This window comes from Pan paniscus, chromosome 18 (assembly GCF_029289425.2).
Source record: "Pan paniscus chromosome 18, NHGRI_mPanPan1-v2.0_pri, whole genome shotgun sequence".
NCBI lineage: Eukaryota > Metazoa > Chordata > Mammalia > Primates > Hominidae > Pan > Pan paniscus.
The window spans coordinates 79,776,950-79,920,426 of NC_073267.2; the positions used below are offsets into that span (position 1 = coordinate 79,776,950).

At 44.5% G+C, this 143,477-nt stretch overlaps 2 protein-coding genes across 14 annotated transcripts; one reads left to right on the forward strand and one right to left on the reverse strand.

Annotated features, from left to right (window-relative positions):
- The first annotated feature begins 314 nt into the window (after positions 1–314).
- LOC103783443 (pyruvate dehydrogenase phosphatase regulatory subunit, mitochondrial-like) lies at positions 315–63,163 on the forward strand. Of its 13 annotated transcripts, none has more exons than XM_063597713.1 (18): positions 318–510; positions 891–6,229; positions 7,682–7,940; positions 14,597–14,730; positions 16,121–16,202; positions 16,296–16,459; positions 17,761–17,882; positions 18,640–18,757; positions 19,492–19,641; positions 23,555–23,747; positions 26,264–26,388; positions 29,645–29,800; positions 29,963–30,096; positions 30,919–31,067; positions 31,824–31,936; positions 33,540–33,634; positions 35,864–35,953; positions 46,712–63,163. In XM_063597713.1, exons 3-18 carry the CDS (start codon positions 7,714–7,716, stop codon positions 46,724–46,726), a joined length of 2,067 nt encoding a protein of 688 aa, XP_063453783.1. In that variant the 5' UTR covers positions 318–510; positions 891–6,229; positions 7,682–7,713; the 3' UTR covers positions 46,727–63,163. The 13 variants fall into 13 exon arrangements, 10 of the variants coding, with proteins under 10 accessions (XP_063453787.1, XP_063453790.1, XP_063453788.1 ...); XM_063597712.1 differs by having other exon boundaries at positions 59,724–63,163; XM_063597711.1 differs by having other exon boundaries at positions 61,609–61,967.
- Positions 62,002–71,534, reverse strand: PSMD7 (proteasome 26S subunit, non-ATPase 7). The gene is made up of 7 exons (XM_003829512.5): positions 71,305–71,534; positions 68,083–68,174; positions 67,145–67,237; positions 66,637–66,734; positions 65,996–66,076; positions 63,897–63,988; positions 62,002–63,001 (listed from the first exon to the last, which is right to left on the reverse strand). Exons 1-7 carry the CDS (start codon positions 71,376–71,378, stop codon positions 62,557–62,559), a joined length of 975 nt encoding a protein of 324 aa, XP_003829560.1. The 5' UTR covers positions 71,379–71,534; the 3' UTR covers positions 62,002–62,556.
- Positions 71,535–143,477: the final 71,943 nt, after the last annotated feature.

Genomic DNA, 143,477 nt, shown 5'->3' on the forward strand with positions numbered 1-143,477 from the left:
CTGGGGACCCACTGGCTTTGGAGTAAGCCCTGGCACGGGCCTCGAGGGAAGAAAGAACTCCCGCGCTCCCCACACTCCACAGGGCCTGCGATCATCTCAGATGTTCCGGTTCCACGTGCAGAAACCCCGCCGGTCCGAGGCCCCGGTTCTAAAACGGCCCTAAGAGTCAAGGCTTCCACAGCTCGCCTCTGAGGGTGGCAAAGAGGCCCGGGGGGCGGTGCCTCGCGAGACCCAAACAAGCCCACGTGGCAGGGGCGGGGCTCCGCGAGGGCGTCACGGCGCGCTCGTGCGCGGCTGAGGTCACGCGCCAGCAGTACCCTTGCCCTGGGGCCGTAAAGCGCGGAAGGTCGCGGTCTCGGCTTCCCCGGAACTTTTTGCTCGCTTCGCCCCGCCCCCTTCCCATCCCCGAACCCCGCTTTCCGGCCCGCGGCGACCGCCGGCAACTGTTGTGGCTGCCGCATTGCTCCCGCCGGGCTGTAGCTGAGCGCGGAGCCCGTGGGGGCCGGTGAGGTAAGGAGATAGCTTCGGGGCAACTCTGGCCTCCCCGTCCGCGCGGGCCTAAGCACCCCGGGACCCCTGGGTTCCCCTCTTTCTCCTTTGGTTTCGCCCGGGGGTGGTCCCCGCTAGCTCACGCTTCCAGTGGGTTCCGCCTGGCCTCTCGCGAAGTCGCGTCCAGGCGCCAGTACTCGTCCCCGTAAGGTTGTCCGCTCGTGCCTTGGCTTGTGTCCTCGGCTACCCCTGGGCCTGCGCACCGCTCCTCCAGGAGCCTGCACCTCAGCCCCGATGCCAGGGCGGCCGGGGTGACCTCGGGCTCCCCCGTCTCGGGCTTGCACACCCCTGCGGCGCAGAGCCAACTCCAGCTTGTCTAGCCCGGTCCTCCCTCCCTGCAGATGGAACTGTTTTCCCGCGTTGAGACGTGCGGTCCGCTTGTGCTTTTAGAACTAGTAAGACTGCTGCAGAGTCCGGAGGAAGAAGTCACCTAGAAAAGTCTGGGACAGGGCAGTAAGCTTCCTTCTTAATGTTTGACCTTTGGGGGCCGATGTGTGATACCTCGGATTTGAATCAAGAATCTCCAAGCCCATTTTCCGCATGCATGTAAACGTGATGTACCGGGATGGGGGCTGGTGGTGGAGGAGGAGCCAGCCTGACGGATATGCTTTTCCAGTGGCAGGGACTTGTGTTAATTTCTTTTTTCTTTTTTTTTCTTTTTTCCGAGACGGAGTCTCACTCTGTCGCCCAGGCGGGAGTGCAGTGGCGCGATCTCGGCTCACTGCAACCTCTGCCTCCTGGGTTCAAGCAATTCTCCTGCCTCAGCCTCCCAAGTAGCTGGGAATACAGGTGTGCGCCACCACGCCCGGCTAATTTTTGCATTTTTAGTAGAGACGGGGTTTCACTGTGTTGGCCAGGCTGGTCTCGAACTCCTGACCTCATGATTCGCCCGTCTCAGCCTCCCAAAGTGCTGGGATTACAGGCGTGAGCCACTGCGCCCGGCCAACTTGTGTTAATTTCTTAAACTTGCGTGATCACCTGGTGTACTTGTTGAAAAATACAGCTCCCTGGCGTGGCAGGATCAGAATCTGCCGAGGTGGACCGTGGGAATCTGTTATTTTTAAACAAGTGTCCCAGGTGGTTCTTTTGCTGAGGCAAGTGTGGGAAATGTTGTGTGAACCCACGCTCATCCAGTCTTCCTTGTGACCGGCAGTCTTGTGCGCAACGCTGCAGCCATACAGAGGGACAACTCGAAGTTAGAACTAGCACCTTGGTCTTGTTGGAGTAAGCAGATCTGAGTAGAGCCAGCTGCAGTCTTATGGTTGTTTAGCAGAAGTTATTCTTCTTAGCAGAGAATATTATACGGTCATTTTCCAGAACTGTAAAAACTCTATCATTTGTTTTAAACCAGATGATGTGCTTCATTTCTGTCTTTGACGTCTTCGGTTTCTTCTCCCCTGGCTTTACCTCCTTTGTCATGAGTTTGTGCTTTGGTTTTGCTGCCAACCTTATAGGCTTAGGTTTGGCGGCAAAGGCACTAGACTCTGGTGCCTTCTTTTCCTTCGTTGTCTTAAGCCCTTCTTTTCCTCTGCCCTCATGCCCTCACCACTTCATTCTTTTGAAGGTCATAATGAACACAAGGTCAGAGATCCCTTTTTTGGCGCCAAGCACCTTGGGCTTTTTTGAGATGGAGTCTCACTGTGTCGCCCAGGCAGTGGCGCGACTCTGCCCACTGCAGCCTCCATCTCCCTGGTTGAAGCAATTTTCCTGTCTCAGCCTCCTGAGTAGCTGGGACTACAAGTGCAAGCCACGACACCTGGCTAATTTTTCTGTTTTTAGTAGAGACGGGGTTTCACCATGCTGATCAGGCTGGTCTCAAACTCCTGACCTCAAATGATCCACCCACCTTGGTCTCCCAAAGTGCTAGGATTACAGGTGTGAGCCCCTGGGCCTGGCCTTGTTTTGTTTTGTTTTGTTTTGTTTAAGACAGAGTCTCACTGTGTCACCCAGGCAGGAGTGCAGTAGCATAATCTCGGCTCACTGCAACCTCTGTCTCCCAGGCTCAAGCGATCCTCCTACCTCAGGAGTTCAGGACCAGCCTGGGCAACATAGTGAGCCCATCTCTACAAAAAAAAAATTTTTTTTAAATTAATAAAACGCAAGATTGGCCTGTGTGGTGAGACAGTATTGAATCCAACAAACGGGAACTGGTTAGTGAGGCCCAAGATGCAATGGTGGCCGCACCATGAGTACCTGGGACCACAGGTGCGTGCCACCACGCCCAGCTAATTTTTTGTATTTTTGGTAGAGACGGGGTTTCACCATGTTTGCCAGGCTGGTCTCCAACTTCCGACCTCAAATGATCTACCCGCCTCGGCCTCCCAAAGTGCTGAGATTACAGGCGTGAGACATGGCGCCCGGCCTAAAGTTTTTTTTTAATTCCACCTTAAAACTCATCTGTTACTGTGTTTGTTCTGCCACCTTTGCAATTCCCTTTTTCTGTTAGGGGAATGTGCTTAATGGTTCAGTCCTCACAGCTGTCCTTTCCTTACCATCTGCTTTTATTTGAAAGGTAGCGTGGAGTCATGATTAAATAGCAGGCCACTAATGCCAAATTGGCAGGGTTCTGCTACTCAACAGTTTGGTAGGACCTTGGGTGAGTCACTTCCACTTATCTGTGCCTGTTTCCTCAAGTGTGGAATAGAAATGCTAGTATCTACCTCATAAGGTTGTGAGGATTAAATTAGTTATATACATAGGCAGTATCTGGTGCATTGTAACTACTTATAAAAATATTAGCTTTAAAAATTATTGGCCGGTCACTGTGGCTCATGCCTGTAATCCCAGCACTTTGGGAGGCCAAGGTGGGTGGATCACCTGAGGTCAGGAGTTCGAGACCAGCCTGGCCAACATGGTGAAACTCCATCTCTACTAAAAATACAAAAAATTAGTCGGGCACAGTGGTGTGCGCCTGTAATCCCAGCTACTTGGGAGGCTGAGGCAGGAGAAACACTTGAACCTGGGAAGCAGAGGTTGCAGTGAGCTGAGATCACGCCTCTGCACTTCAGCCGGGGTGACAGAGTGAGACTCTGTTTCACAATAAATACAAATGAAAATAATTCTCTCAGGTATTTAGGTATCTCCTCAAATCTGGGGGGCCTACCTTTGATTCTTTCCCCCCATTTCTTTGTTCTCTGTTCTCATTCATGCATCAACATATATTTCCTAGGTACCTATGCTGAACGCTGGGAAAACTGAGCAATTTATAAGGTTTCTGCTCTTAGTTCCATTATAATAGGGAAATAATAGGCCGGGTGTGGTGGCTCAGCCTGTAATTCCAGCACTTTGGGAGGCCAAGGTGGGCAGATCACGAGGTCAGGAGCTTGAGACCATCCTGGGCAACGTAGTGAGACCTCACCTCTACAAATATTCATAATTTTAAAATTAGCTGAGTGTGATGGTACACATCTGTGGTCCCAGCTACTCTGGAGGCTGAGGTGGGAGGATCGCTTGAGTCTGGGTGGTTGAGACTGCAGTGAGCCATGATCATGCCGCTGTACTCCAGCCTGCGTGACAGACCTCGTCTCAAAAAATAATAAAAAATAACTACCACTTACTGAGTGCTTCTTAGGTGCTTGTACCATGTTCTTCCTGCCTTGTCTGATTTAGTCTTTGCAGCAACCATGTGAGGTAGGTGTTTCTAGCCCGTGTTACAGATGAGGAGCTCAAAGCCTAGAGATTTAGTAACTTGCTGATAGTCATACAGCTAGTGAGAGGTGGGGATATTTTCAAACCCAGAACTGTCCGCCCCCAAAGCCTGGATTCCCTGCCATGCTGGCGTGTTGCTTCTCTGATTGGCAAACAGACCATTGTGCAGTGTGGTAAGTTCTGTGCTGGGAGAAGTGTAGTGTGTTATAGGAGAACATAGAAGAGCCACCTAACCAAGTGTTGGAGAAGGAGGGGGAGAGTGTCAGATAAGATGTCAAAGAGGGGGCTGGGCACGGTGGCTCATACCTGTAATCCCAGCACTTCGGAAGGCCAAGGCAGGCGGATCACAAGGTCGGGAGATTGAGACCATCCTGGCTAACATGGTGAAACCCCGTCTCTCCTAAAAATTAAAAAAAAAAGTTAGCCAGGCATGGTGGTGGGTGCCTGTAGTCCCAGCTACTCAGCAGGCTGAGGCAGGAGAATGGCATCAATCCAGGAGGCAGAGCTTGCAGTGAGCTGAGATCGCACCACTGCACTCCAGCCTGGGCGACAGAGCGAGACTTCATCTCAAAAAAAATAAATAAATAAGATGTCAAAGAGGCTGTGACCTGAGGAGATTACCTGTATTTGGGGGAGGGGTGGCAGGAACCTGCCAGGAGGGAACAGCATGCACAGAACCTGGAGCCGAATAGAACATTCACGCCTCACCTGATATGTTTGACGAATTACAGGTTGTTCAGTCTGGCTTGGTCAGAGTGTGAGGAAAGGAGAAATGAGACCACAGATAAGAACCAGACTGTGAAGGATCTTGCACTTGATATGAAAAGACTTTTGCCTTTTTCCTAAGGGCATCAGAAAGTCATTAAGGTGGGTGTGGTGGCTTACGCCTGTAATCCCAGCACTTTGGGAGGCCAAGGCCAGTGGATCACCCGAGGTCAGGAGTTCAAAACCAGCCTAATCAACATGGCGAAACCCTGTCTCTACTAAAAATACAAAAAGTAGCTGGGCATGGTGGCGGTGCTTGTAGTGCCTGCTGTTCAGGAGGCCGAGGCAGGAGAATTGCTTGAATCTGGAATGTAGAGGTTGCAGTGAGCCGAGATCACACCGCTGCACTCCCAACTGGGCGACAGAGCGAGACTCCGTCTCAAAAAAAAAAAAAATTGCTGAGGAAAAGGAGCAAAAACGGAGGGAAACATTGCAGGTACATGAAAGAGAGACAGCAGTTGATGGAGCTAGGGTCAAGAGAAGAGAGGAGGAAGTGGGATCCAGGGCCCTTGGGGGAGATTAACTTTCCAGTGGATAAAAGAAGGAAGGAAGAGATGGTTGCAGATGCAAACGGGTCTACAGGAAGGGTTTCAGGGAATGAGATGAGCCAGGTTATCTGCTTAGAATGAGGGAAGAAAGGAGGTGAAGTTGAAGGTTGAGAGAGGAATAGCTGGGCTCTGAACCTGAATACAGACAGAGGTCTGCCTGTGGCTTAACATGTGCTAGCCTACGCCACCAAGGAGCAGGACAGTTTTCAAGTATAACCGAGTGGTCACGGGTCAGAAGCCAGGAGGTTGACAGTGAGGTCAATGGGACGGGGCTGGCCATTTGGCAGCAGCAGTTCCCCAGGAGAGCTGTGTTGCCATTGGGACAGAGGGTAGAGAGAATGTCAGCAAAGGGGTGGGTGTTTACCTTTGGGAAAGGTATTCTAGAGGGTGCAGTAGAGGGGCTTGAAGGAGAGGAAAACAAAGAGAGCTTGGGCCACGGGAAATAAATTGGTCACGTGGAGATGAGATTATGGAAAGACTAGCTGGGTAGAGAAGCTTCTGTTTTGAGATGGTGCTTAACAGGGACCAGGGATGAGAGGCATGGTGGCAACCACAAGGTGGCCAAGACAATTTGTCTCCAGTTGGATGGGATGTCTGCCTGGACACAGTCTGTGCTTGCATTGGTTGCAGTTCTGATGGATGGACATAGATACCTTGGCCTTGGACAACTTGGGCTGACTGTGGAGCATCTGTGGGTCCTGTGGCTGGCAGTGGAGGCGGTAAGGAGATGACTAGCAGTGAGCTGCCCTGAGGCCCCCTTGTCTACCGCCTCTCGTTTCAAAGTCCTCATCCTCCTGTACACATGACTGCATGGGCTGCTTTCTTCTTCAGTTTCTTGAAACTTGAACAGTCATCTGTTTTGCTGATAGATTAAGTTTGTTAAAACCCTGCCTTGTCCAAGGGCAGTGGTTCATGCCTGTAATCTCAGCACTTTGGGAGACCAAGGTGGGAGGATCACTTGAGCCCAGGAAGTCGACTCTGTTTTTATAATTCTACCATCCGCTCTCCACCATGGAGCCAGACTGACCTTTGGAAAACATCCCCCCACCCCCCACCACCAAAAAAAACAAAGAAAAGAAAAACATCCCAGATCATTTCATTCCCCTGCTAGTGATACTCCCGCATTAGTGATTTTCCTTTGTACTTTGAATAAAATTCCAACTCCTGCTGATGGCACCCAAGGGCTGTGTGTAACTGGCTTCCGCCTGCCTCTCCAGCATTGTCTTAGATCATCTCCCCACACTCCCCGTGTCGTGTACATGCCAGCCTCCTTTTTGTTCTTGGTCTGTCTTACCTCAGGGCTTTTGCACATGCTCGTCTCAGTGTCTGCCAAATGTATAGCTCGTTCCTTATCCTTCAGGTCTGTTTCCAAATGTCACTTCCTTGGAGGCTGTTTCTGACCATCCTGTTTTAAATATGCCCCTAGTTACTCTATCACATTAGCTTTATTTACTGTTTTATTTGTATGTTTATTTGTATATTGATTGGTGCTCTCCTCATTCACACACGCAAACTCTCAAATGTAAATTTCATAAAGACAGGGACTTCCCCATTCTTGTTCACTGCTAGCAGAATATCTGAAACTCAGAATGCCCTCAAATATTTCTTTTTTTGTTTTTGTTTTTTGTTTTTGTTTTTGTTTTTTGAGACGGAGTCTCGCTCTGTCGCCCAGGCTGGAGTGCGGTGGTGCGATCTCTGCTCACTGCAACCTCCACCTCCCGGCTTCAAGCAATTCTCCTGCCTCAGCCTCCTGAGTAGCTGGGATTACAGGCACCCGCCACCATGCCCAGCTAATTTTTGTATTTTTAGTAGAGACAGGTTTTCACCATGTTGGTCAGGCTGGTCTCGAACCCCTGACCTCGTTATCTACTCGCCGCGGCCTCCCAAAGTGCTGGGATTACAGATGTGAGCCACTGTGCCCAGCCTAATTTTTTGTGTTTTTAGTAGAGACGGGGTTTCACTGTGTTAGCCAGGATGGTCTCGATCTCCTGACCTCGTGATCCGCCCGCCTCGGCCTCCCAGAGTGCTGGGATTACAGGTGTGAGGCACCGCGCCCGGCCACCCTCAAATATTTGCTGAATGAATGGCTATCGTTCTTTGTCAAATCCCTTTCTCATTAATCCCATGCACTGAGTTGAATGGCATGAAATATGTTTGGTTTCTCTGTCTAGTTTGAGTTCCTGAGATCTAGCTGGTGAGAGACATGATGTTCTACCGGTTGCTGTCGATTGTTGGAAGACAAAGAGCCAGCCCAGGATGGCAGAACTGGTCCTCTGCAAGAAACAGCACGTCAGCTGCCGAGGCGCGTTCCATGGCCCTGCCCACCCAGGCACAGGTGGTCATCTGTGGAGGTGGAATCACGAGCACTTCTGTGGCCTATCACCTCTCCAAAATGGGGTGGAAGGATATTGTCCTTTTGGAGCAGGGCAGGTAAGGATCAGACTGCATTTGGCTCATGGCTGTGCTGCACTAATCGTATCAGATTCCCTCTCCTTTGAGAGATACTGCCCCACCAGTAGCTAATCTAAATGTTGCTAAGTAGCATGAGAAGAAGCAAGGTGGAATCTCCTGAATTTTGCTTAAGGATGGCTAATAATGCTCATGTTCTCTGGTTTTTAGAGAGTTGGCAAATTTCATTTTCCTTTTTTTTTTTTGGTGGTGGTGTTTTGGTAGACAGGATCTCGCTTTCTTACCCAGGCTGAGCTTGAATTCCTGGCCTCAAGCAGTCCTCCCACCTTGGCCTCCCAAAGTGCTGGGACTACGGACTACAGGCATGACCCACTGTACCCAGCAACATTTTAGACTTTGACAAAAATTTGTGTTTGTAAATAATGTGGATTGCATTTAAGCAAAGCAGACAACTGCTTGTGTTTGCTTAATTGCTAGGTTCTTAATATTGTTCTCATTCCCCAAGAGAAATATGCTCTATAGGCTTAGTTTCTCTGTGCTCGCCTTCTTTTAGGTCAAGTATTTTCTGCTCTATTGGCTTGTAAGCTAAGTCCCTTTATATTAATTTGTAATAGTTACAGAGATTACAGAATGGATTCTTATAATCCATCATTAATTAATATTATACCACTATACAAGTAATGTTAGATTCATACAACAATATTGGCCGGGCATGGTGGCTCACACCTGTAATCCCAGCACTCTGGGAGGCTGAGGTGGGCAGATCACCTCAGGTCAGGAGTTCGATACCAGCCTGGCCAACATGGTGAAACCCTGTCTCTACTAAAAATACAAAAATTAGCTGGGCGTGGTGGTGTGCACCTGTAATCCCAGCTACTCGGCAGGCTGAGGCAGGAGAATCGCTTGAATCTGTGAGGCGGAGGTGTCAGTGAGTGGAGATCATGCCACTGCACGCTAGCCTGGGTGACACAGCGAGACTGCCTCAAAAAAAAAAAAAAAAGAATACAGGTCTTTCACTCTGATAATTCTCAGCCTGTGTTTAGCTAATGTTTTCTTCTTCCCTTTTTTTTTTTTTTTTTAAGATGGGGTCTTGCTGTGTCACCCAAGCTGGAGTGCAGTCACACTATCACAGCTGACTGTAGCCTTGACCTCGTGGATTCAAGCAGTCCTTCTGCCATAGCCTCCCAAGTAGCTGGGACTACTGACATGCACCACCACATCTGGCTGATTGTTGTATTTTTCTGTAGAGATGGGATCTCCCTGTGTTGCCTAGGCTGTTTTCTTTTCTTTCTTTTTTTTTTTTTTTTTTGAAATGGAGTCTCTCTCTGTCACCCAGGCTGGAGTGCAGTGGTGCAATTTCCACTCACTGCAACCTCCACCATCTGGGTTCAAGCAATTCTCCTGCCTCAGCCTCAGCCTCCTGAGTAGCTGGGATTACAGGCACCCACCACCATGCGCGGCTAATTTCTGTTTTTTTAGTAGAGACAGGATTTCACCGTGTTAGCCAGGCTGGTCTTGGACTCCTGACCTCAGGTGATCCACCCACCTTGGCCTCCCAAAGTACTGGGATTACAGGCGTGAGCCACCACACCTGGCCTAGGCTGTTGTCTTATGATCAGACTTGGGTTAGAGACTTTTATAACCATCTCTGTATTGAGATACAATTTGCATACCATGCCACTCATCCTTGTTAAGTGCTGAAATCTGTTTACAGAGTTGTGCATCCATCATCATAACCAGATCATGCATTTTTGGCAGTAAGACCACAGAAATTAGGCTGGACTCTCAGCAGTGCACCACATCAGGAGGTGTATGGCTGTCCTGTCTCACTTCTGGTGGTGATAACCCTGGTCACCCAGTTACATTGGTGTCCTCCAAGCATCTCTAGCACAGAGACCCTGTTTTCTCCCCTTGTAATGGGCCGGTGCCCTTTGAGGAGAGATGGATTCTGAGATTATGCCAATATCCTGTTCATATCAGACCTCCACCTACCGGGCTTAGCATCCATTGACAACTGTTGCCTGAGTCAGCCACCACCATGATGGTTGACAAATGGTGATTTTTTGATCATACTTCTACATTTATTATAGTTGGCATATTACTGTCAGGAAGAGATTTCCTTCTCCCCCATTTATTTACTCAGTTATATATCTGTATACACACACACACACACACACACACACACACACACACACACCAGTTTAGACTCATGGATTTCTATTTTATGCAGTGGATAGTTTTTTTTTTTGAGACAGAGTCTTCCTTTGTCACCCAGGCTGGAGTGCAGTGACGTGATCTCAGCTCACTGCAACCTGTGCCTCCCGGATTCCAGTGATTCTCCTGCCCCAGGCTCCCAAGTAGCTGGGATTAATAGTTGCATGCCACCACACCTGGCTAATTCTTGTATTTTTAGTATAGATGGGGTTTCACCATGTTGGCCAGGCAGGTCTTGAACTCCTGACCTCAGCTGATCCACCCGCCTCAGCCTCCCAAAGTGCTGGGATTACAGGCATGAGCCACCGTGTCTGGCCTGCAGTGGATACTTTTAAGAGCAAAAGTGGGTTTTGTTTTTGTTAATGTTTTTGAGACAGGGTCTCACGCTGTCACTCAGACTGGAGTGCAGTGGTTCAATCTCAGCTCACTACAACCTCTGCCTCCTGGGCTCAAGTGATCCTCCCACCACAGCCTCCTGAGTAGCTGGGACTACAGGCATGCGCTACCATGCCTGGCTAATTTTTTGTTTTTTTGGTAGAGACGTGATTTCACCGTGTTGTCCAGGCTGACCTCAAACTCCTGGGCTCAAGTGATCCGCCCACCTCAACCTCCCAAAGTACTGGGGTTACAGGTGTGGGCCACCGCACTTGGCCTCATAATGCTTCCTTGATGTCAAAGTCGTTCTCCTATTTTTTGAAATCCTTTTAAATTTAATTATCAGGTATTTCCACAAAAAGTGATAAACTAATCTCAGTGTAAATGTTTCTAAGTGGGAGAACCTAGGGAGGTTCATTTTTGGTTTAATTTGTTGCTTCAAGATTATATAATACCTTAGAATTGATATAAGGCAGACTATTTAAACCTCACACTTAAAAATAATTATGCCAGCCAGGCACGATCGCTCACACCTGTAATCCCAGCACTTTGGGAGGCCAAGGCGAGTGGATCACCAGAGATCAGGAGTTCGAGACCAGCTTGGCCAACATGGTGAAACGCCGTCTCTACTAAAAATATAGAAATTAACCGGGAGTGGTTATGCGCATCTGTTAATCTCAGCTACTCGGGAGGCTGAGGTAGGAAAATTGCCTGAATCCAGGAGGCGGAGGATGCAGTGAGCCAAGATCGCGCCATTGCACCCCAGCCTGGGCGACAGAGCAAGACTCAGTCTCAAAAAAAAAAAAAAAATTATGGCTCGGCCAAGTGCAGTGGCTCATGCCTGTTATTCCACGACTTTGGGAGGCCAAGGTGGGTGGATCACCTGAGGTCAGGAGTTCAAGACCAGCCTGCCCAACATGGGGAAACCCCGTCTCTACTAAAAATGCAAAAATTAGCTGGGCATGGTGGTATGAGCCTGTAATTGTAGCTACTCAGGAGGCTGAGGCAGGAGAATTGCTTGAACCTGGGAGGCGGAGATTGCAGTGAGCCAAGTTTGTGCCACTGCCCTCCAGCCTGGGCAACAGAGTGAGACTGTCTCAAAAAATAATAGTTATTATTATGCCTTATCCGTGGCTTGTGAAATGGTTTTATACTGCCGTTTATCTATAATTGTTCCTCTTCTCCATCTTCACTATTGTTCTCATAGATCAATGGGTCTTAAATCTGTCTGCACATTAGAATCAGCTGGGGAGCTTTTAACAATTACCAGTGCCCAGACCTCTCCCCAGAACAAACCAGAATCTCTAGGGGTGAGGCCAGGCATCAATATTTTTAAAAGCTTCCCGGGGGACTCTAATGTACCTCCAAGGGCGAGAGCCACTGTCAAAGCTGCTCAAGGAGTGCTATCCCAGCAGAGACATCACCAGAGCTATAGGTGCTGACCGCCAGCCAGTTAATGGAACTCCCACCTGGGGTGGAGCTCCACACAGTTACAAAGATGATAGAAAAATCTCTTTAGGGCGCTGACAATCTTATGTGGAAAATATAATTATTAGAGTAAATACAGTAAACTCAAGTGACAGGCATGCTGACACAGATGTTAGTTTATTTACTGAGTGATAAATAATTTGGGGAAAATGACCTTAGAACCCCCCCACCTGCTTTCTTGACATATGGGTCCCTTGCAAAACTGGGTCTTTGGGCCCTAGCATTACTGTAGCCTTTATATTCTGTTGCTACCACAAATTAGAGAACATTTTTTTCAATGTAAAGTTTATGTACTTTTGAATAGGCAATGTATTTATATGATTCAAAATTGAAAATATGTAAAAGAAGCTGGGTGCAGTGGCTTATGCCTGTAATCCCAGCACTTTGGGAGGCTGAGGCGGGTGGATCATCTAAGGTCAGGAATTCGAAACCAGCCTGGCCAACATGGCAAAACCCCATCTCTACTAAAAATACAAATTTAGCCAGGCATGGTGGTGCACACCTGTAATCCTAGCTACTTGGGAGGTTGAGGCAAGAGAATTGCTTGAACCTGGGAGGTGGAGGTTGCGGTGAGCCGAGATTGTGCCATTGCACTCCAATCTGAGTGACGAGCAAAACTCTGTCTCTAAAAAAACAAACAAACAAAACCACAAAAATTAGCTGGGCATGGTGGCACACACCTGTAATCCCTGCTACTCGGGAGACTGAGGCAGGAGAATAGCTTGAACCCAGGAGGCAGAGGTTGCAGTAAGCCGAGATTGTGCCATTGCACTCCAGCCTGGGTGACGAGTGAAACTGCGTCTAAAAAAAAAAAAAATATATATATATATATATATATACACACACACACACATCTATATATACACACATATATATACACATATATATACACACATATATATACACACACATATATACACATACACATATATATGTAAAAGAGTATACACGAAAAAGACTCCTCAATGTTCTTTCCTTTTCTTTTTTTTTTTTTTTTTTAAGATGGAGTCTTGCTCTGTCACCCAGGCTGAAGTGCAGTGGTGCAGCCTCCACTCCTGCAACCTCTGCCTCCTGGGTTCAGGCGATCCTCCTGCCTCAGCCTTCTGAATAGCTGGGATTACAGACACCTGCCACCATGCCCAGCTGATTTTTGTATTTTTAGTAGAGATGGGGTTTTGCCATGTTGGCCAGGCTGGTCTCGAACGCCTGACCTCAAGTGATCTGCCTGCCTCAGCCTCCCAAAGTGCTGGGATTATAGATGTGAGCCACTGCACCCAGCCCTCAATCTTCACTTCTAACAAAAAGCTTTCCTCTCTGGAGGGAAGTTAAGTTCTAGTTATATTCTCTACTTCTATAAGCAATTATGTGTTGGTAGGTTTGTGTATATGTGTATGGATATTCATTTATTATATTTTTTCCCTTTTTTATATAAGTGGGAGCATACCTTACACACTGTTCTTCACCTTGCTTTTTCATTATGATTGTTCCATATTGGTACATAAAGACCTTTTCATTCTTTTTTATAGCTGCATAATATTCCATTGTATAGATGAATTCCAAAATTTTATTTTATTTTAGAGATGGGGTCTTGCTCTGTTGCTTAGTCTGAAGTGCAGTGGCACAATGCTAGCTCACTGCAGCTGCAAACTTTTGAGATCAAGGGATCTTCCTGCCTCAGCTTCCCAAGTAGCCTGGCTAACTTTTATCTTTATTTTTTTTACTTTTTTTTGAGGTGGAGTCTCGCTCTGTCACCCAGGCCGGAACGCAGTGGCACAATGTTGACTCACTGCAAGCTCCGCCTCCCGGGTTCACGCCATTCTCCTTCCTCAGCCTCCCGAGTAGCTGGGACTACAGGTGCCCGCCATGATGCCCGACTAATTTTTTGTATTTTTTGTAGAGACGGGGTTTCACTGTGTTAGCCAAGATGGTTTTGATCTCCTAACCTTGTGATCCACCCACCTCAGCCTCCCAAAGTGGTGGGATTACAGGCGTAAGCCACCGCACTCAGCCTTTATTTTTATTTATTTATTTATTTTTATTTTTTTTGGTAGAGACATGGTCTGGCTATGTTGCCCAGGCCAGTCTTGAACTCCTGGCCTCAAGTGAACCTCCTACCTCAGCCCGTCAAAGTGCTGGGATTACAGGCATGAGCCACTGTGCCTGGCCTAAACTATCCAAAATTTTAAATCTATCCCATGTAATTGAACATTTTTCTCACCCTGTTGCCCAAGCTGGAGTGCAGAGATGTGATCACAGCTCACTGCAGCCTCTACCTTTTGAACTCAAGGGCTCCTCTGGCCTTAGCCTCCCAAATAGCTGGGACTGCAGGCATGTGCTACCATGCCTGGCTAATTTTGTTGTTGTTGTTGGTAGAGATGGGTTCTCCCTGTGTTGACCAGGCTGGTCGTAAACCCCTGTCCTCAAGCAGTCCTCAGTCCTCCTACCTTGGCCTCCTAAAGTGCTGGGATTATAAGTGTGAGCCACTGGGCCCAGCTTGTTTCCATCTTTTGGTATTAGAAACAGTATTAAATGAGAAACCCTGACCTCGTATTCACAGATGACGTCAATCTACCTAATAGCATTTTGCATCCATCCTGCAGGCTGGCTGCTGGCTCTACCAGGTTCTGTGCTGGCATCCTGAGCACTGCCAGGCACTTGACCATTGAGCAGAAGATGGCAGACTACTCAAACAAACTCTACCATCAGTTAGAGCAAGAATCAGGGATCCAAACAGGTAAGCAAGTGTCTTCCATTTATTGCTTTGCCTGTCGCTGAGATTGTTATATTCATTTCTGTATTTGGTCCTCTGCCAGGTGTGCCTGCTGCTTTGGTAATTAAAACTTGGGTTGGCCGGGCATGGTGGTTCACGCCTGTAATCCCAGCACTTTGGGAGGCCGAGGCAGGTGGATCACGAGGTCAGGAGATAGAGACCATCCTGGCTAACATGGTGAAACCCCGTCTCTACTAAGAAATTAAGAAAATATGTAAATTATCCTTACTGTACTTCTTTTGAAAATAAGATACCAAATTGCTTCAACTCTTTCTTCATAAGAATTAAGAGTCATCGTATTTTAGGAGAATTGTCATTGGCCCAAGTGTAATTATGGTTCTATATCAGGTGTGTTGATTACAGACAACAGGAATTGACTCTGGCCAACTTGGAGCTTGTTGGGAGGAGCTTGGGCCTGTGGAGTTGGCAGGAGGCTGCCAGCTGGAGGCAGCCTGGAAGCCAGGATGTGGGGACTGCACCGCAGGCAGTCCCTCAGCCAGAACAGGAGCAGCCTGGCCTGGCTGATGCTGCCCTTGAGATGGTGACCTCTAGCCATTCACCTACGTGCTCAAGACCGACTGTTCCAGGAGGGTCTGATTGGATAAGCTTAGGTCACATGCCCACTGTTTGGCTATACTGGGGAAGAAGAAGGGAGAATCTGACCCTTGGTAGCTGATGTTATTGTGAGTGGCCTTTGCTAAGGATTACACTCCCCCAAGACTAGGAGGAGAAAGGGTGAAACTGCCTAAAAGGTGGGAAGAATAGGGATGGTCGAATCCCTGCCCAAAACTGTCTTTTTTTTTTCTTTTTTTTTTTAAAGACAAAGTCTCACTCTGTTGCCCAGGCTAGAGTGCAGTGGTGCAATTTTGACCCACTGCAACCTCCACCTCCTGGGTTCAAGCAATTCTCCTGCCTCAGCCTCCCCGGTAGCTGGAATTACATGTGCACACCACTGTACCTGGCTAATTTTGTATTTTTAGTAGAGACAGGGTTTCACCATGCTGGCCAGGCTGGTCTCAAACAACTGACCTCAGATGATCCGCCCCCCTCAGCCTCCCAAAGTGCTGCGATTACAAGCATGAGCCACTACACCTGGCCTAGAATCTCATTTGATCCTCACAACCTCACAAAACTGTGAGCTGAGAATGTTTGGTCAGGGCATGGAGCCTTAGTGCATCTGAAGTTCTTAAAATTTTGCAAAGAAGCTCAGAGAAGCTGATTTACCTGCCCAAGGATATTGAGTGGCAGTCCCAGGATTCATCACAGGTCTTCTAACCTATAATCTAGTGGATTTTCCACTCTCCTATCCTACATTTGGTCTGATCTGTCTCATTTGGGCTCATTTTTCTTACAGGTTACACAAGGACAGGCTCAATCTTTCTGGCCCAAACTCAGGACCGACTGATCTCCCTGAAGCGCATCAACGCAGGGCTGAAGTACGTAAGAGTCTAGAAGCGTGTCCTGACTTTACCACACTGGCCTCTGCCAAAGAGCCTGTGAATGTCATTGTCCCTTGTGTTCTGTGGCAGCGTTATAGGTATCCCTTCTGAGATCATCTCCCCCAAGAAAGTGGCCGAGCTTCACCATCTCCTCAACATGCACGACCTGGTGGGGGCCATGCATGTTCCCGAGGATGCAGTGGTGTCTTCCGCTGACGTGGCTCTTGCCCTGGCAAGTGCTGCCTCCCAAAATGGTGAGCAGGTTTTTGCATTTTCTTAAGATAGGTTAGCAGGGAAGACATTACCTAAGGAAGTGTCTCACAGTAGGAAGGGACACCAACTCAAGTTTGGAAAGATTATCCTCTTTGGGGTACTCAGCCTCCATTTTGAACACTTATAATTTTATTTATCTGTTAATGAGTGTTTTCCCTCAGGGCCACATTTTTAAAGTTCTAAAGAACTGCTTTTAGTGCTAATTAATGCCCGTTTTTTGGAGACGGAGCTTCACTCTTTTCGCCCAGGCTGGTGTGCAGTGGCACAATCTTGGCTCACTGCAACCTTCGCCTCCTGGGTTCATGTGATCCTCCTGCTTCAGCCTCCCGAGTAGGTGGGACTACAGGTGTGCGCCACTACACCCGGCTAATTTTTTTGTGTATTTTTAGTAGAGACGGGGTTTCGCCATATTGGCCAGGCTGGTCTTGAACTCCTGACCTCAGATGATCCACCTGCCTCGGCCTCCCTAAGTGCTGGGATTACAAGCGTGAGCCACTGTGCCCTGCCAATTAATGCCCTTTGGACTTAAGGTAATATTTTCCCCCACAGGACTTGAGAAGCTCAAGGTGAAAACACACCTTGGAAGTTTAATCCACACCTGAAATCATGAGCCCAGTTGCATTGAATGAGGGGAAGACTTAACTAGTGTCCAGGGTATCATATCCATGGTATGAGCAGGTTAGCACTTAAGGCGCACTATTTACATCCTCTCCTCTCTGCTCCATAGTTTATGATTCCAGGAATTTAATTATTGTGTTCCAAAGTCTGTTTTTAAACTGACTTGCTATTTTCAATCTTGAACAAGGCCCATTTACATAGTCTCAGGATGTGATTCTAGGGTTTTGTGTTTTTTTTTAAATGAAAGCATTGAGCTGGGCGTGGTGTCTCATGCCTGTAATCCCAGCACTTTGAGAGGCCAAGGCAGGCGGATCACCTGAGGCCAGGAGTTCAAGACCAGGCTGACCAACATGGTAAAACCCCATCTCTATTAAAAATACTAAAATTAGCCGGGCATGGTGGTGCATGCCTGTAATCCCAGCTACTTGAGAGGCTGAAGCAGGAGAATTGCTTGAACCCAGGAGGCAGAGAGCGAGCCAAGATCACACCACTACCCTCCACCCTTGGCGACAAAGCAAGACTCCGTCTCAAAAATAAAATAAAAAAATAAATTAAAGCATTGACTTGACTTTGTCAGTGTTTCTTCTGGGTGGAGAACCTGCTGCACATGCCTTCATTCTGGAACATCAGATGAAGCACCAACTCTTTCTTTACCTTGGAACAGGTGTTCAGATCTATGACCGGACATCTGTTCTTCATGTAATGGTCAAAAAAGGTCAAGTTACTGGAGTGGAGACTGATAAAGGACAGATTGAATGCCATTATTTTGTCAACTGTGCTGGCCAGGTAGATCAGCACCAACACTGCTTTTCTTATTTAACGTTTGTCTCCAAGATTTTTTTGGTGTAGAGAAGTAAGATTAGTATTGTGATTGGTTATACAGATATCAGTAACTATGCTGTTTCTTGTAGTGTATTCTAAATCAGAAACCTACACTTAGTCTGCAAATAGAAGCCTGTGTGACCTTGTCCTTCCTCCACACTGGGTTGATGGGTGCTATCCTGGTCAGGAAGGCCAGCAAATGGTCAGGCATTGACGTGAATCCTTGGCGCTGGGTCTTGGTGTTACATTTCATTCTACAACCTAGCAAATAACATATTAGGCTATTTTATTGTGTCAGGAATGTGGACACTAATTTCCAGGACACTGCTTCTTTTAAAGCAGATTGGCTCTTGCCTTCCATGCTATGATCCCGAAGTGAACTAAGAAATACTTTTGCCATGTGAAGTTCATTTAGTGATTGCTATTTGGGGTTTGTAGCTGAGCCCAGGCGTTTTATCAAAAGGACCTCCTTTGGTTCCCATGAGCTCCTTTGACTAGCTGGTAAATATCTCTTCCTTTGATCTCAAAGTAATTTTTATGTCTTAAAAAATGTAGTATTGCTCCCCATCCAAATAATTGAACTAAAGCAGGCTGACTTCCCACACCTGACACTGTAGCAAGAGCACACATAAGCCACTTGGAATTAATCTCAAGAGGCTGAACTTGCTCATTTTTATTTCTGTTCCTCTTCCCACCCACAAATCAACCTGTCCATTTGTAGTGGGCATACGAGCTGGGTCTGTCCAACGAGGAGCCGGTTAGTATCCCGCTACATGCCTGCGAACACTTCTACCTCCTGACTCGCCCCTTGGAGACCCCTCTGCAGAGCAGCACACCAAGTGAGGACTTGCACTTTTTAAAAAAATCTTGTTTCTTTGCCAGTGTCCTGTCCTCTGAAAAGGAAAACTTTCTGCTAAGGACAGACTGTGTCTGAAAGAGTCTTTCATTTCTAGAGCATGTTACAGGGAGGTGGACCCAATTCTGACTTTTCTTTATTAACTCTTTATGAAAGGATGGCCAAAATTTCCATTAATACATTTTTTTGTTTTTGTTTTTTGTTTTGCAAGCTAATTTTAGTTCTAAACAGAGGTCATTGAGAATATTTGGACTGTCTTGTTGACTTTTTAACTTGAATGCTATGGATAGTAGAAATGTCATAGGTAAACGATAGACTTAGATGGGTTCGTGGTTCCAAGCACTGTAGGAGAGGGTTCTCACATCCTTTTGACGGTCTTCATGCCTAGAATGGGCTCTGCAATCCCCCTTTCCGTTAAACTTTCGCTTGGCACAGTGGGAGTTACGTGGTTTGCTTGTGGGGACTAGTCAAAGCTTCTAGGTAAGGGATAATCAGAGAAACAGTCTCCACTGAAAGGCCAAATGGGAGGATCTTCCCCCGTGACCTCAAAAGGTATTTTAAAGCTAATGAATGCCTGTGTTCATTGAATGTTCTTTCATTAATAAAGCCATTAATGGGTGTTTTTGTTTGGTCGTTCTGTCCATTTAGAAAGCTAACTTGCCTCTAAACCCTTGTTTTTTCTTCCACTCCCCACTCCATGTCATTTCTCCACCTCAGCTATTGTGGATGCTGATGGAAGAATTTATATTCGGAACTGGCAGGGTGGCATCCTGTCTGGGGGCTTTGAGAAGAACCCGAAACCAGTTTTCACTGAGGGCAAGAACCAGCTGGAGATTCAGAATCTACAGGAAGACTGGGATCACTTTGGTATGTGAACTGCATCATAACCGTAGTGCCTTATATTTGTTTAAGATGTTATATTTTTCAAAGTATTTTGAAGAATAGTTCCTTGTTTAATGTTTATAACATCGCCATGAGGTACAACAGTGGTTACAGAGGGTGAGTTTGCCTGGTCTGAGGATGGAGTTACTAGGTAGCAGATTCAGGGGACTAAAATCTTAGTTAATGGACATTTGCCTTATTCTTTTTTAATTTTATTCTTAGTTTTACTTTTTTTTTTTATTTCTTGAGACGGAGCCTTGCTCTGTGTTCAGACTGGAGTGCAGTTGCACAATTATAGCTCACTGCAGCCCCGAACTCCTGGTCTCATAGCTTTTTTTTTTTTTTTTTTTGGTAGAGACATGGTCTTGCCATGTTGCCCAGGTTGATCTCGAACTCCGAGGCTCAAGTGATCCCTTTCACCTTGGCCTCCCAAAGTGCTAAGATTACAGACATGAGCCACTTTGCCTAGCCCTTTGTGTGTGTGTGTTTAGTCATCTCTATCATTTTGTGTGTGTGTGAGATGGCGTCTTGCCCTGTCACCTAGGCTGGAGTGCAGTGGCATGATCATAGCTCACTGTAGCCTCAAATTCGTGAGCTCAAGCGATCCTGCCACATCAGCCTCCCAAGTAGCTGGGACTACAGGTGCTTGCCACCATGCCTAGCTAATGTTTAAATTTTTTGTTGAGATGGGGTCTCGCTGTGTTGCCCAGGCTGGTCTCGAACTCTTGGGCTCAGTCAGTCCTCCTGCCTCAGCTTCCCAAAGTGCTGTGATTACGGGCATGAGCCATGATACCCAGCTGCTTTTTTTTTTTTTTTTTTTTTTTTTTGAGATGAAGTCTCGCTCTGTTGCCCAGGCTGGAGTGCAGTGGTGTGATCTCGGCTCACTGCAACCTCTGCCTCCCCGGTTCAAGTGATTCTCCTGCCTCAGCCTCCAGAGTAGGTGGTAGGTGGGATTACAAGCACCTGCCACCACCTCCGACTAATTTTTGTATTTTTAGTAGAGACAGGGTTTCACCATGTTGATCAGGCTGGTCTTGAACTCCTGACCTCAGGTGATCCGCCTGCCTCAGCCTCTCAAAGTGCTGGGATTACAAGCATGAGCCACTGCGTCTGGCCTTTTTTTTTTTTTTTTTTTTTGAGATAAGAGTCTTGCTCTGTCGCCCAGACTGGAGTGCAGTGGCACAATCTCGGCTCACTCCAACCTCCACCTCCTAGGTTCAAGTGATTCTCATGCCTCAGCCTCCTGAGTAGCTGGGATTACAGGCATGCATCAACATGTCCAGCTAGTTTATGTATTTTTAGTAGAGACAGGGTTTTACCACGTTGGCCAGGCTGGTCTTGAAATCCTGGCCTCAAGTGATCTGCCTGCCTTGGTCTCCCAAAGTGCTGGGAGTAAAGGTGTGAGCCACTGTGCCCAGCTCTGCTTCTTTTTTTTGTGTTTTTTTTTTTTTTGAGATGGAGTTTCACTCTTGTTGCCCAGGCTCGAGTGCAATGTTGCGATCTCGGCTCACCGCAACCTCTGCCTCCCGGGTTCAAGTGATTCTCCTGCCTCAGCCTCCTGAGTAGCTGGGATTACAGACATGCGCCACCACGCCTGGCTAATTTTGTATTTTTAGTAGAGACAGGGTTTCTCCATGTTGGTCAGGCTGGTCTTGAACTCCTGACCTCAGGAGATCTGCCCGCCTCGGCCTCCCAAAGTGCTGGGATTACAGACATGAGCCACCACGCCCGGCCCCTGCTTATTCTTTATTCACCTAAAATTATTGCTCAGATTTTATGTTTTAGGAGGAGACTTCTTTCAGTAGGACTTCATATAAAATTGAGGAGTTCTTTAGAAAACAGAATTGTTTTGTTTTGTTTTTCAGAATTGTTTTGTTAGTGTAGTATTTTATTAAATTTTAAAATAATTTTATTTGTTTATTTATGTATCCATTCATTCATTTTGAGATGGAGTCTTGCTCTGTTGCCCAGGCTGGAGTGCAGTGGTGTGATCTTAGCTCACTGCATCCTCTGCCTCCTGGATTCAAGCAATTCTCCTGCCTCAGCCTCCCAGGTAGCTGGAATTACAGGCGCCCACCACAATGCAGAGCCAATTTTTGTGTTTTTAGTAGAGATGGGGTTTCACTATTTGGCCAGGCTGGTCTTGAACTCCTGACCTCAAGCGATCCACCTGCCTCGGCCTCCCAAAGTGCTGGGATTACAGGCATGAGCCACCGCACCTGGCTTTTAAGGCCTGTAATCCCAGCACTTTGGGAAGCCGAGGCGGGCGGATCGCCTGAGGTCAGGAGTTCAAGACCAGCCTAGCCAACATGGCAAAAACCCGTCTCTACTAAAAGTATAAAAATTAGCTGGATGTGGTGGCGCGCACCTGTAATGCCAGCTACCTGGGAGGCTGAGGCAGGAGAATTGCTGGAACCCGGGAGGCAGAGGCTGCAGTGGGCTGAGATCGCACCACTGCACTCCAGCCTGGGTGACAGAGCGAGACTCCATCTCAAAAAATAATAATAATAATAATAATAATAATGTAGTTACCTCGTTCCAAATTTAAAAAGATGAAAGAGTCTCTAATGAAGAATTTCCCTCTGACCCTTGATGGGCTTTCTTTTTTTAATAAATTCTTATGGAAAATTTCAAACTTTTAAAAGTGGATAGAAGCTGGGCACAGTGGCTTACACCTGTAATTCCATCATTTTGGGAGGCCAAGATGGGAGGATCACTGGAGCCCAGGAAGTGAAGACCAGCCTGGGCAACATGGCGAGACTGGAGACTATGTGTCTACTAAACAAACCTGGCGAGAGTAGTGTGATGAGCCCCCATGTACCCATTATCCAGCTCTGGTCTGGTTTCATCTTTTTCTGCTGTCCACTGGATTATGCCCTGATGGTAGATTTCCTTTAAAGCAGGGTGAAAGTCTGTCTTTTGCAGCTATTCCAATGCAGAACATTGCCTTTTTTTTTTTTTTCCTGAGATGGAGTTTCACTCTATTGCCCAGGCTGGAGTGCAGTGTCACGATCTCTGCTCACTTCCACCTCCACCTCTCAGATTCAAGCGATTTTTCTGCCTCAGCTTCTCAAGTAGCTGGGATTACAGGCTTCCACCATCACGACTGGCTAATTTTTGTATTTTTAGTAGAGACGAGGCTTCGCCATTTTGGCCATAGTGCTCTTGAACTCCTGACCTCAGGTGATCTGCCCACCTTGGCCTCCCAAAGTGCTGGGGTTACAGACGCAAGCCACCATGCCCAGCTCAGAACATCACCTTTTATTAAAATCTCTGTGGCCGCCATTTAAGAGCTTTTCCACTCACACTGGTCCCTTCAAGATTATTATCTGTAGATAGGTTTTACTTGCTGTTCTCTGCTGCTTTCCTTTCTAACCAGTATCTTTTTTCTCAGTCTTTATACCAAGTATTTTGCAGCTATATGCTGTAATTCTACCAAGGTTTCTGCTTTGTAATAAATGGCCCAGTTGGCTCGTCTTTAAAAAAATCTCTTCCAGCCGGGCGCAGTGGTTCACACCTATAATCCTAGCACTTTGGGAGGCCAAGGCAGGCAGATCACTTGAGGTCAAGAGTTCGAAACTAGTGTGGCCATCATGGTGAAACCCCATCTCTACTAAAAATACAAAAAATTAGCTGGGCATGGTGGTGCGCGCCTGTAATCCGAGCTAATTGGCAGGCTGAGGCGAGAGGATCACTTGAACCTGGGAGGCAGAGTTTGCAGAGAGCTGAGATCGTGCCACCGCACTCCAGCCGGGGCGACAGAGTGAGAATCCATCTCAAAAAAAAAAAAAATTCAAGAGGTTTTCTGAAAGGGGAGAGTGTAAAAAAGTAGAGGGGTTGAAAGTGGTTTAATTCCTTAAAGGTGAGAACTCTATTTGGTTTTGTTGTCATTGCTCAGAGCCTCTGTTGAGTTCCCTTCTGAGGAGGATGCCAGAATTAGAGACTCTGGAGATCATGAAGTTGCTGAACTGCCCAGAGACCTTCGCACCAGACATGAGGTGCATCATGGGCGAGTCTCCTGCAGTGCAGGGCTACTTTGTCCTGGCAGGAATGAACTCTGCTGGCCTTTCATTTGGTGGAGGAGCCGGAAAGTAAGTCTTTCTCACTCAAAGTCAGCTGTGAACATAAGTCAACTTGCTGGGTCTCTTCCCTTCTAGAATTACTTGTTATTAACATGGCGTGTGGTATATTTAATCTAGTATGTTAAGACTAATAAGAAGATACATGTAATTTTGGAGTTGTCCCCTTCTAAGTATGAGAGGCTCCCCATGTTCCAGAAATGTCATCGGGCAAAATGTTTTTGCAACTCATCTTTTGGAGTTAGCCACAGATCCTGTGGGATATTCTTTTATATTTTCTCAATTGTAACAAATATTGGTCATTTGAGTGTGTATTTGAGTTTGGTAGCCAAGTATGTTGATTGAGGTAGGTATTTGAACTAGGTAATACACGGTTTGTTTGTTTTTTTAGACAGTCTTGCTCTGTCACCCAGGCTGGAATGCAGTGACATGATCTCAGCTCACTGCAACCTCCACCTCCTGGGTTCAGGCTATTCTCCTACCTCAGCCTCCTGAGTAGCTGGGATTAGAGGCATGTGCCAGCACACCTGGCTAATTTTTCTATTTTTAGTAGAGACAGGGTTTCACCATGTTAGCCAGGCTGGTCTTGAACTCCTGACTTCAAGTGATCCACCCACCTTGGCCTCCCAAAGTGCTAGGATTACAGGCATGAGCCACCGTGCTCGGCCACAAGTTTTTGTTTAAAAATTAGACACTAGGCCGGGCGCGGTGGCTCACGCTTGTAATCCCAGCACTTTGGGAGGCCGAGGTGGGCGGATCACAAGGTCACGAGATTGAGACCACTCTGGCTAACACAGTGAAACCCCATCTCTACTAAAAATACAATAACAAAATTAGCCGGGCGTGGTGGCGGGCACCTGTGGTCCCAGCTACTCGGGAGGCTGAGACAGGAGAATGGCGTGAACCTGGGAGGCAGAGCTTGCAGTGAGCCGAGATTGCGCCACTGCACTCCAGCCTGGGCGACAGAGCGAGACTCTATCTCAATAAAAATAATAATAATAAAATAAAATCAGACACTAATGAACATTAAATAAGCCAGTCACAAAAGGACAAATACTGTGTGGTTCCACTTATATGAAGTTGCTAGAGTTGTCAGATCACAGAGACAGAAAGTACAGTGGTGGTTGCCGGAGGCGGGGGAGGGGAGCTATTCTTGAATGAGCGCAGAGTTCCAGAAATGCAAGAGGAGAAGAGTTCTAGGATGGATGGTGGTGAAGGCTACACCGCGGTGTGAAGGTACCCACTGCCACTGAACTGATACTTACAAGTGGGTAAGATGGTAGCCGCGATGAAAAGTTTATTTTAAATTTATGAGACCAGTTCTCTTGAGTGATTTGTAGAATGGCTCTGAAAACAATTACAGAAGAGGAGTTACAAAAATGTCTGGAGCAGAGGAGATGTGGTCACGTAACTGTATAATCTTGAGGTGACAGAAAAAAACCCATTGGATATTTAGAGTATATTTATATGTGTTTTAGTCTTATTTCTTCATAGATGAGGCTTATAACTTTTTTTGAAACAAGATCTTACTCTCACCCAGGCTGGAGTGCAGTGGCACCATCATAGCTCACTGCAGCCGCAAGTTCCTGGGCTCAAGGGATCATCCCGCATCAGACTCCAGAAGAGCTAGAACTAACTACAGGCATGTGCCACCATACCCAGCTCTTTTTTTTTTTTTTTTTTTGAAACGAAGTTTTGCTCTTGTTGCCCAGGCTGGAGTGCAATGGCACAATCTCGGCTCACCGCAACCTCTGCCTCCTGGGTTCAAGTGATTCTCCTGCCTCAGCCTCCCGAGTAGCTGGGATTACAGGCATGTGCCACCACGCCGGCTAATTTTTTTTTGTTTGTTTGTTTGTTTTTGTTTTTTGAGATGGAGTTTCGCTCTTGTTGCCCAGGCTGGAGTGCAATGGCGTGATCTAGGCTTACTGCAACCTCTGCCTCCCAGGTTCAAGCAATTCTTCCTCAGCCTCCGTAGTAGCTGGGATTACAGGCGTGTGCCACCACACCGGCTAATTTTGTATTTTTAATAGAGACAGGGTTTCTCCACATTGGTCAGGCTTGTTTCGAACTCCTGACCTCAGGTGATCCGTCTGCCTCGGCCTCCCAAAGTGCTGGGATTACAGGTGTGAGCCACCTGGCTCACTTTGAAACTTTTCTTTTTTTGGTAGAGACGGGGTCTTACTATGTTGTCCAAGCTGGTCTCAAACTCCTGACTTCAAGCAATCCCCTGCCTCAGCCTCCCAAAGTTCTGGGATTACAGGCATCAGCCAATGTGTCTGGCTGGCTTCTATGTTAAATGCCTCCTAGGGAATCTTATCATCTGGGGTAAAATCCTCATAGTAGTCTTTTGAGAGCAGTACACAGACCCATGTTCGTTTCTTCCAGAAAAGTTAAGGAATGTGCCCAAAACTATTAAGCTGGTCTGTGGCAATTTAGGATCTTTTGATTCCGTTAGTTCTCGATTTGTAGAATATTAATTTTCTCAAATCTCACACCTGAGCCCCAACACGTGCCCTCTGTCTATATAGGTACCTTGCCGAATGGATGGTACATGGTTATCCCTCAGAAAATGTTTGGGAATTGGACCTGAAACGTTTTGTAGCCCTCCAGAGCAGCCGCACCTTTCTGCGCCACCGGGTCATGGAAGTCATGCGTAAGTGAAGCTTTATCGCAGTTGCTCCTAGTTGCAGGTATCTTCTTGGTGGCCCGTGTTGTCATTCAGAAGGAGCAAAGTTTTCCTCAGTTCTTTAACAAGTGCTTTGAGTTGGACATTTGATTTGACTGTTTCAGGCCTGAGTTAAGGGGCTTTATGCTCCTCATGATATATATGTAACATTTTCTTTAGTGCATCGGACCTTGTTTCCTTCTGAGAACAAGAAAGTAGAATAGGAGTTACAGTTGGTACATAGCAGCTTCATAAATATTCTAAGCAATGCCTTCTTCCCGGTCTGCCTTGAGAGACCGTATGTCGAAGTGCGTGCTTTCTGCAGTCTGCCTTGAGAGACCCTGTGTCGAAGTGCGTGCTTTCTGCAGTCTGCCTTGAGAGACCCTGTGTCGAAGTGAATGCTTTCTCACTCCCACTTAGTTTTTGAGAAAATGCTTTCTCACTCCCCACTTAGTGTTTTCTTTCCAAGTCAGAGAATTTGCCGAGTTATTCTGAGAGCTTCAGGCTTCCGTGAGTGACTTTGACCATTAATCCACCCTACGGCAGCAAGATTGGGAACCACTTCCCATATAAATACAAAACATACATTCCTGCTCTCACTCCCGTGTTCTCGCCCTGCTTCAACTTTGAAGGATTGGCCACTTCATCTTAATTTGTTATTCTACCTTGATCTCTGATTTATTTTCTAGGAAGCCCTTAGAAAGCTTTTGTATCAGGAATTGAACCAAACCACGTGGGTTCAAGTTGTAATTTCATTTTCCTGTACTGAGGAGCTGTTCTCAGACTTTGCCAAATGGTATCTAAATATTTTGGGCATACTTATGCTCAGGACTAAGTTTCTGTGTTGGCTGTGACCACCATTCTTGGTTACAAGTAAACTGTTAGTTTGGTAGTTGAACAACATTGTTGGTGAGGACTCTGGATGGCCTTTAATGCCTGAGTGCTCGCTTTTGGCCTGGGAAGAGGATGTACATCCATGGAGATGAAGGACCTAACAGCAATATGTTTAACCGCTAAGGTTCTTTAATTTTAGCAAATATTTTGGTTAAAATGTTGAACTTGGCTGGGTGTGGTGGCTCATGCCTGTAATCCCAGCACTTTGGGACGCTGAGGGAGGTAGGTCACTTGAGGTCAGGAGTTTGAGACCAGCCTAGGCAACGTAGTGAAACCCTGTCTCTACTAAAACCAAAACCAAAAAATTAGCCATGCCTAGTGGCACACACCTGAAGTCCCAGCTACTTGGGAGGCTGAGGTAGGCGAATCACCTGAGCTGGGGAAGTTGAGGTTGCAGTGAGCCATGATGGTGCCACTGTGTACTCCAGCCTGGGCAGTGGGACTGAGACCCTGTCTCAAAAAAATAAAATAAAAAATCAAAGTTTTTTGTTTTAAAGTTGAACGATTATAAGCCTAAATTTCCCCACCCATAGTTACTTTGGAACCTGTACAAATCATAATTGAGCTTGAGCTTCTCCTTGGTGATATGACACTTTTGGTAGCCAATTCTCATGAAATAGAATTGGCAGGCACGTAGAAAATGGGGAAGGTGCCAGGCGCAGTGGCTCACGCCTGTATTCCCAGCACGTTGGGAGGCTGAGGCAGGCGGATCACTTGAGGTCAGGAGGTCTGGCCTGACCAACATGGCGAAACCCTGTCTCTACTAAAAATACAAAAATTTAGCCACATGTGGTGGTATGTGCCTGTGATCCCAGCTACTTGGCAGGCTGAGGCAGGACAATCACTTGAACCCGGGAGACGGAGGTTGCAGTGAGCCAAGATCGCACCACTGCGCTCTAGCCTGGGTGATAGAGAGGGATTCCATCTCAACAAAAAATAAAAAAAAAAATAGAAAAGAAAATGGGGAAGGGGAAGATAGAACCTAAAGTACCAGGAGATGGAGAGATTGTCACCATGCAGAGAACCCCACCTGGCTTCCTTTTCCTGTCTCCCAGCCTCCCCAAGCCTTGATGTGCCTTTTGTTTGGGATGGTGTGAGATCAGGGACCACAGATCACACTCTTCTGGCTTTTTTAACTTATTGCTGTTGAAGATTAGACATTAAGGGAAATGAAATTTTTTTTTTTCCGAGACAGTCTTGCTCTATTGCCCAGGCTGGAGTGCCGTGGCGTGATTTCGGCTCACTGCAACCTCTGCCTCCTGGGTTCAAGCAATTCTCCTGCCTCAGCCTCCCGAGTAGCTGGGATTACAGGTGCCTGCCACCATGCCTGGCTAATTTATGTATTTTTAGTAGAGACGGGGTTTCACCACATTGGTCAGGCTGATCTCGAACTCCTGACCTCGTGATCCGCCCACCTCGACCTCTCAAAGTGCTGGGTTTACAGACGTGAGCCACCACATCCGGCCTAAGAGAAATGAATTCTGACCCTAGGTTTGTTGTGTGAATAATGTCATTGGTACAATGCAATGTAACTTCTCAGATTTCAGAGCCACCTAATCAAGCTACAATATGTACCCTTTCACTTCAGAAGTGACTTAATTATCAGGGAGGAAATGTCTGTAACAGGTCTGAGATCCTAACACAGGCACAATGAAGAATCGAATGCCATTTTTTCACGTTTTGTTACCACCTGTGTCCCACTTAGTAACCTTGTTCTCTGCTATGAAGCTTAGTAAGGTTTAGGACCCTGACCTTTCTGCCATCATTTCTACCTACTAATGTGGAATGCTGAATGTGAATACAGGCCGAGTCATGCCGTGACACGTAGCTCCAGGGAGGGACGATAGCAGCTTGGCAGGATTGTCTTTCCTTCTGGAGCATGCCTGATACACTGGGTAATTTTGAAAATTAGACTACATTAGCCTGGAAATTGGGCCGGGCAGAGTGGCTCACGCCTGTAATCCCAGCACTTCGGGAGGCCGGGGCGGGCAGATCACCTGAGGTCAGGAGTTTGAGACCAGCCTGACCAACATGGAGAAACCCTGTCTCTACTAAAAATACAAAAATTAGTGTGGCACGGTGGCACGTGCCTGTAATCCCAGCTACTCGGGAGGCTGAGGCAGGAGAATCGCTTAAACCCAGGAGGCGGAGGTTGCAATAAGCCAAGATTGTGCCACTGCACTCCAGCCTGGACAACAAGAGCAAAACTCCGTCTTAAAAAAAAAAAACAAACTACGTTAGCCTGGAAAGCTCTTTTGAATAGAAACAACTCCAGAGTCTAGTGGATATTGGCTACTCAGGTCTAGAATCTGTGTCTTGGGCTTTGATAGACTACTCGTGTCTTTTCTAGCTTTGATGTATGATCTGAAGGTTCCCCGCTGGGACTTCCAGACCGGTAGGCAGTTACGCACCTCTCCTCTCTACGACCGGCTGGATGCACAGGGAGCCAGGTGGATGGAGAAACATGGATTTGAGAGGCCAAAGTACTTTGTTCCCCCTGACAAGGGTAAGAAGTCACATTCTCATTTTTGCTCCTTTTTTTTTTTTTGTCCTGGGAATTAATAAAACGTATTTTCAAATGCATAGGCTAGAATGTGTTCACAGAAGAAAAAGAACCACGTGGACTACACTAAACTCTACAGGGCCTTGTGATTTTTCCATTCCGTAGACCTCCTGGCATTGGAGCAGAGCAAGACTTTCTATAAGCCAGATTGGTTTGACATCGTGGAGTCTGAAGTCAAGTGCTGTAAGGAAGCTGTGTGTGTCATTGACATGTCCTCTTTCACAAAGTTTGAGATAACAGTAAGTATTTGGGAACCAAAGTAATAGATTAGGAAACTTTGCATATTTATTGAATGCCTTTTGTTTTTCATCTTCAAAACTGATTCCTGACTGGGTGCAGTGGGTCATGCCTGTATTCCCAGCACTTTGGGAGGCCAAGGGGGCGTGGATCACCTGAGGTCAGGAGTTCCAGAGCAGCCTGGCCAAGATGGTGAAACCCCGTTTCTACTAAAAATACAAAAATTAAGGCCAGGAGTGGTGGCTCATGCCTGTAATCCCAGCAGTTTGGGAGGCCGAGACGGGTAGATCACCTGAGATCAGGAGTTCAAGACCAGCCTGGCCAACATGGCGAAACCATCTCTACCAAAAATACAAAAAATTAACCAGGCATGGTGGTGGGCACTTGTAATCCCAGCTACTCGGGAGGCAGGAGAATCGCATGAACTCATGAGGTGGAGGTTGCAGTGAGCTGAGATTGCGCCACTGCACTCAGCCTGGGCAACAGTGAGACTCCATCTCAAAAAAAAAAAAAAACAAAACAAAAACAAAACACTGATTTCTTAAGAATTCTGGTATATTTTAGTGTTTCATCTGTATTGTGACATTTTTCTGAAATTTTAGCTCCTTGTTTCAGGTTTTTAATTTGCTAGAGAGGCCTGTTTATCATAAGAATCAATAGCTAGCGTTCCCTGGAGCTTCTTGCAGTGGAGTAGGTCTGCAAATGTTGTCACATGGGAATTGGCTGATTGAATTTTCTCAATGAGGTTCATTGCTGGTGGGGCCATGTGGCCCAGCCAGGTGCTCTCACGCTCACTCTCTCTGTTTCATTCCCTAACCCTGCAGTCCACTGGGGATCAGGCATTAGAAGTTCTACAGTACCTCTTCTCCAATGACCTGGATGTGCCTGTGGGCCACATTGTGCATACTGGCATGCTCAACGAGGGTGGAGGATATGAAAATGACTGCAGCATAGCACGACTGAACAAGCGCAGGTGAGATGAGCTGCCGTCCCGCTCTGCTCCCTCCAACATGTTGATTCCTCAGGGGTACTGTAGCAGAGGCTCTCAGGCGCTTCTCCAGGAACCATAAATCCCAGGGACTAAGAATCATTACATGAAATCAAAGCCAGTTTATTAGCAGTCCTAAACAAAAGAAATCACCAGGAGGAAAAGAAAAAAAAGCCCACCAGATTATGTACCCTACTGGGAGAAGATGCCTTGTCTTTTTTCTTTTTTTTGAGACAGGGTCTCACTTTGTTACCCAGGCTGGAGTGCAGTGTTGCAATCATGGATCCCTGCAGCCTCGACCTCCTGGGCTCAAGTGATCCTCCCACCTCAGCTTTCCAGGTAGCTGGGACCACAGGTACACGCCACCACACCCAGCCAGTTTTTGTATATTTTGTAGAGATAGGGTTTTGCCACATTGCCCAGGCTGATCTTGAACACCTGAGCTCAAGCAATCTGCCCACCTTGGCCTCCAAAGTGCTGGGATTACAGGCGTGAGCCACTGTGCCCAGCCGATGTCTTAACGTTAGTAAATCTGTATAATTTCTTGGCATTAACAGGAAGCCAGAATTCTGTTTTGTTATTAGGTGGTGTATCCTAGAATGGTGCTACTGGCCTTCTGTGAAAGCTAAGAAATCGTTTCCTAGTATTTGCCTCATTGCTTTGAAACCAAATAAGATTTGATTGCTTCCTGATCCTTTTGCTGCTACCTGGTTTTGATTATTTTGGGGTCTCACTTTTCAGTTTCTTCATGATCTCTCCAACCGACCAGCAGGTCCACTGCTGGGCCTGGCTTAAGAAACACATGCCGAAAGACAGCAACCTGCTCCTGGAGGACGTCACCTGGAAGTACACAGGTACGGGGGTTCGGGCTCTGCCAGGTCGAAAAGGCCAGCAGATGCAGATGTGTCCACGTTTGCCTTCTTTACATTTGACTCTCAAAAATGAACGTTAGAGTTAGCATAAAAGAGGCTCTCTGGTCATAGAAAATTGATCTCTAGGGGATGCGGTGGCTGACACCTGAAATCCCAGCACTTTGGAGGCCGAGGTGGGAGGATCACTAGGTCAGGAGTTCGAGACCAACCTGGACTATATGGTGAAACCCCGTCTCTACTAGAAATACAAAAATTAGCTGGGCGTGGTGGCACACGCCTGTAATCCCAACTACTTGGGAGGCTAAGGCAGGAGAATCACTTGAACCCGGGAGGCAGAGGTTGCAGTGAGCCCAGATCGCACCACTGCACTCCAGCCTAGGCGAGTGAGACTCCATCTCAAAAAAAAAAAGAAAAGAAAATTGAGGGCTGGACACAGTGGCTTACACCTGTAATCCCAGCACTTTGGGAGGCTGAGGCGGGCGGATCATGAGGTCAGGAGTTCGAGACCAGCCTGGCCAACATGGTGAAACCCCATCTCTACTAAAAATACAAAAATTAGCTGGACATGGTGGTGCATGCCTGTAGTCCCAGCTACTCATGAGGCTGAAGCAGGAGAATCGCTTGAATCTGGGAGGCAGAGGTTGCAGTGAGCCAAGATCATGCCATTGCACCTCCACCTCCTGGGTTCAAGTGATTCTTCTGCCTCAGCCTACCAAGTAGCTGGGATTACAGGCGCCCGCCACCACGCCGGGCTAATTTCTGTATTTTTAGTAGAGATGGGGTTTCACCATGTTGGCCAGGCTGGTCTTGAACTCTTGACCTCGTGATCCACCTGCTTCGGCCTCCCAAAGTGCTGGGATTACAGGCATGAGCCACCACGCCCAGCCCCAGTGAGTACCTAATTTTTAAGGATGACTTGGTTGCCTGATTTTCTGAACCTCAGCAGTCTTGGCTTAACCCCTCCCACCTTCCCACCTAACTGATCTTGCCCCTTGGCCCCACCAGCGTTTGCTCTCCCAGGCTCTCATTCTCAATTCCTTGTAGTAGCAAATATGATATACGTCCTGCTCCTGGATTGGGATACTACAGAATGTTACTGAACAAAAGTCATGTTCTAGCTTGTCTTAGGATGGATGACATGTAATTAGCACAAGCTGATGTCACAAACACTGGTGTCCAGAATAATGCTTTCCTTATCTAGTAAGCATTAGGATATGTTTGAAGTGGATTTAGCTTCTCTGAATTTAAAGTCTGTATAGTTTTTGGTTGGGCAGATCTCCATCGGGTACTGATTTGGGGTTGGGGCTTCTTCCATCACATAGCCTTGCTGGGAAAAGGAGGAGTACAGGAATTGTGTGGGGTGGTTATGGCCAGCCCTGCTGCGTTCAGCAGGCCCTGTTGGCAGAGGTGTATTCGCCAGAATCGGGGTGCTTAGCATCCATCCTTGGAGTGTCTAAGCAAAGGGACATATTCCTGGTCTCTGCACCCAGGCCTGGCTATAGCTGAGCAAGTCTACAGTAGACCTTTCCCATTGGCTCAGCTGTTCAGAAGGAGAGCTGGACATCTCTTGTTCTTTTCCATTTAGCCCTCAATCTGATTGGCCCTCGAGCTGCGGATGTGCTGTCTGAGTTGTCCTATGCCCCTATGACTCCAGACCACTTCCCAAGCCTCTTTTGCAAGGTGAGTGCTGATAAAGTTCTGTTTCTTAAATGGGCAGAGAATGTGTCTTTCATAGCGGTGGCAGGTACATATCCTTACTATGGTGTTAACACCCACAAAGAGTGTCTTGGCTGGGTGAGGTGGCACATGCCTGTAATCCTAGCACTTTGGGAGGCCGAGGCAGGTGGATCACCCAAAGTCAGGAGTTTGAGACCAGCCTGGCCAACATGGTGAGACCCTGTCTCTGTTAAAAATACAAAAATTAGCTGGGTATGGTCTCACGCACCTATAATCCCAGCTACTTGGGAGGCTGAGGCACAGGAATCGCTTGAACTCTGGAGGCAGAGGTTGCAGTGAGCCGAGAACACGCCACTGCACTCCACCTGGGTGACACAGTGAGACTCTGTCTCAAATAAAAGAGTGTGCTGGCCAGGTGCAGTGGCTCACACCTGTAATCCCAGCACTTTGGGATTACATCTTATATTTATAAATAAATATAAAAATACGAAAATTAGCCGGGTGTGGTGGCGCATGCCTGTGGTCCCAGCTACTCGGGAGGCTGAGGCAGGAGAATGACTTGAACCTGGGAGGCAGATGTTGCAGTGAGCCGAGATTGCACCATTGCACTCCAGGCTGGTGACAGAGCAAGACTCTGTCTCAAAAAAAAAAAAAAAAAAAAAAGTGCTGCCCTTCATTAGGAAAGAAGGGACTGAGTATATTTATTTATTTATTTATTTATTTTGAGACAGAGTTTCACTCTTGTTGCACAGACTGGCGTGCAATGGTGCGATCTCGGCTCACTGCAACCTCCACTTCCCGGGTTCAGGCGATTCTCCTGTTTCAGCCTCCCGAGTAGCTGGGATTACAAGCGCCCGCCACCATGCCCAGCTAACTTTTTGTATTTTTAGTAGAGACAGGGTTTCACCATGTTGGCCAGGCTGGTCTTGAACTCCTGACCTCAGGTGAACCACCCACCTCAGCCTCCCAAAGTGCTGGGATTACAGGTGTGAGCCACTGCGCCCGGCCTTATTTGTTTATTTTTTACACTCCAAGCTTTCTTTATTTAATAAGCATTACGATATCTTTGAAGTGGATTTAGCTTCTCTAAATGTAAAGTCTGTATGCTTTTTGGTTTCTGTAGCACTGGATTAAAATTTGAAGTTACAGGATTATGACACAAAAATGCCTTTCGAAGTTAGGTCCCTTCTCTCCGTGCAGTGTGGCCTCTTTTCTGTACACAGAGTAACTTCTGTGTCTGTGGCATCTTCAGGGAAGAAATGGCGTAGGTGAATCTCTGAACTTCCTACATAATTTTCTTTCCTATAAGTGGCAACCACAGCTGAGTGAAACAAACTGTAACCGAATGAAAGCAATGACAACGGAATCCTCCCCAGGAAGCTGCTGATTAGAGAGGGCCAAATGGACAGACATCTTGGCCACCTGTAACGAGCAACTTCCAGGCGGTTACTGATGGAGACTCTTTGAAGTTCACCCAAAGTGGGATCCATGTACAAATTGTTTCACAGTTTTCCTCCTTCTCCGAGGCAAAGTGAAAGCAACAGAAAACTCTCCACTGTTAGCTATCAGTGGACCCCTCCCAGCGTTTGCTCTGCTGCTTGGAGGAGTGACCCATACACTCAACACCTGGCGAGTGCTGCATCCTGTCAGCCTCCTGTGGAAGCGGTTCACTTCGGTGCTGTCCAGGACTTTCCACTTTCCTTTATAGGAACAGTGATTGCGTCAGTGGCCGCCGTTAGGGAACTGAGCTGCTATGTAACATGTTCTGAGAATCAGAAGCCCATCTTTGACCCCAGGATAGCAGATTAATTATGTCTGTGGGCATCGGGCATCATCTTTTGTATGGCAGGTGGCCAGGGTTTGTCTGCCGATTCCCCCAGAGAAGACACTCGCCTTGTCATCATTGTGCCTGCTACCCTCGACTAACACAAGGACCTGGCAAAGAGGAATATTTTGTGCTTGTCAAGTACTTTCCTCCACTCTCTACCATCAGCTTGGCTAAAACTCCTGAGATGGTAACAGTAGCAAGCAGAGATGTCACATAGGCAGTTCTCCATTCTCGGTGCCTCAGGACCTGGAAGTTAACCACTTTCGGGATGAAATTCTTGCCTTGACATCTGTCTCCCTCAACAGTAAACAGAGGGTGCAGCGCTAATGAAAGGTTTCCCCAGGCGTCCCTCCCTTGACAAGCAACGTGAGTGCCCAGGCTGACTGCTGCCTTTGTCCCTGCAGGAGATGAGCGTGGGCTATGCAAATGGGATCTGGGTGATGAGCATGACGCACACAGGAGAGCCAGGATTCATGCTCTACATCCCCATAGAGGTGAGAGGGCCCCCTCCGCTCCCCTCCCCCACTGTGGGGTGCCAGTGCTCCCAGCAGTGCATTCACCAGCACTGGCAGGTTTGGAGAGCTGTATCTGATTGGGCCTTGGGAACTGAGGTAGGCTGTATTGAAGAGATTTGACCATTTTTAACTAAGTTATATGAGTTTTTTTGAATAGGTGATACATTTAAAAAGTATTTGGCACCATCTCATCTGTTCTCACCAACTGTCACCAATAATATTAGTATTACTTTTATATGTCATTTCAGATTTGTATGCATATTGCAAGCAAATTCATAATGAATTTTTTTTTTTTTGAGACAGGGTCTCACTCTTTAGTCCAGGGTGGAGTGCAATGGCATGACCGTGGCTCACTGCAGCCTCGACCTCTTGGGCTCAAGCCACCCTCCCACCTCCGCCTCCCGAGTAGCTGGGACTGTAGGCATGTGCCACCATGCCTGGCTAATTTTTGTATTTTTGTGTAGAGACAGGTTTTGCCATGTTGCTCAGGCTGGTGTCAAACTCCTGACCTCAGGTGATACACCCACCTTGTCCTCCCAAAGTGCTGGGATTATAGGTGTGAGCCATCATACCCAGCCAAGCCCCCTTTTTAAAAACAGAAATGGAATCATACTGCTATTCTTCATCCTGTTTTTTTTTTCACTTCACAATTTTTTTTTTAATTGAGACAGAGTCTCACTCTGTCACCTAGGGTGGAGTGTAGTGGCATAATCTCAGTTCACTGCAACCTTCGCCTCCCAGGTTCAAGTGATTGTCCTTCTTCAGCCTCCCAAGTAGCTGGGATTACAGGTGCACGCCACCACGCCTGGCTAATTTTTGTATTTTTAGTACAGATGGGGCTTCACCATGTTGCCCAGGCTTGTCTCCAACTCCTGACCTCAAGTGGTCCACACACCTCAGCCTCCCAAAGTGCTGGGATTACAGGCGTGTGCCACTGTGCCTGGCCCCAGGTAATTTTTGAGTAGTTTTTTTTTTTTTTTTTTAAGTATTTGTACTTTTGAGAATCTCATAGGTTAACATGTTTACAACAATCTCTTCATCTTGTCTTCTAAATCAGCCCCTTCTATTCCAGTTCCAGGAATAGTCAACCACGCCAGAAACCTGGGACTCACCTGGTCTCCCCACTCGCCTCTCCCTCCACCTCCTGCTCATTACCCAGCCTCACAGGGCTGTCTCCTCAGTGCCTCTCCTCTGTTCGGACCTCACTGTCCCCACCACTGCTGCTGTGGCAGAGAGGGTTGTCAGCCCTGACTTCGAGAACAATCTCTTACTGATTTTCCTGCTTCTCATGTCATCCCCCCTCCCTCTGCAGGGTTGTCTTTTTAAAACAGGGGAGGTCACTTTACTCACTGCCTTGAAACCCTCAAGGGACTCCCCTTTGTCGTGAGACAAAGCTCTCAGTCCATAGCCTGGCCAGCCAGGGTCTCCAGGGTGTGGCAGGCCACGCTGCCCCAGGGCTCCGGCCTGCACTGCGTGTGATGTGGGTCCTGCAGCCGAGTGCGTGCTCCCCATCCACAGCTGGATCTCACCTCGAATCCTGCTTTCCAGTCACACTGAGGTTTCCCACTCCCATATTTGCTCACTAAAATGCATCCTGGCAGCCTTCCCCTGTGCTTGTGGAAAGTCGCGAATTGAGGATCACATGAACCCCCACTCCCCCAAGTTGTCCTGACAGAGACCTCCTGTCTTTCATTTGATTGATTGATTGAGACGGAGTTTCGTTCTTCTTGCTTAGGCTGCTGGAGTGCAGTGGCAAGATCTCGGCTCACCACAACCTCCGCCTCCCAGGTTCAAGCAATTCTGCCTCAGCCTCCTGAGTAGCTGGGATAACAGGCATGCGCCACCATGCCTGGCTAATTTTGTATTTTTAGTAGAGACGAGGTTTCACTATGGTGGTCATTGGTCAGGCTGGTCTCGAACTCCTGACCTCAGGTGATCCACCCACCTCAGCCTCCCAAAGTGCTGGGATTACAGGCGTGAGCCACGGCGCCTGGCCCCTCCTGTGTTTCAAAAGCTCAGCCCAAGACCACCATCATCCCACAGTGGAGCCTTTCCTTCCCCAAGAGAATGGCCCCTTTGGGGTCCTCACACACCCGTTTCTGATGTGTCTTTATTTGGTTATCTGCCCTGCTCGTTCTGTAAGTCCCTCTGAGAAAGACTCGAATTCTCCCAAACTCCAACACCTCACGTGGTGTTTGGTGTTTAACAGATGATTAAATGAATGGGCAAAAAGTGGAGGGCAAAATCTTTAAAATTGTCTTTTAAGATTTAAGGATTTTAGGCCAGGTGCGGTGGCTCACACCTGTAATCCCAGCACTTTGGAATGCCGAGGCGGGTGGATCATCTGAGGTTGGGAATTCGAGACCAGCCTGAGCAACATGGAGAAACCTTGTCTCTACTAAAAATACAAAATTAGGCGTGATAGCGCATGCCTATAATCCCAGCTTCGCGGGAGGCTGAGGCAGGACAATCGCTTGAACTCGGGAGGTGGAGGTTGCAGTGAGCCGAGATCATGCCATTGCACTCCAGCCTGGGCAACAAGAGTGAAACTCTGTCTCAAAAAGAAAAAAAGATTTAAGGATTTTAAATGTTTGATTTTTTTTCTTTTTGAGATAGAGTCTTGCTTTGTCACCAGGCTGGAGTGTAGTGGCGTGATCTCGGCTCACTGCAACCTCTGACTCCCTGGTTCAAGGGATTCTCCCGCCTCAGCCTCCCGAATAGCTGGGATTACAGGCACACGCCACCACGCCCAGCTAATTTTTTGTATTTTTAGTAGATACGGGGTTTCACCATGTTGGCCAGGATGGTCTCGATCTCCTGACCTTATGATCTGCCCACCTCAGCCTCCCAAAGTGCTGGGATTACAGGCGTGAGCCACCGCGCCCAGCCTGAAAAATTTTAAGTGATTGTTTGCCGACTTTACAACAGGACGATGTTGTTGTTCACAGGCCAGTAGGTGGCGCTGTGGCACGTGATCTGAGCCTCCTGGATTCACACAACTGTTCATGTGGAGAACCCAGTGCTGGGACCCATTAGCACCCCAGTCAGGCTATGCGTCTCCCTCCCAAGGGTGCTCACCTGGTGTGGCCTCCATGGCACAGGGGGAGTGAGATGAGGCTCCTTTAGTACACCCTCCCTTGAGAAGAACGACGTGTGCTTACCCTCCAGTGGCTTGTTCTCATGAAAGGCTCCACAGTTAGGGACCTTCAGATGCTTAGATCTGGGGTGTCACCTGACTCAAGCCCCTCAGAATCCCAGATTGTTGTGGTGGGTCAAGGGCATGGGGCTTTGGGTTTACTGGCCTGGGTCTGAATGCCAGCATTGCCTCTTCTTGGTGTATATGACCTTGGGTGGTTACCTTTCCTAGGCCTCTGTTTACTTGTTTTAAAATGGACAGTGATGCCTACTTTATAGGGTTGTTATGAAACTCAAGTAATGAATATAAAATACTTGACCCAGACTGGCATGGTGGTTCATGCCTGTAATCCCAACACTGGGAGGCCAAGGTGGGAGGATCGCTTGAGCCCAGGAGTTCAAGACCAGCCTGGGCAACTTAGGGAGACCCCGTCTCTACCAAAAATCAAAAAATTAGCCAGGTAGAGTGGTATGTGCCTATAGTCCCAGTTTCCCGGGAGGCTGAGGTGAAAGGATCGCTTCAGCCTAGAAGTTCAAGACTGCAATGAGCCATGATCGTGCCACTGCACTCCAGCCTGGGTAACAGATCAAGGCCCTGTCTCAAAAAATAATTAATTAAATACTTGACCCATTGCACGATCTTTCCATGCACGACAGCTGCTCTTCTATTATTCTTCCAGGATGAACTGCACAGCCTGCCCCCTTGGGTTTCCAGGTTGTGGGAGATGAGCAAAACTGAATGACCTCAGTAGGCCAAGAGCAAAGGATGTGGGTCCAGACCTGGTGGCCAGTTGCTTGTGACAGGAGCTGGGCTGGAGTCCCCAAGTGCCACTAGTGCTGACATCTTTTAACTGTGTTCATCCTCAAGGTTCATCCATGGGTCAGAATTTCCTTTTTAAGGCTGAAGAATATTCTGTTGTATCTTTTTTTCTTCTCCATTCATCCCTCGGTGGACACTTGTGTTACTTCCATGTTTTAGCCATTGTGGATAGTGCTGCTGTGAACACAGATGGACAAATACCCCCGAGACCTTGCTTTCAGTTCTTTTGGGGATATACTCAGAAGTGAAATTTCTAGTCTGGGTGCATTGGCTCACGCCTCTAATCCCACCACTTTAGGAGGCCAAGGCGAGTGGATACCTGGGGCCAGGAGTTCGAGACCAGCCTGGCCAACATGGTGAAATCCCATCACTACTAAACATACAAAAATTAGCCGGGTGTGATGGCAGGTGCTTGTAATCCCAGCTACTCAGGAGGCTGAGGCAGGAGAATCGCTTTGAACCCAGAAGGCAGAGGAGCTAAGATCGTACCACTCCACTCCAGCCTGAGCAACAAGAGTGAAACTCTGTCTCAAAAAAAAAAAAGAAATGTCTGGATCATATGGTAATTCTATTTTTTTTTTGTTTTTTTAAGACGGAGTCTCACTCTTGTCACCAGGCTGGAGTGCAGTGGTGCGATATTGGCTCACTGCAACCTCTGCCTCCTGGGTTCAAGCAATTCTCCTGCCTCAGCCTCCCGAGTAGCTGGGACTACAGGTGCGCACCACCACACCCAGCTAATTTTTGTATTTTTAGTACAGATGGGGTTTCACCGTGTTGGCCCAGATGGTCTCGATCTCTTGACCTTGTGATCCGCCCACCTCAGCCTCCCAAAGTGCTGGGATTACAGGCATGAGCCACCAGGCCCGGCCGATAATTCTATTTTTTATGTTTATTTTTTAGAAACAGAGTTTCACACTGTCACTCAGGCTGGAGTGCAGTGGTATGATCATAACTCACTGCAGCCTTGAACTCCTGGGCTCAAGTGATCCTCCTTCCTCAGCCTCCTGAGTAGCTGGGACTACAGATGTGATGCTACCATGCCTGACTTTTTATTTTTTGTAGAGATGGGTTCTTGCTATGTTGCCTAGACTGGTCTCGAACTCCTGGTTTCAAGCGATCCTCCTGCCTCAGCCTCTCAAAGTGTTGGGATTACAGGTGTGAGCCACCACAGCCAGCGTCATTCTATTTGTAATTTTTTGAGGAACTTCCATAGTGTTTTCTACATTAGCGGTACCATTTTACATTCTCACCAACAATGCACAAGGATTTCAGTTTCTCCACATCCTCACCAACATTTGCTCTTTTCTTGTTTTTATTTTTAATAGGAGCTCTCCTAATGGGTGTGAGGTGATATCTCATTATGGTTTTGGCTCGCATTTCTCTAGCGACGTTGGGCATCTTTTCATGTACTCACTGGTCAAATGTTTATCTTGTTTGGAGAATTGTCTATTCAAGTCCTTTGTGATCATGGTTTTCTTTTTGATGCTTGCTATAATTTTGGTCTCTTTGGTTGGACTCCGGTGCTATTTTCCTCAGTATATTTGATGGTCTACCACAGGGGTCCCCAACCCCTGAGCCACAGACCAGTGTGGGTCCGTGGCCTGTTAGGAACTGGCCTGCACAGCAGGTGAGCAGCAGTTGAGTGAGCGAAACTCCATCTATGTTTACAGCTGCTCCCCGTTGCTCACATTACCACCTGAGCTCTGCCTCCTGTCAGATTAGCAGCCTTGTTAGATTCTCATATGGGAGCATGAACCCAATTGTGAATTGCGCGTGCGTGGGATCTAGGTTGCACACCCCTTATAAGAATCTAATGCCTGATGATCTGAGGTGGAACAGTTTCGTCCTGAAACCATACCCCCATCCCAGTCTGCGGAAAAATTGTCTTCCATGAAACCAACCGGTCCCTGGTGCCAAAAAGGTTGGGGACCACTGGCTTACAAGATACTCTATTCCCATCTTTAGTTCTCTTGCCCCAAACATAGAATTAACTACTCTACTAGCTGTGTTTGTTCTTTTGGTGTTAAAAAAATGATTTGAATTCAAAACATGGGGTTCTGTCAAAATAGCACAGTGAATTCGTGAATTGATCATGTCTCTGCTCCAAATAAAGAAACAAACTACAAGAAGAGAAAAAAACAAAAGAACTGGTTCAAAAACAAGATAAAGAATTCCACACGCCAGAAACACAGCAAAAGCGCAAAACGTGGGACGAGAATGAAGCTGTGGGCTTGTTGCATGTGGGGCCTGGCAATCGGGCTGAGAGTTCAGCTGCTGTGGGCTGAGAGTTCAGCTGCTGTGGGCTGAAGGGGTCTGAATAAACTCCAGCATAGAGGGGACAGGGCCAGCTCACTGCTTCCTCCCGTTTCATGCAAACCAGCAAACAGAGACAAAGGCAAACTGCCGCTGCTGTGCACCTGGGCTATGGCTTCGAGAACAAACGACTAAGGAGATGGAAACTCACCAAGCCAAACCCACTTCATGGGTTCTGAACAGGGTCTGTGTGATCTTCCTAGGTTACCCAGGCCAGAGTCCCAAACTGCCATTCGAAGATCAGACCGTAGAAGTGTGGATGCCCAGATGGACAGGAGCGGGTAGCTGCAGAAGCATTAGGCAGGAAAGAGCACAGGAGCACAGGAGAGCCGGTGAAAGAGCAGCTCCTTAGGCAACATCTTTGCCTCCTCCTGTTTCCATGGAAGACATCACAGGGGTGGGTCTCTCACCTGCTGGCCTTTGCTGTAAAGGGATCGGGTGGCAAGTGAGCCTCTTCACTGAGGCCCCAGATGTTACTGTTCGGGGCCGTCTATTCCAGTGTGGCTGGTTTCTCTAGAGATGACTCCTCCGGTCTCCTGCCTGGGGAGGAGGATGTGCCTGAGCCAGGGTACGCCTGCATGTAGATTTCCTGGGAACAGACAGCAGGAAGGAACCGAGCTTTCAGAGCCCAGGCCCCCAGCCTTACCTTTTCTCCTGCTTTCCTCCCCTGCTCCTTCTCCCAGCCTGCAGCTTTGACTCAGGTCCTCAGTCTTGGAGCTTGACTCCATCTCTCGTCTCCTGCAGCTGGGAGCGGGCAGGTAGCCAGGCTGTGTGGGGCTTGGAGAGGACCTGGGTGTTCCACCCTTTTGTAGAGAAACTTGTAGCTGCCCCAGTTTTCAGCTCTCTGCCTCACTCCTGCTTCCTGCTGCCCCCAAGTACTCAGTCTCTTGCAAGCTCTGCAGAGCTCATTTCTTTTTCTTTCTTTCTTTTTTTTTTTTTTTTTGAGACAGGGTATCACTCTGTCATCCAGGCTGGAGTGCAATGGCGCAATCATGGCTCACTGCAGCCTTGACATCCTGGGCTCAGGTGATCCTCCCAACTCAACCTACCAAGTGGCTGGGACTGCTCAGCTGATTTTTAAATTTTTTGTGGAGACGGGTTTTGCCATGTTGCCCAGGCTGGTCTCAAACTCCTGAGCTCAAGCGATGCTCCTGAGTTGGCCTCCCAAAGTTCTGGTATTATAGGTGCGAGACACCACACCCCGCCTTTTTTTTCTTTTGAGACAGGGTCTCCCTCATTTGCCCAGGCTGAGTGCAGTGCTGGTGCCATCACAGCTCACTGCAGCCTTAACATCCTGGGCTCAAGCGACCTTCCTGCCTCAGCCTCCTGAGTAGCTGGAACCACAGGCACACCCCACCGTGCCTGGCTATTTTTTGTATTTTTTGTAGAGACCAGGTCTCACTATGTTGCCCAGGCTGCTCTCAAACTCCTGGTCTCAAGTGATCTTCCTGCCTCAGCCTCCCAAAGTACTGGGATTATAGGCGTGAGCCTCTGTGCCTGGCCTATTTGGTTGTTTTTTAAAAAATAATTTTGGGCTGGGTGCAGTGGCTCATGCCTGTAATCCCACCACTTTGGGAGTCTGAGGCAGGCGGATCACGAGGTCAGGAGTTCGAGACTAGCCTGGCCAACATGGTGAAACCCCGTCTCTACTAAAAATACAAAAAATAGCCAGGCGTGGTGGCAGGTGCCTATAATCCCAGCTACTCAGGAGGCTGAGGCAGGAGAATTGCTTGAACCCAGGAGGCGGAGATTGCAGTAAGCCAAGATTGTGCCACTGCACTCCAGCCTGGGTGACAGAGCAAGACTCTGTCTCAAAAATAAATAAATAAATAAATAAATAAATAATTTTGGGGCTCTAGTAAGAAGAGATGGCTGATCTGCTCTCTGTTAACTTCCTCTCCTTTGATAGATGTGCCTGTGGGCAGAAGAGGGACAGCTTGCAGATGGCAGCCTGTGCATAGAGGCCCTGAAGGGGCTTGTCTGTTTTTATTATACTGACTTTCAACTAACCTGACTGCTGCTGCCTCTGCCTTTCTCAGTCCTGAGCCTTTCCGGGTTCTGCAGGGCTCACCAGAGCCCTCCTTGGCTAAGCTCTTTCTGCCTGAATTCTTGGCCAGGGCTTCCTCTGCCTGGCCACTCCACCTGCCTGACACCTCCTAGAAATGTGTTGAACTCTCTGGTCCACCTCTCAGATGCTACCCTTCAGATTGGGCCAACTGGATAGAGCAAAATGGAAAAATTTTAATATTCCTTCACTGCCATTCTGATGGAGTCTTGGGAGGAAGAAAATAGAAACACATTTCAGAATGGAGTTCTTGCTCATTATCTAAGATGTTTTTGTTTTTGTTTTTTTGAGACAGGGTCTCACTCTGTTACCCAGGCTGGAGTGCAGTAGTGCAATCTCAGTTCACTGCAACCTCCGCCTCCCAGGTTCAAGCGATCCTCCTGCCTTAGCCAAGTGGCAGTAACTACAGGCGCAGGCCACCACGCCCAGCTAATTTTTGTATGTTTAGTAGAGACGAGGTTTCACCATTGTGGCCAGGCTGGTCTTGAACTCCTGACCTCAGGTGATCAGCCTGCCTTGGCCTCCCAAAGTGCTGGGATTACAGGTATGAGCCACCGCATCCAGCTCATTAGCCAAGATGAACCTCATTGCGCCGACTTCCCTAAGAGCACTGACTGGCTTCCTTATGCTGGGAGAGGGTGGAAGATGAGGGGCATGGGATGGGGGTAGGTGGATGGAGTGGGGTAGGGGAAGGGGAATAGGTGGGATGGGTTAGCTTTGCTTTCTTATCTCCAAAGCCAATGGTGGCAATAGGTAGTTCTGTTTATAAACAAGAGGGTGGCCAGGCATGGTGGCTCATGCCTGTAATCCCAACACTTTGGGAGGTGGAGGCAGGTGGATCACCTGAGGTCAGGAGTTTGAGACCAGCCTGGCCAACATGGTGAAACCCCGTCTCTACTAAAAATACAAAAAATAGCCAGGCACGGTGGCGGGCACCTGTAATCCCAGCTACCTCGGAGGCAGAGGTTGCAGTGAGCCAAGATCGCACCACCACACTCCAGCCTGGGTGGCAGAGGGAGACCCTGTCAAAAAAAAAAAAAAGAGAGATATTTTACTTCTGCGTTTTCCACTAACAGTATGCTCATTCTCAGACATTAATTAGGCACCAAATTAAGAAAGAAAACCCCACTGTATCCTGTTCTTGATTACTCTAGTGAGTTCTTGTTCCTATCTGTGTTAGTGATTGCTGGAAAGGGTGTTCTGATCCAGACTCCAAGAGAGGGTTCTCGGATCTCACGCGAGAAAGAATTCAGGGCGGGTCCACAGAGTAAAGTGCAAGCAAGTTTATGAGAAAAGTAAAGAAACAAAAGAATGGCTATTCCACAGACAGAGCAGCACTGAGCGCTGCTGCTTGGCTATTTTTAGGGTTATTTCTTGATTAAATGCTAAATATGGGGTGGATTATTCATGAGTTTTCCAGGAAAGGGGTGGGGATTGCCCTTCTTTTCTATCATGTAAAGTCACTTCTGGACATTGTTACGGCCTTTGTAAGCTGTCACATGCTGGTAGAAGTGTCTTTTAGTATGCGAATGTAATACAATTGGCGTATAACGAGCAGTGGCGAATGTAATACAGTTGGCGTATAATGAGGTCACTTTGGTCGCCATCTTGGTTTTGGTGGGCTTTGGCTGGCTTCTTCACTGCAATCTGTTTTATCAGCACGGTCTTTATGACCTGTATTTTGTGATACCAGTCTTGCCAACCTCTGTCCTGTGACTGAGAATGCCTAACCTCCTGGGAATGCAGCTCAGCAGATCTCATCCTCATTTTATCCAGCCCCTGTTCAAGATGAAGTCACTCTGGTTCGCATGCCTCTGACAGTAGGTGGACTTTTTTTTTTTTTTTTTGAGACAGTTTTGCTCTTGTTGCCCAGGCTAGATAGAGTGCAATGGCGTGATCTCGGCTCACTGCAACCTCCGCCTCCTGGGTTCAAGTGGTTCTCCTGCCTCCACCTCCCAAGTAGCTGGGATTACAGGCACCCGCCACCATGCCCAGCTGATTTTTGTATTTTTAGTAGAGATGGGGTTTCACCATGTTGGCCAGGCTGGTCTCGAACTCCTGACCTCTGGTGATCCACCTGCCTCGGCCTCCCAAAGTGCTGGGATTACAGCTGTGAGCCACTGCTCCTGGCCTAGTAGGCGGACTTCTTAGGTGGCCTCCAGTGTTCCCCTCCTGGTATTCCCACCTTCATGGTGTAAACCCCTCCCCTTGAGAGTGAGCTGCCCTAGTGACTTGCTTCTACCCAGTGGCACATGGCCCAGGTGATGGGATGTCACTTCTGTGATTCAGTTGCAATCTGTCTCACTGACTCTCTCCCTTGCCTGCTGGCATGTGTGCTCTGATGGCGCAAGCTGCTGAGTTAGGCCCATGTGGCATGGGACTGAAGGCAGCCTTATGTCAACAGCTAGCAAGGAACTGAGGCCCTTAGGCCCACAGCCCATGAGGAACTGAATCCTGCCAACAGCCATGTGAGCTTGGAACTGGATCCTTCTGTTGCTGAGCTGGAGGTGACTACAGCCCAGCGGACACCCCACCTGCAGCCGGTGAGCAACTCAAAGCAGAGACCGAGGTGAGCCGGGCCTGGACCCCTGAGCCAAGGAAACTGTGAGATAACAAATGTGTGTTGTAAGCAGCTGACTGTTACGGTAATTTTCTAGGCAGCCATAGGTAACCAGTACACCATGCTAGGTCAGATTAAACATCCTCAGATTAGCATCCCTTCCATTCCCTGGTTCCTGAATGTGGCCATGATTTTTAATGCATGAAAGAGCCATGGCAGGGAGATTATCTGTAGATCAATAAAATCATACTAACCAGGAACACAGGCTGATTGCCCTTCTTCCTCTTCTTGGGGAAAGAGAATACTGGGAAGTGGGATTAATTTTAATCCCTCCCCAAGACCCCAGTTTCCAGCCTGATATCATTTGCCCAGCAGTGCCAGTGGTCCCAGGCCCTCAGGTCTGGCCCAGTCTGCGACTGCGGCTCTCTGCCTTGAGATGTCATTAGTTCTTGTCTGGGCCTTCAGCCAAACATAGTTGGCAAGAGTCATGTCCAGTCTCTCAAGGACAATTTTGGGGCCGTTTCCTGTGTAATTATAGGGTGAGCAGCAGGGTAGATGGTGCTATTACAGCAGCAAATTAGCCTGAAAGGTGGCCTCTGCAGCTCTAGGACTCCCACGGAGGCTGGCTTAGGACACAGCTCTCGCCTCTGTGATGGCCTCCCCATAAGTATCTGGGGTCTGGTGGGCTGTGGGTGCAGAAGCATTGTTTCTTCTGGGAGGGTATCCATTTCACCCCCAAACCTTTGGATTTTATTTTGTGTTATTTATTTATTTTTGAGACAGGGTCTTGCTCTGTTGCCCAGGCTGGAGTGCAGTGGTGCGATCTATCTAGGCTCACTGCAGCCTCAAACTCCTGGGCTCAAGCAGTCCTCCCACCTCAGCCTTCCGAGTAGCTGGGACTATACGCACATGCCACCATGCCTGGCAAATTTTGTCTTGTTTTTTTGAGACAGGGTCTCACTTTGTCACCCAGGCTGGAGTGTACACGGCTAATGAAATTTTTTTTTTTTTTTTTTTTTTTTTTTTTTGTTGAGACGGTCTCACTATGTTGCCCAGGTTGGTCTCAAACTCCTGGCCTCAAGGGATCCTCCCGCCTTGGCCTTCCAAAATGCTAGGATTACAGGTGTGAGCCACTGCGCCTGATCTGAACATTTGGATTTTATAGTCAAGGTCTGCTGACTCTCTGTCATTGGTCCACACTGGTTAAAATCTGGAATGTCTGTGTGTGGGGTACATGAGAAGTAGCCTGAGTGGTAAATGTTGACTGTTATCCTGTCCCTGCACTCCATATGTGGTACTCACCCCTAAGCATCAGCTTTCTGCCAAGGGCACAGGATGCCTCTTGATAAATATTATATGGCAGAGAAGAGTGCAGGAGAAAGGGTCTACTTTGGATAGGATTTTAGAGAAAGCAACTCAAAAGAGGTGTTTCAGCCTAATGACCTGAAAGGTAAGAAGGAGCCAGAAGGCCGGGTGCAGTGGCTCACGCCTGTCATCCCAGCACTTTGGGAGGCTGAGGTGGGTAGATCACCTGAGGTCAGGAGTTTGAGACCAGCCTGGCCAGCATGGTGAAACCTCGTCTCTACTAAAAATACAAAAATTAGCCAGGTGCGGTAGTGGGTGCCTGTAATCCCAGCTACTCAGGAGGCTGAGGCAGGAGAATCACTTGAACCTGGGAGGTGGAGGTTGCAGTGAGCCGAGATTGCGCCACTGTACTCTAGCCTGGGCGACAGAGTCTCGAAAAAAAAAAAAGAAGAAGGAGTAGGAGGAGGAGGAGAAGTAGAAGGAGAAGGAGGAGGAGGAGAAGAAGGAGAAGAAGAAGAAGGAGGAGGAGGAGGAGGAGGAGAAGGAGAAGAAAGAAGAAGAAAGAAGGAGAAGGAAAGAAAGAAAGAAAGAAGAATCAGCCAGCCAAGTAAAGAGCTGGAGGAGGAACGTCCAGGGTTAGAAGCATCCAGTGCAGCCATCTGAGTGGGAAGGAGGCTGGCCTGTTCTGAGAGTGGGTTGAGGCTGGGGTGGCTGAGCAGGGGCAGCATGAGAGGAGATCCATAGGTTGGTGCAGGTCCAGGTCATGCAGGGACCCGTGAGCCCCGATGAAGAGCTTGGGTTTTCATTCCAAGAGCAGTGGGAAGCCCCTGGAGGCTCAGGCACAGGAGAGGTGTGACCCGAGGTACACCTAAGAAGGATCACCGCAAAGGCAGCATGGAGCATGGGTCCCCTGGAGCTGGAGGGGATGCAGGGAGGGTGGTTAGGAGGCACCGTGGTCATCCAGGAGAGGCAATGGCTTTGGGTTAGGTGTTGACTTCATATGCAGTGGAAAATGGAAAGACTCGTGCTGTCTTCGGGGTGCAATTGATATGATTTTGCCAGTGGATTGGAAATGGTGCATGAGAGAAAGCAAAGTCAAGGATGACATCTTCATTTTTGGCTTAAGAAACTGGGAAGAGGATGGTACCATTTAATCTGATGCAAAAGACTGGAGCAGGGGAGCTGCAGAGGCCGGAGATGAAGACTGTCTGGAGGAAACAAAGGTGAATTCCTATCTCTTACCACAAACAAGGTGAAAGTTTTATAAAAGTCTTAACCTACAAGGGCAAAGAGAACATAGGAGGACTTGGTGGCAGACGAGGATGGCCAACATAGTTTTACAAGGCAGACAGCAGGTGGAGGATTGTAATTGATGAAGCAGAGCAGGAAGCTGCACTGCACGGGAGGCCGATGAGAAATGAGCCACTCTGTCTAGTAGACCACTTGAGAGACTCAGGGTTTGGGGGCAGCAAGAAGGCAAGAGCGATACTAGGGTCTAAAAACAAGTGGAGTAGGCTGGGCGCAGTGGCTCACACCTGTAATCCTAACACTTTTGGAAGCTGAGGTGGGCGGATCATGAAGTCAGGAGTTTGAGACCAGCCTGGCCAACACGGTGAAACCCCATCTCTACTAAAAATAATTAGCCGGGCATGGTGGTGTGCACCTGTAGTCCAAGCTACTCAGGAGGCTGAGGCAGGAGAATCACTTGAACCTGGGAGGGGGAGGTTGCAGTGAGCGGAGGTTGTGCCACTGTACTCCAGCCTGGGCAACAGAGTGAGACGCCGTCTCAAAACAAACAAAAACAAGTGGAGTAGTTAAGCAACCGCATACAGAGGAGTTGGACACCCACCTCCCCTCCCAGACCCCAGCTCCTGCCCATTCTCCGACTGCCGCAGACCAGAAGTGTATTCAGGCCCAAGGCTTGGGGACTTGAGGGACAACAGAAGGCTAGGGAGGTGCAGAGCTGAAAATTGGCAGATAGATAGAAGTCTTGAAACTTGAAGTGGAGGCTGAGTGCGGTGGCTCACACCTGTAATCCTAGCACTTGGGAGTCTAACGTGGGGAGACTAGCCTGGGTAACATAGCAAGACACTTGTCTCTACAAAAAATTAGCCAGGCGTGGTGGCGCACGTCTGTAGTTCCATCTACTTGAGAGGCTGAGGTGGGAGGATCGCTTGAGCCTGGGAGGTCAAGCTGCAGGGAGCTATGATCATACCACTGCACCCTCAGTGACAGAGTGAGACCCTGTCTCTCAAATAAAAATAAAAAACTTGAAGTGGATGAAAAGATCTAATATGAAAGGTGAAAATATAAAGCTAATGATGTGTAAGTATGAGAATAGATTTGGGACTTTAAGCTGGGGAAGGACTTCTTAAATATGATTCACAAAGCACTAACCATAGGGGAGAATGGATAGATTTGTCTACATCAAAATAGAGGATTTCTGTTCCACGAAGCTCCCCACAGATAAAGTACCAGACAGATGGGACTGACTGAAGAGAGTTGCCACACAAAACCGAAACAGGAGTTGTTTCCTGAATATTCAAGGGATGTCTGCAAATCAACAAGAAAAAGAAAAGAAAAGAAAATAGAAAAAAAGATGAGCAAAAGATAGAAGTAGCAATTCACAGAAGGGGCAATAAACATGGCCGTGGGGAGAAAGCTCTATCAAAATAACTTCAGAATACTATTGCAGTCCTAAGATCTATAAAAATTGGGAAGTTGGGTAATACGCAGTGTTAGGTTAGCAAGCATATTAATAAGGGACCATCACAATCATACTTACACAGGATATAATGTGTGCAGGCTCTGCTCCAAGCCCCTTATATGTAATATTTTGTGTAATTTTCCTGACAAATCTATGAAGCAGGTGGTTTTATTATTCCCATTTTGCAGATGAGAAAATGGAGATAGAGATTTGTCTTTTTCACTCTGTCGCCCAGGCTGGTGTGCTATAGTGCGATCTCGGCTCACTGGAACCTCTGCCTCCTGGGTTCAAGCAATTCTCCTGCCTCAGCCTTCCAAGTAGCTGGGATTACAAGCATGCATCCTGGCTAACTTTTTGTATTTTTAGTAGAGATGGGGTTTCACCATGTTGGCCAGTCTGGTCTCCAACTCCTAACCTCAGGTGATCCCCCTGCCTTGGCCTCCCCAAGTGCTGGGATTACAGGTATGAGCCACCGCGTCCGGCCAAATAGCCTTAACACCTACTAGTTTATACATCTTGGATTCCAAGTCAAGCCATCTGACTTGAGTCCATGCTTTAAGCTGCTAAAATATACTGTGGTTTCAGAAATGGTAACCTCATGAACTGTGAGTAGGAGCATAAAGGACTGCAGCCACTCTAGTGTGCAATCTGGCTGTACTTAGAGACATGAACTATGCCTATATTCTATGTTCCTGCAAACTCCTGGACATGGACTCCACAGAAACTTGCTCAGGTCCTTATGAGGACATGTGGTAGCTTTGTTTGTGGCGGTGGAGAGCTGGAAGTAACCCAAGTGTCCACCACTAGGAGGTAGGTAACTAAATCATGGCAGATGACTACAGTGGATCCCCACCTTAGTGGACTAGCAGCGTAGGCAGAGTTATGTCATGATGACAAACAGCCCTGAAATCTCAATGGCTGAACCCAAGTTTTATTCCAGCTAACATCAAATTGAATGCAAGGCAAGTGTTTCTCTAGGACATCTCTGCTCTCTAAAGGGACTCAGCAGTCAGGCTGCACCCTGTGTGACTTGCCATCTCAACATGTCCCTCCTCTATCGCCCAGGTGAGAGAGACAGGAGAGGCTTTTCACTGTCTCAGTCTCACTCTCTCATCAGGCTGGAGTGCAGTGGCCCGATCTCGGCTCACTGCAACCTCTAACTCCCTGGTTCAAGCAATTCTCCTGCCTCAGCCTCCCAAGGAGCTGGGATTCCAGGCATGCACCACCACTCCCAGCTAATTTTTGTATTTTTAGTAGAGACGGGGTTTCACCATGTTGGCCTGGATGGTCTCTCTCCTGACCTTGTGATCCACCCACCCTTGCCTCCCAGAGTGCTGGGATTACAGGCGTGAGGCACTGCGCCCGGCCTGCTTATATTTTTTCATTGTCCAGAACTCATCTCGTGGCCTTCTCTGGAGCAAAGGGGTGGCAAGTGTAGTCTGCAGTATGTCCAGGAAAGAGGAATGTGGAACAGGATTTGGGAACACATAGTACTGTTGCTGCCACCAGCAGTTACAAGCTATGAACTGAATGAATCTATACATACAGCCATGAAGACATGTCTTTAAAACATAGTTTTGAGTTTTAAAAAAAGGTAGGAAAGAATGAGATTAAAGGGAAACTTATAGAAATTAAAACACATGCACATAGAACATTATGCTGCATGGGCTGGCTGCGGTGGCTCACGCCTGTAATCCCAGCACTTTGGGAGGCCGAGGTGGGCGGATCACCTGAGGTCAGGAGTTCAAGGACATTATGCTGCATGTTCTTCGCGGATCCATCCATATCTAAGGACATTTATTAAACACATTGAAGTGGCTATAGCTTATGTGTGTGGGAAGGATGGGTGGTTAGAATGATAGAGGAAATCAGGTAAAAAAAATCAAAGAAAGGACACGTTTGATGATGGTGATGATGATGATGGCAGTCATGAACTGAGGAGTGAGATTCATGCCACTCTCTACATTTGAGGTTCTTCCTCCAGCCATGTAACTCTGGCAATGGAGTAGAATAAGGAGGAGGGGGAAGGTGAGAACATAGGTAGAAAGAGCTGTTGGGCAACTGTAGCAATAAAACAGAAAAGAGATGAACGTTTGCACATAGGCAGGGGCAGCAGGAATGCAGAAGGGCAGGTGTCAGAGAGCGTCCACGTGGTAGGACCCACAGGACCAGGTGGCTGAATGCAGAGGCTGAGGCTGAGCAGGGCGGCCAGTATGGCTCCTGTGTTCTGATGGCGTGTAGTGGCGTGACCAGCCAGGGTCTGGAAGAAAGAGGAGGAATGAGTATTGGAATCAGAGGCATCAGATAACGATGTGGGATTCTTTAAGATATCGGTTGAGTCAAATGAGTGTCTAGAGAAACTGGAGCCAAAGGGGCTCAGGAGGGTCCAAGAAGCAGTTAAGAGTACCATGATAGAAGTGCCAGGGATCAAGTCAGGGAGGTAAGGTAATATGGTTTCGCTGTGTCCCCATCCAAATCTCATCTTGAACTGTAGCTCTTGCAATTCCTACATGTCACTGGAGGGACCCAGTGGGAGGCAATTGAACAGTCTTTTCCATGCTGTTCTCATAATAGTGAATAAGTTTCACCAGATCTGATGGTTTTATAAAGAAGAGTTCCCAAGCACAAGTTCTCTCTTGTCTTCCGCCATGTAAGACGTGCCTTCTGCCATGATTGTGAGGCCTCCCCAGGCACTTAAACTGTGAGTCCATTAATCCTCTTTTTCTTTATAAATTACCCAGTCTTGGGTGTGTCTTTATCAGCAGTGTGAAAACGGACTAATACATAAGGGCTCAGAAGGGCCAACTGGATGGGCAAAGAAGCCATTGGTGACTTTAGTGAGAGCGACTTTAGTGGAATGGTGGGGGGGCAAAAGCCAGATTGCAGATGATTAAGGAAACAGCTGGAAGACAAGGAAGGCAACAGACATAGATTAGCCATTTGCTGAAGGTTAACTGGGAAAAGAAGGATGGAGGAAGGCTACAGCGGGGGCTGCAGAGTGCAGATGTGCATGTGTAATATGGGAGGGAGCTGAGGGTTTATATGCTGAGGGGTAAAAGGTGGGGATGGAGTCAGGATTGAAAATGAGGAAGAGAGGCCAGGTGCAGTAGCTCACGCCTGTAATCTCAGCACTTTGGGAGGCCGAGGCGGGCAGATGACAAGGTCAGGGGTTTGAGACCAGCCTGACCAACATGGTGAAACCCCATCTCTACTAAAAATACAAAAATTAGCCAGGTGTGGTGGCACACGCCTATAGTCCTAGCTACTCAGGAGGCTGAGGTGGGAGAATCACTTGAACCTGGGAGGTGGAGGTTGCAGTGAGCCAAGATCATGCCATTGCACTCCAGTCTGGGTGACAGAGCGAGACTCCGTCTCAAAAAAAAAAAAAAAAAAAAAAGAAAATGAGGAAGAGGCCAGACACGGGGGCTCACACCTGTAATCTCAGCACTTTGGGAGGCCGAGGCAGGCAGATCACTTGAAGTCAGGAGTTTGAGACCAGCCTGGCCAACATGGTGAAACCTTGTCTCTACTAAAAATACAAAAATTAGCTGGGCATGGTGGCAGGCACCTATAATCCCAGCTACTCGAGAGGCTGAGGCAGGAGAATCGCTTGAACCTAGGAGGCAAAGGTTTTAGTGAGCCGAGATCACGCCACTGCACTCCAGCCTGGGTGACAGAGCAAGACTTGGTCTAAAAAAAAAAAAAAAAAGAAAACAAAGAAAATGAGGAAGAGAGGGGCTCTACATGAACCAAGCAAGGATCCTAGCTGGTTATTTTGATTAAAAGATGACTCAAATGATGTTAACACTGATCAGACTTTAGCACGAGAGCTGCAGAGAATGAAGACACTATGATGAGAATATATTTGGGGTTTGAGCTGGGAAAAGACTTCTTAAATATGATCCAGAAAGTACTGGCCATAAGGAAAAAATGTTAACAGATTTGTCTGCACCAAAATCTACCAAGAGAGTCCTTTCAACTAGAACTGCCGTCACCACAATGATGAACATGGGGAAAGAGGAGAGGTACCTGCTGTATATTCTCAGGCCTTTTAGAACACATGGAGTTGTTCCTCTGGCCACATCCACACGAACCTACAAGAAAGGATATGTTATAGACGTCAAGAGATGCCCCACGGATGTTACCAAGGCAAAAGGAATGCCCCACAGATGTTACCAAGGCAAAAGAGGAAGAGACTACGTGTATCTAGTATGCTGTTGGCATGGTTGGAAACAAACAAGGGCATGATTCTTGCCAAGAGAATTCATGTGTGTGTATGGAGCATACCAAGCACTCCAAGAGCTGGGAAGGCCTTCAGAAACACGTGAGGGAAAATGATCAAAAGAGAAGGAAACGGCCAGGCACGGTGGCTCACGCCTGTAATCCCAGCACTTTGGGAGGCTGAGGCGGGCAGATCACCTGAGGTCAGGAGTTTGAGACCAGCCTAGCCCACATGGTGAAACCCCGTCTCTACTAAAAATATAAAACTTAGCCGGGCATGGTGGCGTGTGCCTGTAGTCCCAGCTACTTGGGAGGCTAAGGCAGGAGAATCTCTAGAACCTGGGAGGCGAAGGTTGCAGTGAGCCAAGACTGCACCACTGCACTCCAGCTTGGGCGACGGAGGGAGACTCCATCTCAGGAAAAAAAAAAAAAGAGAAGGAAGCCAGAGAGTACCTGGGTTCAACTGAAGTGCCAGCCTGCTCCAGCCAGAGAAGCACAATTTGTGAGAACAGGGAAAACGAACCCAAGCTGCTGGAACCCAATCCTCTTGAATTAATGGCTTCATAGGTATTAAAAAAAAAAAAAAAAAAAAAAAAGGCCAAGCATGGTGGCTCACACCTGTAATCCCAGCATTTTGGGAGGCCAAAGCAGGAGGATCACTTGAGCCCAGGAGTTCAAGACCAGCCTGGGCTGTAACATAGGGAGACTCATCTCTATGAAAAATAAATAAATAAATGATTTAAAAATGGCACAAAAAACAAACCAGACCCCTGGACTGTTAAAAAAAAATGATTGTTCTACATCAAAATAAATGTTCTCTAACTTTCATGTGGGCAGGAACCATATGGAGACCATCTTAAAAACACAGATCCCCAGAGATTGTAACACAGTAGGTCTGGGGTTGGGCCCAGAAACCTGAATTTTTATTATTTTTTTGAGACAGGGTCTCTGTCGCCCAGGCTGGAGTGCAGTGGTACAATCTCAGCTCACTGCAACCTCTGCCTCCCGGGTTCAATAGATTCTCCTGGCCTCAGCCTCCCGAGTAGCTGGGACTACAGGTGTGCACCACCACACCCGGCAAAATTTTGTACTTTTTGGTAGATACTGGCTTTCACTGTGTTGGCCAGGCTGGTTTTGAACTCCTGGCCTCAAGTGATCTGCCCGCCTTGGCCTCCCAGAGAGCTGGGATTACAGGCGTGAACCACCACACCTGGCCAGAAACGTGAATTTTTAACAAGCATCATAGTGAATTCTTCTGTCATTGGTTCTATGTTTTGAATAACTGCTAGAGAACGGCCAGCTGAGGTCCTAGTAAGTGAGAACAAATCAGTCAACCAACCAATCAGCACCACTCGCTTCTGGAAAAGTCCCAAGCATGTGACAAAGATTTGTCACCTACAACTATCTGCCACTGTGTGAAGAGGGCTACTTTAAATGAACCCAAGTCTTGGTAAGTTTTCTTGAGAAAAACAGAAACAGGTACAAAATGAAAACAACTGGGGATTAAGTAAGAGTCATGAAGGCAGTGATCATTTAAATAGGACTGGAAAGGGTGGGCTTGGAGCCAGGTTGCACAGGTTTGCAAAAGCCAATTGTTAAATTTTCAGAAATTTTGTGAGCTGGAGGCTAAACAAAACCATTGTTAAAAATTAAATTGGGCCGGGCGCGGTGGCTCACGCCTGTAATCCCAGCACTTTGGGAGGCCGAGGCGGGCGGATCACGAGGTCAGGAGATCGAGACCATCCTGGCTAACACGGTGAAACCCCATCTCTACTAAAAATACAAAAAATTAGCCGGGCGAGGTGGCAGGCACCTGTAGTCCCAGCTAGTCGGGAGGCTGAGGCAGGAGAATGGCGTGAACCCCAGGGGGTGGAGCCTGCAGTGAGCCGAGATCGCGCCACTGCACTCCAGCCTGGGCGACACAGCGAGACTCCATCTCAAAAAAAAAAAAAAAAATTAAATTGGATAAACTTACAATTAAATAGATTACATTAAGAAAAGATTTTTAAAACTCTCAACACATTGCATTCTAATTTCTTTTCTTTTTCTTTTCTTTTTTTTTTTTTTGACATGGAGTCCCGCTCTGTTGCCCAGGCTGGAGTGCAGTGGCATGATCTCGGCTCACTGCACCCTCTGCCTCCTGGGTTCAAGCAATTCTCCTGCCTCAGCCTCCGAAGTAGCTGGGATTACAGGCACCCACCACCTCGCCCGGCTAATTTTTTGTATTTTTAGTAGAGATAGGGTTTCCCCATGTTGGCCAGGCTGGTCTCAAACTCCTGACCTTAGGTGATCTGCCCGCCTTGGCCTCCCGAGGCCAGGTGTGAGCCATTGCACCCGGCCCTAATTTCTTTACTACATTTTACTATCAGGTGTGCTCCTCAGGTTATTTTTGTCTATCTTATCTGTAAGGTGGAAATACTATATAGCACTGTGCTCCTGCGCCTCTCCTTCCAACTCAGGTTGTTGGCTTGAAACCAGGCACCGTGGAAGTATTTATACCAGTGAAATTGGGAAAGGCTTACAAATCAATGCTCCTCATCCCTTTTTTGGAGAACTGATTGTTACATGTTTACCAGAACACCACTGACCATGGTCCTTAAAGTAATTAGGAGGCTGCACACAGTGGCTCATGCCTGTAATCCCAGCACTTTGGAAGGCCGAGGCAGGAGGATTGCTTGAGCCCAGGAGTTCAAGACCAGCCTGGGCAACAAGGTGAGACCTGTCTCTATAAAAAAGTTAAAAATTACCTGGGCGTGGTGGCTCGTGCCTGCCCTCTCAGCTACTCAGGAGGCTGAGGCAGGAGGATCGCTTGAGCCCAGGACGTTGAGGCTGCAGTGAGCCGTGATCGCATCGCTGCACTCCAGTGTGAGAGACAGAGCAAGACCCAGTCTCGATGAAAAAAAAAAATTAGAAGAGTAATACCAGCAGTAAGGAAAATCGAAGCACATACTATCTGCTTGTATTAATGTATTCATCCCCCAGCAGCAGTGTGCAAGAGGACGGTAAGGGTGGAGGTGTGGATGCTTAACCCAGTCTTTTTGCACCCATAACCTCTTCAAGTTCCTTCAAAATTTTGCCTGGGTGGCTTCAGCTGAAAGCAGAAATGGCAGGAAGTAATTGGGGGAGATTCCCAAATCTATGCCCAACTGGGAATCAAATTTTTCTCTTGCCAAGAGATGAAATGAGCTGAATGAATGACGCCATCTAGTGTCGAAGAACAGGTTGGCTCCAAAGAGCAATGATTAGCAAAAGATTTCTCTTGATTTGGGCCCTAGAAACACGACTTCCATAATTTCTTCTTCCTTTCTTTTCACATATTTTCTTTCCTCACTTCCATATCTATGCTGAGTCAATTCTTAATTATTCCCCCAATAAAAACAGCCTTTACTTTTTTTTTTTTGAGATGGAGTCTTGCTCTGTTACCCAGGCTGGAGTGCAGTGGCACGATCTCCAGCTCACTGCAACCTCCGCCTCCCGGGTTCAGGCAATTCTCCTGCCTCAGCCTCCCGAGTAGCTGGGATTACAGGCTCCCATCACCATGCCCAGCTAATTGTTGTATTTTTAGTAGAGATGGTGTTTCTCCATATTGGCCAGGCTGGTCTCGAACTCCTAACCGTGTGATCCGCCCGCCTCGGCCTCCCAGTTACAGGTGTGAGCCACTGTGCCTGGCCAAAAAACAGGCTTTAGTTTTTAAAAAAAGATCTCAATTTTGCACTGCTACCAGGCAAAAATCGGTAATGCCAAGAGTTGAATGGCATAGGAATGTACACAGGTATTATGTGTAATAATTTGCAATACATTTGCTTAGGGAAGTTGTAAACATTTTCTCTTGTGGGCCATATAAATCAAATGTTTCTCTGCCTTCCTACATGTCCTGTATCCACCCCATTTTCCCAGACAGGGCAGATGAAAGTGGTTTTGTTAGCATGTTATAGTCTAACAAACAATCCTAACTCATTCTCAAGTTTTATTCTGCTTAATGGAAAATGGTACAAGAAAAAGCCTTTGCATAACTACCCAGTGAATGGGAGATTTCATTCTTTTCCATAAGTTGAGGGCTATTTCCTGTTTTCTTTTTCATTTTTTTTGAGAAAACTAACCCTTCACTGAGATATTTTTAAGTCGAATATCTAGTATAAAAAGTTTGCATTGTTTCAGCTTGTTTTCATTTAAACCTGTGGTTGTCTTTCATCTGCTTCTGGCTTTTTTTTTTTTTTTTTTTTTTTTTTTTGAGACAGAGTCTCGCTCTGTTGCCCAGGCTGGAGTGCAGTGGCACAATCTCGGCTCACTGCAACTTCCACATCCCCAGTTCAAGCGATTCTCCTGCCTCAACCTCCCAAGTAGCTGGGATTACAGGTGCACACCACCACGCCCAGCTAATTTTTGTATTTTTAGTAGAGATGGGGTTTTACCATGTTGGCCAGGCTGGTCTTGAACTCCTGACCTCAAGTAATCCACCAGCCTCGACCTCCCAAAGTGCTAGGATTACAGGCATGGGCCACCACACTCCGCCTACTTCTCCATTGAAGTGCTCTAGTTTTGGTAAAATCTTCTCCTTGACTTCAGGACCCTCTCCACATTTATCCCCAGTCTATAACTCGCATATTTCGTGTTTTCAAACAGAAAACCGTAATTCAGGAGTGAACAGCATCCTCTGTAAGGTGTCACAGGAGCAGCCTGAAATCCATTAGGCAGTCATTCTGAAGCTGTGGTGAAATCGAAGGGAAGCTAATGTTGCAGCTAGGAAGATGAGATCCAGGCTGAGGATCACACTTTTTCCAGAATAGTTTTTCAGTGTTTCCAAAGCCAGCAAAAGCCGTTTAGAAGTCTCATCTCCAGAACGCCAGAATACACAAATGTAAGGCTTTATTTTAGGGGTGGGCCCTGGGTTTTGCAGTCAAGTCAGCCGCTATTTGTATGAGCAAGACTTCATCGGTAGCACTACTGGGCTCCCCCTCTTCTACATGATGGCAGCAATTTGGCCTTAGAAAATATGCCTAAGTGACTCCACAGGCTATAAGCTATTTTCTTCATAAGTAGAAATGGAAGATTTCTGTTAGGAAGGTAGAAGTCAGTTTTGTCCGTATGTGGGCCAAACTATTAAAAATAATAAGGCCTGGGGATTCCCATGTTCTTAGATGCTCAATAAACATTTCAGTTCATCAAACTATGACCAACTTACAAGGCTGTGGCATTGTGCTAGTTCACTGGACCCTGGGAAAGTCTTTTAAATCCAAATGATACTTTTTGTTTTTTAAAGAGACAGGATTTTGCTCTGTTGCCTAGGCTGGAGTGCAGTGGCATGTGATCACAGCTCACTGTAACCTTGAGCTCCTGGGCTCCAGTGTCCTACCTCAGCCTCTTGAGTAGCTAGGACTAAGGCACATCCCACCACACCCAGGCAATTTTAGAATTTTTTGTAGATGGCTCTTACTATGTTGTTCAGGCTGGTCTCTTACTCCTGGCCTCAAGTGATCCTCCTGCCTCAGCCTCCCAGTGTTGGGACTACAAGCACCAGCCACTGCCCCCAACCCTGCATTATGTTCTTAAAGGCAGACCTGAATCCTGTGCGGTGTCAATTCAGGTGTGCACTGGCCCCTGAGCCTTACATACAGGACCCGTTCCTTAGGATGACGTTGCGTTCCCTTGCTTAGAGCCTCAGCACCATGGCACCTGGCTCTCCCCCGATGCCTGGGTCTTGCTCTTGCCCATTTCCTAGCCAGGGTTTGTGGTCCAGGCAACCTGTCACATCAGTGTGTTCCAAACATGGCACCCAAATCTCAAAAGCTGCTTCAACGCTCCCATGGTTTGGGATACACCTCAAGTTTTAACTTACGTACTTCAAGTTTCTTTTATTCAATTAGATACAACCGTCTGACTTTTGGCTTCTGAAACAGGAAAGTCAATTTTGTTGTTTTCACTGTACCATGCTTTTTTATCTCAGAATCTTGATGAACTCTGAAATGACCCCTGATGGGGGCATGCCTCTATTTATGCTGAATAAGAGCCATTTTACATTTTACTACAGGTTGAGTGCCCCTAATCCAAAAATTTGAAATGCTCCAAAATCTGAAACTTTTTGAGCACTTACATGGTATTGAAAGGAAATGCTCATTGGAACATTTCCGATTAGGCATGCTCAGCCGTTAAGCATAATGCAAATATTAAAAAAAAAATTTCCTAAATCTTTTAATACTTCTGGTTCCAAGCATTTCAGATAAGGGATACTCAAGCTCTACCTATTCCCAAATTCCCACTAACTAGCTCTTTAGCAGGTCTATGGAATAAAAATTGATGCTTCTGATTACTTTAAGGCATTATAACCTCATGAAGTGGTTTCTGAGATGCAACTGAGTTTTTGTGCTATTTTATTGTATTCTTATATCTTTGAAGATGAATAATCCACGTAGTGCATTTGAGAGGTTCTACCTGTTCAAGAGAGGAAATTTAATATCCGTGACTACTGTATGTCAAATGATTTAGTGCCTTATTTAATTTGTTCCTCTAGGAGTCCTGTGCACTTATCTTGGGGGAAACATTGTTCCATTCTTAGTAACATGCCTGTTTGGCCTGTGGTCTGAGGTACTTACAACTGCTGCAGTGTGGTAAATGTGTCCCTTTTGAAACACTGTTCTGGGGACTTCAGAGATGACTGACTGCAACCTACCACCTCATAAATGAGGGATCTGAGGTACAAACTGGAACCCGGGTCTTCTGGGCTCAGAGAACTCTCCTCACTACAGCAGACTGCCTGTTTCCATTTAGGGGAATGAGATGCTCTTTCATAAATGATACCAAGTCCAAGAGAACCCCTTAAGGCAGCTCCAATCGAAGACTGTCTTGGCTGCTTCTGGAAACTACAGATCACTACTCCCGAAGTCAAAAACGACTAGAACACAGCTTAAAAATCAAGCCATTTAATTGTATCTTTGAAGGTAAACAATATATGGAGCTGGATCACAACCCCTGAGGATGCCAGAGCTATGGGTCCAAAACATGGTGTGGTATTATCAACAGAGTTCAGAAGGGTCTGAACTCTACGTGTTACCAGAGAACATAATGCAATTCATGCATTCCACTTAGCAATTTTGTAAAATACCAGAAACAGACCCCAAGAGTCTTTCAAGATGAGGAAAATTCAACTCCTGGTTTTAGAGATAAACGAATGAAGAGTACCAAAACGTCTGTTGACTTCTCTTCATTTTTCTCACACAATCTGAAGCCTGAGCTGACTATCATATCCCCAACTCACAGCAGCGAAAGCTGCAGTTCAGGTTTGAGATCAGTCTCCATTCACTTCCACGTAGCACCACAGCAAGAGTGACCGGAGACAGAGAGCTCTTGTTGGGTCAGCTTTCTAATAAGCACGTCAAGTGAAAAAGAACCCTCTAGCAGCACACTGATTTAGTTTGTAAGATTTTAATTTACAAATTTAAAAAGCTATTTAATACATGTTTTACTTTTTCTCCTTTTTCTCCTCTTTCTTTACATCACTCTTTTCCTTATCTTTATCTTTCTCCTTGTCCTCTTTCCTATCCTTTTTGCTCTCTTCTTTCTCCTGCCCTTCTTTCTTCTCTGCATCCCGGTTGGCAATCTTGTTGTTGATGAGGTTGTGCAGGGCGACCACGGAACGGATCAGCGAGGCCAAGTACACTACCACCATCTGGTCATTGGTCTTCAGGTAAAAGGCCTTGACGAACTCCTGCAGGCTGACGTCTGGCAGCAGGTTGAAGACGTCCTGCAGCTGGTAGATGATCTGGTGGTTGATGGGCAGCTTGCCTGTGGCGACTTTTTCCAGGTAGCTCCTGATATCCAGAAGCTTGGAGTTCAGTCCCTTCAAACCATGGACCTGGTTTGTGATCCGCTGGGACAGAGTGCCCACCGTCGTGTCTTTGATATCTCTGTAATAACCCACAGTTAAAAAGGGCAGGAAAAGGCATCAGGGTACCATGTTATCAGGCAAGTTCTTAAATTCTAAGAAAATTCCTAGCTTTGTTGGGTGAGGCAAGTTTTTAAAAGAAAAATGTCACTTCCCCATTTGATAAAGATTTCGTTATCAATTACCTTAATTTCGTTATCATTTGGAACACATTTTATCTTTCTCATCACAGGACATTTTTCAAAAAACAATTATAAAAGGGAGCTAAAATAAAACCATTTCCACTTAAGGAAAAAAAAAATTGCTTAGGTCAACAGTTCAGATCTACCAATAACTTTCTGGGTAACCTTGTACTGAAGCTCTCTATCTCAGCTTTCCTGTTCTTAAAAGGATGGCATTTTCTCTACATGCATCTCCAGAATATTGAGAAGCTTAACTAAGATGGTAATTTTTAGAACTAGAAGGAACCTCATTGACTGATAAAACTATAACCTTTTTCAAATAAGGATTATAATAGATATAGGATTTTAAAACAAAAGCTACTCCAAGATGAAGATTCTCTCCAGAAAATGGGCTACATTTGTTGAGAAGGACACCTAGTGGAGAGTGCAGGCCTGCATTTATTTCATACCTCTCTTCCTGTCAGTCAACATTATAGTTTCCAGACAAGGTATGCTATCCACAAAGTCATAAATTGTAACTCAAGACATTTTACAGTTGATGTAGTTCAAACACTTCAATTTACAGACAATAAAACAAAGGTCTGGAAAGGGACTGTGATTTGCTCAGAATGGCAGACTTGTTAGTGGACGGCCAGGACGAGACCCCAGGTCTCCATATTCCCGACACAGACCTCTTCCTTACACTGTGTGACCTCTCGGGCAGCGAATGATTTTGATGCTGTACTAGGGTCTCACCGTAACAAGTGTTCAACTCCAACTTCCTCAGCTTCCTCTGCTCCTATTTCACTGGTCACGTGTTCAAATGTTTTCGAGGTTGGAGTTCCATCCTGGAAGAGGAAGCCTAACTATAATTATTTATTTTCCACAAATGAACTGACATGTGTTCCTTTTTGCACCCTGAGTCTTTTGCTTTAAGTTAGCTCATTTAATGAGTGCATGACTGAGAATTTTCTATGGCAAGGGTGGGTAAGGCTTACTTTGAAAGCTTAGCCTTCAAAGCTAACATCACTGTGGTGCTGCTCAGTGATGCAGTCTGCTGGGGCACTGTGCGTTGAGAAAAATCTGGAAATTCCCTCAAGCCCACACTTGGCATGAACGCATAGGGAAGTCTCAGGTTGATTCTTAAAAGTATACCGCTTTGGCCAGGCACGGACCTGTAATCTCAGCACTTTGGTACGCCAAGAATTCGAGACCAGCCTGGGCAATGTGGCGAAAACCCCTCTCTACTAAAAATACAAAAACTAGCCAGGTGTGGTGGCGGGCGCCTGTAATCCCAGCTACTCTGGAGGCTGAGGAACGAGAATCACTTGAACCTGGGAGGTGGAAGGTGCAGTGAGTCGAGATCACGCCACTGCACTCCAACCTGAGCAACAGAGTGAGACTGTCTTAAAAAAAAAAAAAGTATATAGTTCTTTCTAGAATGGACAATATACAGAATATCTGTACTGAAGCAAGTTCATGCCAGAAAATAAAACTTTTAGCCCTTTTTTGTCTCTTGGCTCAAACGATTCCACAGTGCCCAAACCAATGCAATCAGAATAGTTGGCTTTCTGGTGGTCTGAATTAATCAAAGGATCCATTGGGGACATGGTTCATGGTGGTCACCCAGTGACATCCTGAAGGGACTTCGAAGATACTTTTCTCAGACCTTGTGCCAGAAGAGGCTGTACGTCTCCTGTCAAAAGGCTGTAAACTGTCTGTAAGGGAGGACAGCATAGTGGTAAGAGTACAGGCTCCACAGCCAGGCTACCTGGGTTCAAATTTGGCTCTGCCATGTATGTAACAGGTGAGCTCCAAGACCTTGGGAAAGTCACTCAACTCACACTAAGTACTATAAAAGTTAGCCGTGATTATTTTATTTAGGATAGTGTTAATCCTGCAAGGGGCATTCTCCTCTTTGCTTTGGATGCCAGGATGGTCAGAACCTTTAACAGTCTCGTGAGATTTCTTGGTAACCTTTACAGGCACTAATTCTTCTTGAGCTTCATCTTGTAACATGACCCATATGTCCCCTTTATCCCCTACTAAAAACACCTTGCTTCACTGGGGTGCCTGTGTACGAGCAACCTCAATTCCTTTTCTAAAGAGGCAGGAGAAAAATTCACTAAAAACAACTGGGTCAAAACCAGGGATGAAAGCCCTACTGCAATTAGGCGATACATTTGGCTCTAAGCTCCCTGGTAGCCAGGCAAAAAGAAAAGCCCCAGGAAGACAGAGCTCGATGCAAGGAACATTTGCACAGAGCTATCCTAAAATACCCTTTTCTAAATCTTAAAACTGAAAGTAAGGATAAATACTGCATATCTAAATTCAAAAGGAGACCGTAATTCATCCCTTCAACTTTTCATTTGTAAAAGGGGAATTTGGATTTCTTGGTTTTTTGGGGGACAGCGTCTCAACTGTCGCAGAGGTTGGAATGCAGTGGTGTGATCATTGCTCACTGTAACCTTGAACTCCTGGGCTCAAACAATATTCCCGTCTCAGCCTCCTGAGTAGCTTGGAATACAGGCATGGACCATCATGCCTGGCTAATGTTTTTATTTTTGTAGGTGTCTTGCTATGTTGCCCAGGCTGGTCTTCAACTCCTAGGCTTAGGCAATCCTCCCACCTCGGCCTCTCAAAGCACTGGGTGAGCCACTATGCCTGGTTGGAATTTAGATTTCTATGTTCCTCTCCATTTCCAAAATGTGGTGATTAAAAAAGTCAAAGGGAAAAAAACTACCTTCTTTTGTTACAGAGACAAAGGATTTGTTGACCTGAAAATTGAAAAAAAAAAAGCTAATCACCCAATAAGTAGCAGTCTAACCTCCCAGGTTCATAGCAAGATGACTTACATCATGGACTTCTTCCACTGAAATGTACGCTTCTGTAGGCAGCCCTAGGTCCTTCGGCTTCACATCAATGATGACCAATACCTGGCAGAGAAACACATCTTAGCAAGTCATCTCACGCCCAGCACAAAAGGGATAATTTCAGGCATTCTTCTCACAATTACTAAAGCTATTTCTTGTATTCAATTAGAAATGAACCAGAATATTCAGCAAAAATGCATTTATGCTTCAAATGATCTCATCATTTCTTCTGCTTTTCGATCCCCTTCATTAACAAGCTGAGGGGCAGTACAGTGCCTAGCACAAGGACATTAGAGTCAACACAGCCAAAATTTCAATCCCAGTCCCACCCCTTACCAGACCTTCCTAACCATTCTGAACCTCAGTTTTCTCATTTGTAAAGAGGATATACAGTTACCGAGAGGATTACGAAACTCATACACCTGGTACTTAGCAGGTATAAACTATTATTTATCAAATATATTAGGTCACAGTATACTTCACAGAGCACTACAAATCAACAGAAGTTTATGGAGATAAAGCAGTAAGCAGATTTGCTACTCAAATTCTTCCCAGGATGCTCTTACTTGAGCTGGCTGGCAAAAAAAAATCATTCAAGAGTTTTAAAAATAGACACCACTTACGGAATTAGGACAGTATCTTTTCATGAGTTCGTTGATGGCAATGTCATTCTTGTGTAGTTTAGGGCCTGTGTGGTACCAGCCAACTATTCTTTCCCTGGCTAGGAAGGAAAAAAATTAGCGGGCTTTAACTATTTCATGAAGATCTATACAACTCCCTCAAAAAGGATAAGAACATCAGTAGTTATGTCCTTTACCTCTTTGAAAATTCCAGACATATTTACCCTGGTGGTACTAAAACTCTAATGGAAGACTGACTTTACTGGATAGTTCTTCACTTTTCTGCTGCAATGAGAGGTTATTTCCCCTTGTACCCAAACCCAGGTCGCCTATTTGGCCTTAAATTGCTACTCTAGTTTTTCATGTATTCTACCTTATTCCTCTACTACCACTAGTCTTACTGAAGTGTAGCTAAGTGAAAGGGCCCTTGATGTTAAAGAAAAGCGAACAGAAGACCCCCATACACACAGATCAATTCTATGCTGTAACACCTTAGAACATCAAGACATACCATTGACTTTCTTAAACATTCCATACATGTTTTCCAAATAATCATGGTCTAAAAACCATACAGAATCGTCTTTGTCATCTTCATCAAAAGGAACTAAAGAGGAAAAAAAAAGTTAGTTTAGGGTGCTTGACAGAAACCTAGAACACAGGTCACAATTGAAGACCCCTAGGCCAGTTCTGATTCACTTACGTGTTTCACTTGCCCAGCAAAGTATTAAAAAATTTTTTTTGAGCTGCCCCAAAAACTGGGAGAATTCACATAAAAATCCAGACCTCCAGCTTCTCTTAAAAAACTGGAATACCTGGCAACTACCAGCTACAGCCAGGTAGGGGCTGCCCCCTTTAAAAAAGACACATGCTTTTCAGTTTTCTAGAAGCCCAGTAACTTCCTGATATTTTTCCATTTGGCAAATGACATGACTAGCTGGTCATTTTAGACACTAGAGTTAGTGACCTCTACTCCAGAGGTCATCCAGTATCATCTTCTTTATTGTTGTTGCTTTAATCATTAAAGTAATACATGGGTACGTTCTTGTAAGGATTCACATAAAGGGGTAAAGTTCCCCATCTCTCTCCTTACTGTACCTATAAGAAGCGTGGTTAAACAGTTTAGTGCAGGGGCTGACAAACTGTGCCAGCTGCCTGTTTTTATAGAGGTTTGCTGGAATACTGCCACTTTTGTTTGTTTACATGTTGTCTATAGCAGCTCTTGCACTATAATGGCAGAGAGGAGCAGGTGCAGTGGAGACCACATGGCCTGCAAGTTTAAAATATTTACTGTCTGGTCTAGTGTGCAATCTTCAGGTTCTCTTCTCTATACTTCAGCAATTTTAAGACAACCTCTGGGTTGTAGTCAAAAGCGGTAACAAAGGTTTATATTTTTAAAGGGTTAACTGACATTTTAATCATGCTCGGAAAAACATAAAATTTGTCTTTTACCTGCAAAACTGTTCGATACATCAAGTACTTTCTTTTGCCATGACCCCAAAAGCACACCAACAACACGCTTCTGGTTTCCAACCTTGCCGATTCTGAACGAGAAAACAGATGGTCAGTGTGGATAGGCTCGCACAGAAACATGAACCCAACAATAAGATACTCAATGGTTAATATCAATGGCACAGATACAATTTAGTTTACCTGGGAACTAATCTCCCTAAACCAATGTAATAGGGTTAGGTTGATATTAACTATAAGGGGTAATTCATAAACTTGGTACTGACACCCACTGGCAGTTTTTAGCTAACATTGACTGTGAAGTAATACATGCTTGGGAAAATTTCAAACTTCACAGAAATTTAAAATGAAGAAAATGAAAGCTTCCCAGATCTTAGTCTGAAAACACATTTAAGCTTTGCTACCATATTTAACTTTACTTTCTCTTTGCAGCTTTCCTTCTCCTTTAAACTTTTCCCATCCTGAAATCTTTTTTGGAATAAAGATGATGGAGTAGGCCGGATGCAGTGGCTCATGCCTGTAATCCCAGCACTTCGAGAGGCTGAGGTGGGCAGATCACTTGAGCTCAGGAGTTTGAGACGAGCATGGGCAGCGTGGGTAACATGGCGAAACCCTGTCTACAAAAAATACAAAACTTAGCCGGGCATAGTGGGGATGTGCCTGTAGTCTCAGCTACTTGGGGCTGGGGGACTGAGGTGCAGGGACTGCTTGAGCTCAGAAGGTCGAGTTTGAGGCTAGCTATAGTGAGCTGAGATTGTGCTACTGCACCCCAGCCTCGGCAGACCCTGTCTCAAAATAAATGAATGAATAGAGGAGGACTGAATGAGAAAGATTTTACTTGAGAATTTTTATCTCCATTTCAAACCTCCTCAGTCATTTTCTCCTAAGGAGTTACAAGTGCATCACTTACACACTCTCATTTCCTTGGTCTTCAAGAAGTATTTTTTAACCACTAGCAAATGTGTGACACAGAAATACAACTCTATGCTAAGGAAAGACAAAAGCCACTGTTAATTACATTTTCTTAACAGCTGCTAGTTTCACATTGGTTTAACTGTAGTATTTTTCTTAGCATATAGTTGGCAACTCTATAAGTGGTTACTAGGTTTGGGGTTTGAATCAAACAAAGTTAATGATTCTGTATTTCTGGTGCCTCTCATTTTTGGGGGTGGGGGGGTAAGGGGGAAATTGAGTTTCCAACTTCAAGGGAAACTTCCATACTCGTGGGCTTTTGTTTTGGTCTACCAAAGTCCATTTGTGTTTTTTAAAACCCTACACTTACTTGATAGAGAAGCTAGTGCTCTTCTTTGTTTTCGAGACAGGGTCTCACTCTGTTGCCCAGGCTGGAGTCCAGTGGTGTGATCTTCGCTCACTGCAGCCTCTACCTCTCAGATTCAAGTGATCTTCTCACTTCAGCCTCCCGATTAGCTGAGACTCCAGGCACACACCACCACACCTGGCTAATTTTTGTTTTTTTGTTTTTTTTGGGTAGAGAAGGGGTTTCACCATGTGGCCCAGGCTGGTCTTGAACTCCTAAGCTCAAGCAATCCGCCCACCTCGGTCTCCGAAAGTGCTAGGATTATAGGCATGTGCTACCAGGCTAGCCTGAAAGCTAGTGCTCTTAACAAGTGCTTGAATAGCACTGAAATAGTGCCTGCCCCTAGTATCCCATGGGAGAAAAATAGTAATTCCTCTACTGTAGAAAAGCCAACATATCCTAGGCTGAGGGTCCTTTTCCGGATCCAGCTGAATTAGTTGCACACAGCAAGTTGCGGGAGAATGGACACTTTGCAAGAATGGCTTTATAGCAGATGCTCTGAACTGGGTCTTTACATTTGCCAATTCAACTAACAATCTTGTAAAACTTAGAAACATGTGCAACAGGTCTAGCAGGATGAACAACTCCAAAGCCAAGAGGTGGTGGATGTACACCCTCAAACAATGAGCTTACTAGATGATCTTTGAGATGTTTCCTTACCTTATTCATTAAGGTCCAAATCTCCAACTGGTCTTTTTTTTTTTTTTTTTTTTTTGGAGACAGAGTCTCACTCTCACCCAGGCTGGAGTGCAGTGGCATGATCTCAGCTCACGACAGCCTCGAACTCCTGGGCTCAAGCGATCCTCCCGTCTCAGCCTCCCAAAATGCTGGGATTACAGGCGTGAGCCACCATGCCCGGCCTCGTGTTTTAAATAAAAACTGAAACCTCATCTATATATACATTTTTTTTTTTTTTGAGACGGAGTCTAATCAGATTCCCATTTAAAAATGTTAATGGGTTAAAACCACAGCTGATCCAGGAAGCCCTTCGGGGTGCTGAGCATCATCCAGATTTCGATAACAGGAACTCGGTCAAATGAAGACAAACATAGATACGACCCTGGGGGCGGGGGTCAGGGCCAAATTGAAGCTAGCCCCCTCAGACCCACTCCGGCATCATCCAGGCATCATTCACTTTGCATCATTCACATTTCGGTGAAATCAACTTGGTTAAACGAGGATAAACATAAATACGACCCTGGGGCCGGGGTCAGGGCCAAATGAAGGTAGCCAACCTGCACCCCACTCCAGCATCATCCATATTTCGGTGAAACCAATTCGGTCAAACGAAGATAAACATAGCCTTGGGGCGGGGCTAAATGGAGCTAGCCCACTCCGCCCCACCCAAGCATCATCCAGACATCAGTCACTTTGCATTATTCACATTTCAGTGAAATCAACTGAGTCAAATGAAGATACGACCCTGGGGTCGGGGGTCAGAGCCAAATGAAGCTAGCCCGCCTCCGCCCCACCCTGGCTTTATCCAGATTTCGGCAAAACGAACTTCAAAACGAAGTGACAGACACGAGCTTGGGGGCGGGGGTCAGGGCCAACTAAAGCTAGCCGCATCTCCTGACCCCCAGCATCATCCAGATTTCGGTAAAAGGAACTTCGGCAAAACGAACTCGGAAAGGGAACTCTGTAAAACAAACAGGGTAAACGGAACAGGCAGCCAAGGCCCCGAAGTGGCGGCGGCTGGGGCAGGGGCGGGAGGCTGGATGACTCCGGCATCGTGAGCCGACGCTGGTCTGGACTCGTAAACAAGTAAGGGTCACCAGCCGCCCTATCTGCGTCCCCAGCTCGTCCGCGGCCGCCGCGCCATCCCCAGCGTGCCCGTGACTCAGCAGCGGCTGCGCCGCCGGCCCAGCTATAGGGCGCTCGCTCACCGGTTGAAATGATCCACCACACTGAGCAGCACCAGGGGGTGGACCACCACCTTCTGCACCGCCAGCTCCGGCATCGCGACACACCCCGCTCGCCAGGCCTGGCTCCCTGCCACACGCAAACACCGGCAGCAGTAGCGGTCACCGGGGCCCTTCCAGGCCCAGTTCCTCTTCTTCCGGTTCGCCAGCCCTCGCGCGGCCTCCTTCTTCCGCTCCCAGAGTGCCTCGCGCGGCGGGCCCGGATCTTCGCCACCGCCGTCATTTGTGGGCGGAGAAAGGGCTGGAGAAAGGCGGGAATCGCTCCTCGTCCCTCGCCGTGCGTTTCCCTGGACTTAAGGGCCGAAGGGACACCGGCGACTTGACCTCCTGGTATTGGCCTGCACCGTCACCTGCAGAGGCTTTTCGCCTCAGTTCCTTCCCAGCACCCTCCCCCCGCCACCCCACCAAAGTAAATAGTTGACAGTTTACTTTTCTACCACCCGGAAGAAGTTCACTTTTGCTTCAGGTCAAAATCCTCCGGGATTTCTGAGAGGAACTTTAAATCTCTAACATAAGAGCACGCTTTTAATGTAATTTGGTAATTTATCTCATTCTCGTTTTCATTGCCGGGGGAATTTCTCCTTTATCTTTACTGTGGACACTTTGCAATGAACGTGGCAACCTGCAGGTTTCCACCTGTCGTTACATTACTGCGTAACTAGGGCTAGAAGAATGCAATTGTGCCGTTGCTTTTGAAATCAAAATTTACAGAAGCGTTGAAGAAAAGACGGAAGGAAGGCAGTAAGGAAGTATGTTGTGATATGTAGCTAGGAAAGAGAAGACTAAGGTAGACAAAGACTTAAGCTTATTTGCAGGAGGCAAATTATAAGAAAAATCATGCAGGTTTATATCGTCTCATTTGAAGTTGCTGTTTCTGTAAACGAAAACAGTACTTAAGCAACCTGAATTATTTACTTATTTTTTGTTCTGTCTTTAAACAATTTTTGCTTTCCCTTTATCACCAGAGGATTTTCCCAACATTTTGGCCTCTTGTCTTTTTAAGGTGGACTTCCTGATCTCCAAATGTCGAGGGACACACTCAGTCTCTCTTATTTGTGGGTGGTGAAAAACATTAGCAAAGATTAGACTGAAATTTGGCCACCAATGAGAGACATTAATGTAGTCAGGAGTTTGAATTTGTCTGCATGTGAATTTATCTTTGTCTTCTGTCTGCAACTTGGCTTTATTTTCAGATTTTCTGCTAGATCTGCAAGGAAGTAAATGGCAGGATATGCTTAATATTCATAATTAATTGAAGAGACTCAATGCTATCTTTATTTTTTCATTTTTTTTTTTTTTTGGTACAGTTGGTGTCTCACTATGTTGTCCAAGCTGGTCTTAAACCCCCAGCCTCAAGCAATCCTCCCACCTCAGCCTCCCAAACTGCTGGGATTACAGGCGTGAGCTACTGTGCCTGGCCATTCATTCTTAATTATAACTAGAAAGATATAAGGTTTATGTTAATGGGGAAAGAAAACTAAGAATTATTGAATCTATTGAGTGCCTATAATATGCCAGCCCTGGTTCAGACGCAAATATTTAATCCTTTTAATTAATGCTTCTCAAACTTTGATATGCTTACAAATCACCAGGGGACCTTGTTAAAATTCAGATTCTGATTCTGTAGGTCTGAGATGGGACCTGAAATTCTGCGCTTCTAACAAGCTTTCAGGTGAGGCCCATGCTGTGTTAACGAGGCTTGTAACGACCTTACGAACTCGTTATTTTCTCATTACAAATGAAAATTGTTGCTCAAATGTTGCTCTCGAGGTGGGCTTTTTCTCACGCTTTGAAAAAATTTTGTCTTTCTCTCCCTACTTATGTGTTTCTGCTTTAGTTTTCTCCATAGTTTTTACCACTTGTGAATAGTTTGTAGAATTTACTTATTCTGTTCATTCTTTGTCTCTCATTAGAATGTAAGCTCTTGTTTAGTTTGTAAACTCCTGTTTACTTTTTTTTTTTTTTTTTTTAAATAAATGGGAGACAGTCTCGCTCTGTCACCCAGTCTGGAATGCAGTGGCACAATCTTGGCTCACTGCAGCCTTCACCTCCCGGGTTCAAGCGATTCTCATACCTCAGCCTCCCAAGTAGCTGGGACTACAGGTGAGCGCCACCATGCCCCACTAATTTTTCTATTTTTAGTAGAGATGGAGTTTCACTGTGTTGGCCAGGCTTATCTGGAACTCCTGAACTCAAGTGATCTGCCTGCCTTGGCTTCCCAAAGTGCTGGGATTATAGGTGTGAGCCACTGCACCTGGCCCCTAGTTTACTTTTATATTATCAGTGTCTTGAAAAGTGCCTGGCACATAGGAGACATTCAGTAATTACTATATAAATGAATAATTAGTTATGATAGTGAAATGGAAGATGACAATAAGGCTCAGACATTGGGAAGGATCTTTCCAAGATCACATTGCTGGTCAGGATCAAGCCAGGTTTCTGTGACCCCAGTTCCTAATTGGTTGGTGTGCCTGCTTGCAGCAGTCTTAGGCAAAAGAATTGCATTAATTTTATTAAGATACTAAATTTCAAACTTTAGAAAGTGATATATTTTATTTCACACTGAGTTCACTTTGCAGTTGTACTAAGACTAAGCAAGCTGTTTCGAAGCTTATTGGGTGTCTCCAATCCTGACTCACTGAAGCAGTGTGAAACTGACTATGAGCTTAAAAAATTATTCTAGTTACACATGATCATTGTGGAAAAATGACACTATTCAGATAAATAAAAATGAATATAGAGCTGGGCATGGTGGCCTGTGCCTGTAATCCCAGATACTTGGAAGGCTGAGGTTGGAGGATCACTTGAGCCCAGGAGTTCATGACCCTTCCGAACAGTAGGACCTTGTCACAAATAATTAATTAATTGAAATAAATTAAAATCACCTGAAATCGTACCACATACAGAAAACTAAGATTAACCCTGGCCCAAAGTGCTTTTTTTTTGAGACGGAGTCCTACTCTTGTCACCGGGCTGGAGTGCAGTGGCGCAATCTCGGCTCCCTGTAACCTCCGTCTCCCAGGTTCAAGTGATTCTCCTGCCTCAGCCTCCCAAGCAGCTGGGACTATAGGCACATGCCACCATGCCCAGCTAATTTTTTTGTATTTTTAGTAGAGACAGGGTTTCACCATGTTGGCCAGGAAGGATGGTCTCGATTTTGTGATCTGCCTGCCTCAGCCTCCCAAAGTGCTAGGATTATAGGCGTGAACCACCGCGCCTGGCCTAAAGTGCTATATTTCTTAAGGGACTTCAGCATTAGCTTCCTAATTTCTCTTTTTGCCTTCCAGTTTTGACCTTCTCCCATCTCCATCCTCCACTCTGCAGCCAGACTTATTTTATTGATTGATTGATTGATTGAGACTGAGTTTCACTCTTGTTGCCCAGATCTCAGCTTGCTGCAACCAACACCTCCCGGGTTCAACCGATTCTCCCACCTCAGCCTCCCCAGTAGCTGGGATTACAGGTGCCCGCCACCACGCCTGGCTAATTTTTGTATTTTTAGTAGAGACGGGGTTTCATCCTGTTGGCCAGGCTGGTGCTGGGATTACAGGCGTGAGCCACTGTGCCCAGCCTTATTTTAACATTTTTAATTTGTTATTTTTTTAAAAGAGTTAGGGTCTCACTCTGTCACCGAGGTTGGAGTGCAGTGGTGCAATCATTAGCTCACTGAAGCCTTGAACTTCTGGGCTCAAATGATCCTCCTGCTTTGGCCTCCCACAGTGTTAGGATTATAGGTGTGAGCCACGGTGTCCAGCCCCAGACATATTTTTAAAACACCCTTTTTAATGGAAAATCCCTACCCTGTGCAAGAGTAGGGAAAATAGTATAATAAAGCCCATGAACCTCTTACTGAGCTTCAGGTCTCCCTCACTTTTCTTAGGTGAACCCTAGTTCCTCTCCTTAAAGGTAGTCACTGGCTACTAGTTTCTGGCGAATCTTTCAGAAAGTTTTTTAAAGATGTATCTTTTGGCATCTGTATGCATAGCTTTCAAAATATGCAAATGGACTCGGCGCTGTGGCTCACGCCTGTAATCCCAGCACTTTGGGAGGCCGAGGCGGGCTGATCACAAGGTCAGGAGTTGGAGACCAGCTTGGCCAACATGGTGAAACCCCATCTCTACTAAAAATACAAAAAAAAATTAGCCATGCATGATGGTGGGTGCCTGTTATCCCAGCTGCTTGGGAGGCTGAGGTAGGAGAATCACTTGAACCTGGGAGGCAGAGGTTGCAGTGAGCTAAGATCCTGCCACTGCACTCTAGCCTGGGTGACAGAGTGAGACTTCATCTCAAAAAAAAAAAAAAAAAAGCAAATGGAGTTTAACTCTACATAAAGTTCTGAAATTTGCTCTTTTGAGTTAATAATGTATCATTAACACACTTCCTTATAGCAAATCTAGGTCTACATCATCATTAATAGCTGCATAGAATGGATTTGATTTCTTCATAATAGATGCCTTCATCTACTCAGAGGCCCAGCTACAACATCATTCTCCATCAGCCTCTGTAGGCCTGGAAAGGGCAAAAGCTGTGCCAACGATGTTTCTAGAATCTTTAATTTTTCCACTTAGATAATGACTCTTTTGCACTGTAAACTTTGGCAGTCTTCTATAACCAGTATCTCTGATGTTTTTCTCAATACTCATTTAACAATTTAACTCTGTGCCACTCTTCTAAATACTGGTTATATAGGAATAAACAAAACAAAGCTCTTGCCCTCTTTGAACTTATAGTCTTGTTAGAGGAGATAGACTATAAGCAAATAATAAATGTAAATCCTGTATAATATCCCATATGGTGTCAGAAAGTGTGCTCAGTCTGTCACACATGCTCACCATGATCAAATGTGCCAGGCCCCAATGAATCATGCATCTGGCGTTCATGCCCTGGTTATCTCCTCCAAAATTGACTGTGAGCTTGGGCATGTGACTTGCTCTGGCACATGAGATATTAGCAAGTGTAATACAAACAGAGGCTTGAGTAACACTCTCATGTTGCAGCTTGTTCTCTTGGAATGCCCACTCTTGGAACCCTGAGTCATGTAGAAAAATCTGGCTACTTTGCAGGAGAGACCATATGGAATAGAAGAGGAATGCTTGGCCATTCCCCAGTTATTCCAGCCATTACAGGCAGGGTCCCAAGAAATGAGAGTGAAAAAACCATTGTGGATATTCCAGCACTAGTAGATAGCATGTGGAGCAGAAGAACTGCCCAGCTGAGCCCAGCCCAGGTTATAAAATTCTGTGAAATAATAAGTCATCGTTGCTGTTTTAAGTCACTAAGTTTTGGGTGGTTTGTTGTGCAGCAACAGATAACAGAAACACTAGGCAATTTGTGAATTCTTTGTGAACCTAAGGTTCTTGGTAAATCGATTATCTGCCACTCAATGCTTGGTTATGTAGCTGCTCCCTAAATGTGAGCTCCGTCACTTACTTTCTCTGTTATTTGCTGCATTTACTCTTTCATTTGAGGGTTATTTAGGCCTGTCATGGAATATCGCTCAGCTCAAGTGATATGATCAGAGTCTGAAGAGGTTCCTCAAGCTAGGTAGCATTTTGGAAACATCCCAGCAGGACTGAGTTTGAGAGTGTGGAGAAACTGGAACATGGTAGAGAATAAATTCTTGATGCCTCTGGCACCCTTCCCTGTAATCTTTCTCCCTGTCATCTCCTACTGTGAAGGTAATAGAAAAGAGCGTGGGCTGTGAGTCAGATCTAGATTTGAATTTTGCTTTTCCTATTCACTGGCTAGGATATTTTAAATGGGTCACTTAATCTCTCTATGCCTCAACTTCCTCTGTGTAAAAGAGGGATAATAATAGTGCCTGACTCGGGTGAGGGGAGCCAGGGATGGGAGACTACTGGGCTGTCCTGAGCAGAGACATATTTAAGAGAGTAGTGAGAAATAAGTTTATGTTGGTTGGGTAGGACCAGGTTATAAAGGGCACAGGATTTTTATTGTAAGTCAGAAAGTGATATGAAAGAAGTGACATTTTTAGAAGGTTAATCTGGTAGTAGTATGCAAAGTAGATTCACAGAAAGAGAGCTAGTGCTGGATGTGGTGGTGGCACCTGTAGTCCCAGCTACTTGGGAGGTTGAGGTGGAGTTCAAGACCAGCCTGAGCAACATAGTGAGACCTTGTCTCTGAAAAAAGAAATAATTTTTTTTTTTTAAGAGAACAAGGAATCAGGAAAGCTCTGTTAGGAGGAATTTTAAATAATTCAGTATGAGGTGACAAATACCTGGGGTGGCAGAGGGAACAGAAAAAGAAACAGGGAGATGCATTTCAGAGAAAAATGGACAGAAAATGGTGATTGATTGCCTGTGAAAGATGAAGGAAAGGATAATAAAAAATTACTTCAAAGTTCCCTGGCTGGGTGGCATGGCTCAAGGCCAAGGTAAGAGGATTGCTTAAGGCCAGGAGTTTGAAACCAGCCTGGGCAACATTTCAAGACCTTGTCTCTCAAAAAAAAAAATTAGCCAAGCATGGTGGCATGCACCTATAGACCTATAGTCCCAGCTACTACTTGGGAGGCTGAGGTGAGAGGATTGCTTGAGCCTAGGAGTATGAGGTTACAGTGAGCTATGATTGTGCCACTGCACTCCAGCCTGGGGGAGAGAGTGAGACTGTCTCTTAAATAAATGAAAATGAAAACTCTTGCTGTTTCATAATTTTCTTTTTTAATTTTTGAAAATATACTTACCAAAAAGATCTAAAAGCATGCTTTCTGTTCCTAAGAGTAATGTCCACTCATTGTTAGAACTTCAAGTAGTACAGAAATATAAAACTTATAAAGTAAAAATCTCCCATAATCCCACCACCCACATATAATCACCCCTAACAGTTCGGCATGTGTTCTTCTAGATGAAATGTTTGTTTGAAAGTTCTGAAGAACCTGATTTCAGAGTGTAGTAGCGGCCATTGTGCCTCTTTGTTTTGGGGTTACTCGACTTGATAACACTTCTCATTTTTAATTTTAATCACCCAATCTCATAACTAATTGTAGGCATAATTAGTTACACATTTTGTGGTTGAGTCCCACAATTGCTCAGGAGCCTTCAGCTGTGCATCTTTGAAGACTGACCAGGAGACTTTTGCTCTGAGTCTTGGCCTTCTTCCAGTGTAATCAGGGAGCTTTTGATATTCTTTCTGTGTCCTGTCAATCCCTTTCATTACATGTACTTTTCTTACTTTTGGGAACATTGCTTTGGGTTTTCTTCATTTCTTTTAATATTTTTGATTTGACTATCAGATGACTGCTCTTGCATTCTAAGATAGCAAAACTTTTAGGTTAAGAAGATTTAAGTCAGCTCTCATTGTGTGATGTGTTAAATAAAGCATGCTTGCTGGTGTTTAGTGTCTGATTCAAAGTAGACGTTGTTTCATCTCTTACATGATGCTATTCAGCATGGGGTAGACGTCTCTATTATGAAAAAAGCGTGAAGGAGTTTCCCTTCTAATTTGTAATTAAGGATTTAGTGGCTATCAGATGATCAAAGATTGGTTTTGATTTTTCTTATGTGTCAAATAAGGTTTAAGAATTGGAGTCTGATGGAAATATCATTTTGACTAAAATGCGTAGAGTATAAAGAAGACCACTGGAAATCATAAAGGAGGCATTTTCTACATTGCCACTCCCCTTTTAAAAATATAACTGACTTATAAAATCATCTCTGATATTGTAGCCACTAATGGGGGCTGAATTTATTCAGAGGAATGCAGAAGGGAGGTGTAAGAAATCCATTTTCTTTTGTTCATTGAATTTTGGACTTAACTTTGAGAGAACCTGAAGAGAGTTTGATGATAATACATTTTCCTCTCCTTTGATCATTTTTATCTTTCAGTTTAGGGAGTTAGCCCCCACAGACTACAGCATCTTAAAAGAGTTGTTATTTTTGCTAAGTCCAGAACAAGGAATAACGGTCTTACAAGCATTTCAGCAGTACTTTGAACTTTGCAGCCTCTATTTATCATCTTAAGAGATTTTGAAGAAAAAAGAATACATAGCAGAGATACCACCTTTAGCCTAGGCTGTATGTGTTGTTGAGTTCAGACATCCTTGGGAATGTCTGGCAAACTAAGGTAGGCCCACTAGATCTCTAACTGTATGAGTCGCTGAGAGACCTGCAATGGCACTCAACTTAAGAGTCAGATACACTGGTTTGGCCCAGAAACGCACCCTCAGTTTTTGGAGAGAAAGTAGTGATTCATGGGATAGTATGAATCTGCCACTCAGAGTTGGCTCTCAGTTCAGCCCCTTATATCTGAGTCCAGAAAGCCATGTTGGTAAGCTTTATGAGAAAACTGAAAGAGCTCTTTCATAAAAGCTCTGTGAAACATTTGGGCACAAGTAGTAGCACTGCTCATATTATTTCTCTAACAGAGCGTAATCCAAAATGTGGGGAGTGGCTGGGCGCGGTGGCTCACGCCTATAACCCTAGCACACTGGGAGGCCAAGGTGGATGGATCACCTGACATCAGGAGTTTGAGACCAGCCTGGCCGACATGGTGAAACCCTGTCTCTACTAAAAATACAAAAATTAGCTGGTCATGGTGGCACAGTTGATAGCTCAATGAAGGCTGTGGAATGGGGGCTTTCAGGTTTGGTTGCCTGAGCCACCAGTGGTTCTGCTATGTCATGGACAGGACCACAGGTGGCAGGAGGAGGAGGCCATAATGGTCGGGGAGACTTCTGCTCTGTGTTGAATTCCATAGCGTAGGATGCCTGAGTCGGCCCGAACTGGAGTCACAGGTATACCTCAGAGGCACTGAGGTGGGACCGGTTGTCCTGAGAGCACCCCTGGAACAGCCTAGCCCAGGAAAGGGTCCCAAGTTCACCAGCCATTAACAGACTTTGGAGGCCAACAAGGCCCCCAGTGACCAGGCCATAGGAGACATTGCATCAGAGACCATCAGACATTGGCATGCCCAGGAACCAGTGTGGGGATAGGCCTGTTTCCTTCATGGCCACTGAGTCACGTAAACCCCATCCCTCTCTCCCCATGTGCCTGTACTCCTTAGGGAGAAAAGAGAGGGAAAGGAGGATGCCACTAAGAGATGGAAACTTCTCTTTTCTTTTTTTTTTTTTTGAGATGGAGTTTCACTGTTGTTGCTTAGGCTGGAGTACAATGGTGGGATCTCAGCTCACCACAACCTCCAACTCCCAGGTTCAGGCGATTCTCCTGTCTCAGCCTCCTGAGTGGCTGAGATTACAGGCATGTGCCACCACGCCTAGCTAATTTTATATTTTTTTAGTAGAGACAGGGTATCTCTATGTTGGTCAGGGTGGTCGTGAACTCCCGACCTCCGGTGATCTGCCCGCCTCGGCCTCCTAAACTGCTCGGATTACAGGCATGAGCCACCGCTCCTGGCTGAAACTTTTCTTTTTTTTCAGACAGAGTCTCGCTTTGTTGCCCAGGCTGGAGTGCAGTGGCGTGATCTTGGTTCACTGCAACCTCAGCCTCCCAGGTTCAAGTGATTTTCCTGCCTCAGCCTCCTGAGTGGCTGGGACTACAGGAGTGTGCCACCATGCTCAGCTAATTTTTGTATTTTTAGTAGAGACGGGGTTTTGCCATGTTGGCCAGCCTGGTCTTGAACTCCTGACCTCAAGTGATCCTCCTGCCTCAGCCTCCCAAAGTGCTGGGATTACAGGCGTGAGCCACCACGCCTGGCTGAGATGGAAACATTTCTAAAGAGATTGCTTGCTTTAAACCAATTTGAATATTTAATTTAATTTTGTTTTTGTAGAGATGGTGGTCTTGCTGTGTTGCCCAGTCTGGTCTCAAACTCCAGCCTCAGGCAATCCTCCTGCCTAATTTTTTAAAAGTTATTTTTTCCTATGTAATCAGCATGTGGTGGCTTGTGAAGGAAGGTTAGCTGTGGACAAAAATAAGGGAGCATATTCATTCCCTGCCCATTTGAACATCAGGTTAACTGTGAGTTAAGTTTGTGTCCTATGTCGGTAGGTACTGTGATCCCAAACTCTGCGCTTTCTTTTTTTTTTTTGAGACGGAGTCCTGCTTTATCACCCAGGCTGGAGTGCAGTGGCATGATCTCGGCTCACTGCAACCTCTGCCTCCCGGGTTTAAGTGATTCTCGTGCCTCAACCTCCCACCCAGCACCACGCCTGGCTAATTTTTGTATTTTTAGTTTCACCATGTTGACCAGGCTGGTCTCGAACTCTTGACCTCAGGTGATCCGCCTGCCTCAGCCTGCCAAAGTACTGGGATCACAGGCACAAGCCACTGCGCCCAGCCACTGCACTTTCTTTTCCTTGGGGAACACTGTATGAGGAAACTAGGTGTATTATACCTTGGGTCAGAGGAAGAGAACTCTTAATTTTTTTTTTTTTTTTGAGACAGAGTTTCACACTGTTGCCCAGGCTGGAGTGCAATGGCATAATCTCGGCTCACTGCAACCTCCGCCTCCCGGGTTCAAGCGATTCTCTTGCCTCCGCCTCCCAAGTAGCTGGGATTACAGGCACCTGTCATCATAGCTGGCTAATTTTTGTATTTTTGTAGAGATGGGGTTTCACCATGTTGGCCAGGCTGGTCTTGAACTCCTGACCTTAAGTGATCCACCTGCCTCGGCCTCCCAAAGTGCTAGGATTACAGGTGTGAGCCAGCCACCACACCCAGCCGAGAACTCTAATTTCTGTAGGAAACTTAGGCAAGACACCCTGAGTTGCTAAGAACCTTTTATGCATTTTCTGTGGTTGTGCCTAATCTGGATGATGATAATAGTCAGTTCATTATCTTTTTGTTGTTGTTTTTGATACAGGGTCGTGCTGTTTGACCCAGGCTGGTGTGCAGTGGTGTGATCATAGCTCACTGCAGCCTTAAACTCCTGGGCCCAAGCAATCCTCTCACTTCAGCCTCCCGAGTAGCTGGGACTACAAGCATGTGCCACCATGCCTGGCTAATTTTTTTATTTTTTATTTTTTTGTAGAGATGGAGTCTCACTATGTTGCCCAGGCTGGTCTTGAACTCCTGGGCTCAAGCGACTCTCCTACCTTGGCCTCTATTAAAATATCTTAAGCCTAAAACTCATTCCTGAATTCCAATCTGGATAGGCTTCTGCCTACAGGACCTCCCCACCCAGATTTCTATGTGCCGTAAGCATTTCAAGTTGACCAGGACATAGTTGAACTTGCCATTTTCCCTCCCAGACTTGTTCCTTCTTATGTATTCCTGACCTTAGCAGATACTCCCACCGTTGAAGGGACCTAGTCAGGCACGTCGATGTCATTCTAGAGATTCCACTCCTTTTCCACAGAAATCTAATTGGTCAGTGACCACCTGCTCCTGCAAATGGCTTAAGAGGCTTGTCACTTTCTGGACCCTGACTGTTCTTCTAGTAGCTTCGTTACCTGCCACCTAAATGCCAGCCACGGGGATGATTTCCCCGCTGTGCTCACTTGCTCCTGCCCTGGTCCTTTTGCACATGTTTTCTCTCGGCCTGCAGGGTCGTTCCCTTTGTTGTCTGCTTGAAGAACCCCTCACCCCTTCTTTAGTCTCGGCTCAGGCGCCTTTGTGAAGACCTTGGCCCCTGGGACAGTTATACTCAAGCGTTTTGCACTTGGATTCTTCTTGTACTTACTGTGTTATCCAGTCCCTGTTTGTTCTCAGGCTCCCATGGTACAATGAGGGACCCTGGAGGGCGGGGATTTTGTGCAATCATTTCGTATCTCAAGGCAGGCCAGTGCTAGGCACATAATAACTCTCAGTCATAAATACTTGTTGAATGAACGAAATTCTCAAAGCCATGTTTTTAAAAACTTCTAATAATTTTATGATTATTATAATTTGATTCTTTCCAGGGATGTAGGTAAGTGAACATTTGTATTGCTAAGAGGTCTTGTGTACACGGTGCTGACCTTTCAGTTGGTTCTGAATGTTTTAAATTTTTTCGTACTTCTGAGCAAGCCTCAGTGACTGAACACGTGGCCCTCAATTTGTCTTCTTCAGTTTAACCTCCTTACAGGTGGGGCTTATGTTTTGCTACATATAGTACAGTGATATGGGAATCCTAATACATGTAAGAAATATGAAGTACTAGTTTGATATAGTTTGGATATTTGGCCCCACCCAAATCTCATGTTGAATAATGATATGGTTTGGCTCTGTATCCCCGCCCAGTTCTCATGTCATATTGTAGTTCTCAGTGTTGGAAGGGGGGCCTGTTGGGAGGTGATTGGGTCATGCGGGCAGATTTCCCCCCTGGGTGCCATTCTCATGATAGAGTTCTCATGGGATCCAGTTGTTTACAAGTGTGTAGCACCCCCCCAGTCTCTCTCTTCCTCTTGCTCCTGGCCACGTGAGGTCCCAGCTCTCCCTTTGCCTTCTGCCATGATTGTAAGTTTCCTGAGGCCTCCCAAGAAGTCAAGCAGTTGCCACCATCATGCTTCCTGTACAGCCTGCAAAACCATGAGCCAATTAAGTCTCATTTCTTTATAAATGGGGATGGATTCCTCATGGCTTTGTGCAGTCTTTGTGATAGTGAGTCTTTGTGATAGTGAGTGAGTTCTTGTGAGATCTGGTCATTTAAAAGTGTGTTGCACCTTCCTGGCCCTACTCTCTCTCTTGCTGTTGCTTTTGCCATAGGAGTGCCTACTCCTGCTTTGCCTTCGGCTGTGAGTAAAAGCTTTCTGAAGCCTCCCCAGATCAGATGCTGGCACCATGCCTTCTGTACAGCCTGCAGAACTGTGAGCCAATTAAACCTCTTTTCATATAAATTACCTAGTCTCAGGTATTTCTTTATAGCAAGACAGGAATGGCCTAATATAGAGTTTTTAAAAAGTACTCTGTGAATACTCAACTATTAATATGATGTATTACTAGAGTAATGCTTCAGAAAAAAACCTGGAAGGAAATACACCGAATTGTTAACAGTTGTTGTCTTTGAGTAGTGACAGTGAGTAGAGTATATTTCACTTTTTTGCTGTTCTGTGTTTTTCATTTTTTCTGTAGTTTATTATTACCATTATTGTTTTTTAGTGGAAATCACTGAAGAATAGGTTATCCTATTAGCAGAGCAGTAGAGCATAGTGCAGTCTCTACAAGCAGACAGACTTGTACATTTTAACCTCCTTAGTTTCCTCATCTATGAAATGAGACAATAATACAAAGGGTAAGTGTACTAATATACCTGTATTCTAGATCACTCTTGATTGCTAGAGGTGGAATCCTACTTCAACCAGCTGAAGCAAAAAGGGAAATTTATTATCTCATATTACAAGCAATTCAAAGGGCCCTGATGGTTCCAGGGATTTCAAATGATGTTTCATTTCAAATGATGTTCCACCTTTCAGCATCCTTTGGTGTTTTGGCTCCATTTTCAGACCAATTTCCTGCCAGTGACTGGGAAACAGATGGCTAGAGAGTCCCAGGTTTACATCTTTAAAGGAAAGTATACCTTGAATTCTAAATCCTTATTTAGGAAACTTGATTGGCTTTGCAGGACCCAGGTTGTCAACTTAAAAATCACAAGATCTATAAATTTGGAAAGGAGAACTTTATTTCTTATAAAGGGTTGCAGCCTGTAGCTGGCTATCTTGCAGGCTGGGAAACGTAGCCTCTGGCAGAAACCAAAAGCAGGCACTTTGAGGGAGGGAAGGGTGGAATGAATTTATGCTGAATTGGTTGGTTAAATATCCATATTCAACAGGTTCTAGCAGGAGCTATGAATATTCACGAAGGGGGGGATGCATGCATGCATAGTAAGCAAACATGCATTACGTATGTCCCATGTACACTTTGGGTGGAGACTTAATTTTATTTTTTGAGATGGGGTCTCATTGCGTTACTCAGGCTGGTCTTGAACTTCTGGGCTCAAGCACTGCTCCTGCCTCAGCTTCCCAAAGTGCTGCAGTTATAGGCATGAGCCACTATGCCCAACTGAGAGTTAGCATTTAAATGAATTAAAATTAGGCTCTCTGTGTCAAAAGGTGAAATGGAGGACCCAGAGCCATCCTGTGTCCAGCCAGAAACAGTCCACAGTTGGTGGCCTCTTATCAGGAAGGAATGTGGGTTAATTGTGTTGGAACTGCAAAAAGGAGGGGAGTCCAGAGAAATCCATGGAGCAAGTCTTTTGAAAGGGCTGGTTTCTGTTTAACCCTTAGGAAAGAAAGCCTAATGGCAGTTAACAAGGTAGCAGGTCTAATGAGGGGTGTCTGAGCTCCTGTCCCATCATGAGTGGCCCAGTCTTTAAGGTTTCTCTCTGGGGTCCCCTTGGCTAAGAATAGGTTCATTCAGTCAGTTCAGGGGCTTAGGATTTTATTTTTATTTCTCAGTGGCCATCCCTGAACTAACCACTGTGCCTAGGAGAATGGAGTTCTCTGTGCCTAGTTTGCGATCAGCCTGGGAATGGGGGAACTGTCATGGATTAGCTCACCAGGATCACTTGAAATAGGGAAGGACAAAGGGGGTGCTGTCACCAAAAGGGGGAATGAGTGCTGGGCAGGCCAAAACAAGTCTATCCTGTGATATGAAGAACTTAACACAATTGCTGGAACATAGTAAGAACCTAACAGACGTTAGACATGGTTGTCATTATAGTGTAGGGTTATCATCATTATATTTTATAACAGGTTATAAGAATTTCATACTTTTGTCTGGGCATGGCGGGCCATGCCTGTAATCCTAGTGCTTTGGGAGGCCTAGCTGGAAGAATTGCTTGAGCGCAGGAGTTCAAGACCAGCCTGGGCAACATAGTGAGACTTCATCTCTATTAAGAAAAAAAAAAATCGTACTTTTATTTCCTGGTATTTGTATTTATGTAACCCAGTAGAATAAGAGTTGAAATTCACTTTTGTATGTACAATTTCTTTATCCTTGTCTTTTGCCTTGGGTGTTTTTAGTTTATGAAAATTGTGTTTTTTGGCTAGCCATGGTGGCTCATGCCTGTAATCCCAGCACTTTGGGAGGCTGAGGTGGGTGGATCACCTGAGGTCAGGAGTTCAAGACCAGCTTGGCCAAAATGGTGAAGCCCTCGTCTCTACTAAAAATACACAATTAGCCAGGCGTGGTGTGCATGCCTGTAATCCCAGCTACTTGGGAGGCTGAGGCAGAAGAATGGCTTGAACCTGGGAGATAGAAGTTGCAGTGAGCCGAGATTGTGCCACCGCACTCCAGCCTGGGTGACAGAGAGAGACTCCATCTCAAAAAAAAAAAAAAAAAAAAGAAAGAAAATTTTGTTTTTTAAAAAAACTCCTGTTTCTAAAATGTATTTATGATCATTTTCATTTTTCCCATGGTTAATTGTTACAGAAAGACCTGGTTTGTTTAAAGAGGTTTTCCTTGTTTTATGCTTGACACAAGCAATGACTGTATGTGTTGGCCTTGGATACCTACCTGCTTGTTATTCCTCTTGTTGTCATATTTCATTTAGCCTCAAATTAAAAAGAACTGAAAAAATTACAGCAATTTCTAGTTCATATCCAGGAAATGGAACTCTCCACAGGAACCTTTGCATGGTACAAATATGTTGGAAAATCACTTTCCATTGTGCTTTGAGAGCCTGTGAGGCCGTCACATTGGAGCACAGTTCACCTATCTTGGATGAAACCCAGAGAGACCGTGGTGTGTAGACTGCAGGAAACCTCCCATCTGAAGAGTTAATTTTCTTTCAGAATCTGTGTTAGAGGCTGCTGAGATTAAAACACGACACTTTAAGATTGGTACAGGAACACTTATAACTGTTGACGATAAAAAGAAAACCCAGGAGGTCAGATTCAGCCTTGGGAGTTACTTTGGTTTGAGCCTCATAAGACCTTTATTTTGAATTTTCCTCTTCTTTGATTATGCATGCTTTCTGCTTTAATAAAAAGAATTCATTAAATTAACATAAATAAGCAAACAACTAGTTTAGTCTCTTGAATATTTTAAGATGTCTTGAGGCTACTTTTGTTTTTGTGGCTGTTGGGGATCAGAAAAAGTATGGTGCTTTTGGCCTGCTGAGTGCTTTGAACTAAAGGAGAGCCAAGGTCTCTCTGACCTTCTCCCACCCCCAGTCTCTTGTCCTTCTTTCCCTCTCTAAGCTGTGGGAGTGGCTTTCTCTGGAGTTTCCTTATCTGACTAAGGGAAAGTTCCTCCAGGAGGAATGTAATTGTCATGAGCCCTCTGCCTATAATCTCATTAAACAGCAAAGACTAACTCACAGGAAAGGAGACTAAAAAGGTCAGTACTAAAAAGGTCAGTACCTGAGAGACTTTATCTGTATAACGAGACAACCTTTGTTCATTATGTGTTTCCTCTCCTCAACCTCCTGTAACCTGTTGCCATCGTCACCCCCTAGAAACCCCAACCTCCATTTCTTTCTTTCTTTTTTTTTTTTTTTTTGAGATGGAGTCTCACTCTGTTGCGCAGGCTGGAGTGCAGTGGTGTGATCTCGGCTCACTGCAACCTCTGCCTCCCAGGTTCAAGCGATTCCTGTGCTTCAGCCTCCCAAGTAGCTGGGACTACAGGCATGTGCCACCATGCCCAGGTAATTTTTTGTATTTTAGTAGAGATGGGGTTTCACCATGTTGCCCAGGCTTGTCTCCAACCCCTAAGCTCAGGCAATCCCTCTGCGTTGGCCTCCCAAAGTGCTAGAATTATAGGTGTGAACCACCACGCCCAGCCCCAACCCACTATTTCTTTCTGTAGCTCAGGATACTACATAAACTTCAACCATCTGGACTTGAATCCACCTTTGCAAAAATTATGTCAGTGAGAAAATTATGGCAGTGAGGAGATCTGATCTGGCCAGTGCCCCCGCCTCTTGCCATTAGCTTTCAGCCTGCCTTAATTATTCCTTGGTTTAGGCTGAGCTAACTTTGGAAGACGTTTAGGTTGTAGTTTAAATGATAGTAGCCCTTCCCTAAAACTCAACCACTGCTAATAGAGACTACCAGGCTAGCGGGAGCAGAGGAGTCTGAATTCTGCTAAGGTGTAGACTGGTCACAAGATATGCAACTTCCCCAATTATGCCGGCAGATAACATCACTGTGGTCGATTGGCTTTTTGAGATATCTTTTCAGGTTTTTTTTGCATGTCTGATACCCGTGGCTCCAACTGGACCTAATGACTCTGTTACAGGAAAGGGATCCCAATCCAGACCCCAAGAGAGGGTTCTTGGATCTCATGCAAGAAAGAATTCAGGGTGAGTCTGCAGTGCAAAGTAAAAGCAAGTTTATTAAGAAAGTAAAGTAGAGAAAGAACAGCTACTCCATAGACAGAGTAGGACGTTCCTGAAAGTAAGAGAAGGAACGCATACACCCCTAGGTACAATACTCATATATATGGGGAGATGTGCTCTGCTACAAGGGTTTGTGATAAAGGATTAATTTTCTTAATTACTGTATTTTGCAAGAATCAATATTATTATCTTTAAAGCAAAATTAGGAATGCCCTTGTTCTCCAGATATCGGGATATCTGGACACTCCTAAGTCTGGGTCTGTTGGGTAAACATTATTAATTCATTCCCTTAACCATAAACATCTAGAGGTTAGGAATACCTAACTTTCTGGGAACGCAGCCCAGCAAGTCTCAGCCTCATTTTCCAGCTCTCACTCAAAGTGGAGTCGCTCTGGTTCAAACACCTCTGACAGCTCCACCTGGACTGCCAAACCGCTCCTGTGGCCCCACACAGGAGCAGCTCAGCTCTAGAGGACAGCATCTGGCCAAGTGAGGTGGCTCATACCTGTAACCCCAGCACTTTGGGAGGCCGAGGTGGGCCTGAGGATCACCTGAGGTTGGGAGTTCGAGACCAGCCTGACCAACATGGAGAAACCCCGTCTCTACTAAAAATACAAAATTAGTTAGGTGTGGTGGCGCATGCCTATAATCCCAGATACTTGGGAGGCTGAGGCAGGAGAATTGCTTGAACCCAGGAGGTGGTGATTGTGGTGAACTGAGATCACACCATTATACTCCAGCCTGGGCAACAAGAGTGAAACTCCATCTCAAAAAAAAAAAAGAAAAAAGAAAAAAGGACAGCTTCCACCCACTATGATTTTATCTCTAGCCCAACCAATCAGCAGCAAGCACCCATTTTCTACCCACTTCCATCCCTTCCCCCAAAACTGCCTTTGAAAAACGCCTAACCTACAAGCCTTTGAGATTGATTTGAGTAACAGCTCTGTCTCCCTCGTGGCATGGCCAGCCTCGTGTCAGTTAAACTCTTTCTTTACTGCAATGCCATGGTCTTTATTTGTGCAGCAGGCAGGGAGAGGCCGCCAGGTGGTTTTAGATGTTCTCCAAGTCTCATACTGTGTGGGACCCCCATGCATGTGCATGTAATACATTTGTAAGCCTTTTCTCCTGTTAATCTGTCTATGGCCAATTTATTCCAGAGACTCAACTTATTGCAACTCCAGAGGGTGGAAAGTAAGTTCCCTTCACCCTTACCTTGCCATTCTGATTCTTTTCAGAGCCATGCTTCATGGCTGTGTAAAAATGAAACTTTTTTTTTCTTCTCCGTTTTACTTGACTTTTGGATGTAGATTGATGGATGTAGCATCAAAACAAGAACAAGGTTTGAAAACAGTTGAAGCTCTTTACTTTTTTTTTTTTTTTTTTTTTTTTTTTTGACAGAGTCTCACTGTTCCTAGCTGGAGGGCAGTGGCATGATCATGGCTCTCTGCAGCCTCGATCTCCCAGACTCAAGTGGTCCTCCCACCTCAGCCTCCTGAATAGCTGGGACCACAGATGCATGCCACCATGGCTGGCTAATTTTTTGTAGAGACAGGGTTTCGCCATGTTGCTCAGGCTGTTCTCGAACTCCTAGGCTGAAACAGTCCACCCACTTTGGCCTCCCAAATTCCTGGGATTACAGGTGTGAGCCATTGCACTTGGCTGAAGCTCGTTGTTTTTTTTTTTTTTTTTTTTTTTTTTGAGATGGGGTTGCACTCTGTAACCCAGGCATGAGTACAGTGGTGCAATCTCAGCTCACAGCTACCTCTGCCTCCTGGGGTCAAGTGATCCTCTCATCTTCCAGCCTCCCGAGTAGCTGGGACTACAGGCGTGTGCTGCCATGCCCAGCTAATTTTTTGTATTTTTGGTAGAGATGGGATTTCATCATGTTGCCCAGGCTGGTCTTGAACTCCTGAGCTCAAGCAATCTGCCCGCCTCGGCCTCCTAAAGTGCTGGAATTACAGGTGTGAGCCACTGCACCCCACCGAAGCTCTTTATCTTTCTAAAGACAGAGGTGTTTTTTCCTTTTCTTGTTTTCTTCAAGACGTGAAATCAAAGAAGCATTTCTTTTTAATTTAAAAAGCTGAAGCAACAATATTCAATAACAGTTGTTGGAAGAAAAGAAAATCAGCCATAATCCTATCTCATATGTGGCCACTGGTTTCAGTTTTGTATGTCCCTTCCATATCAGGGCACAGGCACACGTACTTGATCTGGTTGAAGTTGTGTTCTCTAAATGTCTGCAGTTTGTTCCTTATCTCAATAGTCCTCTGCTTTGCCTTCTATTGGCTCCCAGCAAGATTATTGCAGGTATCTCTTGGCTGCTTCCAGCCAGAATCTTCAAGCCATCTTCCACATCGCTGGTGTTCTTTCCTCCCACAAAGTGTAATGCTGATGTGATCTGAGAGATCAAAATAGACGTCCCTTTATCAACTAAGATCGACCCTAAGGTTAAGGAAACAAAAAGTTACCTGCCGGGCATAGTGGCTCACTTCCGTAATCTCAGCACTATGGGAGGCCAAGGCAGATTGCTTGAGCCCAGGATTTTGAGGGCAGCCTGGGCAACATGGTGAAACCCTGTCTCTACAAAAAATACAAAAATTCGCCAGTCCTGATGGCATGCACCTGTAGTCCCAGCTGCTTGGGAGGCTGAGGTGGGAGGATCACCTGAGCCTAAGATGTTGAGGCTGCAGTGAGCTGTGATTGCGCCTCTGCACTCCAGCTTGGGCAACTGAGTGAGACCCTGTCTCAAAAAACAAAACAAAACAAAACAAAACAAAACCTATGGGTTGAGTGCTCAGGTCCCAGCTGGCATGGCAAATTTCTAAATTCTTATGGTTACAAGAAAACCACACTTGCTAAACTCCCTAACAATAGGAGCTATGAGACCCCTCCTAAGTCTGATTTACAACCCAGACCCCTACAACTCTGGACAGAAGACTGGCCTTACAAACATGCTTTTCTGATAAGCAATTTCAGGCCTTAAGCCAGTTTCAGCCGGCTTATAGAGGAGGCTACGCACCTTTGTATCCCGTAGTTCACTTTTTGATGTGAATAGCTAAATTCCACCTCATTTTAATGCTAAAACCTCTCCCCAAGGTGAAGATGGGATGTATGTTACATATATGTTTGCCCATTGTGCATGCACTCAGCTCCCCTCATAAATATGTATAGCTTTCCCCAAACCTGCTGAATATGTATGACTCTATTGTGTGATGCAGGCCCTGTAGGGCATAAAACCCAACTTCTTCTTCCCCTCTTTGAAGAGAGAGCACCTTTGGCACATGCTGGAGACTGTCCATCCTTTCCCGGTTTGCAACCTGATATTGCCAATAAAGCTCTCCTTTCTACTATTTGGCCAGCCTGGTGGTCTTTTGGATGACACTGATATTACTTCCTTAAAATCCTTCAAAACCTTTCCAGTGCCACAAGATAAAATCTGAACTTTAAGAAGGTATCCAAGACTTCCCAACTTGACCTCAACCAACCTTTATGAAACTTATTTCCTACTGGTCTCACCTGCTGCCAGACCCACCTGAAATCCCAATGAATTCAGCTATTTCCAACAATTTGCTTTGCTCTGTGCTAGTTTAGTTGGAACTCCTTATACACCAGGAGCATTCCTATGTCTTTCTCAAGGACTCATTCAGAAGGTTGCATTTTCTGTGGAAGCTTTCTCCTTGCCTTCTCCAGGCAGAGTTGGTTCTTCTGTGCTCTGGGTCCTCACAACACTTCGTGCATCTTTCTTTATTTAAAAAATTTGAGATGGTGTCTTGCTATGTTGCCCAGGCTGGTCTTGAACTCCTGGGCTCAAATAGTCCTCCGGCCTCAGCCTTCTGAGTGGCTGGGATTACAGGTGTACATATTTCTATTACAGTACTCATCATGTTTGATTGTAATGGTTCATTTGATGTGTATCTCTTCTGTACTGGGGTATGTGTGAAGTCCAGAACCACAGCTTAGTCATCTTTTTAGCATTCGCACCTAGCAAAAGTCAGACATTGGTCAACTGTATTGTGGAACTTGGGCACTATGTTACACAGTATATCCATAATGTCTTGGCCAATGATGTTTCAGTACACAAAAAAAACCCCATTATTCTGTGTAGTTTCCTACTTCATCCCACATAAAGACAAGACAACCCAAAACAAAGCCAAACTCATATAGAATGAGCAAAGTTCTTTGATTAAAAAATTCTCATGTCAGAGCATGTAACTTTACATGTGCTCATTGTTTTGAATATAAATGAAATGAGTGGAAATATAACTGCAAAAATATATGGGTTACTGTTGATGAAACCATTTACAACCAAACTGGTTTGTTCTGGGTAGCTGTAATTTTTTCGAAAGGTACTATGTACAATTTCAGGTGTGTGTCAGATACCTCTTCACCCTCATTTCTCTCTTAACACCTTTTATCATAATTTCTGAAGCTCCCTTTTGTAGTTAAGAGTTAAAAGTCCCGAGGCGAGCTCTTCAGAACTCTAACACCTGCTTAGGGCTCAACTGGCGGGGGGAGAAATTGAAAAGCGGTGAAGAGTCTTTTCAGCAAAGTACTTAGCATTTTAAATAGTAGATGTTTGAAAAAAAAAAAAAAAGGTAACAATAGTGTTGGAAACTCTTACACCACCCCACGCAGGGAGAGGCGTGTGAAGCTGTTTCGTGGATTCATACATTGAGTTCTCAAAAACCTTCATTTACAGAGATAGTTCCAACTTGATTTTGATCAAATTAAACATCTAACAAAGTAGACTTTTCCTTGAGCATAGATTTATACTTTCTCCTTTAAAATTCAAACCCTCTTTCTTCTGACATCAAAGAGAGGACTCAAGGCTTTTAGAATCTTATTTCTAATAATATAGCCCCCAAAACCCCTAGGATAATGTTTAGAAAATTAGGAAAAGAGTTTTGAAATAATTAAATGCTGGTTCTCATCTGCTATTTGATACTGGGTATAAATACCACATTCCAGCTTATTGACAAAGTTTTCAGAAACTGTGTGTGTGTTTTTAACCCTTAATGATTTCATATTATTGTCATGAATTTCCGGAGATTTTTAAGATTAAGAAGTCTTTTGTGGACTTTTTGAGTTTACAGCTTGTAATTTTTTTATCTTTTTGTTCCATAACTGGAAGAAATGGTTTAATTTTTTTTTTATTCCAGCAGAGGGAGACATCTGACCATGGACACAGTATTGCTGCTTGCCAGTATTCTGTAAGCCCATTTTATCAATATACATAAAAAACTCAATGTTCAAATTAACTAGTTCAATAAGTAATTTAGCTCATTGATTTTTGGGCATATCCTAAGTGCCATTACAAGCTACGGATATTTTAAATGCCATTACCTAATAGAAGGAATGTTTTAAGCACCTTTTATTGATTTTATTACTGCTTTATTTTGCTGTCTTGGTTTAAAATCATTTTAACCACTCCGTAATCAAGAAGAAATATATCGTTGGTGAAATACAGTCAATTTCCTAAAAACCTTTGACATCGTTAAATAAGGAATTACAGTTGTTAAATCATGTCATGCAATAACTGAGGGACAGAAGAGATATAAAATTTGGAGCAGTGGGCAGCTTACCAGTAAGCTGTGCTGACCTCCAGCATTCAGAATCTGCACATGTCAGTCACACTTTGGGTTTGCTTATGGTTTTTACATCAGCAAGAGAGATTTAAAATCTCGGGTAGCAGAGAAAGTGGAAGAATGCTAGCAAAATGTGATCTCGGGACAATTACAGTGCTTTTTAAATGACCTCTTGTGACTTTCTGTTAAAATGATTCTCTAAGCAATTTTGTAATTTCATTTGCTTTTCTTGCTAGACTATAGTATATTGATATTCGGCCTACGAGGGGACCAAGGTGCTCACAGGGTCTTTTACCGCTTCCTTCTCCCGCTCATTTGATTTTATATTAGCAGTATGACTGAGCTGATCAGCTGATTAGATGGACAGGGACTATGGTCTATACACTGTTTAATCAAAGAGGTGCAGAAGTGGATGGTGAGCACTGAAGCTCGATACGAGCCCACTAATGAGTTGATTGCATTGACATTTGATGTAATTTAACTGTAGAGTGGCAAATATCAATACCTGTATATGATTTGGCAGATGGTTGTTGAACTGTGATTAGAAGTTTAGAATAATTCCCGGTAAAAGAGCACCTGGCAGTAACCCAAGACTGGAGAACTGAGTTCCCCATTAAATGGAATAGGTCCAGAAAGTCAAGTATTTTGATCATTAATAGAATCTTTCGTTTTCTTTTAGCAAATGTTAGCTTCAAGAGGAAATTGATAATTATGCATAGGTCTATTAAATGATCTTAGGGAGAGCTCTTTTCATTCCTTCAAATGAGCTCATATCTACAGTTGTGGCAGTTATTCACTGGCAAGGAAAGAAAACTAGCTAAGATGCTGATAGGCAGCATTTCAAATATATTGGCGATGTTGGAAGCACCTGGATAGCATTAATCTATTTGAGGTTGAAAACCAGATTCAGTTGTAACATTAATGATTATTCTATGTTATTTTATAATTTCAGTAAATATCTTAAGAAATAAGCTGTACTGAGCATCTGTTATATGCAAGACACCGTTGTGTAGGTGTTTCAAATATAAAGAACACCAAGATAATGTCCCTTTCCCTCGGAAAGAGGGACACGTACAATGTGCATCCCATGGGACGGTGATCAGGAGCTGTGGCCACATAGATGGGAACAGTGGGCTCCTCTGTGGGAAGAGGACATGTCAGGGAAGGCCTCACCGGGGTGTCATTTGAAATAGATCTTGAACAGTTAAGATGGGCATGCAGAGGTAGACTGGCAATACTAAAGCATAATCTGCTTTTGAAAAATTGTGAGTGAGTTTTTAAAAAATAAAGATCTTGTTGGGGCACAGTGGCTCACACCTGTAATCTTGGCAGTTTGGGAGGCCAAGGGGGGTGAATCGCTTGAGGTCAAGAGTTTGAGACCAGCCTGGCCAACATGGCAAAACCTGGTCTCTACTGAAAATACAAAAATTAGCTAGGTGTGGTGGCACGTGCCTGTGGTCCCAGCTACTCGGGAGACTGAGGTAGGAGAATCACTTGAGCTTGGGAGGTGGAGGTTGCAGTGAGCTGAGATTATACCACTGCACTTCAGCCTGGGTGACAGAGCAAGACTCTGTCTCAAAAAAAAAAAAACCAAAAAAGACCTTCTTTCTTGTTTTCTTTTTTTCATTTTAATTATGTAATTTTAATATACCATTATACATGTGTATAAGAACAATAAAATAAATACAATGCATTGGCCTCCCAACTGAGATACAGAATATTACCAGTATCTCGAAGCCCTGGTGGGCTCTTGGCTAACCGTGCCCTTCTGCACTGCCATTACTTGAAATTATGTAATAATATTCTTTTTTTTTTTTTTTTTTTTTTTAAGACAGAGTCTCGCTCTGTCACCAGGCTGGAGTGCAGTGGTGCGATCTCGGCCCACTGCAACCTCCGCCTCCTGGGTTGAAGTGATTCTCCTGCCTCAGCCTCCCGAGTAGCTGGGACTACAGGCGCCTGCCACCATGCCCAGCTAATTTTTGTATTTTTAGTAGAGACAAGGTTTCACCATGTTGGCCAGGATGGTCCTGATCTCTTGACCTCGTGATCCACCCGCCTCGGCCTCCCAAAGTGCTGGGATAACAGGCGTGAGCCACCACGACCGGCCGACATTATTTAATATTGTTATATCCAGTTGCAAAGCACATGAACATCTGGATCTCTCAAGACCCACAACCCTTTTATTCATTGGTTAAATCCATGCAAGATGAAGTAAAGGAATGGGTGGATGTGTGTCTGGTGAATTCAGACAATGTGGAAAGCTCTTTTTTTGGTGGGGAAGAAGAGGAGTCCCAGATAACCTAAGTTACTGTCAATCTAATTTGAATAAATCAGAAAGTAGTCTGACTTATTCAAATTATAGCTTCTGCTTTACTTTGAGCTTTGTTGTTGTTGTTATTGTTGAGACAGGGTCTCACTCTGTTGCCCAGGCTGGAGTGCAGTGGTGCGATTATGGGTCACTGCAGCCTCAACTTATCCTCCTGCTTCAGTCTCCCAAGTAGCTAGGACTACAGGTGCACCCCACCATGCCTGGCTAAGTTTTAAAATTTTTGGTAGAGACAGTGTCTCACTGTGTTGCCCAGGCTAGTCTTGAACTCTTGGCCTCAAGCTATCCTCCTGCCTTGTCCTCCCAAATTGTTGGGATTACAGGCATGAGCCACTGTACCAGGCCCACTTTGAGCTTTATAGCTCTTTGTCCAGCATATCCAGATTGAATGACTAAACTAATAACTAATCCCAGTGTGTTGTGGTGGAGCCACATATGTTGCTATGGAGACTCAGTGACGATTTTCTTGCATATAGACTTCCATATCAGCATGGAATAGTCATCTTTAAGCTTGGCAACAGTATTTTCAGACTTACTTTTTAATTTGGCTGATGGCCATGCTCTCCTCCATCCACCCCCATTTTCATTTTCTACATTTCATAGGATTGATAGGTGAATATTTTTTTGTTGTTGTTGTTGTTGTTTTTTGTTTTTTTTGAAACAGAGTCTTGCTCTGTCACCCAGGCTGGAATGCAGTGGTGTGATCATAGCTCGCTGCAGCCTCAACCTCCTGGTCTCAAGCGATCCTCCCACCTCAGCCTCCCAAGTAGCTGGGACTACAGGTGAATATCTTTTATGTTACAGGTAATGGTTTGTTGAAAGAGTGGAACTCCACAGTATATAAACAAGCTGTTCTCTCCCTTCCTGTCAAATCCACTCTGTGGGCCAGTTTTTCCCCTGTCTCTAGGTGAAATATCAGGTGCATCTCTTAGCTTTTACAGCCTCTTTTAGACTTAAGAAAATACACACTGGTTGTTTGTAGCCATAGAATGATCCAATTTGTGTAATAAAAAAATGACCAGTCCAGGTCATATTCTGACCTTCATTCAGTGTTCAAGCTGCTCTTCTTCCCAAGGTGGGTATTACTTCAGGCTGATAAGCCTGTAGTAGGGGATGGGGAGGGGTTGACTTCTCCATTTCCCCTCCTGGTGCTTCCCCTCTCCACCATCCCACCACAGGCCTGGAGCTTCAAGGGGGAAGAGAGGAGGGGAGAGGGATAGGAAAGGCTTCCTTGGCAGATCCTATCCTGATTGGCTGGTTGTGTTCTCTGGCCTTGGCACATGCTCAGTCCTGACTCTCTAGAGGCCCTTTTGGGTTCCCCTCTGGGAATGGCTGACTGCAGGCCACATGTTTCTACTCTGGCTGCATTCCAGGGTCCAGCTCCTCTTTCTGCGGAGGTGCCCTGAGTTTTCTAGACTGGGATCTCTTTTATTTGTTTGTTTATTTATTTTGTTTTATTTATTTTAAAAGAGGGGTCTCTTTTAAAATGTCCTCCTGATTGCCCTCCTGTTACCTAAGGGCTAATCATACAATTGTCGTGAAGATGAAATAAAATAATACATGTGAAGCACTCTTCCTGGCATGTATTTGTTGAATTAATTAATGAATGGTTTGTTGGGTGCCTTCTGTGTGAGGCAGTTTGCAAGTGCTTTATAAACCTCATTATACACCAGTGCTATGAATTTAAAGGAACTCAGATACATGAAGTTATTTGTAAAGTCACAAAGCTAGAAAGTGGTTAAGCTGAGATTTGCATCCAGCTGTATCCAGTGATAGCGTCTCTGGTCCTTTAGATGTGGGGCTTATTGTTCTAAACCCCAGAAAATCTGGTCAATACCCATGGATCCTAGTGTCTGTTCTGTCTTCTGAGTCTCTTTTTTTGAGATGGAGTCTTGCTCTTTCACCCAGGCTGGAGTGCAGTGGTGCGATCTCGGCTCACTGCAACCTCCACCTCCTGGGTTCAAGTGATTCTCCTGCCTCAGCCTTCTGAGTAGCTGGGACTACAGGTGTGCACCACCACACCCAGCTAATTTTTGTATTTTTAGTAGAGATGGGGTTTCACCATGTTGGCCGGGCTGTCTTGAACTCCTGATCTCAGGTGATCCGCCCACCTCGGCCTCCCAAAGTGCTAGGATTACAGGTGTGAGTCACTGTGCCCAGCCTTGTCAGTCTCTTGAGTGTCAAGTGTGCTCTCAGTCTGCAGGGAAGCTCTTTTGGGCACTTTGATTTGACCGCACCTACATGACATCTGGACAGACTTGACTTCCTCGACATGAGTTCTTCACCTCCAGGGACCTTGGCCAGATTTCTACTGGTGAACTCAATTAGATTCAAGGAAATTCATCCTAAGAATCCAGATAGATCCTGGGTTTTCCTGCCATTATATTATGCTTCAGTATTTCACAGGAGTTCATGGCACATGTGAAATCCTGGGACTCAGAGAACAATCTCGGGATGCAGAGAGATGACAGTGGGGAAGTAACCACACGTCTGTCTCTTGCCTCTATTGGTTCAAGAAAAGGCACCAAGTTTTACCCACTAAAGTTCTGTGATGCCGACTGCGACAGAGGACTCCCGGAGCAACCTGTTCAGATTGGCCATCTCAGCAGAGGGGCCTGGAAGAATACAGATTCTTGTTCATTCTTATTTACGTGGAATTGTGGGTTAAGAAAATCTGCTTTGGAAAGAATTGGCCAGAAATAGACTAGGATAAGGCAAACCATGGAAAGGAAACAAAACCACTGGAACATTAGACTTAATTTGTTTCAGTAAAGTGTTGTTTAATGAAATCCTAATGTTCAAGCTTGGCCCTTCATACACTGCTAGGATATGTAGACTTAATCAGAATTCTGTAAAAATCTTCATTAAAATTAGCTGGCGTCTTGCCCCTTTAACTTCATGCCTGCCAAGCAGCAAACTGCCACAAGTAGATAATTTGAAAGCCTGACTTTTATTTGCTCTTGCTGCTTGGGGCAAAATGAAGTTGAACCCCAGATTGTAAACTAGCCAATTTCTGTTGTACAGACAGTTATTCAGCCAATTTATGTGGATTACTAACCCTTCTTTACTCTGCTGTGGCAATATTGTCAGGAAAATGCATTCAGAGTTCTTACTTTGTGAACTGTAAAATGAGTGGGGTCTTGTGAGGAGAATACTGACTCTAGTCCTGTTTTTGACTCTATGGAGGATTTAGCAATAATCAGAAAAAGACGTTCCTTACTTTTTGTGTCTCAGCTTCATCCCCCAAGAAAGTACAAATAATAAGACCTGTCCTTTAGGATTTTGTAAGGCTGTTATGGCAAAGTATTTTGAGCTCCTTGGAGAAAAAGCTATTCAGTAAGATAGCATTGTTAGTCCTGTTAACGTCAATTACATTCTGAAATATGATTTCAGAATTTCAGGATCCTGGGACCTGAGATTGAACCGGCAGCTGATCAATTGTGTGGAATTTAGAGTTCTTGTTCTCAGCACTGAACCAGAATTTTCTTTGGCAAAAGAGGGAAAGCATACAATTATGGTCAGAAACATAATAATAAATCTACTGTAACAACCTTCTTTCCACCACATATCTTTGCTGGTATTTATCTGAATATCCAGCTTATAAAAACAAGAAGAGATTGTCATTTCAACAGCACCAGCAACTCTGTGAGTACACAAAGCCATTTAAGCTATGATCTCTTTTTATTTTTCCAATGTGCATGTCTGAAAGGGTTTTCTTTCTTTTTGTTTTGAAAATTAAAGAAAGGAAACAAACAGTTAAAAGTATAGAAGGTCTACCCGTGCTGCTTTTTCTACACCTTGAGGACTAGCAAAATCTTTAATATGAGACTTTATTTGTACAAAGCAAAACTTCAAAACCACTCAAAAGCTTTTCTTATTAACTGCTGTCAGTCCTGTGATTTACAGAGGCAATAAAGAACTAGAGGGGGCACATTTATCATGGAGTTCTGCACACCAGGAGCCATTTTCTCCAGCGGTAAAGGCAAGTGATAAAACGAATTCTTTTGTTCTATAACCAAGACACATTCCCTGTTCTCTAAACTTGGGCACACCAGGCTGCTCTAGTGGCAGCCTGGCACTGCCCCATCCACACTGAATGATAAATTGTTAGCACAAAAACATTGTTAGAACACCTAGAACACCTGGCTGTGAACAGTGCGACGTACTTACCTTCAACACACAATAGTTAGCCGCCAACATGTTGGTACTATGAATTTCCAGTCTACTTTGAATAACACATTGTGTATGGGCTTTTTTTTCCTATTGGAAGAGAAGGGAAGGGAATGTTAAATAGTGTGAAGGGTTTTGTTTTGTTTAGTAAAGATCATAACATTTAAATTTTGAATCCCGATTTTCTTGTGGTAGCAAAGAATGCCTCATCTGAATTTTGATGTGGGAAAGCAAAACCAGTTCTGGTATACATTTTTTCAATTCACTTTGTATTTGATTTTGAGTTTGTGTTATGTGTTTTAGGCAGGCAGGTGTGATGCACAGAGGTGCTTTTAAGCTGTCTCTGAGCTTTGATTACACATTTGTGAGTTTTTGAAATGAGTTAGGCAGGCTTTGAGCTAAGCTGGACATAAAAGCTACAACAGTTTTGCTGTTTGGGAGACTTAAAAAATGGAGCATTTTTTAATATTCTATAATTGAGTACATCCATCACCCAGTCGTATTTATTAAGTACTCACCTGTGCATGACAACGTGTCAGGCACAAAGATTACTGTAAAAAATGCCAGTTATTTGGAACCAGAGACAATGGTAGTGTTTACACTTAGGAGAAAATGAACACAAATGTTAAATTGTGAATGGTATTCCTAATGGGGCAAATTATGGAGTTAATTTAGTCTCTGAAAGAGACAAGCATGGTCAAGTAAAATCTCTTGACATGTCCCACTTATACAATAATTAACTCTGCTCCTTGTTGGTGTCTTAATGAAAAATAATATGTTCCAAAGAGAGAAGTAAGGCAGAAGCTATTAAAAATCCAGGAAAAGAAAATTCAGATTGGGTACTTTTGTGACTTCTTGGCCATTCTTATAAACTTTTGGCTGGGAAGGAATTTGGAACAGTGTTATGTGGGAGTTTCACTTAACCATCCATTCTTTGCAGTGTATAATTTAGTGGTTAAACTTATTCTCTTTCTTCTGTCACTATCAGTTTCTTTTCACAGGAAGGGAAGTAGGTCCTTCTGTCAGTAATTTGGCAAAAGTGCTGAAAAGCCCATTATTCCTGTTGGAGAGAAAGCAAACCACCCCTGGTATGTGAGGACCTGGCAGGCTTCATAGAGAGAGATGAGTCCAAGCAAGCAGCTTCGAGTGAGAGATAGGTTTTTATTCTCCAAGAGACACTGAGCATCAGACAGTCTTGTTTTTTTTAGAGAAGGGTCTCACTCTATCGCCCAGGCTGGAGTGCAGCAGTGCGATCATAGCTCGTAACAGCCTTCAGCTTCTGGGCCCAAGTGATCCTCCCACTGAAGCCTCTCAAGTAGCTAGGACTACAGGCACATGCCACCATGCCTGGCTAATTTATTTTTGTTTATTATTTTTGTAGAGATGGAGTCTCACAATGTTGCCCAGGCTGGTCTCCAACTCCTGGGCTCAAGCAGTCCTCCCATCTTGACCTCCCAAGGCACTGGGATTATATGCATGAGCCCCTGTGCCTGACCTAGACATTCTTCTTCAACCTGCTAACATTTTCTCAGAGCAGAGTTGTCCTCCACCTCCGCCCCTGCCTTTAAAACAAATTTGTTGCTATAGAAGACACAGAATGGAGAAGGAAAAAAAAGCCAAATCATTTGAATAAAGTAGTCATAGTTTATGGATTTTGTGTTGTGGACTCTGTACATTGGGAAGGGAGTGCATAAAGGATGGGGAAATTGAACGCTTTGTTTCATGGTGCACTTCTTTTTTTTTTTTTGAGCTGGAGTCTCACTCTGTCACCCAGGCTGGAGTGCAGTGGTGCAACCTTGGCCCACTGAAACCTCCGCCTTCTTTCTTCAAGTGATTCTTGTGCCTCAGCCTCCCCAGTAGCTGGGATGACAGGCATGCACCACCACGCGTGGCTAATTTTTGTATTTTTAGTAGAGGCAGGGTTTCACCATGTTGGCCAGGCTAGTCTCAAACTGCTGGCCTCAAATGATCCACTTGCCTTGGCCTCCCAAAGTGCTGGGATTACAGGCGTGAGCCACTGCTCCCGGCCTGTGGTGCACTTCTCTTTTTTTTTTTTTTTTTGAGACTGAGTCTTACTCTGTCGTTCAGGCTGGAGTGCAGTGGCGCGATCTCGGCTCACTGCAAGTAGCGCCTCCCGGGTTCACGCCATTCTCCTGCCTCAGCCTCCCGAGTAGCTGGGACTACAGGCGCCCGCCAGCACGCCTGGCTAATTTTTTTGTATTTTTAGTAGAGACGGGGTTTCACTGTGTTAGCCAGGATGGTCTTGATCTCATGACCTCGTGATCTGCCCGCCTTGGCCTCCCAAAGTGCTGGGATTACAGGCGTGAGCCACCGAGCCCGGCCGGTGCACTTCTTATAGTATTTCCTTAACCAAAGGGAGCCACTGTGGAGTATCAGAGGGAAGCATCATTACTAACCTCAGCACATGCAAGCCTAAAGTTTTGGCTAATTTGGATGTCTGGGCACCATTGCAGAAAGACCGTCATAACCATTTGCTATGATTTTAGGTTCATACTTCACTGTTGGAAGGAAGGAAAAACTTTTTACAGAGGCTTACTTTTTTATATGGCTTTGAAGGGAATTGCATTTTATTTCTGACACTTATTGTATTGTAAAATCTCTAGTCTCTGATATTTAAAGGTGGAAACTTTTAACTTTCTCTCTTTAAAAAAAAACAACAGAACTCTAGGGGCTTTTTAGTACTATAGCCTCTCAAATAATCCTAAAGCTTTGAAAAATGAAATACTTTATTTTATGAAGGAGTTTTGGGGTCAATTTTTTTTTCCCTAAAATGTATGCTTTCATGTTGGGTAGTTTAAAGACCAGCTGTTAACTGAAACCAACCGTCAATGAAGTTGCATAAAGTTGTGTTTCCTATTAGTCTTGTATCTTTCCTATTAGTCATTTATGAAAGGATACAGGAACATCTAACGGAACTCCAAACAAAAATTGAAAAAACAGATGTTGAAAGCATATTGGCTTGATGGTTTGCTATTTTTTTTTAAGTAAAAAAGGTTAGTAATTATTAGTGGATTATGAAATAAGGCTTGTTTTGCGAACTTACCACAAAATTGTTAGTAGTAACTTGCAGTTGAAAATTGATGTTTTACTTACTGGAATTTCAGAGGATAAAAAAAAAAGAGTTGAAGTTTATGCCTGGGAGCGCCATGGAGGAGGAACTATGACATTTTCAATAGTTGGGCATGTATGAGCCTCTAAAGGTGTGTTTATTATGTTGTCATGGTGAGCAGTGAATTAAAAAAATAACAAGACTGCTCCTTGGGTAGTTGTGACTTATTGGTAGTTATCTTTACAAGAGTTCCATGCTGACTTAAGTAAAGATCTTCAGGGGGAAAGAAAAAAACAAACTTTATTTTTCAAATAAATTCTGCTAAGAGCCTACAGGCTTCCATGACACTGCACTGAATTGTTATTAATGTGCGCTGCTGTGAGAGTAACGTGTGCTGCTGTTTAACAGTAACCCCTTCCTCTGGAATTTCAGAAAAGTGGTAAGAAAATGAGAGGCAGATTTCAGTACTGCTGCTGCAGTGAGTGTGCTGGTTGATGGGCCCAACATTTTTATCATTGGTTGTGCAAGTGAGTGTAGAAAGAGGCCATTATTTGGGGTCAGGTCACATATGGGACTGGTGAAATTGTTGGAGAGACATTTTTGGTGAGCAAAGGCATTGCTCCTGGCTGGGAAAAGCTTTGTTTAACCTCTTGCCTTTACTTTGGGTGCCCCATTTCCGTCCTTCTTCCGGGGGTTATGTGTGGTGTTTTTTTTTTCTTTTTGAGACAGAATCTCATTCTGTCGCCCAGGTTGGAGTGCAGTGGTGCGATCTCAGCTCACTGCAGCCTCTGCCTCCTGCGTTCAAGTGATTCTCCTGCCTCAGCCTCCCAAGTAGCTGGGATTACAGGCACGCACCACCATGCCCAGCTAATTTTTGTATTTTTAGTAGAGACAGGGTTTCACCATGTTGTCCAGGGTGGTCTCAAACTCCTGGCCTCAAGTGATCCACTTGCCTCTGCCTCCCAAAGTGCTGGGATTACAGGCATGAGCCACTGCGCCCGGCCCATATGTGTGGTATTTTTGAAGGCAGTGATGTGATCTTTCAAGGGTCTTCCTTGTTGACTTTAGAAATCTGTTATTAAAACCAAATATTTAGCACATATCATTGTCCTTTTTAAGGTCGATGATTAGCAGACTTGCTTTGAAGTTCGTTATTATGATTATAGATGCCTTTTTCAATTGGAATTACCTTTAAGGTTTCCTCCAGCTTGCATTTCCAAATTTCATCCAGTAATCTTTCTTCCCCTTTCTTTCTTCTCCTCCACTGCATCTTCTAGCCATGATGGACTGTTTACTTTTCTCCAAATGTGCCCTTTAGCACCTTGCCTCTGTGCTGTTGCTCGGGCTGTCTTATGGAATATGCCAACTCCTACCATTCTGTAAGGACCAGATCATATTATATTGCTTCGGAGAATGTTTCCCAAATCCCTGCACACACTTCATGGAATAAAATAGAGATCCTCCCTCCTGAGCCTCCCACAGTGCTGGGATTACAGATGTGAGCCACGGTGCATGCTCTATTTGTTACCACATATTCTTTATTAACTTATTTAGGAACTTGCCTTCTGTCTTTCCAGGAATAGTGGGCCCTGCAAGTTAGAGGCAGTGTGATTCTTTATTATTATTTTTTCTGAGATGGAGTCTCACTCTGTCACCCAGGCTGGTGTGCAGTGGCACGATCTCAGCTCACTGCAGCCTCCGCCTCCTGGGTTCAAGCGATTCTTCTGTCTCAGCCTCCTGAATAGCTGGGATTACAGGTGCCCGCCACCACGCCTGGCTAACTTTTGTAGTTTTAGTAGAGATGGGGTTTCACCATGTTGGCCAGGCTGGTCTCAAACTCCTGACCTCAAGTGATCCACCTGTCTCCCAAAATGTAGGGATTACAGGTGTGAGCCACTGCACCTGGCCAGGCAGTGATACTTTTTTTTTTTTGGAGATGGAGTCTCGCTCTGCCGCCCAGGCTGAAGTACAGTGGTGTGACCCGGCTCACTGCAACCTCCGCCTCCCGGGTTCAACGATTCTCCTGCCTCAGCCTCCTGAGTAGCTGGGACTACAGGCATGTGCCACCACGCCCGGCTAATTTTTTTTGTATTTTTAGTAGAGACGGGGTTTCACCGTGTTAGCCAGGATGGTCTCGATCTCCTGACCTTGTGATCCGCCTGCCTCGGCCTCCCAAAGTGTTGGGATTACAGGCGTGAGCCACCATGCCCAGCCTGTGATTCTTATCTTTGTATCCTGCCTCTGATCTAGTATAGCACCTAACGTGGTTATACAGTAGATAAATTTCAGTGGTTGGCCATGCACAGTGGCTCATACCTGTAATCCCAGCGCTGCTTGCTCGACACCAAGAGCTCAAGGCTGCAGTGAGCTATGGTTGTACCACTGCACTCCAGTCTGGATAGCAAAGCGAGACCTGTCTCTTAAAATTAAAAAAAGAACAAACCCCAGCAATTAAAAATCAATCCTGGCGGGGCGCGGTGGCTCACGCCTGTAATCCCAGCACTTTGGGAGGCCTAGGTGGGCAGATCACCTGAGGTCAGGAGTTCAAGACCAGCCTGGCCAATATGGAGAAACCCCATCTCTACTAAAAATACAAAAAATTAGCTGGGTGTGGTGGCGCGTGTCTGTAATCCCAGCTACTTGGGAGGCTGAAGCAGGAGAATCGCTTGAACCCAGGAGGCAGAGGTTGCAGTGAGCCGAGATTGCGCCGCTGCACTCCAGCTTGGGCAACAAGAGTGAAACTCCATCTCGAAAAAAAAAAAAAAGAGAGAGAAATCAATCCTAGGTGACTGTGGATACTTTATAACATAACATGAAACATTTAAGGAATCCAGAAACCTGTTAATTAGTCATTTAATTCTAATTCTGGTGGGTGGAGTTTAATTTTATTAGGGAGGACTGATGACCATTAGGGTGACAAGTGTCACCAAAGATGATGGCTGATAAGGTTCCTTCTGGTGTACGGTATCTCCTTTGCTGTCTCTGGTGTTTCTGCGATGACTCTGAGTGTACTTTGTGATGGGGAAAAGTTACTTCCACAATCTGAAAGCTGGTATTTTGGAGAATATTTAAAATATTTAAGGCCCATGCATTTTTCAACTAATCTGTAGTTTTCCACAAATTGGTAGGGATCTTAGAGACTGTTACCACCTCCCCTGGGCAGAAATCTCTTGACGTATATACAGCTACTGTGTACCCACAAAAATGAAAAAAAAAAAAAAAAAGAAAAAAGAAAAAAAAAAGAAATCTCTTGATGGACCTTCCTGATTGTGTCTACTTCAACATACCAGTGATGTAGACATCACGCCCCTGACCATCAAGGGAAAGCTGAGAGACGTAAAGTCTCTTCCTGTCATAGTTTCCCCAAGTTTAAGTCACTTTTCTTTTTTTTTTGAGACAGGGTCTTGCTCTGTCACCTAGGCTAGAGTGTAGCAGTGTGATCTCGGCTCACTGCATTCTCCACCTCCCAGCTTCAAGTGATCCTCCTACCTCAGCCTCCTGAGTAGCTGGGACCACAGGCATGCCCAGCCAATTTTTGTATTTTTGTAAAGATGGGGTTTCACCATGTTGGCCAGGCTGATCATGAACTCATGGCCTCAAGCGATCCATCTGCCTCGGCCTCCCAAAGTGCTGGGATTATAGGTGTGAGCCACTGCACTGCCAAAGTCCCTTTTCCTTTTAAGTATTCTCCTTTTTAGCCTAGGTATTTCTAATTCCCTCTACTACCTGGATTCAATTCCCCACCCAATATAGTTAATTGGCTCAGAGATGGACACCTCATTAATACCAGTTCTTCTACTCACTGGCCAGTGACCAATCCTATGTTCTCTTTCAGGGTTGGGTGTGGTGGCTCATGCCTGTAATCCCAGCAGTTTGGGAGGCCAAGATGGGTGGATCAGCTTGGGATTGAGTCGAGGAGTTGGAGACCAGCCTGGTCAACATGGCGAAACCCTGTCTTAAAAAAAAAAATTAATGTTCTCTCCCAGGAATCTGACTCAGAGACAGAAACTGTAGCCAGTTAGCAGTGGGAAGCTGAGCTAGAGGGTCACATCGGGTAGGGGCCCAAGTCAGCTCTGTGGCAAGCTGAAGTTGCATGAAAGCTGACACCGAGGTGGAATAGAAGCCACGACTTATAGGAAGCTGGTTGCAGAGAGCATGGAGCAGAGCCGCACAGAGAAATTCAGTGGCAGGGAACTCATGCTCTCCCAGAGACAGATGGAGAGAGAGGCTGGGTCAGGCCCCGACGTGGGGCCTCATGGGTGCTGGAACTGGGAAATTTTCCTCCAGTGGATCTGTCTTGCTGGTACTCAGCACTGAAGAGGCAGTTCAGTACTCAAGTTAGTCAAGAGGCAGTTCAATCCTTGTCTCTCGAGGCCACAGTTGTTAAGATGATGGACTCTGGTAGGAGACACAATTCAACCCCTAAGGAGACTGCTGGGATTTGGGTCTTGTCTCTGCCTCTTACAACTGTGCAACTTGGGGGAAGTTACTTACTCTCTCTCCAGGCCTTCATTTCCCCATATGTGGAATGGGCACAGTACTAAGACCTGCATCATAACATTGTTGAGGGATCCAACAAATTAACGTGTGGACGGCATTTCACTTGAAATAGTGCCTGACCCTCAAAATGTTGGCAAGTACAATCATTATTATGTTTTTTGAGACAGAGTCTTGCTCTGTCCCCCAGGCTGGAGTGCAGTGATGTGATCTCGGCTCACTGCAACTTCCGCCTCCCGGCTTCAAGTGATTCTCCTGCCTCAGCCACCCAAGCCCCTGAGATCACAGGCGTGCACCGCCACACCCGGCTAATTTTTGTATTTTTTTCTAGTAGAGATGGGGTTTTGCCTTGTTGCCCAGGCTGTTCTGGAACTCCTGAGTTCAAGTGATCCGCCCACCTTGGCCTCCCAAAGTGCTGGGATTAGACGCGTGATCCACCATGCCCGGCCGTGAATACCATTATTAAAATAGCAATGGGAGTGGAGTGCTTGTTTTAATATCTAAGAAATTATGCAGGCCTTCTTTCTGAAAGTAAAATATAGCAGTTGAGACCGTGGACTCTAGCATCTGACTACCTGCCTAGTTTCGAAGCACACCATTTGTAGCTTTGTGATGGAAGTTATATAAGCTTCTCATGCCTTGGTTTCTTCATTTATCAAATAGGGATGATAGTAGTACCTACTGCATAGAGTTCCTGGACATTTGGAAAAGAACTTGTATAGCAGGGATCGCAATAAAAAATGTTATTAGCCAGGTATGAAGGCTCATCCCTGTGAACCCAGGGACTTGAGAGGCTAAGGCAGGAGGATTGCTTGAGGCTAGGAATTCGAGACCAGCCTGGGCAACACAGTGAGCTCCTGTTTCTAAAATAAGTAAATAAATAAAATAATTAGTCAGGTGTGGTGGTGTGGTGATGTGCACCTATACTCCGAGCTACTCAGGAGGCTGAAGCGGGAGGATCACTTGAGCCCAGGAGGTTAAGGCTGCAGTCAGCTGTGAACACGCCACTGCACTCCAGCTTAGGGGATAGAGCAAGAACACATCTCTAAAGAAAAAAAAAAGATAATTCAACTTATTATTCTTACCTCTAGTGACTTTGGCATGTCTTAGGGTTCTCATTATGACATATTATCTTTATGGAGCTATAGAAGACCTGGAAATATTTACTTGGATGAAATTCTGTCTCTTTTCTCCTTGGGAGATCATAGTGTCTCTGATGGTCATCTCCAACCAGTGTAGGGCTACACCAGGAGCCTCCAGAGTAAAGCCAGGAGATGCCTAATAGGCAGCAGAAAGTGTGGCTTTGGAGTTCAGGAAAGAAGTTGAGAGTAAAGGTATAGATTTGAGTAGGTACAGCAGAAGCCAGAGGTATGGAGGAGATTCCACTGGAAGGATGTTCAGAATGAAAAGAAAAAAACAGGATTGGCACAGATTTCTGGCATGGCATTTGAGGATGGTTGAGATTTTGGAGTGGGTTGGAGAGGGACAGAGCAAAATGAGTTAGCAGATATTACTTAGTATAGTCAGACGAGTGATACCAATAGTGAACGTGATAGAAAATACACTATGTGTTCCAACATTCATTCACTCATTTAATCTTCTTAATAACTCTTAGGGAGGTAGTGTTATACTTCTTTCAGATGGGAAAATTGACATATGGAGAAGAAAAGTAATTTGCCCAAGGTGGCAAAGCTAGTAAATGATAAAACTAGAAGAATCTGAACCTAGATAATTTCATTCTAGATCTCACAATCTCCAAGGACACACAAAAGCAAAATCAGAATAAATAAGGGCGAACAAGTTGTCTCAGTTGGTATACAGGTGATTGATGTTCTCTATTTTTGTCTATTTATTTTATTATTAAATTTTAAAACCAACACCGCATGGTATTTTTTTTTTTAGCAAGAATAATTCTGCAGGTGTTCAGAAGCCAAACGGCTGTGAATTGAGTCATGAAAGTGTATTGGTCAGGTTTTGCTGCCATCATACTGCTTAACAAGCAACTGCTTGTTACTTTCATAACAAGCAAGATGTTGGTAGGTTACAGCCATAAACACTTACTTTTTGCTCATGGATATGTGGTTTGGCTAAAGAGGCTCTGCTTTAGGCTATAAATTGGGCTCAGGTCTGCTCTACACACGTGTTAGCTTCTAGGGCTGCCATGACAAAATACCACAGAGTGGGTGGCTTAAACAACCGAAATTAATTTTCTCATGGTTCTGGAGGCTACAAGTCCAAGATCAAGGTGTTGGCAGGGTTGATTTCTTTGGAGGCCTCTCCACTTGGCTTGCAGATGGTGCCTTCTTGCTGTGCCCATGTGTCCCCAGTGTCTCTGTGCGTGTCCAAATTCCCTCTTCTTGTAAGAACACCAGTCAGATTGGATTGGTACCCACCCTAAAGGCCTCATTTTTACTTAATCAGCTCTTAAGGGCTTTATCTCCAAATACAGTCGCATTCCGAGGTACTGGGGCATAGGACTTCAACCTGTGAATTTTGGGAGACACAATTCAACTCATAACAATGTCTCTCCTCTTCCTGGGACTTAAGGCTAAGTGGGGCATACTCTTCTCCTGGCAGAGGGCAGACGTGCCAAGAGGAAGAAAGATATGATGCTGCTCAAGGCCTCAGCTTGGACCTAGCTCTGTCCTGTCCACATTCTATTGTTTAAGACAGGTCACATGACCAAGTCCAACAGGGTCTTGCTTTGTTGCCCAGGCTGGTGTGCAGTGCGATCCATGGCTCACTGCAGCCTTGACCTCCTCGTCTCAAACCATCCTCCCACCTCTCAGCCTCTCGAGTAGCTGGGACTACAAGTGCACACTAACATGCCTGGCTAATTTTTGTATTTTTTGTTGAGACAGGGTTTTGCCATGTTGCCCAGGCTGGTCTTAAACTCCTGGGCTCAAGTGATATGCACACCTTGGCCTCCCAGAGTGCTGGGATTCCAGGTGTGAGCCACTGCATCTGGCCAAGAAGTTTTATAAATGTAGAAAGATGGGCTAGTAGCCATGCAGAGACACCCATTCCCATCGACATGTCAGTGTCGTTTAGCTGAAGGGTTTCATTGACCGTTCCCCAGAATAAATCTGCCAATGAGATGGAATGGAACAGGACTGTCCCTCCCCTCCAGCCACAATGGGCTCCTTGGCTACTCCTAAATGCCCGCTCCTTGCTCATGCTGTTGTCTCTGCTGAATGCCTTTCCCCATTTTTCTTTTCCTGGATAATTGTTATTCATCCTTCAAGACTCAGTTTAATGGTCACTTTCCCACGATGCTTCTCTTTCCCTGAGGCAAAACAGGTACTTCCTTTTCTGTTCTCTCACAGCTTCTCTGTATCAGCTTTTATTACTTTTTAAATTATAACTTTGTGTAACTCAGAAATCAACTTTCCCCCGTCCTCTGGGTCCAACATCATCACACTCAGTTTATGCCCTGGGCCCACGAGGATTTGAGGTTCAGCTCTGCTCGGTCACCACTACAAAACCCCAAACGATGCCGCCATTGGCACCTGCTAGGTGGAAACAGGAACCAAGAGTACAAAGTCAGGTTCACTTATATGAAAATAGTAAAAGAGAAGTTGATTTTGGAGGAGAGGTGGAAGAAGGGTTTATGTCATACTCCAAGGCAAATAACTACAGAAATCCCTTCTTGACATTTCTGCTCTCCCCAAATTTCTTCTTCGCCCCTGGGGTTTCTTTGACTGCTTGGCAATGTCCAGTCACTCTGGCTTTTGCAGGGCTGCTGGGTTGTACTGTGTAGGGGTGCCGTTCACTCCCTAGAATGTGATGTGCATAGTGCCCCTTGGAGTTGCGCACTGTGGCCCTGGGCCAGTTGTGTCTTCTCTCTTGCACACCTGCTTGCACCTTTGGAACCCTCAATCTCTGTTTTCTGTTATGCATAACAATTTGGCTAGCTCTTCCATGGTATAGCAGCACTCAGCCCAGAGGAGGGAATATAGGAACTGACTTCAGAAGGCTTAGTGAGCATTTTTTGTTATTTTAGGATGCCCTTTGGTAGACCCATATTCCTAGTGGCTCATTTTCTAAACACAGGCGATGTCCCCTCATAAGAAATTCTTACTGTAGCTCTTGGGACAATGCTTATCCTTTCTGTCTGTCTGTCTGTCTGTCTTTCTAGATAGCATCTTGCTCTGTTGCCCAGACTGCCAGACTGGAGTGTGATGGCGTGATCCCAGCTCCCTTCAGCCTCATCCTCCTGGGCTCAAACGAATCTCCCACCTCAGCCTCCCAAGTAGCTGGGACCACAGGTGCTTACCACCACACCTGGCTAATTTTTGTAGTTTTTTTTCACAGAGCTGGAGTCTTGGTATGTTGTCCAGGCTGTTTTCAAACTCTTGGGCTCAAGTGATCCTCCTGCCTTGGCCTCCCAAAGTGCTGGGATTACAGGTGTGAGCCAGCATGCCCAGCTGACTATCATATTCAAGGCAGGAATTTTGCTCTATTCATTTTTAATTTCCACATTCAAGACAGTCCCTGGAACATAGCAAGGGCTTCAAAAATGTTGCCTGAATAACTAATTGAGTACAGTTCAATGTTCTTCATTTTAAATTATAATCAAGAAGCCAAGGGAATGTGAATCAGAAACCAGTAAGTATATTTCCACATTCCCAGAACTGAACTAGAATTGTTATTAAACCTGAACTTCAACTAAATTGAAACAAAGCTTCTTGATATTTTCATTGTAAATTGGTTGCTTACTGGCTTGAGCCAGAGATAAACTGCAGTACTGCTGAACTCAAAGTAATACTAATCTGAGAAATGAACTGGTTTGATTCTTTAGTTAGGTACTTGGACATCCTATGAATATGAAACTACTATTTTGTTGACAGTGAATAGATTAACTCATAGGTGAGATCTTTTCCTGTTTCTTCAAGTGAGAAACAGAAAAAGGATCTCTTACGAGATCCTCTGACCTGAGTGTAATTATTTTAGGGATCTCCAGAATATTGAGGATAGTCTTATCTCATTCATCTATTCCATGATTCCTTATCTTATTGACAAAAACCTATTCTAGAATAAGATGAAAATCAATTAGTGGGGAAATCAGGAGATAGGAATAGGGGATCTTCTGAGGCACAGAATAGCAAACTAAAGATAGGGGAAAAAAATAAAGCCAGGAAAATCTTTGTATCTAAGTATACGCCCAAAAGTCTTACTCATTTTGCTAAATTACATTATAAACTTTAACAAAATAAAAACAATAAAAATAATGAAGGGTATTTGGAAGCAATGGTAGTAATATGCAGTCAAACTGGACTTGCTAGAAGAAAACTGGATAAATTATGAGGAAAAAAACGTTTCAATTGTACCTACTTTTCTTCTTGATTGGAGAAGAATTTATCATTGGTTTATTAGTCAAAAAATACTATTTCTTCCCCTTCAGTTATTTGTATTTGCTGTCAAAGCAAACTAAAATCCAGTGAGTAATTTCAGAGCTGTGTACTTTAATTTGTCTACATAGATCAGTCTATGGAAAATATTTCTTAAAAGTGTTTGCCTTCCATTAAAAATAATATGTATGGCTCCAAATATTCTTTATCATGAAATAATACATTGTCTCATTGGTTCTTACAATCTGGCGATAGCTCCTTTAGTTTTCCCATGATTTTATTAGAGTTTAGAAAAGGTTAATTTGTTATCCACTGATCTTAGTGGAAGAAGATTTTTAAAAAATATAACATTGCAAACCATCCTAGTAGGGTATGAAGGTAACACCACAAGGGGGTACTATAATTTTATCAAATTTGTCCTGGTAAGTTGGCTCAGAAGGTGAAATGATTAGGGCCTGCAGAGTTAATTTTAATATGCTAATACGTCACAGCAAGTTGGGAACTTAAATAAAATGATACGATTAATATACTTTTATGGGATGTAGAAAGACTTAGTAAGGTCATTTGTAGATTATATTAGAGCTGCATTTAGACTTATTGGGTTTAAAATTCAGCATTCTTAAAAAAAAAAAGCAGCAGATGTCTGACGTATGCATTTTGGTGACCTTTGAATGAAGAAGTGAATGTCAAATTGTGTGGATCTTGATCCGGGTTCTTAAAATAAATTAACTCTCTGGTCTCTCCTCTAAAAATAGCTAGGATCAAGCCTTTATATCTTAATTTTCTTAGTGTCGCAACACAGAAAATGTTGGAGGTTGTTAATCCTGGAAGGGATTTTTTGAAAGAATATTTAATCATACAAGACTTTAGTTTCTTAATGTGCCTCTGAAAATGATTCCACAATTTTGCTTGGTAATAAATTTGAGTGGTTTGAAGCCCCTCTTGGCTGGACAACTGAAATCTTTGAAGGTGCTTCCAGGGCCAAAGGATTTCTTTTTTTTTTTTTTAATTTTTAAACATAACATCCTGGCACCCTATATGTTTATATGCTAATTTTAGCAGATGTTCACTTGTTGAGCAAGGTGGACCGTGGGTATTTAAAATAAGCTAATGGTTTATCTGTGTGGAAGAACAAGTGTTTACAGGCTACAAATAAATAGACTGTTAGGTATTCCATCTTTTCTTACCTACTTACCCAGTGGCATAGACAGGATGTTGAACCAATATTTAGAATCATGCTAGGATTAAATGAGATAATGTCTGTAAGCTGCCTAGCACAGTAGCTGGGACAATGGTGAGTAACCTGCAGCCTTAGGGCTGCTGGAGACCTCCTTGGCTCTGCCACGTGGCTCTCATTCTCACTGCAAAATGCAAAGATTGGAGCACTGCCTCTGTGTCCCCACTTCTTGAATATGCACAAATGTTAGAATGCTGTGCTTGAGAGGTAGAGCTGTTTTTCTTGGCATTCTACTCAGTAAAGTAGGCAATTGAAGCTTCAAGAATTTGTGCTTAACTCCCATCCCAGGACTAAATACAGCTATTTTTATTTTGTACTTTAAGAAAAGCAACCCATAAACCTTTTCATGTCTTGTAAATTATCCCAGCCTATAGAAGGTTGCCCAAGACTGTCCAAGGACAATTTGGCAAAGGTTTTTTTTTTCCTTTCTTTTTCCCTTTGTATCTCTAACAAGGGATCGGTATTTACCCGAGGCCCTGACTGCCTCCACCCTTAGAGCGATTCAGATCTGGAACAGCAGCAGCTGTTTCATATGATGTTTTTATTGGTATCACATTTTCTTTTTGGCTGTTCATTCCTCATGCTTCTTTCTCAAGTCCTTTGCGTAAATCCAATCTCTTCTAGTTCATACTGCCCCACATTCATTTCCTTCTGTTCTCCATTCTCTTAGCCTGATTCCCTTTATTAAAAAAAATATTTTTTAGAGATAGGGGCTTGGCTTGTTGCCCAGGCTGGAGTTCAGTGTCATGATTTTGGCTCACTGCAGCCTCAAACTCCTGGGCTCAACCTATCCTTTTACTTCAGCCTTCCAGGCCTACAGGGGGGTGCCACCATGCCCAGCTAATTTTTATGTTTATTTTTTGTAGAGACAGGGTCTTGCATTGTTTCTCAGGCTGGTCTTGAACTCCTGGCCTCAAGCAGTCCTCCCGCCTTGGCCTCTCAAAGTGCTGGGATTACAGGCATGGGCCACTGCGCCTGGCCCTAGCTTGATTTCCTAATGCTGACACTTGTCATTCAGAACCTGAACTCTGCTTGTCTATCTTTCCATCTCTTCTGCCGTGTGCTGGGCTCTGTTGACTTGACTGAGTTCCCAGTCTTACTCAACTTTGAGCCACTGAGAATCAACCTCTTCTTTCTTTCTGAACTTTGATGTTAGGCTTTAGTATATCTTTATGGCTAATTAGAAATAGATTATAGAACAGCATGTGAGGTTCAACCCAGTTTTACAAAAATAATGGTGCCTGTTATTCTGGTGGGGCCCCTTTTCTAACAAGTGGATCTTAGGAGGAAATGAGCTATTGTGAAATTCCTGCTTTGATGTACTCCCCTGGCGGAAGACAGAGGCCGCACTCCCCCACACCCTGGGAGTGTGCTTTTGCTTGTGATGGTGGAACTGTAAGTATTGATGTGGAAACTAAACTCTAAGCACCATGGTGGCAGGAATTTGGTCCATTTTGGTTGCAATTGTTTTCCCGGAGCCTAGTGTAGCACCTGTTGTGTGATGATCCCATAAAAAGTATTTGTTGAATGAATGACATGAAGAGCTAAGCCCTGAGCCACAAGGGGCCTGTTACATGACACATCCAGCCTGCTCAGATGTCTCTCCTTGACCCCTTGGCTTTTTCCAGAGCAAGCATCTTTGACAGGGACCTGCAGCACCATGTCACAGCCCAGGAGGATCACTCACAAGTCATCCGTCACTAACCATGTACCTTGCTAGATAGAATATTCATACAGGTGGCTGGCATCACTAGTTCTAAACAAAAAGCCTTCATTTCCGAAATGGCCTGATGTTATTTGATCAACTCTGAAGATGGATTTGGGGATTGGGATAAATGACTACTTGCTCTTAACTCCTTCAGCTAACTTGGGGACTGACTGGCATAGAGTAGGTGTCCAACACATCTTTGCTTCCTGGCATAGGAGAGGCTTGAGTATCTTATAGGCTGTGGTGAAAGATTCACAGGAGTGAAAAAGAGTAATTGATGGGATAGCAATTACTCCTGGGGAGGCAGGTGGTGATGGGGTCAGTATCACAGGCCAGAGGAGGAACACCCTTCCCAGAATCTCCTAAGTCAGAAACTAGATTCTGCCCTAAACCTGTCTGCCATATGCAACTGGACCCCATGACAAAGTATCTACTTCTTAAATATCTTGAGCTCTAGTCTCTTCACTTGTTCTACTGCTGCTGTCTTGGTTCAAGTTCTCACTCTTTGCAGCCTGGGCTGCCGTAGTGTGTACATGGCCAAGTGCTCTTCTGGGCTACATTAATACTGCTAAATGCAGCCTGGCCTGCTGTAGTCCAGCCAAGTGCTGTACAGGACTACTCTAACAAAGCGTCCTTCTTTTCCTCCGCTCTAACTTGCCTCAATCGAGTGTTCACCCTACAGTCAGAAGAGTGTTTCTAAAATGCATATCCGACCATGCCTATTTCCTGTTTTAAAAAGCCCTGCAGTGACTCTCCATTACCTTCTGGATAAAACCCCAGTCAGTGCCTTAGCCTAGAATCCTAGGCTCTTTGTGATCTGGGCTATACTTATGTGTTTAGCTTCACCCCATTACAGCCCTTCCTCTCTTAGCCTAAATGCCAGCCGTATATCCTGGAGCCTATCTGCTCCTTCTTTTTTCTTTGTTGAGACATTGTCTCACTCTGTTGCCCAGGCTGAGTGCAGTGGTGTGATCTTGGCTCACTGCAGCTTCGAACTCCCAGGCTCAAGTGATCCTCCCCACCTCAGCCTCCCGAGGAGCTGGGACTATAGGTGTGTGCCACCGTGTCTGGCTGAATTTTTAAATTTTTTGTAGAGACAGAGTTTTGCTATGTTGCCCAGGCTTGTCTTAAACGTGTGGGCTCAAGTGATCCTCCCACCTTGGCCTCCCAAAGTGCTGGAATTACAGGTGTGAGCCACTGCGCCTGGCCCACTTTTTTATCCCTGCTACCTTTATCTGTGCAGTTCTTGAGCTTAGAATGTGTTTTCTCTCATTTTTGTGCCTCTGTACTTGGTGGTGGCAATGAGGTCTTGATGCGGGTGCCCTCTCTGCATGGTGCCTGACTGCATTGTGTCTATTCCCTCCCTTGGTCAGCGGCAGCTGGCCTGCCTCTTCCTGTTTTCAAAGCCTGTGTCTTGTTTTGGAATATTCACAATGTTTCTTGTTTTCTAACCCGTACCTTAAAAAATTCAATGACTTTTATGATTCACTTAAGAAATACAATCTCTAAATCCTACTATAATTTTACAATATCAAAAGTCTTAATCATCCAGTAAAAAATCACAGAGATGATTTCTACCAAGTGAGAGGCCGTTCTCATGTTCGTTGTCAAGGGACAGCTGTTTTATTTTGGAGTGTTCCTAAGGCTAAGGAGATGAGGCTAACATAAGGTTTTATATTCGATAGAGAAAATGGAAAGAAGGGAGATGGGGAGGAAGGGAGAGGTGGTTATTCAAAAACATTTCAGAGGCAAATATACTCACTGGATAACTTTTATCCCTATATTAAAATGTTTGCACCTTTTTTTGGGAATAGGTATACAAATAAAATATCTCTTTTTGAATATCTGTGGAGCCCTCATAAGAATCATGGGGTTATTCTTGATGATTTATGTGAAGCTTTAATCATAAAAATATAGTGTTTTTGAAGCAGGAAAGACAGAGGAATAAGTAATTCTCAATTTCTATTTAGCCAGATCTGATACAGAGCAGAAATAATTAGCGTGATAAAGTCTAACTGGCACTAGTAAATTTGACTAAACGCCAAGAGCCACACAGTCAGGACACTTACATTCATGTTTAAATTACTCAAGTGCTTAATTGTATAATTTCAGTTTCAATTACCAAAAGCCCTTACTTTAAAAATTAGTCCTTTGAGTATTAGCTGCATGATGTTGTTATTAAAGTTGAAAATCTGCTATTATGGCTTAAAGGATTATTGCAAAGTTGTTGGCATATGTCTTGTTTAATAAATAAGTTTAATTGTGCATGTAATCTGGTAATTTCATAAAGATGAATTATATTTTACAGAAATCTAGAATGGCCATTTTTTTTTCACAGGGTAAAACAAAATTACTTTTTAGAGATTTGTTTTCCAGAGAAAATGTTTTATTATAGAAATATCTAAGACACCTCTTGTACTATATAAGCCCCTGCAAGTAGTGAGACTTTTAATGGAAATTTTACATTAAAAACCCCCCTCTTCCCACCTCTGTATAAGATCGAGAGAAGGGGAATGAAGGTCAGTTACAAGGATGTACTGTTTATATATTTGGTGCTTTCTAAGTTTGCCTTTCCTCTAGAATGTTGAGAGTATGACAAAGTAGCCCATACAATAGATTAGTGTGTTTTCACTCCACGTGGCACATTTCCCATTTAGATGTGAACTCAGCAGCCACTATTAATGTGAATGAGTTTCACTCATCAAGAAAGTCCCTTGAGCTCATTCTGAATTACCTTGGGCAAAACCTCTTATTGGCGTGATATCGTTCATGCTTCCATTAACTCTAGCTGTCCTGAATTCTAGGGGGAAATATGGCACCAGTTGTTTTATTTATTTATTTATTTATTTTTTGAGACAGAGTCTTGTTCTGTCGCCCAGGCTGGAGTGCAGTGGTATGATTGATCTCAGCTCACTGCAACCTCTGCCTCCCGGGTTCAGGCAGTTCTCCTGCCTCAGCCTCCCGAGTAGCTGGGATTATAGGCATGCGTCACCACACCCAGCTAATTTTTGTATTTTTAGTAGGCACAGGATTTCACCATGTTGGCCAGGCTGGTCTCAAACTCCTGACCTCAAGTGATCCACCCGCCTAGGCCTCCCAAAGTGCTGAGATTACAGGCATGAGCCACCGTCCTCAGCCTAATTGTTTTATTTGTTTATTTATATTTTTATTATTTTATAATTCTTTGAGATGGAGTTTCACTCTTGTTGCCCAGGCTGGAGTGCAGTCGGCTCACTGCAACCTCCGCCTCCCGGGTTCAAGCGATTCTCCTGCTTCAGCCTCCCAAGTAGCTGGGATTACAGGTGCCCGCCACCATGCCCCGCTAATTTTTGTATTTTTAGTAGAGACAGGGTTTAACCCTGTTGGCCACGCTGGTCTCGAACTCATGACCTGAGGTGATCCATCCACCTCAGCCTCCCAAAGTGCTGGGATTATAGGCGTGAGCCACTGTGTGAGCCACCATGCCCGGCCACCAATTTTTTTAGACCTGTGTCTCAGAATAAGACGTTTTGGAATTTTAGAATTAAAGCATATTTTCATTTCTAAATGATATTGGCCCAAGTTGATTCTTAGATGAAATCTTTGTTTTATTGACTGTTGCCTTCATTTAATGGGTGACAAAACTGAGGGACAAAAAGTTTGGTGGACTTGTTTGAGATCACATAATGAATGATAGAGAAAAGACTAAAATCTGAGGGTTTTGCTTCCATGGCCTCACACTCTCATGGAGATTGGGGTGACTCTGGGAGGAAACATGTTTGTAAATCGCAGGACTGCAATATCCTTCCCGATCCTTGGGGCCAGATGAGTTTTGGCACTCAGAATTTCTGGAATGTTAGAAAGTTTCCTTCTCAGCTCTGTTAAAATGACAATTAAGGAATAAATGAGGACAAAGAGAACAATAGCAGACAGCAATTGTCATCCCAACCTAGAGACTAAAAAGCAGATGGAAAAGTGGGTAATTAATTGAGAAAATCAGAGAAAGCTGGAATTGAGTCAAATCTCACTGAGAACCCCAGAAAGCTTCACGCATTTGAAGCAGCAAGGACCTCTGAATGTGAGGTTGCGGAGAAGGGATTTGTTGAAAGTCCTTAAAAGGGGCAGTTAGATGCTCCTCCCCCAAGGTGTCAGTCAGGTAACATTTTCTTCACCCTCAGAAAAGTGGAGGTTTCTCTGGAGAGACTGAACCAGAGTAACTTTAGTCTCTAGGATTCCAGGCACAGCTGAGGGTAGGGCGATGGGGCTAAACTGAAAATGGAGATTAAGATGAAATCTGAATGGTCAATGGGTGAAACACTCCATTTCTTCTCCCCATAGCTTCTAGAAAGCCCTGGACAAGTGTCTATGCTCCTAGTTGGAGACTGGAGGATTCTTCTGTGGGAAACTGGCCCCAAAGAAAAGAGCTACAAATAATGATGCTTCAGAGTATTCTAATGAAATAGCCATGGCTCCATTGGATCATGTCTGAAGTCAGGAAGTCTTTTCCACCTGCAGATCTATCAACTGTTTTTTTAGTGCCTCACTCTTAAATGTGAATGGACAGTTAACAACCACCAGACCTTCAAGAAAGGGCCACAAAATGAAAGAGAATAAGATTACTGTGAAAAGGAACTCAGTGGGAACAGGGGAGAGAGAGAGAGAGAGAAAGAGAGAGAGAGAGAGGGGAAAATTAAAAACCAATAGAACAAAAACAAATTGTTATTAATATGGCCAAAGAGAGATGCTTCATCTATGATTCCGTTAAAATAAATAGAGAAAAAGAAAGAATTATCGGGAATTAAACATAAGATCAAAGAAAACAATTAGTAGAAAGAATGGAAGATAAAATTGAAGAAATATCCTGGAAAACACAACAAAGAGAAACAAAAAAGAAAAAGAGTAAAGATAACAGAATTCGGGAGGGATATTCAGGAGCTTCAACATTCAACTAACAGGAGTTACAGAGAGAGTGAGCAGAGAAGCCAGCAGGAGAGGAAGCTATAGAAAATTGACACAAGAAAAACTCCCAAAACCGAAGCACATTGGACTTCAGATTAAAAGGGTTAATTGAATGCCCAGCACAATATGTGAATCAGGTTCTCCATAGAAGCAGATCAATAGGATGTGTGTGTGTGTGTGTGTGTGTGTGTGTGTGTGTGTAAGAATATATATATGAAGAGATTTATTATAAGGAATTGGCTCATCCAATATGGGAGGCTGATGAGTCCCAAGATCTGCAGGGTGAGTCAGTAAGTGGGAGACCCCGGAGAACCAATGGTGAAGTTCCAGTTCAGGTTCAAAAGCCGGAGACCTGGGAGGGCCAGTGGTGCAGTATGAGTCTGAAGGCAGGAAACAGCTGATGTCCCCCAGTTTGAAGGCAGTCAGGCAGGAGGAATCCTGTCTACTCTGGGGAGGGGGAGGGTTGGCTTTTTTTTTTATTCACATCTTCAGTGGATTGGATCAGGCCCACCTGCATTAGGGAGGGCAATCTGCGTACTCAGAATTCACCAATTTCAATGTTGATCTCACCAAACACAGCCTTACAGAAATGCCTAGAATAATGTTTGAACAAATATCTGGGCACTCCATGGCCCAGTCAAATTGGCACCTAAAATTAACCATCACACACAATGACTAAAAAAAAAAGTTAAAAAAAGAAGAAAAAAGTACAAGTACATCACCATAACATTTCAAAATACAAGAGATGGAAAGAAGATCCTTAAAATCTATAGGAAATAAATAGGTCAATAAATAGAGAATCCAAATGGCTTTAGACTTTTGAACAGCAGTCCTGGAAGCTAGAACATGATGGAATAACACTTCAAAAGACTTAGAGAAAATAATGTCCAAACCAGAATTCTTTTTTTTTTTTTTGAGATGGAGTCTTGCTCTGTTGCCCAGGCTGGAGTGCAGTAGTGTGATCTCGGCTCACTGAAAGCTCCACCTCCTGGGTTCACACCATTCTTCTGCCTCAGCCTCCCGAGTAGCTGGGACTACAGGCACCTGCCACCACCCCCGGCTAATTTTTTGTGTTTTTAGTAGAGACGGGTTTTCACTGTGTTAGCCAGAATGGTCTCGATCTCCTGACCTTGTGATCCGCCCGCCTCGGCCTCCCAAAGTGCTGGGATCACAGGCATGAGCCACTGTGCCTGGCCCCAAACCAGAATTCTATACCCAGCAGGCATCAACTAAATATGTGGGTAGAAGATATTTTCAGACGTAAAATACTCACAACATTTATTTCTCCAAGGCAGCCCATGCTCAAGAAGACACTCGGATATGAGAGTATGTACCACCAAAACAAGGGAGAAAATCACAAAAGAGAAAGATATGGGATCCAGCAAACATGATGCCCTACAGGAGATAAACAAAAGACATTCCCAGGATAATGGATAATGGTGAAGGGAAGTTCCAAGATGACAGTTAAGGTGTAACCAGTTCAGATCAGAGCAGGAAGGTGAAGACTCCCAGGAGAAATGTTTCCAATTTATATATGTATAAGTTATTATATATGTTATATATCATATACTATATAGAAACTATATATAATATGTTAATATTATATATAAAAATTATATATAATATATATATAAAATTCAATTGATAGATGACCTGATTTGTTTCAACATATTGGGAAGAGATGATTTTTTTCAGAAAATTTAGGTGTAAGTTTGTAATGGGTCCAATAAAACAATAAGCAATTAACTCCCCACCCCCCAACAGTTATTAAGTCTAGAAAAAACAAGTGGTACCAGAACTTGAAATAAATTAAAAATTATTTGTAGAAATGAAATAAATTGTACCATGAGGCCCAGTTGGAAGCAATATTTACGTGACCATGTTAATTTAAATACTGATTATTGATTTAAGCAAAAATTATGATACAACTATATTGGGAAGATGAGGTAACAAGAATTGTGTGTGTGTGGAGTGTGTGTGTACTTGTGTGGGGTGAGTGGGCAAATAGTGGTATAAGGGTGATAATAGAAAATGAATATATCATAGTCATGTTAGTTAGAAATACAGATGTAGAGATTACAAGAAACAGCTCAAAGACAAGTGTTGGTCTTTGTGATATTAGAGTTTGGGGTAGTGCGGTGGTTCAAAAAGTGTACCTACACATTCTGTAATACATCTCACTTTAAGAGGTGAGCTAGTTTCATCTTTCCTTGAGTGTGGGCTACTCTCATCCAATGAGTAGAATGAAGCAGATGTGACAGTATGTGACTTCTCAGACTAGGTCATAAAAGCCATTGGGACTCTTTCGTGTCGCTTTGGGTAGAATCAGCTGCCATGTCAGGTGCATGTTAAGGGCACTCAGGAAGTCCTGTAGAGAGGTCTACATGATGAGGAACATGTAATTGCAACAGAGAGGAGCTCAAGAGTCTGGGGTCTGTGTCATTTAGTGGTAGACTAAGTGATCATTTTCTAAGATAGGAAGAGGAGACTTTCATATTGTTTTTTTTTGTTTGTTTGTTTGAGACAGTCTTGCTCTGTCGCATAGGCTGAAGTGCAGTGGCACAATCTCAGCTCACTGCAAACTCCACCTCCCGGGTTCAAGTGATTCTCCTGCCTCAGCCTCCTGAGTAGCTGGGATTACAGGTGCGCACAACTATGCTAGACTAATTTTTGCATTTTTAGTAGAGACAGGGTTTCACCATATTGACCAGGCTGGTCTCGAATTCCTGATCTCAGGTGATCTGCCCTCGGCCTCCCAAAGTGCTGGGATTACAGGCGTGAGCCACCACTGGCTGAGACTTTCGAAGCACACATTTTAATAACTGCGTTTGAAAATATTTTAACTTCTTGGATATCCCTATAAGTCTTGCATGGTAAGCAACTCTGAATGGACTAATTAAAATGTCTAAAATGAAAGTAGAACAGATTGTTTAAATGTTCTCAACAAATGTTATGTGGCCTCTCAGAGTTTATTAATTAGTTGATTAATTGGTTGTTTATTTTCAAATATTGAATAGATATTCCCAGCTCCAAGACCAATACAGTTAAATTTTCTTCTATAGGGAGAATTTATTTCTAGGCACCCTTTCTTAGAGAGAGTGGCCCTTTGGTATTTTAATGTTATGGGGTGGGAGTGGGTATCTCATTTCACTTGGGAAGGCCCTAGGTCTGGTCTCCTGTGGCTCACACACCACTGCATGGTAGCCAAAGCAGATGGTCAAGGTTGCAAGGGTTTGGTGAACAAAAGCGGACTTTGGTCCTTGTTTATATTTCTAGATTCCAGCTTCCACTTTGCTTTTGACCTCTGGGGAGTCCTTTTGTTTTTATTAGCTCAGTTATGCATTCGAGTTTTATTCAAATTACTATACTTAGCATTTTTTGTCATTTGCAGTGAGAGAGTTACTTAGGGTCTCTAGTCTTTTCTACTGACAAGGAGTCTAATTTAGATAGGCTAATGTTTGTGAACAGTTGGGTCTGTGATGTACAGTGGAAAAACAGATTCCATACTTTAGCTGAGGAAGCTCGAAAGAAGCTACCCCTAAGCTATGGCTATGGCAGGCACTGTTGAGGCCCTGACCCCTATGCCCTCAGCCCACCTGCACTTGTCTGCAGCTGAGGCTAGTCCCAGGCAGGCTGAATTTCTTGCCTGAACATTTCCCTCTAGGAGCTAGGCTGAATACAGGTGTATCCTATAAGAAGTTTGGACGTGGAGTTGATTCTGTGCTCAACCCTCAGCCAAGGAGGGACGGGAGTTGATAGATAAATGCTCCACCTCGCTGTCCCCAGTTGTGTCACTTCTGAGGTGTGTGCCATGGAGTGCCTCAGAGGGTTCCAGCAGGACCATGCCCTGGATGTCCAAGAGGTAACTTGCTCATTCATGCACCCTCAAACAGGCCTGGGACTACTTCTCAAATAAACGACCTGCAGCCTTTTCTCAGGATCTGCTTTTGGGGGAACCCTAAGACACCATCACATAGACATAAATCTTTTTTTTTTCTAAACTCCAAATAATACAATCAGGCTCTATGGATTTTTAAGCCAAGGAATCAATCTTTCCATGTGAGTTTTCCTTGCTATAATACAGAAACAACTTCTCTTTGAATTTAGCTTTAAAGAAAAACAAAGATTGACTTCCAATAATTTTGGATTGATTTGTGAAGTGTGGTGTTTTTGTTGTCTCCTTTTTTTCTTCTTTTTTCTTTTTTTTAGTTGGAGTCTTGCTCTATCACCAGGCTGGAGTGTAGTGGTGCCATCTCAGCTCACTGCAACCTCTACTGCCCTGGTTCAAGCAATTCCCCTGCCTCAGCCTCCCGAGTGGCTGGGACTACAGGTGCACACCATCATGCCTGGCTAATTTTTTTGTATTTTAGTAGAGACGGTGTTTCACCATGTTGGCCAGGATGGTCTCGATATCCTGACCTCGTGATCTGCCCGCCTCGGCCTCCCAAAGTGTTGGGATTACAGGTGTGAGCCATTGTGCCTGGCCTGTTGTCTATTTTAATTGAAATAATGCAAGAGGAAAAGTGCTGGTAAAGCTACCTTTTGCCTTGTCAGTTTCTGCTGATATTTCAATTCAATTTTTGTTTTTGAAATGTTTTAAAAGTATCCCAAGCTAGCCTGTTAATTGATCAAGAAAGTAAAGTGATAAATCTTTCTGGAAATTTCCATAGATGCAGACATGGTAGCACAAAGTGATACCACAGTGATTACTGCTGCTAAAAAGGGCGAGAAACTGAGTATGAATTAGTATTAATCCAAAGCTCTGTACAACAGGAAAAGAGTCCATATTAATGTTGGTAAGGATTCTTCCTGCTATATATGTTTCTTTTTCTTTTAATTTCTTACCTTTTTTGTTTTGGAACACAGAAATATTTTCATTTGCATGTTAGTTTTGTAATCTTTTCTTTGTGCCTGTCATTTCAAACCCAAACTCATCTTTCATTCAAGAGTTTTCAGAAGTTCCCAAAGTTAAAAATAATTGCAACTGATCATGTGTGTGAGTAGCTTTGATTTTTTGGTAGATGAGCGTTGGTGGTTTGAGATTTTCTTGTTGGTGATGCTGGAAGGGAGCTTTGAGTGAGTTGGAGTATGTATTATGGAGGGACAGGAGAGCAGTGTGGAAGATCATGGCCTTTGAACTCAAGTCCTCGCCCTAGTCTATGTACACCTCGGCAGATGCTTTTTTCTCATCTGGAAAACCCGCTTTGCAGGGTAGTCATGAGGATTAAATGAGATAATCCATAGGAAGTCCTAAATAGGGTACCTGGCATGTGACAGTTCTGTACCTGCTAACTTATTGTAAGGCAGAAACCTTGAAGTGGTCTGAGTAGGATGGATCTCTTCCATTTCTATTCATGTGACTACAACTTTAATTTCTGAAGAAATGTGGGGCTTAATTTTCCAACTCTGTATGGGAACTTTTCAGACCTCCTCAATTTAGTGCACTAGCATATTGTTGCATGGTTTATTTCAGCTCTTGAAACAGCTAGTCCTGAAGCTGGAAGGATTCTCCCTCAAAATTGTAATTTCAACTCCAGCATTATCTCCAGCATTCCTTTGGCTGTGGAATTTTGTTCTCAGTACTGTAACAGCACAGATTTGACCTACCCTATTCCTCTTGGCTCAGCTCCAGGAAAAATATTTTATTTCAGGGTTTGCCTGGATATTGTATCTTAGACCCCAAATTGTAGAATATAAAAATGTAGATAACAAAATTTTCAAGAGTCACCAACATAATAGACATTATTTATAAGTCATGTTGGAGTGGAGTTTCCAGTTCAGCATATACTCCATCTTGGAGAAAACTGGCTTGAAATTGACAGCTACTGCAGAAAATCCAAATGTACCAGAAGAAAGTAAAGGACATAGTTTATTAGCTGCATCAAGCCTGTTCAACTGGCAGCCTGTGGGCTGCATGAAGCCCAGGAGGGCTTTGAATGCGGCCCAACACAAATTCGTAAACTTTCTTAAAACATTATGATTTTTTTTGGTGATTTTTTTTTTTAAAGCTTATCAGCTATAGTTAGTGTTAGTACATTTTATGTGTGGCCCAAGATAATTCTTCTTCTTCCAGTGTGGCCCAGGGACGCCAAAAGATTATGCCACTGAGCTAGATGATCTCAAATAAATCAGGGGTTCTGAGGTAGGAGGCGAGACTTGACTTTGGAGGCTTGGCTCAGACAATGGAAACAATGGACCAAATAAAGTACTAGCTAAAACAGGGATGGGGCAAAAGCAGCTTTCTTTTTTTTTTTTGAGACAGAGTCTCGCTCTGTCGCCCAGGCTGGAGTGCAGTGGCACAATCTCGGCTTACTGCAACCTCTGCCTCCCGGGTTCAAGCGATTTTCTTGTCTCAGCCTCCTGAGTAGCTGGGATTACAGGCGTGCGCCACCGTGCCTGGCTACTTTTTGTATTTTTAGTAGAGACGGGGTTTCATCATGTTGCTCAGGCTGGTCTTGAACTCCTGACCTCATGATCCATCTGCCTCGGCCTCCCAAAGGGCTGGGATTATAGGCGTGAGCCACTGCACCCAGCCAAAAGCAGCTTTCTACAAGACATGACCACCAGCATGTCATTTCAGTTTACCATTGCCATGGCAACACCTGGAAGTGACTGCCCCTTTCCATAACAACAACCTCATAACCCAGAAGTTACCACCCTTTTTCTAGAAATTTCTGCACAACCTGCCCTTAATTTGTTTATAATTAAAAGTGGATATAACTGTGACTGCAGAACTGCTCCTAAGCTGCTACTCTGGGCACACTGCCTGTGGGGTAACCCTGCTCCACTGCTGCTGTGTGCTGCCACATCAATAAAACTTGCTGCTTAACACCACTTCCTTGCCCTTGAATTCTTTCCTGGGTGAAGTCAAGAACCTCCCCAGGCTAAGCCCCAATTTTGGGGCTCATCTGTCTTGCATCAGTTCCAGTGTTTTTTATTTTTTTTTTTAAGGAAGATGGTGTACAACAAAGGATCAAGAGTGACAATTTCTTGTAAATGCAGTTGAATGATGCAGAAATCATATATGCCACAAGAAAAGATAAAGCTGAATATGAAGACAATAAGAACGATATAGAAGTAAAAATTTCTCATGTGGTGGCCAAAAAAATGCTCCCTTTACAGTGTATTAGACGACAGCATGTATTTATAATACAAATCAACAATATAGTAGTTACACAATGGAGGAACTACATGTGAACAATAGTATTCCATCTTCTAATGAATTAATATTAGATTTTATTAAATGAATGTATATTTACATTTTAGGGTAAAATAAAATGTTTAAGATATAGACTTATTTAAAATTATTTTCCTTCATTTAACCATTACATATATATATATATATATATATTTTAGTTAACCTGTCAAACATCAGCTCTGAATCAGATAATAGGACTTCTACTGTATTTTTAAATACCCTAAGTTTTGCTAGTTCCACTCTTGGCTTGATTCTTCTCAAGATGTATTCTACAATATGAAAATGTTATTGATCCTGTGTTGAGGGGAGTTGAGAGGCATCCAGAATTAGGAGATTCAGCCCCAACATCATCTAAATGGTACAGTAATTTTGTCACTGGCCAAGAGCAATTGTGACTGTTTAGGAGTGTAGGTGACTTGAACTTGTGGTCTTGATCCGCACCCCTTAGACTGTCTTGGGACATTTCCTACACCAGCAGTCAAACAAGCTCATACCCATAGACTCTGGAGCTGAAAGCTTTTAGGAGAGCCCCAAAGTTAGCCACATTTGAGAATCTGACCAGTGCACACTGGCGCCGTACGCTCTGTAAATACAATTGCGTGTTCCTCAGCTGCAGCTTTGCCGTGATGCCAACAGGTGAGGGCAGGGATGCTAGCAATTCTGTGGGCTGATAGAAATTGTTATGAGTTTATAAAACTGTTAATCTACATGCAAAGCTTTTATGTGCTCCTGTTTCAGTTACCTATGCCCTCCCCCACCTTATCACCCGTTGGCTATTACAGAGTTGAGGAGAGAGTCCCTGTGGATTGTATGAGCTTCAGAAAAATAAAGCAAACATAAAGATGAAAATGATTTGGCTCTCTGTTGATACTGTCTACGTGAACACCCACCCACTGCTTTCTCTCTACAATGAACAGGGCCCGATATGCTTCATGTTACAAGCTGCAGAGCTTCAATTAAGTAATTCAATCACCCTGTTTTGGTCATTATGCAGAATTGACAGGAAGCGTTCCTCCTGCTCCCACAAATTGCTGATATTCCTTCGGGAGAACTAAATAAAGACACCGTATTAAGAGGAACGTTAAGAAACCTGACAAATATGTACAATAGACAGCATAAGTCAGCTCATGTACAAAGGGAAGCGACCACAACCTCTGTCACTGCATTTTCACAAAAGTCCCTGTCTCAGATGATGAATAAAGCGCTCGTGTACTTTCTAATGTGTTTTTCTCATGACATGATGTATCTTAGTAGGCATGTTTATGCGATCGTGGTCTTTTCTTTTACCAAAGATCTGAATCAGAAGATGGAATATATGTTTAAGTGTTTTTTTCCTAGTTTGTAAATGCGATATTGAAATATACCATGCTAGAATTATGTGCTAATAGCCAACACTTGTTCTCCCAAGCTTTGGATCAGAGTAGCAAGCTACTGCTCATCAGGAATACAGATACGAAATGAATATAGTCAACCATATTGTTTTGAGCTTAAAAGAATAAGATAATGAAATCAAGCAAAGATTAGTCATTGCTTTCCTACATCCCTGTGCAGCATTGCTTCAACATAAAAATCCCTTATTAATGTTGTGTTACTCTTCCACTTCCCTTTTATTTCCAAGATCTTCCCTTTCACCCCAGTGCAGTCGCAGACCATTGTGACTACGCCTGGTTCTGTTGTTCTAAGGAAGTCCTCCACTGAACTTGGTGGGTTGGTAGGTACTTGGTAAAAGTTGTTGAGTGAATACTTTGGGTCTCTTTCTTTTTTTCTTGTCATTTATCCCATAGCCCATCCTGTCTACTAATCTTGCCTTTCTGTTTCCCTTACAAGCATCTTCAGTCATTCTAGTGTCTGGTTTCACCCAATCTATCTAGTAGATTTCTATGATCATGCGTCTCAGGGGTGTGGTGCCCTCTCTAGTACATTTGGTCTGTTACAGATACATTTCTGTTTGCAGTTTATCAGGCTTTCTTGCCTGCAGTTCCCCATCCCATCCCTACAGCTACAGTGCACATATGCACATGTGTACATGCATGCATGTGTGCACGCACACAAACGCACGCACACTTTCCCTTAACTACATAGCATGTAGTCAATAGTCATACAGATTGAGCATCCCTAATCTAAAATTTGAAATGCTCCAAAATCGGAAACATTTTGAGTGCAGACTTGGTGTCACAAGTGGAAAATTCCACACCTGACCTCATGTGAAAGGTTGCAGTCAAAACACAGGAATGCCACACACCATTTATTCAGTGTTCCCAGGGAAATAAGATCTTCCCAGCCCCCTTCCTCTGTAATGTATCTTTCCCGTGCATGCCCACAAAGGGTAAGAAAATGGCAAGACCAGATACGCTAATGGCAAGTTCTGGAGATGCTACTGTGTTGTTTAGTTACCCTGAACACATTATTTCTTCACTGTATTAATGGTGTGTCATTTTTCTTTTTGTTTGTTTGAGATGGAGTCTCGCTCTGTCGCCCAGGCTGGAGTGCAGTGGTGTGATCTCGGCTCACTGCAACCTCCGCCTCCTGGGTTCACGCCATTCTCCTGCCTCAGCCTCCTGAGTAGCTGGGACTACAGGTGCCCGCCACCACGCCCGGCTAATTTTTTATATTTTTAGTAGAGACGGGGTTTCACTGTGTTAGCCAGGATGGTCTTGATCTCCTGACCTCATGATCTGCCTGCCTCGGCCTCCCAAAGTGCTGGGATTACAGGCATGAGTCACTGCGCCTGGCCAGTATGTCGTATTTTTTTACGGTTAGGTACTTGTGTGTGAGTAAGTGTAAGACAATGATTGCTTATTGGTAGCATATAAATTCAGAATGAGGAATGATCGTGATGCTTAATAACACAGATTTTGTCCACATGGTTGGCTGAGATGGTGACAGATTTGCTCTCCAATAGTTCAATGTACACAACTTTGTTTCATGCACAAAATTATTAAAAGTATTGTATAAAATTACCTGCAGGCTATGTGCGTAAGAAACATAAATGAATTTTGTGTTTACACTTGGGTTCCATCCTCAAGATATCTCATTGTATATGCAAATATTCCAAAATTTAAAAAAAATCCCAAATCTGAAACACTCCAAGCATTTCACATAAGGAATACCTAACCTGTATATACCAAGCCCTGACCTCTTCCCTCTGTTTTTTTCCAAGGTTTGAATGACCAGAAAGTGGTGGTTGAGCTAAGATCTGGAGGGACAATAATCAAGGCAGAACTAAAGACTGGTACAAAGCCCTGGGATAGGCAGAATAATGTGAGGAAAAAATAAACCTCTATCTTGTTTAAGCCACAGTTACCAGGAATGTCTTTTTTCATCCCTTTGTTCCCAACCTAACCATGGATATTTATTTTAGGTATGTTTTATAGGAGTGTTTCATTTACATAGCATCTGGATAGATTTTTTTTTTTTTTTTTTTTTTTTTTTTGAGATGGAGTTTCGCTCTTGCTGCCTGGGCTGGAGTGCAATGGTACAATGGTGTAGTCTTGGCTCACTGCAACCTCCACTTCCCGGGTTCAAGTGATTCTCCTGCCTCAGCCTCCCAAGTAGCTGGGATTATAGGCGCCCCCACACCACGCCCAGCTAAGTTTTGTGTTTTTCATAGAGACGGAGTTTCACCATGTCAGCCCGGCTGGTCTTGAACTCCTGACCTCAGGTGATCCACCTGCCTCGGCCTCCCAAAGTGCTGGGATTACAGGCATGAGCCACTATCCCAGTTGTATGTACGTAGATTTGTAACCTGATTTGAGAATTTCTATCTTTTGAAATCAGGCATTTAAGTTATTTATGTATATTATAATTATAGACACAGTCATATGCCTGCCGTCTTACATATCTTTTCAGTTTACTATGCCTGTTTCCCCTTTTCCTTTTCCCTTTGTTGAATTTACAACTATTCTTCCATTTTCTTTCGTGTTCTATTATTTTCCATGATGTTTTGGAAATTATGTATAACTTTTGTAGTGATCTTTTAGTAATCACCTTCAAATTTATATTTTTCTTCAATGCCTAAAATTATTCATTGTATATTTATTATTTATGTACAAAACAACAATCTTAGCATATTTTACTTCATTTTCTCCATCTCATTAGTTTCTATGTTGAGATATCTTGGATTTTAGTTCTAGATTGTTATATATTTTAAAATCAATAATTAAACTGAACTATAAGTTTTTTTATTTTTCAAGAGATGGGATCTTGCTGTGTTGTGCAGGCTGGCCTTGAACTCCTAGGCTCAAGTGATCCTTCTGCCCAGCTGGAGCTATAGATGCTTACGCCACTGCCCGTCTGAACGGTGTTTTATTAGTTTCTTTGCTTCGCACTTACGTTGTCTGTTACATCTTCATTTTAGTCCTTTGCGTTCTTACCTCTTTTCTATCATAATCACATTATGTGGTAGTTAATTGTGTGTCCCCTGGCTCTCTTGGTACATGATACCTGAAGAGTCACTTTTGCATCTCCTGAGTTCCGCCTGTAGTAGCTACACTGTAAATGTTTGTTGAATGAATGTAAGCCCTGATATTCCATATCACCCCAGCCCTGTACTTTGATTTGCTTCCCTGTGTTTCTAGGTGACCTCATTCCTCCTGGTCTAGATCCTTAGGTGTTACCAGATCTACAAGCCTGTCTGCTCTCTGCCTGAGGTGCACTATGGTGGACATTAGAATTGACAGGAAACAGAACGGAACTCAGGGCTCTGGCAGATCTCCTGAGAGGAGGCACATTTGCTTTGCCATCTGACCCTCTGTCAATTGCTGAAGTTTATTTCCCTAGACATTTACATGTAGGGCGATACAGAGTAGTTGACAAGGTTGAGATGGCAGAAGGATGCAGGCATGAATGGAGGAGCAGCTATGTATTAACTTGGCAGAGGTGAGGATTGAGAAAACACGCATCTCAGGTCTTAGATGTGAGAAGAGTCTTTAGATGGCTTATGCATTTATTTAGCCATATGGTCTGGATATGAGAGTCAAGGCCGGATCCTTTCATAAAGAATATTATCTACTGATTTGTCCTGCCATGTTTTGTTATTCTGAGGGAAAAATACCTTACCCCATGGGAAGAATAGGGTATAAAATCCTCTATGTGTTGGGAAGTTTACCCTAGGCCTACATTTTACGTTGATTAAATTTCATTCTATTACTTCATCACTCAGGATACTACACTAAACTTTTCTTCTCCTTTGTTTATACCTTGAAGGCATTTATTGGCTATTATCATGGCTCCCTAGTTACCTTGGTTGTTGTTTGGGCAGGCAATTTATTCTAAATGTTTATTTTTGTACTTATCTCTTTAGTTCTGCCCTTATTATTTTATATTGTTTTTCCATCTTTGGCTTATGTCTACCTAATGTCAGGCTTTGTTCCATAAGGCTTAAGAGAGTTCTTTGAGCCATTTGGGCTGCTATAACAAAATGCCACAGATTGGGTGGTTTATAAACAACAGATGTTTACTTCTCACACTTCTGGAGACTGGCAAGTTCCTGATCAAGGTGCCAGCAGATTCAGTGTCTGGTGAGATCCTGCTTTCTGGTTCATAGATGTGTCTTCTTATGTTCTTATGTGGCACAAGGGTTGGGGAAGCTCTCTGGGGTCTCTTCTGTAAGGGCACTAGTCCCATTCATGAGAGTTCCACCTTCAAGACCCAGTCATCTCCCAAAGGCCCTGCCTCCTAGCACCATCCCCTTGGTGATTAGGTTTCAACATCTGAATTCTGAGGGGTCTCAAACATTCAGCCCATAGTAACTTCCTTTCGTTTTCCTGTTTCTTAAGGTAGAAATTACTACAAGGGACCAAGAGCAATGTTGTCACAGGGAAGGATAAATTAGGACATTCACCTGGAGTCTTTTACCTAAGGGGGGGATCCTACAGTCATCCTGGGATGGGTGGGTGGACCTACAATGAAGTGACTCCAACTAGCACCAAGATGGTCCTGCCTACCTTTCCTTTTCCACATTTCTTCTCTCTACTGCCTCCCATCTTAGTTCATTCTGTGCTGCTGTAACAGAATACCTGAGACTGGCTATTTTAAAAGGAATAGAAATTTATTTCTCACAGTTCTGGAGGCTGGGAAGTCCAAGATCAAGGTGCCAGCATCTGGTGAGGGCTGCTTTCTGCCTCCAAGATGGCACCTTGAATGCTGCATCCTCCTATGGCAGAAGGTGGATGGGCAAAGAGTGATGAACTCCCTTCATCAAACCCCTTTATAAGGACACCTAAGGAAGGAGCCCTCATAGCCTGATCACTTCTTAGAGGCCATCTTTTTTTTATTTTTTCAGATGGAGTCTGGCTCTGTCATCCAGGCTGGAGTGTAGTGGTGAGATCTCAGCTCTCTGCAACCTCCACCTCCCAGGTTCAAGCGATTTTCCTGTCTCAGCCTCCAGAGTAGCTGGGATTACAGGCGCATGCCACCAGAGCCAGCTAATTTTTGCATTTTTAGTAGAGATGGGGTTTCACTATGTTGTCCAGGCTGGTCTCAAACTCCTGAGCTCAAGTGATCCACCCACTTCGGCCTCCTAAAATGTAATGCCTGGCCAGGATTACAAGCATGAGCCACCATGCCTGGCCAGAGGCCTCACCTCTTAATATTATCACGTTGGTAACACATAAATTTTGGAGGGAACACATTCAAACCATAGCACACCCCCCCCCCCCACTTAAAGTCCCCTTGGAACTTAGGAGGGGACACATTCATAGTCAGGCATCTGAAGCACCAAGGAGAAACCCTGATTTTTGTTCCTAGTGACCATCAACACTTACCTTCATCACTTACAGGAGCCCAAGAAGAAAGAAAGGTTTGGCTGTAGGCGTGTGTGTGTGTGTGTGTGTGTGTGTGTGTGTGTGTGTAATGCTTTTTGCCATAGTAGCATGTTCAGACCTGCCATTAATAGCCTGTTAGTTGACTGAATTCTTGCAGTTGACTGAATTCTTGCCTTTCTCTCTGGGATGCCCAGTCTCTGAACTATGTAAAAGATTCAAGCATTTTAAATCTACACCCACATGAGATTTCACTCAGTGTAGGCTTTATGAATATTCATGCTGAAGTATTTAGCCTCAGGGTGTGAAATATTAATCTCTTACCTGAGTTTTACATCTAATTCTTTTTCAATGACACAGAGAAAAATTAAATGTTACCTGCCACCAGGGGCATCATTAGGATGAGCTCTTTGGGTTAAAGCTCTAAAAGAAGAACTCACAGTCTTAAATAATTTTTTTGCAGTTTCCCATTACGCGATAAGCAAAATTTTCAAAGGTATTACCATGGTTTTTATTAAACAGTGACCTTCTGTCTATCCAGATTTGACAAGCAAATAATATTAGAGTTGACTTCTATTGTGGTAAATATGAACAATTAAAGTTATTTTTGTTGCATTAGAATTTGTTATGAAGAATCCATGTCAAAGGAGTGCAATGCTTATCAATAGAAACTATGGGGAAGATAGACTTACTGTGATGAATGAGCAATGAAACCAAGTACTCTAAATCGAGCAGGAGAAATTAAGAAATAACATTGAGGTTGGGTGAGATGGCTCATGACTGTAATCTCAGTGCTTTGGGAGGCAAGGTGGGAGGATCACTTGAGGGCTTGAGGACAGGAGTTCAAGACCAGCCTGCGTAACATAGCAAGACTCATCTCTATGGGAGTTTTATAATTAAAAAAATTTAGCTGAGCATGGTGGCTCACACCTGTAATCCTAACTACTCAGGAGGGTGAGGCAGGAGGATCGTTTGAGCCCAGGAATTTGAGGCTACAGTGAGCCAAGATTGCACCACTGCATCCAGCCTGGGCAGCAGAATGTGATCTTGTCTCTAAATAAAACAAAACAAAAACCATTGGATTATGTTTCTGTTTTGGTGCATTTTTGTTTGTGCAGTATTTGTATTTTGTTTTCTGATGGTTAGTCTGAGAGTTCACCTGGGTTTTTCTGAAGCAGGTTGGGGGGTGATGAAGAGTGGAAGAAAAAAGACAGCTGAAGAGTAGTTTCTAAAACATTTGTTTTTCCTTTTTCTTATATCAATATTTATTGAAGAAAATTGAGAAATAATGGATAAATAAAAAAGAAAATAAAGAATACTTCTGAACTGATGACCAGGGAAATCTACAGCTATGATTTTAGTATGCTTTATTCAGTCTTTTATTCTATATTAAAAATTCAAATATGTATATTTTAAAAAAGCAGAGTCATGCTGTGCTGTTTTGTAAGGTCTTTTAGTAATTTAAACGATGTTCTTGACATAATTTTAAGTAGCTGCTTAGTATTCTTTTATATGGCTGTATTATAATTCATTTAAACAATTAGATATTTTTATATTTAGGAAGCTCTTGTTTTATATTGTTATGAATGGCATTTCAGTGAACACCCTTAAAGCTAAATTTTTGCATATATCTACTATTACTTCTTATTCTTAGGATGAATTTCTAGAAATGGAGTTACTTAACTGGAGTATGTACATTTCACCACTGTAGATCTATATTGTCAGATTGCCCTCTAGAAAGATTGTCCCAGTTCATGCTTCCACACTCTCTCTAAAGCTGGTTATTATCATCAAAATAGATATTTGCAAATTTTATAGGAAAATGCTGGTAACTTATTGCTGTTTTTAATTTTGACAGATTTAAAATTCCACCTTAATCTCATATGAAATGTTTTTTTTTTAAGGGTAGTTATTTCTTGATGAAGAATAAAAGAGCACAAGAAAATCTTATTCTTCCTTCTATTGGAAGGAGATAGAATTCCTTCAAAAGAAATGATTATTTCACATCAAAGATTAGTAATAATTCCCAAGTTGTGGAAATCATTGCATTGGTAGGGCATCCCTCTCTTGAGACACAGATCTTTTTCCACATCTTTTTATTATAATTAAATTCATTGTGATGGGATTTTACCTGTACGTAATCCAGCAAATTTACAGTGAAAGAATTAATTGTGGGTTTGTAGAGCGATACTATCCCATGAGTCTAATGACTTTGATAGTATGATCTGGGGTTATAATTAAGAATTGAATGGGTGGCCTTGGGCATAGGCTCACCAAGAATAAGTAGATTACTTTCATCTTTTGGGTTTAATCTTAGGTAGAGAGAAGAATGCCCAAGAGATGAAAGCATGATATTCCAACCCCCAAACAGTATGTATATTCTTCTAGAAGAGTTACTATTATAGTAATGAAAATGTTGGTTTGGGCTGCGATATTCACTAATAAAAGTTCACTAATGTGTACATGAATTGACATCTCTGGCTCAATTTTGAACTCTGTTAAACGGTTATATCCATTTATTTTGGCAACTTAAATTGGAAGATCAGCCTGGGTATTAAGAATTCCAATGAAAAACTGTAGCCTGGAGGCATCCTGCTAGTTTCTTATTTAAATGCTGCTGGAAGTCTGTCTGTCAGCACTCATACTTACTACTGAGACTATGATAGGTATTTGGTAAAAAATGATAGTAGATTATTCAGTTTGTGTATTGCTTTTGTTTTAAGACGCTGATAGTGATTATCTAAGATGATTGTTGCTTCTGTTACCCTTACTCACCTGTTGCAAACATTTTTTTCCCCCTCTGTCCCAAGCACATTATTGCCAGGTTAAATGTACTTAAAAGGGGCTGGGCACCGTGACTTTACACCTGTAATCCTAGCACTTTGGGAGGCCGAGGCGGGAGCTCGGGAGTTTGAAACCAGTCTGGGCAATGCAGTGAGATTCCATCTCTATTTTTTAAAAAGTACTTAAAGAACATTTGCTGAATTATATAGGGGTCATGTTCCATCATGCCAAAATCCTGTCTGAAATCTTGAAAGGCTGCCCTGACCTGTAGAATTACATAGTGATCGTTTATCTGCCAATCAAAACCTTTCGCAAAACTGGCCAGTGCCTACTTTTTTAGTTTCATCTGTCATGGTTTATATGCAGTGTTTTGTACCCTGAATAGAACTATTGCTTTTTTTTTTTTTTTTTTTTTTTGCCTTTTTGTCTTATAAAAAGCTTCTCTCTTAACCTGGAGTGTGCTTTCCCTTCATTTGTACAGATTCTTGGGCTATGAGGTTTGGGAGAGATTTTCAATATTCATGCTTTCTGATTTTCAAGACCCAGAACATATAATCCTGTCTCTGATTTCTAGTTGAAATGACTTCTTTCCTCTGACTTTCTATGTACTGTATTCATACTCCCTTAAGACAGCATTGACTACATTTTGTCATATTTGTAGTAGTTTATGTACCTGTCTTATTCCTCTAATAGATTAAAAATTGCTTGGGATGAGGGTTGACATTTTATTTTATTTTTTGAATTTCTTGTACTAGCACAGCACTGGGCATACATTAACTTATCAGTAAATGTTTAAATAAAGATATAGTATTGAGAAATTATTAATGTGATTTTGTGGGTGTTGAATTATGACAAAGCATACATTTTGAGGAGATTCAGACAATGACTTTGCTGAATCTTTTTTTAAAATGGCATATTGAAAAACTTTATTTTTAAAAAAACCATTATATGACTTCAAGTTTATTAAAAATTTTTTTTTGGGGAAAATTACCACTTTTTTTAAATTTTTTTGAGACAGGGTCTTGCTCTGTCGCTCGGGCTGGAGTGCAGTGGCGTGATCATGGCTCATGCAGGCTCGACCATCAGGCCTCGCGATCCTCCCACCTCAGCCTCCTGAGTAGCTGGGACTACACGCCACTGCACTGGGCTAATTTTTGTATTTTTTGTGGAGACAGGGTTTTGCTATGTTGCCTAGGCTGGTCTTGAGCTCCTGGGCTCAAGGAAAACACTCACCTTGGCCTTGCAAAGCGCAATTACAACTCTTCTACAGCAGCATATGAGTCTGACTTGACATATGGCAGTAAACATGTAGCATGTGAATTTTCCACTCACCCACTTTCTTGATTTCATCAATGTCATGTCCCACCATCCCCATATTTTTTCCCTCTTTCCTTTAGTCACCTATTCATGATACTTAATCTTTTTAGACAGTAGCTTGTGGATTCATTGCCTTCTCTGTAGCTCAGCCTGAATCACTTTAACAACCACCTGGATGACCTCCCTGCCTCTTGCATCCCCACTCTTAGGGTGCTGGAAACACTCTTCAGATGTAGAAATGTCATCAATAAACCTACCCAGACATCATTCATGGGTTCCCGCTGATTAAATCCAGATTGCAGCATTGAAATCTCATCTGGTTCCATTCCACCTGTTCAGCTTATCTTGCCTTCTTTGGGGCCAGGTACTTTTCACTTAGAGAGCCGTGCCTTGGGAGTCCTTCAGATTCAACATGCTCAATCTTTTTATCAGCCATCCCCAGTTTGTGCTACATGGAGCAGGCTTCTCTCTTCTTTCTCTCTCCCCAGGTTCTATCTGATCCCAGGAGATCACAGAGGCTCTGGCCTCCCCTCTCTGGCCCATTTATTATGGGGTCTGTTTTGTCCATTTGGGCCTTCCTGCGCAGCTGTTGCATAGGCCTCGTCTCCCCAGATGGACTGGGCCCTTGCATGTGATTGGTCCTTGGGCAGATACCTTGTGATGTAAAGCAGGACTCATGATTTGTGTTTCTTTCATGTGGCCCTTGGTGCTTTGCACCATGCTTGGGATGCTTAGTGAACTTCTGAATGTCTCCACCTTGGGGAAAAGCTCTGTCTACAGTAGATCATGCTGCTTTTCTGAAGTTTAAGACATTTCTCCATGATAATTTTACTTAAGATCATGAATTTTTCTCCTCCCCCCCATTATAAAACCATTAAAAAAACACGTTGGATTCTACCCTAGCCCTTTTCTTTTCTTTTTCTTTTCTTTTTTTTTTTTTTTGAGATGGAGTCTCGCTCTGTTACCCAGGCTGGAGTGTGGTGTTTTGATCTTGGCTCACTGCAACCTCCACCTCCCGGGTTCAAGCCATTCTCCTGCCTCAGCCTCCCAAATAGCTGGGATTACAGGGACATGCCACCACACCTGGCTAATTTTTGTATTTTTAGTAGAGACGGGGTTTCACCATGTTGGTCAGGCTGGTCTCGAACTCCTGACCTTGTAATCTGCCCACCCCAGCCTCCCAAAGTGCTAGGATTACAGGCATGAGCCACCACGCCGCCCAGCCTACTGTAGCACTTTTCATATGATAACTTCAGAACAGGTAACAATCAGAATGAAATGTAGCATCTTTTGGTGGACGGCCAAAACAAATTTGTGCCTAAATCATGTACAAGTTGGCCACTGATTGGAGCTGGGTGTTGAATGTGCAGCTCAGGACCCCCAGCCCCTGCCTCCTGGGGTCAATTTAAACCCACTTAAGCCAACTTTCTTAAAAAAACAAAGCAGGCCATGCACGGTGCTCATGTCTGTAATCCCAGCACTTTTGGAGGCTGAGGCAGGAGGATCGCTTGAGCCCAGGAATTTGAGACAAGCCTGGGCAACAAACTGAGACCTCATCTCTACAAAAAAATTAAAAAAGTAACCAGGCATAGTGGCCACATGCCTCTAGTCCCAGCTACTTGGGAGACTGAGGCAAGAGGATTGCTTGAGCCCAGGAGATTGAGGCTGCAGTGAGCAATGATCGTGCCTTTGTACTCCAGCCTGGGCAACAGTCACAAAAGAAAACAAAATAAAACAACCTATGGCAATTTGGGAATTCTGTGATTTCATGAGAGTTGCCGATGGGATTTGTGTGTTCTGTGTCCCAGGCTGGTCCTGTCCAGGTGGCACTGTGCAGTGGCAGCCCCACAAGAGAGAGACACTGGTCCATTCTCTGGGTGGAAAGATGGAAACAGGACCAGAGCTTTCTGATGGCCACTTTGAAAACTCTCTGTCTCTTTCTTCCTCTCTCTTTTGCTAGTTATTTTGAATATATTTATTTATAAATCTAAGTACTATTAAAAACGAATCACTTTCTCCCTCTCACTTTCCCTCCCCTTCCCTGCCTCCCAGCAAACAAACAAACAAACAAGCAAACAGATCCTAATCAATGCAGCTTTTTCTTGTCTGGAATTAGATGGTTTTTTCCAGTATAATACCTATTTAGCTCTACTTTGTTATTCTGATTTTATAGCTAGTAAAGTTCTGTGAATATCAGGGGATCCAACCATGACAGTAAATTACATGTACCATTGAAAAAGCCAGCTGCAAGTTTTAAAAAGCCATCCTATTTATATGAATAGAGAGCTCTGTATTTTCTCCACAAGAGGGCAGGAAAGTCTGGGCTGTAAATAGAATTTTTCAAAAAATGTCTTTATTGGAAGAAGCGCTTTACTTTACTCTACATGCATACTTTTAAAAATATATAAAAATGTCCCATTGAAAAAGGAGGTTCTACGAGTGGGTGATTTGGAAAGTTTCTTAAATTTTTCTGGGCAGTGACTTTTCAGCATCGCTCAGCACTCTCTGCTTCTCCAGCTTCTAAGTCAGAGCTTCTAATTGCAGGACTTAGTGTAGCTATGCTCCTGTTAATTGACTGAGGCGGCTTGTCCTCACTGACTCATGATCTTAGACGCTTAATACGTATACAGGGAAAAGGAAGAGACCAGCATTTCACTGGAGGCTCCTGCCAATGAGAAAATAATGCCTGTGTCAAAGGAAAACAAAAATCACATAATAGACTTGAGACCAGTTCTGATCATATATACACATTCATACATTCTCCTGCTCATATTATTTTTTATTCTTCACTGCTTCCCACTGCCTCTCACCCCCACATCTTTTGTCTTTTTTTCTTCTGTGAGATATACATTATAGGCCACACTGCAAAACCCATCTTAAATCTGTGATATCAAAAAACACAATGCTTCTCTCTCTTCTGGTGATCACAACAGGGTTGGCTTAACCTGTTAGGTCTCACTGTGCTGGGATAACAATGGAATATGCAAGCGAAGGGGGAGACATTTGACAAATTCCCTTTGTTTTCACAAAAATACAGTTGGTAAAATATTTGTAGCTTCAGATTTGGGGGCTGGATGCCCCTTAAATCCCCAGTACCAACTAACTTCCTTCCTCCCTCCCTCCCTCCCTCCCTTCCCCCCTTCCCTCCTTTCTCTTCTTTCCCTTCTTTCCTTTCTTTCTTCTTCTTCTTCTTTTTTTTATAAAGAGCTAATAGACTATTTGAAAGATAAATTGTGTAAAACAATAAAGCATTAAAGACTCAATTTTTGCTTAAGGCCGATAGTGATTCCCCCCTGTAGGGCATGAAATTAAAATGTGTGCACAGAACGAATGATTGCTTCAATATCATGTTTTTAGTGGTGGTTGTCCTCTTGAAGGAGTTAGTGCTGCTCAAAAGAAGTGAGGTGGAACAATTCAGGTGGCAAAAGATTGATTCAAAGAGGATGTTTATACAGAAAAATTATTGACAGCTCCAGACATATCCAGTTGAAAAAGCATATCAGTTGGTGACAGACATAGCAAAAAGATGTGAGAAAGATATCATAGAAGTAATATGAGGACTTTCTGTGTTAGTGAGATGTAAGTGTAACTAATATCGCTAACGTGCATACCTCAAATATAAGCAACGTGGCCACCCACACGCGCTGTTTGTTGCGATATGGCTGCTCAGAAACATACAAGTCATTTGGCACCCACTCCTTTAAGCACCATGACAGTTTGTAGCTTTAGGAAAGGTTCACTTGAAAAACCCCTTATGGTTTCACTCCTAATTACAGATACAGATGGCCACATGAATTTAAAAAAAAAATTTAAAGTGTAGAACATTGAGCCGTCCTGAAAGTTTATTTCAATCCTATGAATGCCTTATGTCTGTTTTCACAGCCTGTCTTCTTTTCCAAACACAGACAGTGGGACATATCTGTTTTTCTTTAGAAGTAGTGTAATGGGCAGTGTGCGTGTGTGTGTGTGTGTGTGTGTGTGTGTATGTATGTGTGTACCTATGTATAATTTATATATATATTT

What these genes read in the sequence shown, in the direction of transcription:
- LOC103783443 (XM_063597711.1), top strand. Translation starts at nt 7,714, where the DNA reads ATGATGTTCTACCGGTTGCTGTCGATTGTTGGAAGACAAAGAGCCAGC. An exon ending in GTCCTTTTGGAGCAGGGCAG is followed by an intron (nt 7,941 to 14,596) that starts GTAAGGATCAGA and finishes TCCATCCTGCAG; the next exon opens with GCTGGCTGCTGGCTCTACCA. An exon ending in AGAATCAGGGATCCAAACAG is followed by an intron (nt 14,731 to 16,120) that starts GTAAGCAAGTGT and finishes TTTTTCTTACAG; the next exon opens with GTTACACAAGGACAGGCTCA.
- PSMD7 (XM_003829512.5), bottom strand. Translation starts at nt 71,378, where the DNA reads ATGCCGGAGCTGGCGGTGCAGAAGGTGGTGGTCCACCCCCTGGTGCTG. An exon ending in GTGGTGGATCATTTCAACCG is followed by an intron (nt 68,175 to 71,304) that starts GTGAGCGAGCGC and finishes TTTCTCGTTCAG; the next exon opens with AATCGGCAAGGTTGGAAACC. An exon ending in TGTATCGAACAGTTTTGCAG is followed by an intron (nt 67,238 to 68,082) that starts GTAAAAGACAAA and finishes TTTCCTCTTTAG; the next exon opens with TTCCTTTTGATGAAGATGAC.